Raw genomic sequence first — 139,592 nt, forward strand, 5'->3', positions numbered from 1 at the left:
AATTAAAGGAATGGAGAACTGGTATAATTAAAAATATAATTGATAAAAAAATTCCAATTAAAGAGAAGAGAATTGAAAAACTATTAAAATTACTAACTAAATTGCTTCAACTATGGGGAAATAGGAAAATCTTTTTCCTAAAAATTAGTCTTTATTTTAGGTGAATAAACACATATTTTATGATTTTACATTTTTTATGAAATTTTTTCAAAAAGATGAATTTTTTTTTCAAAGTAAACAGGGCCTAAGTCATTCAGAAATAATACACATGGATAGCGCCTACCTATATCTATGTATAGATAAAGTTGTATCCACCCTAATAAATAGGGGTACAATGGTAAATGTCGTAATAAATTAATATGTAATATATTTTCAATCACAATAATAATAGTAGTAGTAATAATAATAATAATAATAATAATAATAATAATAAAAGAAATAAATATATTCAATAGTAAACATCTTAATAAATTAATATATAGTATAGAAATTAAATAATTGTTATTATTGTCAACAAAGAAATAAATATACCCAAAGAAGTATATTAGTCACTTATCGTTATTTCATAAGTAAATGAATATTCATAATTTTAAGGATTTTATTAGTACATAATTATTCATAATTTTAAGGAAATTGCGAATTATTTAAAATTTTAAAATAAATTTTAAGAATCATTGTTAGGTTTATAAAGTTCAATCAAGAAATCTCATATCTAACCCATTTTGTAAAAAATTATTCAAACTCACGAGACTTAATACATGAAATTTGATTGAGAATTAAAAATCAGCTTAATACTAGCTTTAAAAATTATAAATTTTATGATTATTATTCTTTTATTAATTAAAGCTAGAATTCTAAATTTAATGATTTTAAAATTATTTTTCTATAAATTAGGTTGATGATTGTGATAAAGTATATGAAGTATTTTACATGAACTATTTGCTCGAACGCTTCAATTAAGATTATTTAGCGTAGGTTTAAAATTTACCCTATTGAAGTTTATATAGTATAAAAAATAAATTGTCTATACACTAATATAAATTATAAAATGATAGTAAGTAGTGTGTTCATATTTAAATTCTTCTAATAATATTTTTATAAAATATGTGCAATGCACATGCTCATTAACCTAGTTTATATATAAAGCTAACTCTCACTTAATAAATAGGGGTAGAATTAAAATTATTTACTTTCATCCCATTTAATATGATTATAATGGCAATTTGATCTAATTGTAGCTAACTTATTTTAGGATAATATACAATCAACTTCCTAGGGGCTTAAAGAAATTACACCCAACCACATTTGTTGAAAAACATTTAACCCCATTTGACTTATGGCTAGGCCTATTTTCATCCCCATTTTAACTAATTCCATGGTACCAAAGTACCCTCAATAGCACATTAGTTGCTCTAAGTAAATATGGATAAAGCTCATAAATCCCAATCTAATTTCTCATTCCTTCTTTTCTTAGTCAACGTATTAAATTTTGTCATTTGAAAATCTTCTCTATGCTCTAAATATCTACTTACCACATAATATTTATTAAAAGAATTTTTTCATAACTTTGTACAATGGATGACATAATGATTCAATCCGTAAAGTCTTAATTTTTTTTAGAGTATCTTTATTACTTGATGAAAAATCTTGGTGCAGAAAAAAACGAAAACACAAACAAATATATATAAAAATTAATTTTGTTATTCGTAAAACATAAAAAAATAAATATTTATAACATGTATGCCCTTCATGAAGCAATGTTCTAACTCCTCGGCTAATTATTCCAATGAAGATAATTTTTCAAATAGGTAATTATTGAAAGACGATGAATTCAATACTATCTTTTCCGTCCATTAAATTACTTGCTTTCTAAAGGGGCAATATATGTAATACTTGTTTTGCCTATAATATATCTAAGTCAGCGTGCACTAATTTTTATAACTATAAACTTCATCAATATTATTAAATTGATATATTATAACTTAAAAGATTATGATCTAAATAAATGAAAAAAATTGAATAGTACGATTATATGTGTACAATTGTATAAATCTATTATTTGAAAAAACACAAGCCCATTACTTGTATGCATTTAAAAAAAGAAACATAATTGTCAGTGAAAATAAAAAAAATCACCATTCATGTAAACTTTGAAAAGCATTATTTTTATTAATTTATGAGATATTGCCTTTACGTTTTTCATGAAAATAAAATTATTTGAATATGAAGCTTGGTTCTTTTTCTTTTGACATCAGGATTTTTAAATGACTAATGGACCACAAAACAAATAAAATTTAGGTTTCTTCACTAACATTATATTTGCTCTCATTTCTTTTACAAAGGAGAACATACTTTTTGTTAAAAATAATATTTGAGTAGTGGATATTTAGAATAAAGAGAAGAAAAATATTCAAATGGAAATAAATTATCAGCATATATCAATAAATAAAGATAGAAGAGTGATTTAAGACTTATATCCATATTAGTTAAAATAATTAATATGATATCAGGAACATTTTTGTAAGATGAATAACAAATTGAGTGGATTAGTCATTGGGAGGTGTGGAAATAGCCCTAGTCTCGATTTATTTGACCAAATCATTATTTTTAGGAAAAATACATTAAGGTCATGATTTTTAAGTTTCTTTCTCTTTAAGACCATATATTTGTTTTTCCCTAAATAGGCCACATTTCCCTAAATAAGGTCACATTACATAAAATTATTATTTTAAAATATTTTCTTTAATTTGATAAATAAAAAATTTTAAATGAAAAAAGAGAAGCCAAAAACTGTGAGCAAGGAAGAAAAATAAAGACAAGAAGGGGCAATTGAGGCATCACCGGCCACTACCATACATCATCGGAGGACCTAGAGACCTCATCTTGCACTTGAGCTCAAAACTGGAAATGGAAATGTTACAATAGAAAAATCGTATCACAATTAAAAGCACTACTTTTTGAACCACTTAATCGCATCAAATAGCTATGAAATGGTGATGGACACCATCAATGATCACCACCCGACGCAACGTTGCCGGAGGCCTTCCTCCCCTCTATCTGTCCAGCTTCTTTTCTTTTTAACTCCGTTTAATTCTTGAAATTTTTTATTTCTAAAATTAAGGAAAATATTTTTAGAATAAGAAAGGACGTACACCAATATATTATGTAACACTGTGACCTTATTCGGTAAAATAATAAACGTATAGTCTTAAGAAATAAAAATCCAAAACTTATGTATTTTCCACAAAAAATAATGGTCAAAAAAGTCAAATAGACCTAAGAGCATATTTTTCAACAAATCGGGTTAAGTGCATTTCTTCAAATCTTAAGGAGAAGTTATTAATAATGTTATTTTAAAAATTATATTAATAATTTTGTTTTATAAATGCTCTCTACAAGAAGATTATTGCAATTTTTACAGCCTCTGCAGTAACAAAGGTGTCATGAAAAATTAATCCACTTTGAAATTAGTCTTTTTTGTAACGAAATATTAGTTTTATTTTAAAATTTTATAACATTAATAATGATAGTAATTCAACTTTGTTTCCTACTTAAATCTACATTAAATTAACAACACTTTTTCATCTTATTTGATATAAACGATCCTGAACGTTTTATGATTAGTTTTTATTGAATAAAATCGAACGACTAACTTTTTAGAGTTTTAAACTTAATTTCATGGAAATTAAAATTATTAATGAGCTGAACTATTTGGTTAATGTTAGCTAACGTTCTCTCGAATAATTGTTTGTTATTATAAGTTTGAAATTTACCATATCAATTAGAATTTATAGAGTGAAAAAATACCCTATATTTTGGATAAGAAAACTTTGTATTTTGGATGCATTAATACCCATGAAGTCCATACTAACCATTATTATTCAATTCAATTTTATATTTTTACAAGTAAATTTAATTTTCTATGATAAATTTTTTGTTTATAAAACTGGTTCAGCGGATGGAATTGCATTTATCATGTGATTTTGAGGATGCAAAATGAGAAAAACATGTAAACTTCGGGCACAACAAAATATGAAACATGTCTGGATAAGGGAAATTGTTTCAAAGCCATCCTCGTATGTGTCGTTATGACTGTCATCTCTCTTTTTGCCCCACTTCCCTGCTCATTGGGACATGAAAATTAATGGATGAGTTAGAATTATAAGGCCAGATAAGTGGATATATATGGCACTTGATGATCAAATCGGACGAACAAATCGGAGCAGCAGTCTCATGAATTTACCACACGTCACCATTTGGGCTCTGCAGATTCAGTGATGTCAGATTCAGAAATGTCTGCAGTGATCAACTTGACAACAATGTATGGCTGAAAGAAGAACGGTTGCTGAGGCTAAGAGCATGCCATGAACATTGTTTTGTCCGTTTTACGACAGTCAAAAGGGGTGGGGGCTGGGTCTGAGTCCTTCCACATAATGTTTAATTCGATAGATTCAAAAGCCTAACCTCGTGGGTTGATTTCAATAAATTTCCAGAGGAACATTGTCCAGCCACAAGATCATGGTCGGGTACTACTACGCTCAATCACAAATAGGAGACTTTCTCCCCTTATTTGCTCGTGACCTTAAATTTGGAATATCCTTAACAACTGAGTTACCACCTTATTGATCATGACATGAACAACTTGTGGATAATATGCATGTGGTTGTGCTTTACGAGGAACTAGCTAGACGAGTTCCTCTTTTCCTTTAAGACCACCGTTTCCATTGTTTGAATATATCTATCCTAATTAAGAGAAACCTCCAATTTAAATAAGGTGGCTTACCCTAACACCGTGCCGACTATCTGGTGGCGGCATGTGCGCGCGGCTTTCAAATGCGGGCAACTTGCTATTAATTAACACGTAAAATTCGTATGTAATAAAATACAAGGTAACTCGATTTCAAATGACTACCGTGTTAAATCCTAGCTACATCTTTATTTGATTCCATCGGATTGAACAGTAGCCCTTTACTTCCCGTGCCATCGGCCCGGCACTGAGATTTGCCAATCTTGCACTTGTGTGGTCATCCCATCACCTATCATTATCATGACAGTAAAATACTCCAAAGAGACAAAAATCAAGTGGAGAAAAGAGGAAAAGGATAAAAAGTTGCATATGGGACGATTAGATAATTCTGAAGTTAGGCTCTGGGGTGCCGTCAGTCTCATCTGCATTGGAGGTGGAAGTTCTTGCTGGCCATACGTGTTATCGGCTAGTTCGAGCCGATCCTGGGGGATAGGCAACTCAAATTTGGGAGCCCTATCTGGATGAGGCTCCAAAAAATAGCAAGATTCTTATTATTTTACATGATAATTTGTTATTCAGTAAGAGTTTTGTTAAATTCTTAATTAATAAGTTTCTTACAAAAGAATGTATTATCTTATCAAAAATTAAGTTTTTTATTATTTAACAAATGTCTTATTATATTTAAAAATAATTAGTTTTTTATTAAATAATAATTTTTTATTTTATTTCACAAAGGTAGTTGACTCGAAGTCATTCGACACACTATGACATGACATGCTCTAATTGATCTCTGCAAACTTCCCTTTTAAGGAGGCCCCGGGCATGAGATTATCTTTTCCTAAATACTTGGATATTTGGATTTAATGATTGAAGGTCCTATCATTTGTTGATGATACTGAAGAATCATCAATCGTTGTTGCCTGTTTCCTGCATGCTTGGTGGTAACTTGGGGTCCAGGTGGTCAGTTTCTGTCCGAGTTTTTGGCTGATTTCCTCTGAGAGCTGCTGTACTGTTGGAAGTTCGTGTAGAGCCGGTGACTGAAGACTGAGGAGAATGGAGACTACAGACGATGCTAATGGAGTTCCGGCTTCGTGCCAGTTGCCCAAGAAGCTAGACCACTACGGTCAGTTCCCGTTCACTACTCATTCTCCTTGGCCTTAGTCCTTTGGTCGTTTTTCACGTTTCGTCTTATCCTGTCATCCGTCTCATCCAAGGGGAGCTGCACAAAGCTTTTCTCAGTTCAGCCAGTGTAACAAAATAGTTTTGTTCCACTGGACGATCTGGAGCTGCAAGTCAACTGTGAAACTTGGATTCGTGTTTTATTATCGACTCTATGCAATGTGTATATGAAAAGTATAAACTGTCACGGAGCGATGGGCTGGTATGATTTCGTTATCGTTTGTTACCTTTCTAGGAATAGTTTCACCAGAGATTCATAAAATGGTTGGGGATTTCTCTTTTCTTGCATGAAAGATGCAATATTGATTTCCACGACAAGTCTTCATGTTTTGGTCGAGAAACGCATTTTCTACAGTGCAATTCCAACGCTCCTCTGTTTCTTTCATTATGTTTTCCTCTGACAAGAACGCGTTTTGGAGAGCAGATGAGGTGAACGATTCTCCCATCGAGCAAGTACGGTTGACTGTCCCGATAACGGATGATCCGACCTTGTCCTGCTTGACGTTCCGAACATGGGTTCTGGGCCTGATCTCCTGCTCCCTTCTTGCCTTCGTGAACCAGTTCTTTGGGTACCGCCAGAATGCCCTCTATGTATCATCGCTCTCTGCCCAAATTGTGGTGCTTCCTTTGGGAAATCTCATGGCGGCAACTCTGCCAAAAAAGGCACTCCAGCTACCAGGAACCAAATGGTCATTTTCCCTGAACCCGGGGCCTTTCAACTTAAAAGAACATGTCCTCATCACGATATTTGCAAACACGGGCTCAAATTCCGTGTATGCATTGGGCATTATAACCATAATCAAGGCATTCTATGTTCGTCCAATTAGTCCCGTGGCAGCTCTGATGCTATCCCAAACAACACAGGTATGAAGTAACCAAACTCATTTAAGTTATACATAGCTCTTCTAGGGATGTTGTGCAAATTGATTTGTCTTCTTTTTGTTCGATGAAAACTTCAGATGCTTGGATTTGGATGGGCGGGAATGTTCCGAAAGTTCCTAGTCGATTCACCGTACATGTGGTGGCCTGCAAACTTGGTTCAAGTCTCTCTCTTCAGGTAGCCAGTTTGCATTTACATGATTTCTAAGAAAATCGATCTCTTTTTAATCCTGTTTCTTCTGTGCCTGCAGGGCGCTGCACGAGAAGGAGAAGAGGCCTAAAGGACGCTTGACGAGGCTGCAGTTTTTCCTTGTGGTCCTTACGTCAAGCTTCGCGTACTATATTGTTCCCAACTATTTTTTTCCATCCATTACTGCCCTCTCCTTCGTGTGTTGGATATGGAAAGACTCGGTAACTGCCCAGCAGATTGGGTCGGGGCTTCGTGGGCTTGGGGTCGGCTCATTTGCCCTTGACTGGTCCACTGTCGCAGCCTTCCTAGGATCCCCCTTGGGTACACCCGGCTTTGCAATCATCAACACAATGGTGGGCTTCTTCATAGTGCTCTACATCGCAGTACCAATCTGTTATTGGAGTAATGTATTTGAAGCGAAGAGGTTCCCTATTTACTCATCCCACGTGTTCGATATCAACGGTGCACCATACAATGTATCCAGAATTTTGAATGAAGCGACCTTCAAATTCGATCAAGCAGGATATGATTCATATAGCAGGATTCATCTCAGTATCATGTTTGCGTTCACTTATGGGATAAGTTTCGCGACTTTAGCCGCTACAATATCTCATGTCGCCCTCTTCCATGGCAGGTAAAGTATTTCAACTATAGCTTTGGTAGTTCATGGAATTTGGACTCCCACGACTCATTTTCCTGGATATCGTGCGCTCTAATTTGCAGGTCCATTTGGCAACAGACAAAGGTGGCATTTCAGGACCAATTTGAAGATGTCCACACGAGAATAATGAAGAGGAACTATGAGCCTGTCCCTCAGTGGTGGTTCTACTCGCTTTTGCTAGTAAACATAGCCCTTGCGTTGGTCGCTTGTGAAGGATTTGGCCGACAGCTTCAACTTCCATACTGGGGGGTCCTCCTAGCAGTCGGTTTAGCTTTATTCTTCATGCTGCCAGTCGGTGTCATTACTGCTACCACGAACTTGGTACGGTTATCGTAACAATACAAAATTGACATATTTCTTTTTTATTCACAATAATAGACATCATTGTAATTAATTATGTGCAGCAAGTTGGATTAAATGTCATAACGGAGCTCATAATAGGATACATGTACCCAGGAAGACCACTCGCGAATGTCACCTTCAAAACCTATGGTTACATGAGCTTGTCACAGGCAATAATGTTCCTCGGGGATTTTAAGCTTGGACATTACATGAAAATCCCTCCGAAGTCGATGTTTATGGTTCAGGTAAATTAATCTTTTCAATCTCGTATGCTTTTGTTTGTGGGCCTGATCGGCTCTTGGGTTGGCCGACTGGGGATTGTGGTTGGAACAATGTGTTCTGAGTTAACCAGCATTCTTCAATTGAACCCATGGAACTGGGCAGTTCTTGCCAGAATCTGGCTGTTCATGCCGGTTTGATCAGCATTTTGACAGGGTCCTGAGAACTGTCACTATGATCACCCCTTTGTACACCAAATCTTAACCGTTTAAGATTAGTTGGCAGTACATATAATTAATCACGTTGTATGATATGCAGTTAATTGGGACCATTGTATCGACCTCCGTCTACTTCGGCACAGGGTGGTGGCTCCTTACAACAGAGGACAATATCTGCAATCCAGCAAAGCTGCCTAAGGGGAGCCCCTGGACGTGCCCAGGAGACGACGTCTTCTATAACGCATCAATCATTTGGGGAGTGGTGGGTCCACTGAGGATGTTTGGGAAGCTCGGAGTTTACTACAAGATGAACTACTTCTTCCTCTTCGGCCTCCTTGCTCCAGTTCCTGTCTGGTACCTCTCCCGGAAGTTCCCGGAGAAGAAGTGGATCAGGCTGATCAACATGCCCGTGCTTATAAGTGGGGCCGGTGGCATGCCTCCTGCAAGGGCAGTCAACTACATCTGTTGGGGATTTGTGGGGATCTTCTTCAACATCTATATATACAACAGACACAAGGGGTGGTGGGCTCGCCACAACTATATTCTATCAGCGAGTCTCGATGCAGGAGTCGCTTTCATGGCGATACTCTCGTACTTCGCATTGCAGATGAAAGATATCAACGGAGTGAGCTGGTGGGGTATGGCATTAGACGATCACTGCCCTTTAGCGAAATGCCCGACTGCTCCTGGGATCAAGGTCGAAGGTTGTCCTGTTTTTTAGTGACTAAATCGAATCCAAAGATTCTTTTCCATTTGGATGCCATGAAGAGCAAACCCTGCTGGTTTGGGACTTTTCAAAATACGCATGCCGAAGTGTAGAAGGAAAACTTTTTTGACTCTATGATCTGTAGGTATGGCCGCTATATTGTAACAGTTGGTTTCAGTTAAGCAACGAATTTGGACTAATATGTGAAACTGGGCAACACTAATTGAAAACCGGGACATATTGCGTATCTGCATATCTGCATAAGTAGCTTAGGATCCAGTTTGCTATACAGTTATTCTTGTTTATCAGATATGATGAGGATAGGAGCAAGAAAAGCGGCAACAGCCCCGTACTTTGCCTGTGCACGGGCTAGTAGCTTCAGCACCAAGCCGTACTGGACATTGGTATATTCTTGAAATTTTGTGATATTAGAAAGTACTACACATGGTGGGGGCAAGGTGCGGTTATATTTGATCTTATGAGCTCGGTCTCGGAGTGGCTTTGGTAGCCGTTTGTTTATCTATTTCATATTTGCAGATGAATGGCTTCCAAAAAGAGTTGTTCGATCCTCCTGGAATCTTGGCCAGAAAAAGATCCTCCTGAAATCTGATATCAAATGTTGTTTATTCTATCAGTCTTCTTTCGGTTCAGTGACTACGGTCCTTGTCATTGCCAAGTAAGCAAGAAAAGACCGAGTCCGAGGAAGAAAACAAGGGTCTATGTCACAAGACAAATCACAAGCCATAGATCCCTAACTATGCCCGGCCCTGCAAAGCAGTTAAAAAATAACTATGTTAACTCCTCACTGCGTGTCCATTACGCACAATGGAATCTTCTACGTTCATTTGCCGTTCCCTCAAATTGTCGTACAGACTCAAGATTCAATCTTTCATTCAACTTCTGGACCTTATCGGTGTCCACTTATGAAATCATCCCATCACCAGTGAATAAACAAAGATTGCAAAGAGACAACCTTGTGGAAGAAAACAAGAAAATTGAGTATGGAACGATCCGTGAGACGGCAGATTCAATATTGTATAAGAACTGAAATTTTATGTCGGCTTTGTTTCCATCAGTCTACATAATCCGTCAATTTTCCAGCTGTATGCATCAAATTCTTCAATCGTAGTGCATACCAAAGCAGTTAATCATGATTTAACTAGATAGGAGAGCGCGATGCAGGGGAATAATTTTTTACCACACTTGGCTTTGTACATCTTTATGTGTGTATGTATGTAAAAGCAAATAGCATGAGGTCCCTTTAGGAGAGTAGTGATAATTATTGGAGAGAATCAATGATAGGGATTCATATGATCTGGAACATGATGGGAAATCTTTTATATTTATGTGATATTAATTATTATGTAATGTTATGTTTCTATATTTGTTATAATCCTGATCTATAAATAAGAACAATCTCCACATAATTATGTGCGTGAGTTTTGTACTAATTTTCTATATTTTTTAATAATGATACAAAAGAAGGATCAATTCTCGACTCTGTCACTTTCATACTTCTTAGGAAGTTTCGGTTGGGTCCGGTCCAAGTCTGCTATAAGTTCCTATAAGAGTGCTGAGCCAAGTTCTAGGTTCTTGAGAACTCGAGTAGCCTCGACAAAAGGATGGAGAATACAGAAGTTATTCACGAAGTTCCTGCCCTGCACCTGCCCAGGAAAGTCGACTCAGATGGTCAGATTCCTCGGCATCCTGTGAAACTAATCATATTGCACACTAATCTTTTCACCATTCATTTGCCCAAGTTAAGAGACCTTTCATGCTTCATGTAATCTTGTTAGTCATCTGCTGCTCCCGACAGCATTCTTGAGTTTCAAGAATTACTTAGCGGGAGATTAAAAAAAAAACAGTTACAGTTTTCTGTTTTCTTGATTGGAAGGTGCATAATTGCCCCCTCATTCTTTCAATAGTTTCAGAAGGTATATCGAAAAGAGAGCAGCTTGCTGTTATTTTCCGTCTCTTCTTTTGATTGCTCTGTGATCACATATCTCGGAATGCAGATGAGGTCAATGATTCTCCTATCGAACAAGTCCGACTGACTGTTCCTATAACGGATGATCCAACCCTGCCCTGCTTGACATTCCGAGCATGGGTTCTGGGTTTGATATCCTGTGCCGTTCTTGCGTTCGTGAACCAATTCTTCGAGTACCGCCAAAATTTTCTCCTCGTGTCATCTGTTTCCGCTCAAATTGTAGTTCTACCTATTGGAAATTTCATGGCAGCGACTTTGCCAAACAAAGCAATCCAAGTTCCAGGAACCAAATGGTCATTTTCCCTGAACCCGGGGCCTTTCAACCTAAAAGAGCACGTCCTCATCACGATATTTGCAAACGCGGGTGCAAACGCTGTGTATGCCCTTGGAATTATTACCATAGTGAAGGCCTTCTACATTCGTCAAATTAATCCAGTCGCAGCTTATCTGCTGTCCCAAACAACACAGGTGAATGATTCGACTTAAGTTACACGAGCTCTCTGTTTTCAGGATGTAACTTAATCGGCCTTAATTCTTTTTCCCGATAAAAAATTGCAGATGCTTGGGTATGGATGGGCGGGAATTTTTCGAAAGTTTCTTGTCGATTCACCGTACATGTGGTGGCCTGCAAACTTAGTTCAAGTCTCACTGTTCAGGTTGTCAATTTGTCTCGAGGCTCTTTCTGGCAAAACCATGTCCTCTCTCTCTTAGAGGCCGTTGTTACTTTTCGAGAACCGAGCTTTGTCCTTCTACTAATATTTGTTTTCCTGACTTTCAGGGCATTACACGAGGAGGAAAGAAGGCATAAAGGAGGACTAACAAGGCTGCAGTTCTTCCTTGTGGTCCTAATATCGAGCTTTGCATATTATATTGTTCCCAACTATTTCTTTCCCTCCATAACTGCCCTCTCCTTTGTTTGTTGGATATGGAAAGACTCGGTGACAGCCCAACAGATTGGATCGGGGCTTAAAGGACTTGGGATCGGCTCATTTGCACTAGATTGGTCCACAGTGGCGGGCTTCTTAGGATCACCCTTAGCAACACCTGGGTTTGCCATCATCAACATAATGGCAGGCTTCTTCATTGTACTCTATATTGTGATCCCGATAGCTTATTGGACAAATGCATTTGAAGCAAAGAGGTTCCCCCTTTACTCATCTCATGTGTTCGACATCAATGGAGCGCCCTACAATGTTTCGAGAGTTCTAAATAAGACAACCTTCGAATTCATTCATCAAGGATACGATTCATACAGCAGAATATATCTCAGTGTTCTGTTTGCATTTGCTTATGGGTTAAGTTTTGCGACTTTGGCTGCTACAGTATCTCATGTCGCGCTCTTCCATGGGAGGTAAAATCTTTTAGCATCTTGTTTGCATATGTGTGTCTTAAATTCTATCTGCACTCGAGGGAAACTACCCGATACATCTTTTGTTTTTTCTTGTCCTCTCATTTGCAGGGCCATTTGGCAACAGACAACGGCGACCTTTAAACACAAATATGAGGACGTTCACACAAGAATAATGAAGAAGAACTATGCAACGGTTCCCGAGTGGTGGTTCTACTTGCTCTTGCTAGTGAACATTGCCCTTGCGATGGTCGCCTGTGAAGGGTTCGGGCAGCAGCTTCAACTTCGGTACTGGGGAGTCCTCCTAGCTGCTGGTTTAGCCCTGTTCTTCATGCTACCGATAGGAGTCATTACTGCCACCACAAATCAGGTACAGTAATAATATCGATCAGATGACAAGTATAAACTCAATTTGATCCGACATGTTTAATGAGCTCTGAGTATTGACCTAGTATGGATAAAATCTTTGAAATTGTTGACAATATGCAGCAACCCGGGCTGAATGTCATAACGGAGCTGATAATCGGTTACATGTACCCAGGAAGACCGTTGGCGAACGTCACATTCAAAACTTACGGATTCATGAGCCTGTGGCAGGCAATAAATTTCCTGGCAGATTTCAAGCTAGGCCACTACATGAAAATTCCCCCGAGGTCGATGTTTATGGTCCAGGTAAATAATGTTTATTATGTCCTTGATCTATGAAGTTAATTATAACTCGTACCTACCCTGGTCTAAAGGGTCATTCGATCGATAATACCATTAATACATGTAATAATATATGTAATATGTAAATTAGACATAACTAAATACATGATAGGAACAGTTATCAATAGAACTTACATGAATTTCAATTGTTGGTGAACTCTTGGATTTTCTAAAAGAGCATATCAATAAATCAATAATCAACAAATATATACTATAAAGCAAACATTCCTTCCCAAGTATAAAATTTAATTCTCGCCTTTGCTTCTCAGAAAATCATGTTGTCAATCATGTTAGTCACGTTTTCGGTTTTATCCACACAGAGATTCCAAAGTCTTAAGGATTCATCATAAGCTCGAAAATGCATTGCCTAAAAATCCCTTCCGTTAAATTTATTTATATTCTCTTGAAAGTATGTTCTCAATTAATGCATTGTTTTCATCCATAACAGACCATACCTTGTGGTTCGACGTTCGACATACCGGCTAACGTGCGAGAGAGAAAAGTAGACATTAGTAGGAGCGTCTTTAATTCTAGTTAAATTAAACACATCGACAGAAATGGGATCTCTTTGCACCGTTTGTCATTTCAAAACAAGGTATCTAGTTCATCATCCAATCTGATCTTAGCGACCGACCAAAATGAAAAGTTTTATCTTAGTGAGCTACAAAATGATCCCAGTCTTCTCTAAGTCCTTTCTTTAATTAAGGCAGTGTTTGATAAATTAAGTGCTTAAAAATGAAGCGCTCAAATGGTTAAGGGAAGAAATGCATAGAAAAAAGGAAGGAATGAATAAGGCTGATAAAAGTTTTGTGAAAGATAAAGAACACCAATAAGTGAAGAATGATCTACTTCATTAAGGGTGTGTTTCAACTTTCAACTTAATCAAATAAATGCTTAAAATTAGTTACAAGTTAGTTATAAGGGAAAATGAATGGGCGTATGAGGGAAATATGAAATATGAGTGTCTAAACTACTTAATCATTAAGTTAAAAACTACTTAATTAGTTAAATCAAAAAAATTGACTTAATGAAATAAGTCACATTTCACTTATATATTAGTGGCTTTAACTCCTCAAAACATATATTCTCCTCATCCTTATTAATCCTCTCATCTTCTTATACACTTCTTTTCTTAACTAATTAAGTATTTAATTTTTAAGTACTTAATTTATCAAACGCCACCTAATTCAAAATTTTCTACTTATTTCATTAAGTGACTTTTTGCTTAATGATTAAGTAGTTTATATCTTTATCTCTCATCTTTCCATCTTTCTTACATTCATTTTCTTTTATAACTAACTTTTAAGCATTTATTTAATTAAGTTGAAACAAACACACCCTAAGTTTGAACCATGAGGTGATCTTGTTTGCCTTGTAATCCATCCTCTCCCTTAAAGCCTGTACTTGGCCGTAATGACCATCCTTTATAGATGCTCCAATTCCGTAGAAAATTTCCACAACCATTTGGTAAGCACAAATTTATTAAAATGAATAGGGATTTAATCCCCAATGAAGTCGGACGCTTTTTATCAGCCTCCATCTCTCGCAAGACAATATCCGCAATGACCATCAGAATGTGTCCACAAAAAATTATTTTGGATGCTTTCGAGCTTTGTGCCACCTTGCAATGAATTGGGACAAGGGCATGAAGTAGACCGGTAAATTATATGATGTGCTCTTCATTAAGGTTAACCACACGCCCCAACCTTCCGATAAATACACCTCTAACTTTTCTGCATTTTCTCAATAACATTTTGTTTAGTGGAATGGTTAATATTAATGTTTCGATATTTTCCAAGTTTAACAATAATCTCTATCTCCATTTCAATCTGACGCAGCTGGTGGGGACTCTCGTAGCGACCTCTGTCTACTTCAGCACAGGTTGGTGGCTCCTGACAACAGTGGAAAACATCTGCAACCCTTTGAAGCTGCCCGAAGGGAGCCCGTGGACGTGCCCCAATGATGACGTCTTCTACAATGCGTCGATCATCTGGGGGGTAGTGGGCCCGCTGAGGATGTTTGGGAAGCTCGGGGTGTACGACAAGATGAACTACTTCTTCCTCTTTGGCCTACTTGCCCCGGTTCCAGTTTGGTTACTCTCCCGGAAGTTCCCTCAAAAGAAATGGATTGCGCTGATCAACATGCCGGTGATCATAAGCGGGGCAGGCGGGATGCCCCCTGCAAAGGCAGTGAACTACATCTGCTGGGGAGCTGTAGGCATCTTCTTCAACATATTCATCTACAGAAAGTACAAGGGGTGGTGGGCTCGCCATAATTATATTCTCTCGGCAAGTCTCGATGCAGGAGTTGCTTTCATGGCGATCCTATCGTACTTCGCCTTGCAGATGAATAATATCAACGGGGTGAGCTGGTGGGGAATGGACTTAGACGATCACTGTCCTTTGGCTCATTGTCCAACTGCTCCCGGGATCGAGGTTGAAGGCTGTCCTGTTTTCAAGTGATGGAATAATATATAGTTTCGTACCCGATATAGGGATGAATTTTCCAGTTGTTTGACTTGATTCTAGTGGAAAGAAAGCTCTTGCTTATAGAGGTTTCTAAAATTTCGCATTGCATGTGCATATGGAATCAAGTACTAGACTCATTAACGTGTGTAGATACGTATAGCTGTTGAATGAATTGTGATAAGTTAGTTTGCATTCAGCCGGGGTTTCTTCGGGCCGACATATGGAACTCTCTGGCATAAAACTTAAAAGTCAATCGAGATAAAACATTTGCTTGATGATGATCTACATCTGATCGAAGCATGCGAATGAATGAGAAAATATAACATGCATATGTATTGGAAGATGAAGACATGTACGTTATAGCTGTTCATGATGAGCCGAAAAGGGCAAAAGAAAAAGAAAAGTGAATCTCCATGTTTGTTTGATACTCCATGACCCTGCTATCTATATATGCCATGACTTTCCCGCAGTTGTGTGAGCCATCCTCTTCTATTCCTACGTTTATTGACGGGGATTTTTTTAAATATTATAGAAGCAAATTGAACAAAATTATGTTTTTTTTTTGGTAACCCGAGATGTCCGGATTTCGCCCGACTAATCCCTGAGATTCTGTGAACCCCCAGCGGCGCACGGAGCGGGTAATTATGCCAAAGGTGCTCCGGTGACCCCAAGGAGATTTGAACCCGAGTCTCAGTGCAAACTTGGGTGCACATTAACCGTTAGACCGAATCCCTCGGGGTTAACAAAATTATGTTGATATTAGGGACGGTAACAATTTGAAACTATTGAAATTAAAATTAATGCTTAAAATAAAGAATAAGCAAAAGCAATTTTTATAAGCATGTACCATCTTGCTGGAGAAAATCACATTTCCAATCACAAAAATGAGCCGGACCATAGTTTTGAAAGAACTCACCAGACATCACTTATGCTTCAAACTCAATAAAATGAGCACTTATTTAACTGTCACTGAACTCCCAAATGAAGTCTAAATTTAATTTTTTTTTTATTTGTTTGTCTCATTTGGGATCTATAAGTGGTGATTCCAATTTGAATATTTTCCACCACGATATAAAATTGAATTATATTGGATAAATTTTCACACCCCATGAATTCTAGAAGTCAAATTAGACTCTTTTTTTGTACTTTTTCGTAGCTAAGTAAACTTACTTCGTAGTTGAGTAAATTTTACTTCACGGTTAAGTAAATTGTATATATTACTATTTTATATGTCGAAATTTTTCAAGAAAAAATAAAATCCATTTGTGGGAATACGAAAATCAATTGTACATTCCACCAGGGTTTCCGAAGTGCTTCCACTTTGAATAGATGATAATAGATATATTGATAAAATCTTCACCCCTCATTAATTCTAAAATTCAAATTATACTCTTTTTATACTTTATTCGTAGTTAAGTAAAACTTACTCTGTAGCTGAGTAAGCTTTGCTTCATGGTTAAATAAATTGTATATATTGTTATTTTATATGAAAAATAGCACCATGTAACACATTTTTTGACTTTTTTCACGGTGCAGTACAAATTTAAATAATTTCTTTGCACAGCACGGATTTTTATTTTGCACCACACAATACATCGTTGATTTTCCGTCGAAAATTGGACGAAATGCTGACATGACGGCTTTTTTCTGAGGTACTTTCGCACAAAATATAATTTCAGGGACCTAAATTTAATTAAATAAATTATAAAATATTATAAAAAGGAAGGGGTTGGATCAGAGGCGATCAGGGTCCCCGTTTCGGTGTTTTGCCACTGAAGAGGCAGCAAGAGAGAGGCAGCAGCAGCACATGTGCTCAGAAGGCTCGGAGGAAGCCCGACCAGCAATGGTAGTGGCTCGAAGAGCTCGAGGAGTAACCAAACAGGAATAGCAACGACGCAACAACCTGAAAAGAAGAAAAAGAGGAGGAGCTGGGTGATAGTGCCGAGGAAGAGGAGGGGCTGGGTCAGCTTGAAAATGGAGGAGAATGGAGGCAGGGAGGGAGCCAGCGAGGGCGAGGCCGAGTGAGAGGGCGGTCACCTAGGTAGAGGCAGCAAAGGAGGAGCGGGTGAGGCCAAGGAAGGTGGAGCAGGGGTCGAGGTGAAGTCCCTGGTGAAGAAGTGGGAGCCCAGAAGGTCATTGAGGTTGTCCTTGATGAAGCGGAGGGCAGCGATGTCGACAGCATTGATGGTGCTCTACTGAAACGAACGCGGGAACAAAGTGAGGAGGCGGAGGAGCATTGTCACCGGCCCAATTCTCCCGGAGCTCAGCCATCTCTTTGGCTGCTTCTTATTCCTTATCTCTCTCTAAGCTCTCACACACATGCTCAAGAGCCTTTTCTCATCTCTTCTCCTGCCTCCTTCCATCACAGTCACCTTCATCATCTTCTTCGTTCCTCAACCCTTTAACCGCAGCCACCATCACCATCATCACCGTTACCTTCATCCCTTATCCTCTGGCTTTTCACTCGACCATCACCATTAACTTCATCTTCTTCTTCTTCTGCTCTCCTTAATCCTCTTTTTTGTTTTTGCTTCCTCTCTCCCTCTCAGTGAAATCAAAATAATTGGTCTAGTCTTTGCATCATCATGCTCATTTCCAACAGAGCATCCTCTGTTTTATTTCCCTCCCCATTTTTCGAGTTCGACCAGCCAATGCTGAGGTGCTGCCCCTGCTCCTCCTTGCTGCAGAGCTGCTGCAACTCTTTTTCTTCTTTGCAGGTTGTTACGTCGTTGCTATTGCTGTTTGGTTACTCCCCAAGCTGCTGCCACTACCGGTCGGGCTTCCTCTGAGCCCCCTTAGCACACGTGCTGCTGCTGCCTCGCTGTTGCTGCCTCCTCAATGGCAACACGCCGGAAGGTGGGCCCCGACCTCCTATGATCTAACCCCTTCCTTTTGCTTTTTTCTTTTTTCCTTTTTTTTTACTAATTTTATAGTTTATTTAATTATATTTAGGTCTTTTAAGTTATATTTTGTGCGAAAGTACTCTAGAAAAAGCTACCTCGTCAACATTCCATCCAATTTTCGACAAAAAACCAACGGTGTGCTGTGTAGTGCAAACAAATATTCTTTTCGTGCTATACAAGGGAATGATTTAAATTTGTGCCGCAGCTTGAAAAAAGTCAAAAAACCGTGCTACACTGTGCTATTTTCCCTATTTTATATGTTAAAGCTTTTTTTAAGAAAAAAATCAAATCCATCTACAATAATACGAAAATGGATCGTACTCTCCACCAGGGCCTTCGAAATGCTTCCACTTTGATAATAGATAATAGATAGATAGATAGATAGATATATTGGATAAAATTTTCACCCCACTTAATTCTTGAAGTCAAATTACTCTTTTTTGTACTTCCTTCGTAATTAAACAAAACTTACTTCGTAGCTAAGTAAACTTTTTTTTCGGTGTAAACCCTATATCCGGAAGCCCAATTGGGTCCCGAATAATTCAGTCAAGTTGGGTCGGCCTATTAAGAAGTAAAGTTCTCATAGCGTGAATTTTTTCCATTCGCGAGACTCGAACTCCAAATCTTATTTAAGGGGAACAATTTTCGAGCTACTTGAACCAACCACGTTGTCGTAGTTCAGTAAACTTTAATTCATGGTTAAGTAAATTGTATATATTATTACTTTATAAGTCAATTTTTTTTTTTTTGGAAAAAGGTCAAATCCATTTGCGAGAATATGAAAATCGATCACATTCTCCATCAAGTCTTCTGAATGCTTGCACTTTGATAGTAGATAATAGATAATATATAGAGATAGATAGATAGATATGTAGAGACTAAGGCATGTTTAGTTTTAGAGAATTGGTTCTTCATTTCCATGTCTATTTTTCTACTCATTTTCTTAATTTATTTCTTCGTAGAAAAGTATAGAAACATCTAACTAATATTAAGTTAGAAAATTCTTTGCTTTGAGATAATCATCATTCGTGGAAATTTTGAATTTGATTTATAAGTAAAAAAGCAAATAAAGAAGAAAGTCATAAATTGAAATAGTGAAAATTTGAATAGTGAAAAACAAATTATCTTTCATTTCTATATAAGTAAATATTTTTTTACAATTCTAAACATTTTAAAAAAATTTCTGGGAAAAATAAAAAATTCTCCATAATTAAACATATCCTAATATTTATAGAAGTCTTCTCTGTTTATCACAAAAGGCCAGACAAAATGAAAGAAAACGATCATATAACTACTGACTACGGACTATGATTTAAAAAAAACCAAAAGAATCTTCGACTCTTTTCCTAGAGTTTGGTACGTTTAGCTAGTTCAGTATGACTATGGTTCGTGATTTACTTGGAGAACTATGGAAACCAGGCTGGAGAATACGAGCCGCCAGTATATAAATCTGCACATAAAAACTGACATTTAGGGTTGAATTCGAAGGAATGTTTTCGCCGAGTATGAGAGGATGATGAGAAAATAGACAAGGAAAGGGGCAATAAAATGACTACTTACAAACTTGAAGGTGCAAACTGTACGAAGAAATATTTAAGGGAAAAAACTGTAATATCTCCAAAAAGTGGGGGGAAAAAAGCAAAGGGAGCAGCTCGTGCTGGGAAGCTGTTCTGCTTTGCTTTGTATTATTCCGTTATCTGTCCGCTCCTCAGAGAAGCCCTCATCGGAGCAGGCGACGACGCCGGTGAGTGTTCGATTTAGTCATGTCTTCTTCTCCGATTGTCAGTTCATCTTCTTATAATCCCGATTAATCCGATGTGCCCAACTGCTTTTCTGCTGTCATCGACCGAAAATGGATTATTTTTTTTTTGCCCTTGTCTGCTGTCCGGTGCTTCCGAACGTTAATTGAACCTCGATTTAATGATGGTATTTGTTGTGTTAGATTCTAATCCATGTTTCTATCGCTATCATCGGCGTTGATACGATGTTTACTGCTTTGTTCAGTGTTTCTGGGCTTATTCAGTGACCATTGTCAGCGTTGGGTGCCTCTGAAGTAAAGAACTAGGGCTTTATCTGTTGATTGGTTGGTTTTTGCTAAAAGGATTTCGTTCAGTCCTACGGCAGGAAGGAAGGCCTGCTTGATAAAAAAAATCCTTATCATTTTCACTTGAGGAGGTGTTGTGTGTCATAATTTCGCACAATAAATTGAAGCCGTAGTGGAGAGAGTTTGTTGGGGGATTTCATATGCGTTGAAGCATGTATGGGAGAGCTGGTCTTGACCGATTCAAGAAAGCTCAGTCATTGGAACCTTTTTCGGTCACTGTTAATTCGTCCCCTGGATCTGCTCCCACTAGCCAACCTGCATCGAGGGCACCATTAACGGGCAATTCATCCGCTCAGTATTCTCAGCCTCAAACCGCTTACCCACAAACCCGAGACCACGCTAAAGTTCATGCCTCGCAAAAGCCTGCAGTTCAGGAAGCAGCCCCATTGTTGGGGCAGACCCAGCCGATAACGCAGGTTGGTGGGGGGCAGTCTACTTGGCAACCACCAGATTGGGCGATTGAGCCAAGATCTGGCGTGTACTATCTAGAGGTCCTGAAGGACGGAGAGGTTCTTGATCGCATTTATCTGGATAAAAGGAGGCAAATTTTCGGGAGGCAGTTTCATACTTGTGATTTTGTGCTCGACCACCAGTCTGTTTCTCGCCAGCATGCCGCCGTTGTTCCTCACAAGAATGGAAGGTGCAGTTTCCCTCTACCTTTATTTAGTTATGTTGTTGCCCTCCCAAATTCTACAGGTATGCTTGCTCTGACTTCGAGCCTTGAGAAAGGGACCGATATGTTTCCTGTGTTGCTCTCAGTTTCTTTGTTGTCTTTTTTGAAATTTTACTATGTTATTATGCGAAGGAAAATATAATGCAATTGAAGAAGATTAAAATCCTTTCCTTGAGAGACTGATGTCGAACAACTAAAAGCTTCCTCCTCTTATGTTTTTTATTTCTTTGATTTCTACTCTATGCGTCAACAATGATAGATAAATGCAGATTTACCGTAGAAATAAACCAGGTGCAATTTTAGTAAAGACAGCTTCTTCATATCTATAAACGTGACCTGGGAAATAGTGCCTCAACTTGATTTAAATTGAGCCTGGTGTTCAATATATTCCAGTTTAACAATTGAGAATTAATGTCTTTCAAGATTTTGCAGACTGAATTATGTGGTTTTGTTCAGTTATTCATGAAGGATGAGGTATGTAATAATGAAGCTTTGTGAACAAGTTTGGTTGGCTTTTGCCTTCCCTTCTTAATTTGCATCTTTGCTGAAAATCATGGAACAATGGTGGTGTTCTTTCCCATATTTGTGATATACTTAGAACCATGGCTTCCAATGCTTAAATAGTGGTAATTTTTTCTACAGCGTATATGTAATTGATCTGGGATCAGCCCATGGCACATTTGTTGCGAATGAGCGGCTGACTAAAGACACGCCAGTAGAGCTAGAAGTGGGGCAATCTTTGAGGTTTGCTGCTTCAACGAGGAGCTACATCCTGAGAAAGAATAATGCAGCGCTCTTCCCACCAGCTCCATCACCGTCAGAGATCAATCTCCCTCCACCTCCTGATCCTTCTGATGAGGAAGCAGTTGTGGCTTATAACACACTGGTGAATCGCTATGGTCTTGGCAAGTCTAGCGATGCAAGAAGTAAATCTAAGGATTCCAGTGAAGACAGCAGCGATCAATCTCAGAGAGCTGCTAAGAGACTGAAGAGATTGAGAGTGATGTTCAAGGATCAAGCTGGTGAAAAACTGGTGGAAATTGTTGGTATATCAGATGGTGCAGATGTGGAGACTGAACCCGGTCCAGTGGGCGTGAAAGAAGGAAGCCTCGTGGGGAAGTATGAATCGCTAGTGCAAACAACTATAATTCCCAAGGGAAAGGAACAGACTCCGTCGAAGGAAGATACTTGTCAGAGGGGCGTAACCGACAGACTGCAAGAGGTGTTGAACAAGGTGAAGAACCCCCCGAAAGGTGGGATCTACGATGATCTTTATGGAGAGTCATTCTCTGGAAAAGTGGGATCTTCTTGGGCTTTTTCATCGAGCACTAGTGTTAGCCCAGCTTCTCCAGTTTCCCCCAAAAAGGATTCATCGGGAAAGCTTGCTGGAGCATCAGGTCACACGGGCCATGCTAATGACGACGACGACGATGATTTATTTGGTTGACTAATTACACCGAGTCGTTTGTAGAGCAGTGGTGTGATTCTTCAGTTTGGGCTGTTTAAAATATCCCATGGTATCCAAAAACTCTGCAAGGGGGAGATTCTTGTTGTAATTCATAGGCAACACTTTTGTTTGTTCAGTCATCGGATGTACCAGAGAGAGTGTTAAGACGTTGAAATGCATTTCTTTTTTAAATTTTTTTGTGAAGCCTTTGCACCTGAAATAGAACTGACCTGTGATGGGCCTCGTACCAATCGACTATTGTGATCGGTCCGGTGTAGAAGAATCTGTTACAGTCCCCCCGGCGAAAACTCTCCCGTGAAAGGTGTCAGATCGTTAACTTAATGGTAAGTTCAAATTTCATCTTATCTTCTCATTCGTTCACGGATGGCTTAGTTCTCGATCTTATGCTGCTCTCTGAAGAGCAGCTTCTGCATCTGCAGGAGAAAGACTCCACTTTACAATCTTTTCGCGATAGCCCATCCCTTCACGTTCGGACAATTTTCTGTCATATCATATTCGTGCGATTGCTTTATTGGTGCGTCCAACAGGATACCGAAACCCGAATCTTCTGCCATTACTATCACTAGCTGCTGTCGTAGTCCAAGAATCATCTTTTTTGCTTTTTCGTCTTCCACAAGAAAATGTTCTTTTCCTGTTGTTGGTTCCTCTTGTCATGAATCTTATAGTTACAGTCATATGTTTCTCTCACCGGAGTATTCTTTGTTCTGTAGCTCCTTGCTGGTAGTAACTTGTCCTACTACTGCTAGATGATGCATTTCGCACTAGGCAATATTAAACGAACCCCATCGGTCTCGGTTGCGCCATCCTGAGACAGGGAAAAAGCCATAGAAACAAAATCAATCAGAAAGCCGAACAAACCGAAAATGATAATGGTCTTTCAGTCGGGACATGCCAGCTAGCCAATCGAAACTGAATCGTATCGAATCGAATGAAACTGTATCCCGACCGTGCCGAAACTGGAGCTTCATCATATGTAAGAAGTGCTGCTGATTGGGCCCACGCAGCATGAGAAGTAGGGCCCATGGGCTGAAACATCAGGCCCTGTCACTCCACTCTATGTCGGGCCCTCGTCTTGATCCAACGGGCACGAGAAAATTTCCTTTTTTTTTATCTCTCTACATATTTACTTATCTTTTTGCCTTTTCTTCTTCAAGACAAAAATCAAGCAACATGAAGAAGACGATGGGATCAATTCACCCAAAGGGAGAATTTTGATGAAACGGGAAGTTATAATTGTTCTGATCTAAAACGCTCTCGTGGGTCTCGTAAAGATCGTTAAGAGATGGCGAATAGTTATAATTGTTCTGATCTATAATAAGAAGATATATATATATATATTTATTTATTTTTTTCAGCTCGTGTGACCATGAGTCCGGGAAAGATTTATCGATGAATCAATGAGGCAGGACCATTATTGGTGTCAGCAAACAACTAAAGCTGACTGCCCATAAAATGGAAGAACAGCTATCTACTTGGCCTATATATATTTAGTAGGTCCATCGCCTTCAATATTATAGATTGTAGAATTGACTATGAGCAACAATTGTCAATTACGGCCTTTGTTCTTTCCAACTCCCTCTCCTTTCTTCCATTGAATTATACAGGTTTGATATTCCTTCTCATCATGTATCTCATGTTATAATTAATTAATTGCTCCCATTACCAAAAAAAAACTATATATATCCTCGATTTTTATTTTCCAAAGAAGTCGACACGTATGCCGACATGGTGCCGGTATTTTTTGAATAATGAAAGAGCCACTGTTTAGTGCATCGATCGATCGCGACGTTTATAAGTCTCAATTTTCACGAATGTGTCCCCAATAAGTGGCCCAAACTCACAACTCATCAATTTTTGGTCCCGGACAGCCTAATTCGATCGCCCATCTATAGTCAATGTCAAACATTAATTATCGAGCTGCGACCTCAAGAACCGTAATATATGTAAATCTTCGATTTTATTTACCTTTTGGTGGCATTATATATGTTTTGGATACAGTATGATACAAGTCATCAAACTTCATTTATGTGGAGTACTCTAATTTATAGATAATTAAAAAGAGTCTAAAAGATCATATGATAATTTAAGGGTTTTTGTGTGTGTGTGTGTGTAGGGCCCATGGGTTTATTTAAAGTTTTCTTAAAAAGAAAAGTTATATGCTGCTTGCTTACACAATAATAGAAAAAGTTTAAAAAGGGATTTATGTTAATGATGGGGTATGGCTATTATTATCATGATCGTCATCATGAACCTTGTCATGACATATTTGCCTTCCTTTTTTTTTTTAAAGAATTTTGAAAATATCGTACGATTTATTTAAATTTTGGGTGGAAAAAAGAAAATGGCATTTAGCTGGCATTTTACTATAGAAAGGGCTGATGATAAAGAGCCTCCCCCAAACAGTTTACCCTGATTTAATGACTTTTTTTTTTCTGTTTTTTGATTACTACCAGGCATGAAAAAAGTGGAATTCTCTAATCAACGCCAACTTTTTTTAATATTTTAATTATGATGTTTATGCTAATCATTATAAACTAAAATAAGTGTATATATACATTGATGAGGCAATATGCCTGCGAACTCGCATATGGTAGATATATATTTGCTATATATCGGTGGATGGAAGTCGGCATTCAACTGTAGCGTGAGGTGACAGTGTGTGTCCATGAGTTGGATGTAATAGCAGGAAAAAACAAAAAAAAAACAAAAACAAATGTTGTTTGAATTGAGGATTAAGGTGTATCATGAATTTTTGCCCATATTTATACGGAAAATCCGTTTTATAAGTTTTTTTTTTTCAAATTAAACATCAAGTATAGAGAATTTATATAAATTTCCATCACAATTATGTTAGATCGATTTTTTCAAATTTTATCCTTTGAAATTTTATTTCTATATACACAAATTAACTTACTTTAACCAAGAAGTTATTTTAATACTTTTCTAATTAAAACATTAATCTTTTATATCCGAGATCATCTCCCTGGGTTTCTAGGTAAAGTCGTGTTAGGCGATGTCAAATTTTGAAAAACTGTGCTACAACAGTAGGCAGATATGATAAAAATGTGCTATTTGGTGCGATCGTCCATATAGACATGGCATCCGCGTTCCATGGTCTGCTGCCAACTTCACTAGTAAGGTGCTATGTCAGTTTTCCGTACACTAATTTTGATGACAAAGAGACGATGTGCTATATATGAAAAAAAAAATTAAATTTTTGTGTTATTTGGTGAAATTAAAGCAAATTATATTGTCTTATAAAAAATTTAAAAAATCATATTTTGTATGGTGTAATTTTTCATGAATAAAATAACTTACTCAACCAACGAGTTGATTTAATTCTTTTTTAATTAAAAAAATTATTTTCTTTCCGAGATCATCTTCCAGGGGGTCCTAAAGCTTCTGCTCTTCACCATAGATATAGGAGAAAAGATAAATTAAAGAATCATTTGATTTTGTTCGAATGTTGTTGGATTAGGATATATGTCTGTTTGGAATTCAAATTACGGTCGATGAGACACTTTTGGACTTTCCGCTTCATGCATGACTCGTTCAGCATATATCGCTGGGATTCCGAGACAATAACCTAAAGTTTTGCTTCGTGTAATTAAGAGCATAAGTATATCACCGAGATTCCGAGACCATATCGAACCGAAAATCCGTGAAGAAATTATGGTGCCGATGAAAAATATTACACACGAGAGGGAGCCGAGGGGGCCGCAGAGAATAGACATGAGACACACACGCTGAGCAACAAACCAACAAAACTGTGACTCAGAGGAATACTGTTGTCTATGTTTGGCCTCCAAAACAACCAACAAAGTTAGGGATTCCAATTCCATCCCATCGAATCAAGTCAAAAACACCCACCCACCCCAAATTCAAGGGGGCGGAAAAAAAAAAAAGAGAATATATATGGACCCAACAATCCCATCGAGACCATATATATCACAACACAGAATTTTCAGACAGATTCCATCTGTAACTATATATATATATATATATATATATACACACACACAAACAGCTTATTCTTATCGATGGTACACGAGTAATCATAGATGTGTGACTTGCGTAAATGCGATTGATTTGAAAACAACATAAAATAGTACTGATGTAAAACTAATTAAAATTGCAATATCAAAAGGTTTACGTGCATATGTTGAGCCAATCGGTTTCCTAGCTAGCTCCTTTCCAAAACCATAGATAGATATGTAGCATTTATAGTGAATGATATCGATGATGGAAGTTACAAGTAACAAGACAGATGTCAGATCGAATGCAGATAGTAGTAGTGCTATATGTAATTATAAAAAAGAAAAAAAAAAAAAAGAAGCACATAGCTCTTGACCACCCTAGCAAGTGAGGTGACCGGGAAAAATTACACCAAAAATACAAAAAGTTTTGAAAAGTCTCACCATTGGTACAAATAAATTTTTGTTTTACCAAAGGTATAAAAAGTTTGAAAACGTAACAATCAACTACATTCCGTCAATTTTGGACTAACGTCGTCAATTGCTGCTGATATAGCAGATGATTGTTGACAGGAACCTGAAAGTCGAGTGACGAGAAAAAGCATGATTTGGCAATGGAAGGGTTTTAAAGGTGTAAAAATTTGGTGTAAAAAGTTTTGCATAGTGTAACATATTGGTACAAAAAGTTTTAAGTCTGTAACTTGTTGGTACAAAACATTTTATAAATGTAATAATTAAGTACAAAAAGTATGTCATTATATAACATATTGGTACAAAAAATTTAGAACGCGTAACTAATTATCAGAGAGATATGGGCGTGGAGAGAGAGACGTGATATTACTCTCGCTTTCACAAGAGAGAAGAGGAGGAGAGAGAGATCAGAGAGACGAGAGAGACGAGAGAGAGAAGACGAGAGAGAGGAGAGAGAGACGAGAGAGGAGAGAGAGATGAAAAAGAGGAGAGAGACGAGAGAAATGAGAGAGACGAGAAAGAGACTAGCCTCGCAACTCTCGTATCTCTCTCCCTCGTCTTTCTCGCCTATATCTCATCTCTCCCGCCTCTCTCTCCTCCTCTCTCTTTTGTCTTTCTCGTTTCTCTCATGAGAACGAGATCAATGTCATGTCTCTCTCTCATAATCAGTTACATATGCTAAATTTTTTATACCAATATGTTATATAACGATATACTTTTTTGTACTTAATTGTTACGTTAAAAACTTTTTGTATTAACAAGTTACAGATTCAAAACTTTTTGCATCAATATTTTTCACTATGCAAACTTTTTGCACCAAATTGTTACACCTCTAGAACCCTTCCATTGCCACGTCATGCTTTTTCCCGTCACCCGACTTTTGGGTTCAATTTTATCTATGTCAGCTGCCACATCAGCAGTCATCCGCCACGCCAGCAGTAACTGACGAAGTTAGTCCAAAATTGACGGAACGTGGTTGATTATTACGTTTTTCAAACATGTTGTACTTTTGGTGAGACAAAAATTCTTTTTGTACCAATCGGGAGACTTTTCAAAACTTTTTGTACCTCTTGTGCAATTTTCCCGACGTGATAGACGAGATTCACAAAACTTGAGCATATGTTTATTAAGTAAATTTTTTGTGGAAAAAATATGTGCGCATTCCATATGAAATTCTGAAATAACCATAGCAAGTTTTTTCTCCCTCTAAAACTTTAATAGTGAGAGATATGGTATTGCTTTCATGTTATCAAAACTCAATTCTGACTCTTAAAAACTAACGATTTTGCTTTTTTACTTTATATAGTGAGTCAACTCGCTAAAGACTTGAACTTTGTAGTCTCATGTAGAAATAATGCGAGTTTATTCGATAAAATCAGTAGAAGCTCGAGTCTATCAACTCAAAAATTAAACCACTTTATTATCTTTTTTATTTCAATTTAAGGGAGATTGATCATTTTTAGGCTCTTGTAGTTTAAAAAGTGAAAAATCAATTTATATTTATTGTAATCTCGCTTTTTAAATACAAAATCAACTTTTAAAACTAAAACAAGAAGAAAATGTTTGGTTTATTCCATGTGATATATTAACAAGAATGTATGTTGTTCCTAAATTTTATCTTAAATAAAGTTATTATTAGTGAAAATATATATCAAGTATATTACCTTCAAGAGTAGGGCATGCAATATTTGACACAACACGAAGTTAAGCAGGTTTGGATTAAGGGTAAATGTGTTTCATGCCTAAACCGGCCAAACCCATTTAGACACGATAAATAAACGTGTTTAAACGGGTTCAACCTTGTAACCCTTTTAGACACGGTTAGACCAGTTTAAATTATGTGTTATCATATTAATAAATTTGTTTCATATATTGTATCAATTTATAGAAGAAAGTACACTAAAATCATCTAAATTTGTTTATATAAATCATATCTTTATGGTACTTTGTCCAATTCTAGGATTAATGACATAAGCCCAGAGCAATCTGTGACCGTACGCTTTTGGTGAGCTTCAACGCCTCTCATGGACAACATGTTCAAGCCCCTGCGTTCCATCACAGACCTAGAGGACTTATACCATTAATACTACTGATTTCCTAGGATTACCTCGGATCGAATATCGGAGAGACATTATTCTTTTTGATCATGTAGTAATGTGTAATTAAAGTTGATAGTGTCATATTATGTAAGTATAATATGTACCTAAAGATAATAATGTTATATCATGTAGGTAAGTATACATACACATTTAAACACACTTAGTTAAACGGATTAGACGTATTGTATCCGTATCATCCCATAATTAAACGTGTCGTATTCGTATTTAAAAATCTTGACACGTTTATTAAACGTGTCGTGTTTCGATATAGAACTTTTGATACGAATCCGTTTAGACACGATCTGGTTAAATACGGCACAATATATATTGTCACTCCTATTCAATACCCTATATTCATTTTTTTTTATAAAAAATTAGAATTCTACGAATTGATTCGATATTTTAATCTTATGAATCATCTATCTATCGTATCTATTTAGAAACTCGATTTCGACCTCCTTATTTATTTGTTAACAATACGTACATTACGTCAAAGTAATAATGATCGCGAGGAAATTATTGAGTTTGACGGTAGAGAACAAGACACGTGGTAGACATGCAAAATCAAGCTAGGGTCTACTTAGGACGAAGAAGGGAGAACGAAATAGGAGAATATACCCTATTGCTCTCTATTGTTAGTGGGGAGAAACATGATGATGAATGCACAAAACATATAAAGAGTTTTTTTTTTTAATAATTATTTCATGGAGAAGGGTCTCTCTTTGTTCAACTGCATTTTTGGAAGGGAGGGAGAAGGAAGGGAGAAAGAGGCCACTTCACTACTATTCTATCCCTCCATCTCTATCTCTCCATAGACTATATGTCTTCTCTTCTTACTATTAAGGGGGGCCTCGTTGCTCCCACTAACTGATGTATCTTGCATGCTTTTTGCTATTCCAATCATAGAGCACCCAGTTCCATCTGTTCGTGTGTGTGTATGTGTATGCATATGCATGTGTGTGTTGGTTGAGGAAGAAACTCATGGAGCTGATGAACCACAAAACATAAGAAGAACAAAAAGATGATGCCCCAAGGTGTAACGTATTAGCGCATACTTTCACCATAAACATTCCATTGTCCTTTTTATTATATATGTAGACGCATCAAACTGATGATTCTCAATACACGTATATATTAGTTCATGTACTTGAGAAATTCAGCATATCAATAAATGATTTAACAAGATCACTTTGGTCTCGGGGCTTATCATAAAGGATTTTTGGTCTCCGTAAGCATTGGAATAAATTCAAAGTTGTTTCATATATTCTACCCTTTTCATGAATATGATAACTTCTGATTGAGCAATAAATAGAACCCTGATCGTTCACAAAAAATATTAATAATAATAAAAGAACCTTGATACTCTTTGACACTCTCATCCCCCACATTTATATTTCACCAAAACATACTCCCATTCACTCCGTGTGATAGGAGAAAGACTTACATGAGTGACGCATAGATTTGAAATCTATGTAACACATCCAAAAATAATAAAATGTTAAAATTTATTTATGATTTGAAAATTAATTTGTTTTTCATTTTTTCCTGAAAAATATGTTACATAGATTTGAAATCCATGTGAAACTCATCCATCGGTAGGTTCTCTCTTGGCGCCTTACAGAAAAGCTCTGATCAACACGTGTGTAAAGAATCCCGATTCAATCTCAATATATAAAGCTTCCTATTTTATCTCTACATATAATATCTTAAAATACAATATTATGAATATTTAGAAGATATCACTTCCTAAATAAGTAGGACTTAATTCTAAAAAACGAAAACGAAATTGATCAAAATTCAAGACACGCTTAACACTCATACATCTCGACTCATTTAGACAGATTACTTATTTAATCCTCAAAGGGGAGGCGTTTCGCGTTTCAGACAAATTTTTTAGTTTGATTTGTATTTTATAATTTCCTATATCATAAGTAGGAGAAAATTTTAGAAGGTGTTATTTTGAAATGACGTGGTGAGAGAAAATTAATAAAAAATTTTCAATGAAGAATAATTATGATAATAATTTGAGTTATTAGCACCAAATTCTCCCGCCACGTAACCTAATAACTTCTCCGTATGTAGGGTTTATGATAACATCCTTTTATGCATTACCACATATGTTGACTAATCCCAACCAACCACATTTACCCTCTCCCTCTCTCTTTCCCCCTGTCCTTTTCCTTTTTGAGACATTTAAAATAAATCCTATCTCCCTTTATCATACTTAAGCTTTCAGTTCTGCTTAGGGAGTGTCTCACCCTATAGTTTAGTCCTCTCCCACAAAAATTCTCTCTGCACTTCTCTTCCCTTCTCTTCTCTCTCCCTCCCTCCCTCTCTCTCTCTGCATGGAACTGCCTCAAGCTTCTCTTTGATCTTTTTATGTATATATGAATATATATATACACCCCCCCAAAATTGCCACTCACAGTGTTAATATCATCATTCCTAATCTCTTCGGCCTAGGCCCCATGAAGATCATGATAGCTGCGTACTCCGAATGATATATTGATTGAATATCTACAATAGCGTGCGATCATTGAACGTCGTCGAGGTATGTAATTTCAGTTTCTAATTTATTATGGATTGAATTTCCCTTAATTATTATAGCGTTTTGTCTAAGCATGGGAATATGGTCTGGTTTTTGTGTCTGAGGTTTAGCTCTGGTGCTGCTCTAGTGATGAGGAAGAAAGTGATGAACTTTGAGAGAGAGAGAGAGGAGACATGAGCATGGAGAGATTGATAATTGGGGTGATTTGATTGATTGAAATCTCCCTTGACTTGTTATTATTGTTTCCCACTGAATACACCAACCCACCGCAACCCAACCCAAATGCTCTTTTCTTTGCTTTTTCTTTCTTTTTTTTTTCCCCCTTTTTTCTTTTATTAACATAAAAAATTTCTCTTTTAATAATTCTGTTGTATCCACATATGGGAGATTATGCAATAATTATGCTTTAAGGATATAAAGAATTGTCCAAAGGAAATTTCTCGTGTTTTTGGGCTTTTAACTAAATCTATAAATAAATATAAAACTCCAAATGGGTATGGACAAAACACCTCCTTTTTTTTTAAAAAAAAAAAATCCTCTCTTCTTTGTTTCTTTTTATTGGTTTTACTCACTTTATTTATTGGGTACGAGGAGAAATAAGTAAACATTAGCGTCATTGGGATCAAGTCAAAGTCCGAATATTATATTAGTCTCAGTCAATAAGCTCTTGATCGTAACACTTCTTATAAAGGGTTCAACTCATCTGGAGATCTTTATCAAAGTCACAGGATTTGAACCTTAAGGAGCTATAGATTCCACATGGGTATTGCAAAGTTGAGTCTTTACAAACCCACAAATAGTTTCAATATCCCCTGCACTGACCCTGCAGTGCCCACATACAAAGGTTCATGAGCAAACGGGGGGGCAGAGTTTCCTTGATTGTCCAGCACACCCACACATGTAAGCTTTTGGGATCAATCGAGGAGGATAAAAGTTGTTAACAACATATGCCTTTTTGATGTATAATTTTTTTTATTAAAAAAAAATGTGCATTCAATTTCTCCTATCACAAGGCAAGATTTGGGAAGATCAGTGGTGACAGAGACAGACCAAGCAATATCACTTCCCACATAGAGCCCCCCTTCACCTCATTTGGACCACAGAGTAGTTGGGTTATGTGATGGCTGGCAACTGTCATTTATTTGGAACATATATAGAGTTAGGATTGAGAGAGAGCAGTTAGTAATTATGGAGGAGGAACTCATCAGTCAAGCCATGATCATCATCGACGGGGTCCGAAGCAAGGATAGACCTGTCATCATAGAGTACCAAACTATGTGTTCACCAAGGTATGTGGCGGTCGATCTCAAGTAGTTCCGAGTTTGATTAAGAATCCGTGACAAATCAACTTCCAGTTCCGACTTCTTAGCTTCTTGGTTGAGACCGATGCCCGAGGTGTTACAAGGAAGTACGTCGTAATGGTTATTTTAACTTTTAGGTATTATTGCAAAAAAAAAAAAAGAGTACTATTACTAACAACAGCCAACAGGCAGGCTGCGTATGAGATGATAAGTGATGTCTGGCTAAGACATGATTGTTTTCTGCAAAACATAATACCTCTTATGTCAAGCGATATGAATGCTGTGTCCTGTCCCCTCCTTAGGCTGATTGACAAGTGGGACGGTCAACACGCAAGAAAAGCCTACTTATGTTTGATCTAATTAAGGGCATTGATGGTGTTATCTCGGTAGTTTTAGCATTTTGTTCTGTAATAGGAAGGGAAAATCTGGGGGCATTTATGATGTTGTTGGCGTGCAATTTTCAAGATGGTCTCTGCATCTTGTATTTCTTGTCTCATTCAATTTGGTGTTTGTCTCTCCCAAAATGAAATCAATCCCCTTCTCGTTCTTCCCTCAAACAATATGTGTCAAGAACTTGGCCAAACAGCGCTGATCTCTGTAGGCTTAAAGTCATCAGTGAGTCCACACCCTGCTATAAACTTCAGCCATCCTCCTAATAATACCTCATCATCAAGTGAAGTACAGAGCGGCTGCAGAGGAAAAATCGCTTCTTTCCCGGTAAATTTCCGCGTACTTCACGGACTTCGGGACCATGTTCCGTGTTTGTAGAGTAGTGAGGGTTCTTGCCGATTTTTCGTTTTTTGGTCTAACGTACTTTGTCAGATAGGAAAACCCAATTCGGATCCTATGTATGTTTGATCGATGCACATGACATAACCCTTCTGAATTTAAGGGTTGTCTGTACTTTTCTGGGTCAGCAGAGGATTTTCTGTACTCGTCCTCTTGTTTTTCTTGAATCGTTTGTTTGTTTCTGAGAAGCGAGAGTATAGAGCAATAAACATTTCTGCTGGATTTTTCTTCTGATGCTTTTATTGCTCTTGATAGTGTAGAAATTGCGTCCGAGCTCACAGCGGGTAATCAGAAACCCGAATCGTCCAAGCGGTTTTCGATGTTCGGACTTGCCCAAGTAGAAAAAACTATAATTTCCTGCTCCGACGCATTTAGTCTAAGCTATTACAGATTTCTTCTTTTCTCCGTACCTTGCTAAAGTTTCGTTCTCATGCCACTGGAAGTAAAAAATTACTTCAAAAGTATTCTTTCAAGTGATCCCCATTTGGATTGTGGCAGATGAATTATTTCATGGTGTTTTCTTTTTCTGGGATTGGTAGCAGGAGCTGCTGTCTAAGCGAGAGTTGCAACGGGTGATCTTTGGTATTTCTAGCAGGTCATGAGCCATCAGGACACGAACAATAACAGATTGAGAAAATGAAGTTTATGAAAATTGGAACGAGACCGGACACATTCTACACTGAAGAAGCTACCCGGTAATTTCTGATCATTGCTCTGCCGGTTCAGATCAAGACATTGTTGTTTTCTCCTTTTTGCCATCATTATGATAATTAACAGTTTACGAACTAACCAATGCAGGACTGTAGCATCAGATATACCAACGGACCTGATTTTACGAGTTAACAACATCACTTATCTTCTCCATAAGGTATAGTGCGGTAGAAAATCCTTTGCTTCGTTCTGCAATGAAAAGACTACTTCGAAGAGTACACGGTTAATTATTCCCCGTGTTAATTGAGCAAATTTTAGCTGCAGTTTCCTCTGCTGCCAAAATGTGGTCTCCTGCAGCAGCTCTGCTCGGGATATGATGAAAGTGAGAGCATCACGATAGACCTTCATGATATTCCGGGAGGAGAAGACGCGTTCGAATTATGTGCAAAATACTGCTATGGAATTACAATCAATCTCAGCGCTCATAACTTCTTGCCCGCATTATGCGCTGCAAAATTTCTTCGGATGGTTGAATCAGTAGAGAAGGGGAACTTTGTCCCAAAGCTCGAGGCTTTCTTCAACTCATGCATTCTCGAGGGATGGAAGGACTCTATCATAACACTTCAAACCACGAGCAAGTTGCCCGAATGGTCCGAGAATCTCGGGATCGCGAGGAAGTGCATCGATTCCATTGTGGAAAAAATCCTCACACCCCCACCAAAGGTTAGGGAGCTCATTCGGTACTTGTTATGATGAATCTAACAGCTCTGAGAGTATGTAAATCCGGGACTTACTGAGTGATCCGAGTTGTCTAGTTGGTTCATCTAAACTGTGTTATTATGATGATTTTGTAATTTGAGGGACTTTATCCATCTTATAACCAGGTGACTTGGTCCTACACCTACACCAGGCCTGGATATGACAAGAAAAATCGACATTCTGCACCCCGAGATTGGTGGACAGAGGACATCTCTGATCTCGAGATAGACCTTTTCCGGTGCATAATAATCACCATCAGAGCCACTAACATGCTGCCGCCCCAGCTCATCGGGGAGGCATTGCACGTGCACGCCTCTCGTTGGTTACCTGACACGACGAGGATGAAGGCCACAGAAGGCTCCGCATCACAATCACGGGAACTTACAGAAAGGAACAGAAGAATCCTAGAAAATATCGTAAGCATGGTTCCATCGGATCGGGGCTCTGTCTCGGTCGGCTTCTTGCTCAGGCTCCTGAGCATAGGAAACTTCATAGGTGTGTCTTCGGCAACAAGAACAGAACTAATCAGGAGGTCTAGTCAACAGTTAGACGAGGCGACAGTTAATGACCTCTTACTTCCTTCACACTCTCCCTCCAGTGAGTATCTATACGACATCGAGTTAGTCTCGGCTGTTTTGGAAAGCTATTGGGCACTGTGGAGACGTCAGCCTAAAGGAAAAGATGAAAATAGCCAGACCTTGAGATCGATCAGAAAGGTTGCCAAGGTCATCGACTTGTATCTTCAAGTCGTCTCCAAGGATGCAAACTTGCCTGTTTCAAAAGTAGTGGCACTCGCAGAAGCTTTGCCCGATATTGCAAGGTCCGAGCATGACGATCTTTACAAAGCAATCAACACCTATCTGAAGGTACTGAAGTTATAAACCTGATAACCTTTTCAACTCAGTTCCTAGTTTTTGGCTTTCCTTTCCTCGAATAAATATGAACAAGGGTACAGTTGTTGGTTGCATAAGCATTCATTCTTTTAGTGCCTTTTCTACAATACAGGAGCATCCTGACTTGGAAAAGGCTGAAAAGAAACGGCTTTGCCGTGTCCTAGACTGCCAGAAGCTGTCCCCGGAGGTCCGAGCCCACGCAGTAAAAAACGAACGCCTACCTCTCAGAACGGTGGTTCAAGTTCTCTTCTTTGATCAGGAGAAAAGCTCTAAGGAATCGAACGCGCCGCAGAAATTGTCTCCCCGAGAGATCCTCTCAAGGGGGAAGCAGAGTATGTCCATAAGAGAGGATCAGTGTCCACAAGGAGAGGGCAGAGCTAAGGCAAATCCTCCCCTGAGCAGCATGAACAATAGAGACCACGAGAAGATGAAGAGATTAGCACCTGAGTTCGAAAGGAAGCTTACAGTGGGGGAAATAGAGGAAGTTGGTTCGACAAGAGGGAAGGAGATCAATGCTGAACGACATACAATGAGAAGGCAAAGATATGATCCCAGCGAGAACACGGACAAGAGAAGCAGATCAGACCACAGCAGTGCCAAAGGAAGAGACGGCAGATAGTCATGATTTATTAATTATGTTCACATCTTGTTATTCTTCTTCTATTCTATCAATTGGGCACCTCTGATGTTTTTGAGTTGGGGAGGAAAGCGACCTACACCGCTCAAACTGCCAGGCTATTTTACAGATCATATCAAGAAATGTGTGCAAGGTGAACACAAAAATGGCAGGCAAAAGGTAGGTTCGATTGGGTTTATCGGGTGCAAAAGTTACCCGGAAAGATTGAAGATATAGAATGGCCAGAAATAAAGCTGTGTATTCTTTTCACTGCCATATACTGCTCTTATTATTCATTTGTCCGCCAAGAAAAATGAAGTAAAAAATGCTCTTTTACTGCAAACTCATTTCCCTCATACTGCCCCTGAAGTGGCAGCCTCGTAATTCAATGGAAAAAATCAGTGGCATTTTACATTTTGCAAGGGGTCGGAGGTTAGTCAAGACTCAAAACGTCATATTTGATTGATTAAAATTTGCAATTTGAGGCTTATATGGGTAAAGAAGCTTATGGGATACTTATCCCAAAAAAAAAAGAGAGCAAATCTCCTAGGAAAGAAAATTGAACGGTTAGTCAAAACGTCATAGCAAGGAATGGCTATTAAAAACTAGACTCTTCACTTTTATAATATTGAAATTTGCATTGTTAATATCCACGTCAAATCAATTTGGCGAAAAAACTTAATCATGATAAAATTTGCATGAAACGTGATTTTATTTAATGATTAGAGTATGCTCGAGTCAATATTTTAACTAACTTGTTTTATTTTTAATTTAGTACAAGAGCAATTTAACCTAATTTTATAATGTGTTTATTGCACTGTATGGCCTACTGTTGACAGATATTTTTATATATATCCCAACGTCGTTTTTTTGCCTGAGGTATCCCAATGTTACTATTTTTGTTTCACCAACTATCTCATGGGCTGGATGGTGACATCAAATTAACAACGTTAGAATATCTCAGACAAAAAATCGACGTTGGAATAGATTTAAGAATATCTATCAACGTAGGCTATATGGTTCAATATACCCTTTTATAATTGGCTCAAAGATATAGAATGAGTAACTTACAAAAATATGAATCTTAATTTAAAACTACAAAATCGATATTTAGGAATATCAAAAGGAGAAAATAGTATATTTTTAGTTTTATGTTATATTAGCAGGAGTATATATTAAATCTTAATTTTAAGCCTATATAAGGTGTATAAAAATATTTATTTAAGTACTACATTCATTTTTCATTAAAATTTATAACTGTATGATTCAATTTTATCTCTCGATTTTATTTTATGGGCTCTTTACTATTATTATTATTTTGATTTTGACATTTTACCTGCTTGCATCAAACTGTAAACAATTCAAGAAAAAAAATTCTGAAGAAAATAATTAAAGAAAAAAGACTGATAATACTGAATAAAATAAAATAAAGTAAAAAGAAATGAGGTGAGGGTTTAGAGAGAAGTGCTCGAATCTTCCTCCTCTTCCTCCTCCTTCCTCTGTGTTGTTGAAGAAGAAAACAATCATCTCGTCTAGGTACGTTTGTTTATCGGGTTAAATGCATAAAAAAGATTTGTCTTTTTTTTTTCTGGGTCAATTCCGTTTCTGGGTACATTGCTTTGTTTGAATGTTTTGGGGGGAGAGTTGCAGGAAGCTCGTCAATGTCGGACAAAGGAGGGAAGGGGTCTTCTCTGCCCCCTAAGGGCATCAAGTCCTCCCTAAAATCCACTACTTCAAATGGAGGTATCGTCCCTCTCTCATTTTCTTTTCTGGGTCTTGCATTATCGGATGATCGGCTCAAAGATTTCGAGGTTTTGGAGGTTTATGTCGCTTGCGTTGGGACAGCTCAAGGGTTCCACTTCTATTGTCTTCTTGTTTGAAGAGAGAAGTTCAACAAATTTGGTCTCTCCTGCACATATTTTTCTTGGGTTTCTGGTGGACATTGGATGAGTTATGTGTGTCAGTGTAGTGCCTGAATGCCACTCTCGGCAGTGTTGTTTGGCCTCGAGTTGCTGGTTCCAAGGACTGATGTCACTAGAGCTGCTTTATTCGTTCAGGAGTTCTTTCATTTGCTTCGTTGAATTCCAAAGTTCATGTTCGGGATAAATTGGCTATCCTCTTTGATTTTTTATATTTTATTTTATCATCTGTTGTAAGTTTGAAACTAAGTTTTCTCGGGATTTCGTTTGTGGTTGGTGGAAATACTTGAGATTCTTGTGTTATATGCCTTTAAGGTTTTCTGATTTATGCCTTGCCCTGCGCTAAAGATTGAGTTCACTACGTTCTAGATCCGCATGGTTGGGTCAATGGTTCCATTTTATTGTCTTGCTTGAAAAGAGAAGTTCAACAAATTTAGGCTCTCCTGCAGATTTCGGGGTTTTTCTGTCTTGCACTATTGGACGTTGGATGAGTTATATGTGTCAGTGTAGTGCTTGAATGCCACTTTCAGCAATGTCGTTTAGCCTTGAATTACTGGTTCCGAGGACTAATTTAACCACAGCTGGTATTTTCATTCATTAGTTCTTTGATTCGCTTCATTGCATTCCAAAGTTCCATGTTTGGGATAAGTCAGCCTTCCTCTTTGATCGTTTATTTATTTATTTATTTATTTATTTTCATCATCTTTTGTAAGTATATTTTCTTGGGACTTCGATTGAGGTTGGTGGAAATGCTCAAGATTCTTGTGTTATATGTCTTTACAGTTTGCTGGTTTATGCCTCACCCTGCACTAAATATTGAGTTCATTACGTACATGAACCGCCTTGTATTTATTTTTATTTTTTTTTATTTTCATATAGGGTCCTTTAAAGGGAAGGAAGATGGTTCCACAAAATCAAAGAAAGGGAGGAAGGTTCAGTTTGATTCCGACAAAGTTTCACCAAAGTCCAGTGGGAAAACTGAATCCCTATTCTCTAAAGGTGCATTTCCTTTGAATGCTATCTATCATTTTCTGTATACTGTATAGTACTAATTCAAACCACATTAGCTCTTTACTAACTCATTTTTTCATCATATTTTATCTGCTACTTCTCCATTGGTTCCTCTTATGCATAATCTGTGACTTCTCTAGGTAATACGGGGAAAGGAGGTAAAGGGGACAACACCGCGAGTACTGTAAAGAAAAGCCCTTCAAAGCCGCCTCCACCACTTGAGCTAAAAGTTGAGCAAGGTATTTCCTTTTCGTCATCATGCAATACATTTTCCCTCATATTAGTTTTTTCCTTTTACTTATCAAAAAAGTTGACCTTATGGTAGTAGGATCGAGATGGTGAAATTAAGGTCATGTTCTTGTTTTTCGGACATTTGTTCTTTTACATTTTGCTTCCAAGTATGAGAGAACTGATTTGCGATCATGGTGCTATCTTATTTGCATTCTGGCATGAAACTTTTCAGAACTCCCAAAAAATGCTAAATGCATAATGGATGCTGAGGCTCTTCAGATCTTACAAGGAATCCAAGATCAAATGGTTATACTGTCGGAGGACCCCTCGATCAAAATCCCCGCGTAATGAACTTCTTCCTGAATCAAATTCTCTACCTTTGATCTCATACAGATGGAGAAATTTACCTTTTCGAGGTTTCTGAGATAGAATTCTTCTTCCTTCTTTCTTCTCCCTGATAGATCCTTCGACCGGGGATTGCAATATGCCAAAACCACGGGTAATCGCTACACTGATTACCAATCCGTGAGAAGAATTCTCGAGTATCCTTTTCCACCTAACACTTGCTTTTATATTATGATTGTTTTGTACTGATGGAATCATACTGCAATAATGGGCATTTTGCTGTTTACCTTAACTTGGTTTTAGGACACTTAAGGAGCACGGGGTCACTGAAGGCGAGGTATCATTGTTGGCCTCTCCGATTCAATATCTTAATAATGAATGTGCACTGTGCTGTACTAATCATTCGTTGTAACCTCAGATATGTGTGATTGCGAACGTCGGTCCTGAGACTGCTGATGAAGTATTTGCTCTTGTCCCGTCGCTGAAGGTATCTGTCCGAACCTTCATCGAGGCTTCCCAGTTTTCTACTGATTGAGCTGAGTCCAACGTGGGATTTTACAGTTGGTAATTTTGTCAATTTCAGGGTAAGAAAGAGAAACTTATGGAGCCCCTCAAAGGAGTACTGGACGAGTTAGCTAAGCTGAAACAGTTGGCATAAGCGTATCATTTGTACAGAGCGATTCCAGTATGATTATGGTTAATCCCGGTACCCTCACATCATAGGATGATGTTTTTGCGCAATATTTTGGGTAGTTGTTGATAACTGATGGTAACTGCTGGTTGGGCTTCTCCTTGTGTTGCAGTGGAAGTTTTTGGACCCAAAATGCTTTGTAAACGGAATGATACATCATCTAATCCATTTCTTGTGAAAATTTTATTCCAATGATGTGAAAAGTTGAATTTCGGAAGTGATATTCCTCTTGCTTTGCAATGCTCTCTGTATGCAGGAAAGAAATCTGCTTCTCTTTCGTGCATTCAAAACCCTCAAACTTTGTGATCAGCTCGATTGTAGCAGTAGTACCTACCTTCACGTTGAAGATGTGGGTTGGGTCCATTTCTAGTTCGGATATTCGATATGAAGCGTAAGGAAACGATAGTATCTTACGGAATTTGTTGTATCGGGAGCTGAATCAAAGAGAATCTTGCAATTCAAGTCAACTAAACAGACTCTTGTAATTCAAGTTAATATATCTATAGGGGGGACTGCAAATAGCATGAATGGTCAATCATAAATGTACAGAATTTATCTAAATTTGAATTTGATACCATAAACATAATTCGAACTTAATTCGAAATCTATACTAAATTACAAAAGAACTAGTTGGCAAGTCAAAATCATATCAAATTATACAAAGGAGATCCATAGTCTTTTTAATGTCTAATAAAGGGGCACATGTAATATTACAACAAGAATCATATTTAGAATCTTTTGGTCATCATGCAAAAATGTACGTTAATGGCCAGTACACTGCATCATCTTTACAAGCAAAAGCACAATATTTCATTATGAAAAAAACACAATATTTACTATGCTTTGATTGGAGTAAAAGATATATTTTACATATACCTTCGGAAAAAATATATATATATATATATATATATATTTATATCCACACAAAATCAAAATATAAACTCAAAAATTTGGGAGAAATTCATTGCAGTTTTAGGCGGTTTTAGCTATATACCACACATACACACACATATATAGATGCACTTGCAGATATAAACTGCAGAGCGAGAAGAGTTCCCTCATTTATCAGAAGAAGAACAGAGTAGAACTGAAGTTGGAAGAATCCATGGAACCCGTCCGGCAAGGGACGAGATGAACAAAGATCAAACGCACGCTCCCCTCGATGTTCGGTTACAGTCAGTTGTCAAAGAACTCTTATTCTTCTGACGGAGTCAGATGTTGGAGGATGATTACGAGGTACGTACAATCACGAACGAGAGAACAGTTAATAGTCTGTCCGGAAGTAGAATCTGCAAACGTGTCTTTCTTTCATATGAGACTTGATGATGGAAAATCTTTTTGAACTTTACTGGTGCTGCAGCTTCCGTTCGGTTTGAAGGTTTTCAGTGACGAGCGAGAAGGAACTTTGGAGATCGACGAACTCAAATCCAGGGTTGCAAAGCTGCTTCTTTAGGATGCGGTATCGTCATGTAGTCATAAAAAGTTCTGTCTTTTGCTTCGTCTATACCTAAGTACTAATCAGTTTTCCTTAGTTGGCGTGCGCAGACGATCAGGGGGCAAGCGAAGGCCATCAAAAAACTGAGAGAGAAAGATGCTGCGATGGAGAAGAAACTCGCCGAGCTTGCAAGGACAGTAGTCCAACTGAAGAAGCCTGAGAAAATATTTTATGAATATTTCCATTCTTCTACTGTTCTATTTGGTGAAGAATTTAATCTGATGGATCTAATTCTGTTATTTTCTGTGTCAATCTTGCAGAGGAAACCACTCTCCTCCACGAATGCGGTTCACAGATGATCGACCAATTCTTCATTGTTTTGGTTTTCCTAATGGGCCTTCTGACCGGTATGCTACTGTGTGAATGACAAAGATCATCGATGAAGATCCCAAGGCCTGGAAAGACCTTATACACTTTCAAAGTTAGTTCGCAGCTATCATATTTAGGATAATCCTTATGCAAATTACTCCTTTCGAATTGGGAATTATTTTGTCCAATGTAAAAAAGAATCATTAATAGTCCATTTGATTTTACAATTCTTTTTTTAACTCTACTTCACTTTAACTCTATTTATTTTCAATTCAACAACACATTATTTTTCTTTCTTTTTTTTTCAATTTTTTTAACTATTCAATTCAATTTTTAATATTAAATTCTCTCAACTATTTATTATTTTTTTCATAATTCAACAACACAATCATTACTTTCTCTCAATTATTCATTACTTTTTCACACTTTTTCTCATAATTCAATAACACAATCATTATAAACCAATTAAAACCAAAACTCGACTCTATTCAACTCTAAAACCAAATACTAATCATCCATTCAAGCGCAAACGAAAATTCCCATGTAATGAAGGGGTTTGGAGGAACAATACTATCCTTCATTTCCCGTCAAATGGCCAATCCAAAAAAGCCCTAGTAACATAAAATTGAGGACAACACATAATGGACATCTGTTTATGTTTATATTAGTATTTACGTATAGTAAAATTAACTTGAAATTGGAACTAATGCTTCATAATTAATGTAACTAGGTATAAACGGGAGAGTTAACCCACGCATTACATGGATGTGTTAGAATATTAATGAAATTTGATATTTTTTTTATAAATTGTGTAATCTTTTGATAGAATAAGCCACTTGAATCTCTACCATTCTCTTCTAGCCTCGTCCAATACCTTCTAGGCCTATGGCACGACCCTCATATTCCTCATGCTCTTTCAGTATCGATGTCTTCCAATCATTCTTTGCAGCCCCAGTAATCCTTTATTAATTATGAACTATACCTAAGCTAAGAGATATGCAATATTTATAGAACATTTAGTACATTGAATTTGAAAGGTATATCATATACCAAGAAATTCTTTGCAATGCAAAGAAAATATTTTTTTTAAAAAAATTTCTTTAATTGTATATCACTCCATACAAATAGTATAGACGAATATTCAAGATTCATTAAATATGATACTAATAAAATATAATAAATGTTTACTTAACCAAAATTAAATGGTCAATTTTACGTGGAGTTATGGATAAATACACGAATCTTCTCTTCATGAATTAACTTATCTTAGTGATTTTGGATTTTCAACTTCTGCGCGGACTGGATGGCTTAATGGTCTCTTCAGTTTCCAGTGGGCTCCTAGTTTTTCGGTTCGCCTTTGGCTGGCATTAGGATGCTTCTCTTGGGTGGTTGTATTAGAGCCTCCATACCTTGTTTCGTGTTGTTTTTTTTTTTTTTTGTTCTTGATGTATTTTACCTAAAAAAGTTATCCGAGTACCTCAAAGGTCGATAACCTACAAGCTGAGGGCCTTAAAAAATGGAGTCGTGGCACTTCTTCATAAGCATGTCCTGACTTATATATATATATATGTATATACATATATATATATATATTAATTATTAAGAGTTGTTATTCCATATTAGAAAAATAAAAAGAAAATCTCTGGTTATAAGAGCAATGAATTCCACCACCTATCAACTCAATCTTTTGATTGGATATTGAAGCCCAACCACTTGTGAGCTTAATGAAATGTTTACATGGTACTTGAGTGAGTTATGCGTTTGTGTGAACATATAAGAGCATGAAAATAAAAACCTAATCACACTCAATTGTTGAGGACAAAGGAATAGGTTCCACCATCTATTAGTTCGTAATTTTGGATTGAATATGAGGCTAACCACTCGTAATCCTAGTGAAAATTAATAGTGTTAAATAATTTTTGAATAATTACAGCGGATTATCATAATATTGTAATTGCTATATACTTAATTAACAAAAATTAGCAAATTAAACATTTATGTAACCTTCTAAAAAGTAATTTATTTTTATTTAATTTCTAGATTTTTCATAAAAATAATTGTATAATACAATACAATTTATTGATTTTTATTTATAAGCTTTTCTTAAAATTTTTGGGAACTTTGTGGTCCCAGGCGACCTCATCGGAGCTAATGGTCGACGGGCGATGAGCCACCGCAACCCCTCTCTTTTGAAGTTGTCCTCCGATCACAGCTCCTCTCTCTCTCTCTCTCTCTCTCTCTCTCTAGTTCTTTTCTCCCATCCTTTCCGAAAAAATGATATTGTTTTAATTATTACAAAAAGAATGAGGGTACCCGGGCAAATAAGCTACATTCACAACTTAGCTAATAAGCAAAACCTCGAAAATAAGTAGATTTTTATTTACTAAATCATTAAGGTTGTAGTTGTCTCAACTTAATCAAAATAAATGCTTAAAAGTTAGTTACAAGTTAGTTATAAGAGAAAATGAATGGGAGAAAGAGGGAAAGATGAGAAATGGAGTACTACACTACTTAATCATTAAGTGAAAAACTACTTAATGAGTTAAGAAAAATTATTTGGCTCGGTCTTTCTGGGCGTGACAACTGACATCTACTGATTAAGTCGTGTAGTAAAGATGGCGTCTTTGCTTGGTAGTTTCCATGGAAGTTGCTCTGCAGCTCGACTTCTGAAAAGACTTGAATTTTTTTATGACTATTGGATTTGGATTATACAGTTGACAAGCTTCGTTTTTAGGTGACCTGTTGCTTTCACGTGGCAATTTCGATGTACGTCCTCAGCCCTCTGAAAGCTCCCCGATTTGATGGCAAATTGTATGGTTTCTGTCACAGAATCGAGATGAACACCGGACAACCATCGGATTTAGGGGAAGCAGTCGTACCTGTGGCCCAACCGACGGTTGCTCAAGGGGCTTCAAGCTTCCGTGACGGAAGCGTATGAAAACCGGGTTGGGTCTTTCTCTATCCTAGTTGACTTTTTAATAATTGACAATTGCCACGGTCAATGTCTCCAGCTATATATCGGCTATGGTACATGGTGGCCCTTGAGTACTCAGTTCTTAAAAGAGGCTTCCTGTGACGTTTCTGTCAAGTAATTAAGCTCAACGAGTATGGGTATTAAACTGACACGAAACCAAGGTCGCTACTCCTACGACCCCTACAGCTGCGAAGCTCGGTCGATCCAAGGCTCATCTACTTATTACTATGATGCTCGACCAATCCAAAGCTCATCTTCATCTGCTTACTACGATGCTCGGTCGATCCAAAGCCCAATATCCACTCACGCCTCCTCCATGAGACACGACACGGACTGGGAGAGGAGAAGCAGGATTCAGTCAAGGTACTCGAGAATTGGAGATGACTACTACTCTTTAGAACAGGTATTTTATTTCGGCTAAGTTTATGGCCCTTAATACACATCGTCACTTCACTTTCTCACGAGCTTAGGCTGTTTCTGTGATATATATCAGGTCACGGATGCACTAGCACAAGCAGGTCTCGAATCTTCAAATCTCATTGTGGGCATCGATTTTACTAAGAGCAACGAATGGATGGGGTGGCGATCTTTCCAACACAAGAGCCTCCATCATCTCGGGAACACCCAAAACCCGTACGAGCAGGCCATATCAATCATCGGGAGGACACTCTCATCCTTCGATGAAGACAACCTGATTCCTTGTTTCGGATTTGGTGATGGTCAGTTTTTGTCTGCAGCAGCACTTCTTTTGTTGACTTTAAAACCTCTCTTAACGTATGAGACCGGTTGGTGCAATCCTATTGCAGCTACTACACATGATCAGGATGTTTTCAGCTTTTATCCCGACAACAGGTCCTGTAATGGGTTTGAGGACGTACTTGCTCGATACCGGGAATTGGTTCCTCAAGTGAATCTGGCAGGTTCTGTTAAATGATCCCTCTAGCTTTGTTGATCAAGTTGTCATATATTCCAAATTGGGGTCTCCAAATTTATAAGTTTGTGCTGACATTTTTATTGCAGGACCAACGTCTTTTGCTCCGATTATCGAAACTGCAGTCGATATTGTGGACAAAAGCAGGGGCCAGTATCACGTCCTCATGATCATTGCTGATGGACAGGTCAGTGCATTCCGAGTATAACAGTAGCTGAAACTTGAATTTGTATCCCTAAGAACGGCCATGAATATTCACATGTTGGTCTGGACATGTCAATGTCAGGTCACAAGAAGTGCGGATATGGTTTCTGGGCAGTCAAGCCCTCAGGAGCAGAGTACGATCAACGCAATCGTCAAAGCAAGGTTCTAATCTTAACATCAGTAAACTGCTCTGAATCTAAATTAGCCTTTTCCTGCACAAGAGAGTCGAAGACTTACATGAAATTTATCATATTCAGCGAGTATCCATTATCCATAGTGCTGGTGGGAGTCGGAGACGGGCCCTGGGACATGATGAGAAAGTTTGATGACAATATTCCAGCTCGAGCTTTCGACAATTTTCAGGTTAGCATACAAACTTTAAGAAAAAAAATAACTTAAAAATCGGAAACATCAAATCTGTAAAGAGTAGATGTGCCTGCAGTTTGTGAATTTTACGGAGATTATGCTGAAGAACACTCCCAGCTCCAAGAAGGAGACAGATTTTGCATTGGCAGCACTGATGGAAATACCAACACAATATAAAGCAACACTTGATCTCCAACTTCTCGGGTAACCCATCTCAGCATTTCCCTGCCCCAACTAGCTCAAAATTGACAGACATCGTACATTGAACCACTTTTTGCTCTGATCATGACTTGCAGTCGCCAAAGAGGAACTCTGGGAAGATTTCCTCTGCCTCCACCTCAGAGGACAAACCCAATTGCTCCCTCCATAACAAGCATGTATCTAAGCACTAATGAAACAGGATCAGCATTTTCTAACAATCCGAGAGTTAATTCCTTCACACCAAGCCCGTATTCGAGCGGTAATGAGACAGGCTCAGCATTTTCATACATTCCAAGCGCTGTTACTGAGGACTCATCATATAACAAGGTATTTATCGTCAGTTGCTACAATTTCTGCTTAACAATTCGGCTTCTGTAAGTTCAAAGGTTTCTCATAGTTGTAGTTTGCTGTCATAGAATTGTCCAGTATGTTTTTGGAGTAAGAAAGACCTCGCCTTTGGATGCGGGCATCAGGTAAACTTTTACATTCATTGAACCAATACATGGTCTTTGCTCATTTGGGTTGAAGATTATCATTTACAGTGGTTTCGATCTTTACTGCAGACATGCTACGACTGTGGGAGAGACTTGACCTTATGTCCAATTTGCCGAACCTCTGTAACTACTCGGATAAAGCTTTATGACTGAAACATGAGACGAGAGTTACTTCTAGTCTCAGCTCGATCCACTGACCTCAGAATTTGGATTCAATGAATCTGATGTGTGTGTCTATATATATATATATGTATATGTATATTTCACCCTTTCATCTACAAACTTCCGGTTAGAATACTACTGCAGATCCCGAATGGCCGAATTTGAGATAGCAGCAAATAACCGGACATAACAAACAAGTACTTCTACAATGCTTGAAAGTTTCATCTGTGCTGTATGCAGCAGATCCTATGGAATCAGCAGTAGAAATATTTCAAAAAGCATGATTTTTTTTTTCCGGTTACAAGGGAGACCCATGAACCTATTATATTGAAATAGAAATCCTAAATATCTAATAAAGGAGGCAAGGATAGTCCCACTGGGTATCGAACATGAGACCTCTTGATCACCAGACGAGAGGTGTATCACTGTACTATTCCCTCTCTTGATCAAAAAGCTTGATATTATGTCTAACTCTAGCTAAAATGATACAATCACTCCCTACAATAATTATGTCTAACTCTAGCTGTAATATTCTTTCATCTTTGACTATAAGAGAGCAGCATGAAAGGCCCGTTCAATAAACTCCAAGAAACCGCAACCCCCACAAGATCAAAACTAAATAAATCAATCTGTTACTACAAGCTCTAAATTTTGCAAAACTCATATCGGTCACCCCAACGAGAAACCTACACTCCCCGACAGAAGGATTGAGGAAAGTGACCAGCCGAATCCCGTCAAAATCACAGCTCTGAGAGTTCTGCATCCGAAGCTGATAGATACTGTTGAACGCGTATGATATATTCCCCTTTGCTCCGATCCCATTGCACCAACCACCATAGTTAAGAGTCGTGCAGTCAGCTTCACTACAAGCAAGTCTAAAGTGGTTCGCCACGTTTGATAGGTCCTTAGTTGGGTCTGCAACGCACCACCTAGACGGCAAGTACTGGACATTCCTCGCGTTCTTTAACAGCTTACTTCCCCACCCGAGGTTTAGGGCATATTTCGCCTGACCATCGAAGGAGAAAATCCCCCAGTGCCTCTCAAAATTACCGGGAAGGACACTCTTTGCCCCTTCATCCAGGAGACTAAACAGATAGACATCCATAGGAGGGACTCCTGGTCTCAGAGGAGTTCCTCGGTTACTGAGGACGTGGTTGATAAGGCCTTGGTTGAATGCCCGAGCTGCTGACAGATTTGCATTGAAAGCCCCATCAGTGGGCCACCCCACCTCACCTATCACGATTGGCATCTGACTATACCCAATCTTGGTGAGAGCCGCGACAAGCGTATCAAAGTTCCCATCAAACGCATTCGTGTAAACATTATTCCCGTCCGTGACAGGGTGAGTTGTGCCCTCGAAGGAAGCATAATCTTGAGGAAAATCGGAGCTCCCATAGAGGCTGAGGAATGGGTATATATTCACAACAAACGGGGAGCCGTTTGTGTTGAGGAATGAGACGAGCTGGGTCATGATATCAGTGAGCTCAGGGCGGAAGGCTCCTTGGGAGGGAAGGTTCGCCTCATAAGCATCGGCATTGCACGGGACCACCAGCTTAACAGAACCAGCGAGGTTAGCCTTGGCCAAGGACTGCTGGAGGTTGAGAAGGGTAGGGACCACATAGTTCACATATTGGCCCTCATAGCTCGTGAGAAATGGCTCATTTCCTACTGCCACATACCTGTCGAAAACATTAGAAGATTAAAAATTTCGTAACAATTCCGTATCTTCTAACTTTGTTGGAGAAGCTGGAAATGCAGCAATCGCAGAATGAACAACAATTCATTTTCAAGTAACCAAGGCACTGGTTATCAAGATCCTGGGCTAATGGAGGCCAGTGTTCCATTGGCGTTTGCAAAGCAACAAAAGCTCCAACAAGGTGCTGAAAGGCCTTCAAATGTGTATCAAGCATGTTCTGTGCTCCAGACAAACTACTAAAGCATCCTCAATGATGATTGATCAAAGCCGGTGAGCTGGAGACTTCAGAACTCTTCCCGATCAAGCGAGTTTCTCAATTCTTATCCTTCACTAAGTACAAAACTATACTGGGGAAGGGAAAATCTATATCCACATTCAAAACCCTCAAACTTTGCCATTAGCTCGATTGTAGCAGTAGTACCTACCTTCACGTTGAAGCTATGGGTTGGGTCCATTTCTAGTTCGGATATTCGATATGAAGGCTAAAGGAAACGATAGTATCTTATGGAATCTGTTATATCGGGAGCTGAATCAAAGAGAATCTTGCAATTCAAGTCACCTGACCAGACTCTTGTAATTCAAGTTAATATACCTATGAATGAGGGGGGACTGCAAATAGCATGAATGGTCAATCATAAATGTACAGAATTTTCCATTGTATCGATCCGTTCCGATTTTTTCCATGGGTCTGTCAACTTGATTCATCCTTAAAAGATAAGATTAAAGATTCACCTAAATTTATAAAACGATGGTGTAACGTAATAGCATAAGCATTTACCTAGTAAATAAATATTTTCAAGTTCGATACTTGTTGTAGGACTAACCGTGTCGTTTATATTTTATTTTATTGTACTATACCCATAAACCACGGGGAAACATAAAGATTTATCTAAATTTGAATTTGATACCATAAACATAATTCGAAATCTATACTAAATTACAAACCAACTAGCTGGTAAGTCAGAATCAAATCAAAATCATATCAAATTATATAGAGGAGACCATAGTCTTATACAATGAAAGAGAAATTATAATATCTTAATGTCTAATAAAGGGACACATATAGTTTCACAACAAAAATCAAACATGAAATCTCTCAGTCATCAGGCAAGAATGTATGTTAGTCGCCAATACACTACATCCTTTTTACAAGCGAAAACACAATATTTCATTTTTATTTTAAAAAAACACAATATTTACTTATGCTTTGATTAGAGTAAAAGATATATTTTACATATACCTTCGAAAAAAGATATTATATATATATATATATATCCGCACAAAATCAAAATAGAAACTCAAAAATTTGGGAGAAATCCATTGCAGTTTTAGGCGGTTTTAGCTATATACCACACACACACACACACACACACATATATATTATGTATATCTATATAGATGCAGATATAAACTGCAGAGCGAGAAGAGTTCCCTCATTTATCAGAAGAAGAACAGAGTGGAACTGAAGTTGGAAGAATCCATGGAACCTGTCGGGCAAGGGACGAGATGGACAAAGATCAAACGCACGCTCCCCTCGATGTTCGGTTGCAGTCAGTTGTCAAAGAACTCTTATTCTTCTGATGCTGCCAGAAGGACTCAGATGTTGGAGGATGATTATGAGGCCCGTTCAATCACGAACGAGAGAACAATTAATAGTTTGTCCGGAAGTAGAATCTTCAAACGTGTCTTTCTTTCATATGAGACTTGATGATGGAAAATCTTTTTGAACTTTACCGGTGCTGCAGCTCCCGTTCGGTTTGAAGGTTTTCAGTGACGAGCGAGAAGGAACTTTGGAGAACGACGAACTCAAATCCAGGGTTGCAAAGCTGCTTCTTTAGGATGCAGTATCGTCATGTATTCATAAAAAAGTTCTGTCTTTTGCTTCGTCTCTCGAATATACATAAGTACTAATCGGTTTTCCTTAGTTGGTGTGCGCAGACGATCAGGGAGAAAGCGAAGGCCATCGAAAAACTGAGAGAGAAGGATGCTGCGATGGAGAAGAAACTCGCCGAACTTGCAAGGACAGTAGTCCAACTGAAGAAGCCTGGGAAAATAATTTATGAATATTTCCATTCTTCTACTGTTCTATTGGTGAAGAATTTAATCTGATGGATCTAATTCTGTTATTTTCTGTGTCAATCTTGCAGAGGAAACCACTCTCCTCCACGAATGCGGTTCACGGACTATTCGATAACTGGATCGACCAATTCTTCATTGTTGTGGTTTTCCTAATGGGCCTTCTGACCGGTATGCTACTGTGTGAATGACAAAGATCATCGATGAAGATCCCAAGGCCTGGAAAGAGCTTATACACTTTCAAAGTTAGTTCGCAGCTATCATATATAGGATAATCCTTATGATTTCGCTCCCCGCCAAATCTTCGACTGATTTTTTCAAACACTTCAATATATTCTGAAATCAGGTTTTCGTTTTATTTTTTGATCAAGTTTGTTTTGATTTATTGTAACTAGTTCCTCTCTTTTTTCTAAGCTTAGCCTATGATGATTTAATCAAACACTTCAGTATATTCTGAAATCAGGTTTTCGTTGTATTTTTTATTTTTTTCACCGCTTAGCCTAGGATCAATAGCATGGGTCGGCCCTGAGAAAACCTATGATGGTTTAGGATGGGCCAAATAAGAGCTTTGGGTCCATTTGAGGTCTGGCCCACCCACGCCATGCAGTGCCCAAATGGGCCTATTTTTTATGCAAATTACTCCTTTCGAATTGGGAATTATTTTGTCCAATGTAAAAAACAATCATTAATAGTCCATTTGGTTTTACAATTCTTTTTTAACTCTACTCCACTTAACTTCATTTATTTTTAATTCAAAAATACAATTATTAATTTTCCATTTTTCTTCAATTTTTTTAACCATTCAATTTAATTTTTAATACTAAATTCTTTCAACTATTTATTATTTTTTTCACAATTCAACAACACAATCATTACTTCCTCTCAACTGTTCATTACTTTTTCACATTTTTTCTCATAATTCAATAACACAATCATTACAAACCAATTAAAACAAAAATTCAACTATGTTCAACTCTAAAACCAAATACTAATAATCCATTCAAGCACAAATGAAAATTCCCATATAGTGAAGGGGTTTGGAGGAACAATACTATCCTTCATTTTCTGTCAAATGGCCCATCCAAAAAAGCCCTAGTAACATAAAATTGAGGACAACACGTAATGGACATCTGTTTATGCTTATATTAGTATTTACGTATAGTAAAATTAGCTTGAAATTGGAACTAATGCTTCATAATTAATGTAACTAGGTATAAATGTAAGAGTTAACCCACGCATTACATGGATGTGTTAGAATATTAATGAAATTTGATATTTTTTTTATAAATTGTGTAATCTTTTGATAGAATAAGCCACTTGAATCTCAACATTCTCTTTTAGCCTCGTCCAATACCTTCTAGGCCTATGACAGGACCCTCATGTTCCTCATGCTCTTTGAGTATCGATGTCTTCAAATCATTCTTTGCAGCCCCAAACCTGGCTTCGTAATCCTTTATTAATCATGAACTATACCTAAGCTAAGAGATATGCAATATTTATAGAAAATTTAGTATATTGAATTTGAAAGGTATATCGTCTATCAACAAATTCTTTACAATGCAGAGAAAATATTTTTAAAAAAATTATTTAATTGTATATCACTCCATACAAATAATATAGACGAATATTCAAGGTTCGTTAAATATGATATTACTAAAATATAATAAATATTTACTTAACCAAAATTAAATGGTCAATTTTACGTGGAGTTATGGACAAATACACAAATCTTCTCTTCATGAATTAACTTATCCTAATGATTTTGGATTTTCAACTTAAGCGCGGACTAGATGGCTCGATGGTCTCTTCAGTTTCCAGTGGGCTCCTAGTTTTTCAGTTCGCCTTTGGCTGGCATTAGGATGCTTCTCTTGAGTGGTTGTATTGGAGCCTCCATACCTTGTTTTGTGTTGTTGCTTTTTTTTATTCCTTGATGTATTTTACCTAAAAAAGTTATCCGAGTTCCTCAAAGGTCGATAACCTACAAGCTGAGGGCCTTAAGAAATGAAGTCATGGCACTTCTTCATAAGCATGTCCTAACTTATATATATATATTATTAAGAATTGTTATTCCATATTAGAAAAATAAAAAGAAAATCTCTGGTTATAAGAGCAATGAATTCCACCACCTATCAACTCAATCTTTTGATTGGATATTTAAGCCCAACCACTTGTGAGCTTAATGAAATGTTTCCACCATCTATTAGTTCATAATTTTGGATTGAATATGAGGCTAACCACTCGTAATCCTAGTGAAAATTAATAGTGTTAAATAATTTTTTTAATAATTACAGCGGATTATCATAATATTGTAATTGCTATATACATAATTAACAAAAATTAGAAAATTAAACATTTATGTAACCTTCTAAAAAGTAATTTATTTTTATTGAATTTCTAGATTTTTCATAAAAATGATTGTATAATACAATACAATTTATTGATTTTTATTTATAAGCTTTTCTTAAATTTTTTTGGAACTTTGTGGTCCCAAGCGACCTTGTCGAAGCTAATGGTCGACGGGCGATGAACCACCACAACCCCTCTCTTTTGAAGCTGTCCTCCAATCACAGGTCCTCCCTATCTCTCTCGTTCTTCTCTCCCATCCCTTCTGAGAAAATGGTATTGTTTTAATTATTACAAAAAGAATGTGGGTACCTAGGCAAATAGGCTACATTCACAACTTAGCTAATAAGCAAAACCTCGAAAATAAGTAGATTTTTATTGACTGAATCATTAAGGGTGTAGTTGTCTCAACTTAATCAAACTAAATGCTTAAAAGTTAGTTACAAGTTAATTACAAGGGAAAATGAATAGGAGAAAGAGGGAAAGATGAGAAATGGAGTTCTATACTACTTAATCATTAAGTGAAAAACTACTTAATGAGTTAAGTAAAAATATTGACTTAATGAAATAAGTCATTTTTCACTTAGTAGTACCATTTCTCCTTCACCAAACATATCATGATCCTTATCATTTATCCACTCTTCCTATACATTTCTTTCCTTAACTAATTAAGTTATTAATTTTTAAGTACTTAATTTATCAAACGCCACCTAAGTATTCTTTGACTTAATTTAATAAGTTAAATCAATTTTGTTTTTGTGCTTACAAATAAGCTCAATTCAATTAAGTCTAAAAGATTAATTTGGGCACTTATTTTATGCAATCAAAAACTACTTTAGACTTACCATAAAAGTTTATGGCCTAGTGATTCCAAGCTTACTCTTATGTAGTTTAGTAACTCCAAGGTCCTGGTTCAAATCTCCTCTATGCATTTGTGTCCAAACATTTGATCTAATGAGTTTATGATTTTAATCTATTTAGTCTATTTCCATACTCAATGCTTTCAATTGTCTGATCACCAATTGTATTGATTTTAATGGTCTAGATGAATTTGGGAGGGTTATTCTAGATATAGATTAGGCGTAGACTAGCCTAAGATCGACTTTGATAGATCATTTCGAGGGTAAATTCAAGTCTACGATTGATTTGTGGGTAAGATAGAAATATACCTATTCACCTTAGGTAGCCGAAGGGTTGGTACTTAATGAGCTCGCGTTAATTCGGCAACCATAGAAATATAGGGGATCGGTTAATGTAATTCTTTTCTTGAGTGATTCGGAAGAACCTTAAGGATAGTTAAGAACCTAAGTTAGTAGATAGAATTGACCGTTGATTGTTCTTGATTTGTTTTTTTTTTTTAATCAATCGATCTTTGATTTGCTTGACTTCGATTAAGTTGTCAATTTTGATCACTAGTAGAGCTTTAGATCAAGTTCTCGTGCGAACGATACTCTATTAATCATTATATTATTTGTCAAAGCCCGTGCACTTGCGGGATTATGAAACCGTCAAACAACGCATTTGTGCAAAACTTATTAGAGAGACCATAGAAAGGACGCGTCAAGTTTGGAAAATATGAATGGAACTTTCGTGAAAGAAAACATAACATACATTACATGCATACCACAAAGAGTAGAGACCTCATATCAGTAGACATGTGACAGAATGTCATCGGCTTATCAAGACATGTACTCTCAGCAATAGAAAAGGACTTGATTTTGTCGGCCTTCACGCCATATAGATCAGTTTGGTTAGTGTTGTGCAGACGAATAGCAACTTCATCGGCAACACCTAACGGTTGAAATAGATGAATACCCGGTTAAAAGCGACTGACTTCTCAATAAGCTACCATTCTTTGGCCCGACCCGCTTTGATGCCTGCCTTCTTTTATACTATTATGGAGAGGATTTCTTCCTATTTCTTGTCATTGCATTTTATGCATGTATCTCTATGTACCATACATAGGATAGCCGTAGTATAGAAGTAGATAGTATTTTCATTTCCTATCCATCAGAATAATTGTATACATACCAGACAATCGAATGAGAAATTAAGCTCTTCTCCCAAATTGTGGTCTCCTACCAATTTTCTCCTCTCGATTTCTAATATGGTATCAAAGCGTCGATCATAAAGGCAATCAATTTTTTTGTTTCCTTTGCCTACCAAATTGGTCGAGCTTCATCCTGTCAACAATTCTATGCTGAGCGTCATCTACCACTGCATTAATTTCCTGTGTTGTTAAAATGTCAAAGAACACTGAAGCTAGCAATTCGGCTAGAAACTTACCTCCCATCTATGTCTTTTCTCCTTCGGACGGTCCAGGCACGCAACTTATCTCCTACAAATTAAATGGCAGGAACTATAACACATGGTCTCAAGCTATGCAAACAACTTTTCAAGCCAAGAACAAGCTCAGATTTATCGAAGGCAAGGTAGCACAGCCAGGAGAGGGAGAACCATACCATGAGCAATGGATTACCTGCAATTCGATGTTGTTTTCCTGGATATTCAATCACCTAGATGAAGAGTTACAAAATTCAGTTGCAGGGGTGAAGAATGCATAAACACTCTGGGATGATCTTAAGGAGCAATTCTCTCAGGGTAATGAATCCAAAATTTATCAACTTAAGGCCAATATTTGCTTGCTCAGACAGGATAAAAGGTCGATATCATAATATTACTAGAAGCTAAAGAGTTTTTGGGATGAAATGGACCTGTATCTTGACCTACCTACCTGTACTTGTGACGCTGGGCTTCAACTCTCAGCTCACAAAGAAAAAGAAAAGGTATATCAGTTTTTAATTAGGCTCAATCCCGAGTTTTCAACCATTCGATCACAGATTTTAAGCATGGACCCGAACGTCAACAGAGCACATGCCATGGCCGCTCATGATGAAGCCCAGCGGCCTATTGCTCAAGGCAGGGATTCGAACAATGAAGCGATTGGTTTTGCAGCCAAAATAGTCAATGAAGCAGAGGGTCCTAACCCTAATTTTGGCTCGAGCATAGGTGACTTCCGGTCTCGCGGTCGTCCCTTTTGCAACTACTACCGGCGAAACGGGCATCACGAGGCCACTTGCTACCAGCTCCATGGATATCCGAGCTCATAGCAGTCAAACCAAAGGAACATGAAGAACAATCCCTCGGCGCAGTCTTGGTCAGGAGGAAAGGGATTGCAGTCATCTTCCTCTTCTCGGTCCTTCTGCAGCAGCGTGGGGGAGGATTCGAGTATCTCCAGTCTGGGGGCCCGTATTCGACCGAGCCGTCACAAAATAGGCCGACCCATAATCGTGGGCAATGGAAGCCCAACCAGTCTTCGCAGCAATTTTTCAATTAGAGCCCAGGAACTTTCACTGCAGCCCAAGCCCAAGCTGAGCAACCTGCATACTTAAATAAGCTGGCCCATTTGTCCGAAGTTCAATTACATCAGCTGGTCCAAATGGTCTCACGCGACAATGGTGAGATTAATCGATTAAGTGGTGAGAATTTCGTGCCCATTACTTCATAACTTGATTGGATCATTGATTCAGGGGTTTCACGACACATGACTGGTAGCCTGATTAATCTTCTTGATGATGTTCCTATTAGTAATGGTCCAAGTATTCATGTTCCAAATGGGACAACAATAGCTACGTTTATGGGCAAGGTTGTCTTTGGAGACCATTTGGTTCTTCAAAATGTCCTTTATGTGCCGGATTTCAATTGCAACTTATTGTCCGTGGCTCAATTAGTTGGGGACCTTAATATTAGTATACACTATATTTATGATCTTTGTTTGATTCGGGACTACATCTTGGGAAGTACGATTGGAGTGGGTGAACTTCACAGGGGGTCTGGCTTCTACAGCGCGTTTCTTCATCAATTCAGAGATTACGGGCAATGAGAGCAGATAGTGAAGATATTTGGCACAAGTGGTTGGGATATCCTTCGCATCGTATTCAGTTCAAGGATAATTCTGTTTTTATGCATCATTTGGATAATAATGTGCTCTGTGACATATGTTGCTGAGCAAAACAGACTCGTTCCATTTCCCAATAAGTTCGAATAAAGCCTCTTTCCCATTCCAATTAATTCATTGTGATATATGGGGACCTTATAGAGTCTCATCTATTTCCGGTGCACGGTATTTCCTGTCGATTGTGAATGATTATAGCTGCGCTGTATGGGTTTATCTTCTACAGGAAAAATCTGAGGCACAAGGTTTCCTGATTAATTTTTACGGGAGAATTGTGGTCTCCTACAGGTTTTGTCCTCTCGATTTCTGATATATACCTTACAAACGATCCCTTGTTTTAGGTGTGTGTGATGATGGTCAGTATATATCTGCAGCAGTACTTCTTTTCCCGACTTTAAAACCTCCACTGACATATGAGACCGGTTGGGGGAAATTGCAATCCTGTTACAGCTACTACACATGATCAGGATGTTTTCGGTTTTTATCCTAACAGCAGTTCATGTAATGGGTTTGAGTATGTACTCCCTCGATATGGGATATCGGTTCCTCGAGTGAATCTGGCAGGTTTTGTTAAATGATCCCTCTAGCTTGTACTGATCAGAAACAGAAGCAGAAGCACAAGTAGAATTGGTTTTGTTATAAGAGTTGATCTTGTTGGCCATCGCACCATACAGATCAGTCTGTGACAGCAACTTCGTCGTAAATACCCAACGGTTGGAATTGATGAATAAGGGTTATAAGGCGATTGACTTCTCAATAAGCTACCATTATTCGAACGACCCGCTTCACTGCCGCTTTCATGCCTGTATTTATTTATCCTTTAAATGATCCCCGCTTAGGCACTAGTGCAGCTCTTCATAGTGGATGGCAACCTTCTTCAAATATGATTATATTTGTCTAATTCTAACGAAATAAAATATGCCTGCTTGACAAGTTGACAGCGAAGACCAAGATTTGGTCCTTGCGGCCGGGGATAATGGCCAGTTCATCGGGACAAATCCGTCTTAATGCCTCAAAGAGTGACGAAATGCTTCATACGTCATCCTGTCTGAGATCAACAAAACAGACTGCACATCCGTCCCTGAAAAAAATAACCATCAATAAAAATTGTGCCGCGCCACCTTAAGACTGGTCCAGATGATTTCTTTTCCTGTTAAAAGGAAGACATTACCGCTTTGGCCTATTACGGGAAAAATGAGAGGGGAATAAGAAGGTGTGAGAAGTCCATTGATCGAATCTTAATGGTTTCGCTTCGTACTTTTGGCTAGTATACATATTGTATAAAAATCTTGGGTCTTTTTCGTTAGTATCGTTCTTGTATTCATCGGTAACTTCTCATCCGATCGAATGTTCGGTTCTGTCCACTACATACCGGTGCTTGGTCTTTCTGGGCGTTGACAACTGACTTCTACTGATTATGTGGCGTAATAAATATGGCGTCTTTGCTTTAGCAGTTTCCATGGAAGTTGCTCTGCAGCTCGACTTCTGAAAAGGATTCATTCGGATTATACAGTTGACAAGCTTTGTTTTTAGGTGAGCTGTTGCATTCACCTGCAATTTCGATGTAAGTACTCAGCCCTCTGAAAGCTCCCCGATTTAATGGAAAATTCTACGGTTTCTGTAACAGAATCGAGATGAACACCGGACAACCATCGGATTTAGGGGAAGCAGTCGTACCTGTGGCCCAAACGATGGTTGCTCAAGGGGCTTCAAGCTTCCGTGACAGAAGCGTATGAAAGCTGGGGTTGGGTCTTTCTCTATCCTAGTTGACCCTTTAATAATTGACAATCGCCATGGTCAATGTCTCCTGCTATATATCGGCCCCGGTACATTGTGGCCCTTCAGTTCTCAGTTTTTAAAAGAGGCTTCCTGTGACATTTCCGTCGAGGAATTAAGCTTAACTAGTATGGGTATTAAACTGACACGAAACCGAGGTCGCTACTCCTATGACCCCTACTGCTACGAAGCTCAGTCGATCCAAAGCTCATCTGCTTATTCCTATGATGCTCGACCAATCCAAAGCTCATCTTCATCTGCTTACTATGATGCTCGGTCGATCCAAAGCCCAATATCTACTCACGCCTCCTCCAAGAAACACAACACAGACTGGGAGAGGGGAAGCAGGATTCAGTCGAGATACTTGAGAATTGGAGATGACTACTACTCTTTAGAACAGGTATTAATTTCGGCTAAGTTTACGGCGCTTAATACACATCGTCATTTCACTTTCTCACGAGCTTAAGCTGTTTCTGTGATATACATCAGGTCACGGATGCACTAGGACAAGCAGGTCTCGAATCTTCAAATCTCATTGTGGGCATCGATTTTACTAAGAGCAACGAATGGATGGGGTCGCGATCTTTCCGACACAAGAGCCTCCATCATCTCGGGAACACCCAAAACCCGTACGAGCAGGCCATATCAATCATCGGGAGAACACTCTCATCCTTCGATGAAGACAACCTGATTCCTTGTTTAGGATTTGGTGATGGTCAGTTTTTGTCTGCAGCAGCACTTCTTTTGTTGACTTTAAAACATCTCTTAACGTATGAGACCGGTTGGTGCAATCCTATTGCAGCTACTACACATGATCAGGATGTTTTCAGCTTTTATCCCGACAACAGGTCCTGTAATGGGTTTGAGGACGTACTTGCTCGATACCGGGAATTGGTTCCTCAAGTGAATCTGGCAGGTTCTGTTAAATGATCCCTCTAGCTTGTGTTGATCAAGTTGTCATATATTCCGAATTGAAGTCTCCAAATTTATAAGTTTGTGCTGACATTTTTATTGCAGGACCAACATCTTTTGCTCCGATTATCGAAACTGCAATCGATATTGTGGACAAAAGCAGGGGCCAGTATCACGTCCTCATGATCATTGCCGATGGACAGGTCAGTGCATTCCGAGTATAATAGTAGCTGAAACTTGAATTTGTATCCCTAAGAACGGCCATGAATATTCACATGTTGGTCTGGACATGTCGATGTCAGGTCACAAGAAGTGCGGATATGGTTTCTGGGCAGTCAAGCCCTCAGGAGCAGAGTACGATCAACGCAATTGTCAAAGCAAGGTTCTCAATCTTACATCAGTAAACTGCTCTGAATCTTAATTAGCCTTTTCCTGCACAAGAGAGTCAAAGACTTATATGAAATTTATCATATTCAGCGAGTATCCGTTATCCATAGTACTGGTGGGAGTCGGAGATGGGCCCTGGGACATGATGAGAAAGTTTGATGACAACATTCCAGCTCGAGCTTTCGACAATTTTCAGGTTAGCATACAAACTTTAAGAAAAATAACTTAAAAATCGGAAACATCAAATCTGTAAAGAGTAGATGTGCGTGCAGTTCGTGAATTTTACGGAGATTATGCTGAAAAACACTCCCAGCTCCAAGAAGGAGACAGATTTTGCATTGGCAGCACTGATGGAAGTACCAACACAATATAAAGCAATACTTGATCTCCAACTTCTCGGGTAACCCATCTCAGCATTTCCCTGCCCCAACTAGCTCGAAATTGACGGACATTGTACATTGAACCGCTTTTTGCTCTGATCATTAATTGCAGTCGCCAAAGAGGAACTCTGGGAAGATTTCCTCTGCCTCCACCTCAGAGGACAAACCCAATTGCTCCCTCCATAACAAGCATGTATGTAAGCACTAATGAAACAGGATCAGCATTTTCTAACAATCCGACAGTTAATTCCTTCGCACCAAGCCCGTATTCGAGCGGTAACGAGACAGGTTCAGCATTTTCATACATTCCAAGCGCTGTTACTGAGGACTCATCATATAACATGGTATTTATCGTCAGTTGCTACAATTTCTGCTTATCAATTCGGCTTCTGTAAGTTCAAAGGTTTCTCATAGTTGTCGTTTGCTGTCATAGAATTGTCCAATATGTTTTTGGAGTAAGAAAGACCTCGCCTTTGGATGCGGGCATCAGGTAAACTTTTACATTCATTGAACCAATACATGGTCTTTGCTCATTTGGGTTGAAGATTATCATTTACAGCGGTTTCGATCTTTTCTGCAGACATGCTACGACTGTGGGAGAGACTTGACCTTATGTCCAATTTGCCGAACCTGTGTAACTACTCGGATAAAGCTTTATGACTGAAACATAAGACGTGTGGAAAATTTAATATTAAAAATTAATGAATAGTTCGGAAAATTTAATATTAAAAATTGAATTGAATATAATGGAGTTGTATGTAGATTTATGTATGGGGCCCATCTTTTTTACTTTAAATAGTTTATTTTTGTTGTGTAGTGGTAGAGTTAAAGTTAGAGTTAAAATCTTAAAATCAGATCCTGAAAACAAACGGAGCATTAAATACTGTGTTTGATTTTAAAGTTGAGTTGAGTTGAATTTTAATTTTAATTTGTTTGTAATGATTGTGATGTTGAATTATAAGAAAAAAATGTAAAAAAGTAATGAACTGTTGAAAGAATTTATTATTAAAAATTGAAAAAAAATAAAAATAATAATAATTGTATTGTTGACTTTTGTTGTGTAGTGAGTAGAGATAAAGTTAAAAGTTAAAATCTTAAAACCGGATATAGAAATCAAACAGGCCAACATGTCAGCTCGATCCACTGACCTCAGAATTTGGAGTCAATGAATCTGATGTGTGTATATGTGTGCGTGTACATTTCACCCTTTCACCTACAAACTTCCAGTTAGAACAATACTGCAGATCCCGAATGGCCGAATTTGAGATAGCAGCAAATAACCGGGCTTAACAAACAAGTACTTCTACAATGCTTGAAAGTTTCATCTGTGCTGTATGCAGCAGATCATATGGAATCAGCAAGTAGAAATATTTCAAAAAGCTTGATATTAATTCGGTATGAACGGTCCACTAAATACTGATCATATATTCTCTATCTAAAATGATACAATCACTCCCTACAATAATTTCATTATGTCTAACTCTAGCTGTAATATTCTTTCATCTTTGACTATAAGAGAGCAGCATGAAAGGCCCGTTCAATAAACTCCGAGAAACCGCAACCCCCACAAGACCAAAACTAAATAAATCAATCTGTTACTACAAGCTCTAAATTTTGCAAAACTCGTATCGGTCACCCCAACGAGAAACCTACACTCCCCGACAGAAGGATTGAGGAAAGTGACCAGCCCAATCCCGTCAAAATCACAGCTCTGAGAGTTCTGCATCCGAAGCTGATAGTAACTGTTGAACGCGTATGATATATTCCCCTTTGCTCCGATCCCATTGCACGAACCACCATAGTTAAGAGTCGTGCAGTCAGCTTCACTACAAGCAAGTCTAAAGTGGTTCGCCACGCTTGATAGGTCCTTAGTTGGGTCTGCAATGCACCACCTAGACGGCAAGTACTGGACATTCCTCGCATTCTTTAACAGCTTACTTCCCCGCCCGAGGTTTAGGGCATATTTCGCCTGACCATCGAAGGAGAAAATCCCCCAGTGCCTCTCAAAATTACCGGGAAGGACACTCTTTGCCCCTTCATCCAGGAGACTAAACAGATAGACATCCATAGGAGGGACTCCTGGTCTCAGAGGAGTTCCTCTGTTACTGAGGACGTGGTTGATAAGGCCTTGGTTGAATGCCCGAGCTGCTGACAGATTTGCATTTAAAGCCCCATCAGTGGGCCACCCCACCTCACCTATCACGATTGGCATCTGACTATACCCAATCTTGGTAAGAGCCGCGACTAGTGTATCAAAGTTCCCATCAAACGCATTCGTGTAAACATTATTCCCGTCCGTGACAGGGTGAGTTGTGCCCTCGAAGAAAGCATAATCTTGAGGAAAATCGGAGCTCCCATAGAGGCTGAGGAATGGGTATATATTCACAACAAACGGGGAGCCGTTTGTGTTGAGGAATGAGACGAGCTGGGTCATGATATCAGTGAGCTCAGGGCGGAAGGCTCCTTGGGAGGGAAGGTTCGCCTCATAAGCATCGGCATTGCACGGGACCACCAGCTTAACAGAACCAGCAAGGTTAGCCTTGGCCAAGGACTGCTGGAGGTTGAGAAGGGTAGGGACCACATAGTTCACGTATTGGCCCGCATAGCTCGTGAGAAACGGCTCATTTCCTACTGCCACATACCTGTCGAAAACATTAGAAGATTCAAAATTTCGTAACAATTCCATAGCCTCTAACTTTGTTGGAGAAGCTGGAAATGCAGCAATCGCAGAATGAACAACAATTCATTTTCAAGTAACCAAGGCATCAGTGTTGCATTGGCGTTTTGAAGTGTAAATTGAAGCTAAAACTGAAAAGCTGCAAAGCAACAAAAGCTCCAACAAGGTGCTGAAAGGCCTTCAAATGTGTATCAAGCATGTTCTGTGCTCCAGACAAACTACTAAAGCATCCTCAATGATAGATTGATCAAAGCTGGAGACTTTAGAACTCTCCCCGATCAAGCGAGTTTCTCAATTCTTATCCTTCACTAAGTACAAAACTATACTGGGGAAGGGAAAATCTACACCCACATTCTAAAATTAGAGAACCAAATCCTCAAAAAAAAAAAAAACTGTTTGCACTTTCTAAATGCACCTGGAATCTGCAGCAGACAAACAACAAAGTCTTCATTTATTCATAGATAGATATCAGATTTTATACCATTCTTACTGAGCCAAAACCCTCATCATTTGTTTAGCATCTGAAAAGGAATCTCAGGACTTACGAAGGAAACCATGGAGTTGAAAGCAACTGAGAAATAAGAAAGAAGGAGGAAGAAGAGTGTTCCCACCTAATGTCAACACCGTCTTTGCCGACGTAGGCAGAGACATTCTGACGGACCCAGAGATCAGAAGCAGCAGGGGAGGAGCTCAAAATGGCCAGCAAGTCGTTCGGGATCCCGACCATGACCTGAATCCCGCTCCCTGCCAAGGCCCTTAACGCATCGGGCTCTGCCTCGAACAGCTTGACCTTCTCGATCTTGTTGTCCTTGAGGAGATCCACCACCGCGGAGGGCTTCAGCTTGTGGAAAGACACAGTGCCCCAGTTCACCCCAATGGCAGATTCCGCCCCCAGCAAGGAACCCAGAAGCAGAAACGCGCCAAAGGCTGCTCCTTTGATTCTGGGCTCCAACATTTCCACTCCAAGAACCGGTTTTTCCACTGCCTGAGCTCACTCAATCACTGACAGAACCCCGAAATTTGAGCTTACACGGGAAGGTGTAAGGCGGCGAGTGGGGAGGAACAGTGCAGTGTGCGTAACCGCTCAAAAGGTTAAAAAGCCGGAGGAAGCTGCATGAGGAGAGATTATCTAGCAAGATTTATCAATGGGATATCATATATTCTTTTACTAATCAGTACTCAACAAGTGGCCATAACGCCTTTTTGATCTTTTGGGTCCTTTTGCCTTCGGGGAATTTCGTGTTTTTCCTGATTGATTTGATCCAAATAGTGCCAAGATCGTGACACGACACCAAACACAACAGCGGCGAATTCTCGTTATTATTCCATTCCCATTGTTAGCGAGTAAATCTCACTCCTTTCTTCTTCATTCATGTGATTATATAATTTAATATAATCTTATCAGTTATCAATCAGAGCACCAGTTTTGTCTTTTAGTGAAGGTCCAATGAAGCTTCAACATTAGTGAAGCTGAAGCAATGCTCTCACATGAAGAAGGTGCTTGCTGATAGAATTAGACACTGTTGTCTAAAAAGTATTGACGAGGTAGCACTGTTGTCTAAGAAGTATCAACTGCAACTGTCCACCAAAGCCAATTCCTTCCATCAAACAGCGACACCATCTGGTTTTTTTCGTAGGCTTTTATCCTACACCAGATTTGGAAACATTGCGACGGTGCGATGCCGTCGACCTGCATTGCATGCTGTAGTTGGATGGAGCTTTAAAAGCTACAGCTTGACAGAAAATGACTTGAGATTTGGGGTGAGAGATCAGGATGCTTCCTCCATTTTTGGCCCCACCGTGATCTTTTGATGATATACCATACTTCTCAGTATTGTCCCCATACGCCTTCTTATCATATGGTCAGGTTTTGGAAGCAACGAAAGAGGTACGAAACGACATCCTCTACTCGTATATGATGGATTCCTACAATTCCATCTAGATGCAATTTAACCGGTCGATATGTTGTCCCTCTTTACTTTTTCCATGTTTTTGGATGCTCGATAGGAAAGGCCATGGAGTGAAACTGTAACAAAAGGTATGCGGATGGCGATATCGGATTCCATCAACAGTAAGCAACTGAAAATCACAAAGCACATGACATCTATCTATACATAGATGTGCAGCTTTTCACAAAGAAAGTTGCAGCAAGGTTATCGGTACCAGACATCTCTAGCCCAGAAAAGCAAAACAAAGCGAGGGGAGCGTTCCCTTTTGACTAGACTTTACACGCTCTTTGCTGCAACTTTCATGGAAAGATTTCATTAAGAGTTGGTTGATGATAAAATTCGCATAATTGGGCACTTTCACTTTGCGGTTCTGTAAAGATTCATTCATGTCAAAGCACCCACTCCTCCCTCCCTCCCTCCCTCTTCATATATTGGTCCCAATCATTTGCCGGTGTCAAGAGTCAATTATAAGAAGGATGACGATTAGAGAGAGAAGGGATCTGATCATAATATTGCATTGAGTAAGCCTGTTCCAAAGTCATTACACAAATCCTTATTCTAAAGAGCACCGTCCCTTAAGAATTTATAGCTGTCGTCCCAATGACTTGCAGACCGTCTCATATGGGCAATAGATCCGTACTTAACCTATGCCGAACCAATCGATTAGCAGCGGTTTTTAAGTCCTTATGAAATCCGGCTGACTGGTGACAGACCTGACCCATGCCCACTTGTGATCCCGTGTGTTTACCTTGTTCTTTTCCTTGGCCACCTCGTCCAACGGAATATACGCATAGCTCCCGTTAATGGGTCCTGACACAAATCCCGTGTAGCCCGCCATCACCCCGTGGATTGCCGAGTGAGCCAGGAGAGTGCAGTAGAGGTTATCAGTTGCGTTTGCTGGGACTGCACGGATCATGTAGGTTGGATCGATGTACTTCACAGTGAACAGCTCGTTCGGGTGGTCCCGCGCCCACCACTTCTTCAGCTCGGACTTTAACCACCCACCCACGTCTAAGAACACAGGATTCCCAGATTCGTCCTTCTCTTCCGATTGTGCATCGGTCCTGGGAATAAGATCCTGCCCTGCACCTTCAGCGACTACTATTACTGCATGCCCGTTGTCTCTCAGCCTCCGCTCGAGGAATTCGAACAGCCCTCCTTTCCCTTCCAAGAAGAAGTCGTTCTCGGGAATCAGGCAACAGTCCACATCCCGACTGCTCAGTGTCGCATAGAGAGCAATGTGGCCTGTGCTCCGGCCCATTAGCTTGACCAGCCCAATGCCGTTGACCGCGCTCTCGGCCTCCACACGGGCCGCATTGATCGCCTGCTGAGCCATCTCCACAGCCGTCTGGAACCCAAATGAACGGTCAATTATTCCAACATCGTTATCGACCGTCTTGGGGATCCCTGTGACTGATACATTCAGCTTCCGGCGGCGTACTTCCTCAAAAATCTCCACTGCTCCTCGCATTGTTCCATCACCGCCAATGATGTAGACCTGCTCACATGCATATAAGAATCGACGAACGCATCCTAATATTCACTTAATAGCACGTCCTCAACGTATAGATGAGGGCCAATATCAAGTACTATATAATCATATGCAGCACGATGATTACATCCTATGCATCACGTGTTGAACCAAGCTCGAAATTGTTCTAAAATTAAATAGTACTAATACAAAAGATATGTGCAAACCTGGTTGAATCCTCGTTGCTGAATGCCATCAACAATCTTCTTGAGATCGAACCCGCCACGGGAGGTCTCAAGGACTGTGCCACCCCTCTTGTGCCACCCGTGAACCATCTTTGGGCTGAGCTGTTTGGGCTCAGACGTGTAGAACCCCCGGTACCCAGATACCACCCCGTAGATCTCGCGTACCCCATAAAGCTCCCAAAGGCCCACCACAAGCTCCCTTATCACAGTGTTCATCCCAGGGCAGAGGCCCCCGCAAGTGACAATAGCAACCCTCACATTGGCAGGGTCAAAGTAGATGTCCCGACGCGGACCAGCTCTATCACATCAATACAAAGTGGACAATAACGTATAATCAAATAATACCACACCTTACAAGCGATAAAATTGTGAGTTTCCAGCATCAGTTTCAAGTCTAATCACACTCACAAAAGAAGCAGACATGATCCTTTGTAAATAATAACAAGCAGAAGTTTAAATACTTAAATATGTAAGACGTAGCCATGAGTTATATTGTTGTTAGCAAAATACGCTGCCAGTGAGTGAACTTATCTGCAATGCAAGGGAGTCGGATCCTATTGGGCTCAAAATCTAGCGGAAAAATGCGTTGCCCATAAGCAAACTTAGCTGCATTGCAGGGGACTAGGAACCTATTGCACTCCAAATCTACCAGAACCACTCCATAACTAGCACAAGCAGATGCCAACTGGAATTGCTTTTGGCCGAGGACACACTAACTATTTGCATAATTCTGAAGGGCCGATTGCTGCAAGGTCAAGTTCACATTTTCTCGGAAAATTTGGACTTTCTATCTTAATAGATTACATTCTTTTGCCACCAAATATTTGATATTCTCGGATTATAACCATGGCACGCCACATTTTCGTAAGAGGAAAAAAAAAACTTTTGTTATAATCACCCATATTCTAACTACTTGAATAAATCCACCCAACACCCCATGACTCACATTTCGACCTGCAACTCATCAAAAATGATTCTACGCATAAATTTTCCATATAATCTCAGGTTGCGTACCAAATGAGGTGGAATGGAATGGAATGGTCCTCTCTTCCTTAATCCTTCCACTCCATCTTCCTATTTAATGTCACTCCTATAAGTTGGAATGAGCAGTCCCTCAAATTAGTTTGATAAAACTCATTCCACCATTTTAACTAGGTTTTATACAAGTATCATACATTTATTTCAATTTCATATATCTACAGATATATATAGGATGACATTTGGTAAATAAATTCAATATATTAGTTACACTCTTTTATATTTTAAAATTCATCCAAGAAAAAAAAATCAACACCTTTGTTTCAATATTATTATCTTTTATTACATAGAAGCAATTCCATTCCATTCCGGTTTACCAGATGTAATCTCAGTCTTCCATATACTCAAACTAAATGCCCCTCAAGGCATCTCTTTTGCCGTAAAGTTTGGATTGTTTCCAAGAAAAATTGGCGTTACTATGCATATCAGGACATAGTGATCTCCTCCCCCCTCGGATTTAAATTTTGGCTGTGATTAACAAAAATATTTACAATCGAAAGACTTGGTATTCTTAGATTACTATCAAGCACCAAACATTTTACCAAAAATAAAAAATAGCTACCAGTAGCTCAACCTATATAAATCGGGAAAAGGTCAAAATAATCTTCATAACAATACTCCAAACGTTCTATTTTCTCGAGTAATGGTGAAAGTTGAAACCAAAGGTCTTGGGGCTGACTGATGGTGATGGATGAAAGCCCATATTCAGAGAGAGGGAGAGATGATGGATGTACCGGTGGTAAGCCAAGCGGGGGAAAGTGCTGGGGAAGGTGCCGGAGAGGTCATAGACGATCTGGCGGAGGATGACGTCGGACGACAATATGTAGAACCCCTCCGTCGGGTGGAAGAACTCGTTCCTCTCCAGCGGGTTCGGCCGTGCCTGGAGGTCCGACTTGGGCAGGTAGTCGGTCAGGTGCGGCAGCTTCCGCAGCGTCACCGCGGAGAAGGACAGTCCCTCCGCCGCCACCTCCTCTCCTACGGCACCGGAGTTGTTGTTGTCTTTGTTGATGGTGACGTTGGCGGTCTCCGGGGACGATATGCCGGCCATGGTCGGTTTAGTAGGCGCCGATGATGATCACTGATTGACGATCGATGATCCGCCACCACTATACTAGGAATGATCAGTTGGAGACACTAGAAATTATATGTTAACGATGAGGAAGAAGACTAGAACCGAAAAGAACAACTAACAGAGAGAGAGAGAGAGAGAGAGAGAGAGAGAGCAGCTGAGCTGATGATCAGGACTTTCATGGCGTGGAGCTGCCGGGAGCAGGACATGTGTGATGTAGCGTCGGAAGGAGAACTGTCTGGCATTATGACCTGGGTGGGCCCTCTGTCTTGGGCTACAACTCCTAATTCCTGGCCCATAATCAGTAATGGGCCGAGCCCACTTACTTGACTGCTCTACCTATAATAAATTAAAAGAAAAGTACAAAAATCCCCCGATAGTTTGGAATCGGGACAAATTGCACCATGTGTTTTTGTTATGGACAATTAGACCGCAAGTGGTGTACTTCATTAGACATAGGGGGTTACAGCGTTAATTTTTTTCATTTTTAGTTCTCAATCTTTAACTTTTTAATCATTTTGGTTCTAAATCTTTTTCCTTTATCATTCATATCCTAAACTTTTCATTTTGTTTCAGTTTTGTCACTGACGACCTCGATGGAGGGTTTGGGGTCGTCGATTGGCGGCCTCGACCCCTCCTTCTCTTTTCTTTATAGGACTAAAATAAAATATAATATAAAGTTTATGATAGAAATGATAAAAGAAAAAGATTTAGAACCAAAATGATTAAAAATGTTAAAGATTGAGAACTAAAAATAAAAAAAATTAACTGTGTAACCTCCTATATCTAACGGATTACACCACATGAGACTAATTATCTCTAATAAAAATAGATGGTGTAATTTGTTCATATCTCAAACTATGAGGGGATTTTGTACTTTTCCCATAAATTAATAATAGGGTATAAATAGGGACAGACACACAGTGATTTTGCTCCGAGGAGTGGACGGTGGAGGAGAATGTGGGGATGACAACGCACACGAAGCTGCATTACAGCTGATCGTTGCTTTTCTCGGCCTTTCCTAAATCCCGAATTATTATTTTCTGCAAAAACAAAATTACTAATTCATAATTACATAAATAATACCCAATAACAATAATCAAATTTTATTTTAAATAAGAAAAATATAAATATTCTTAAAATTACGCTGAAAATACCTGTGAGTTCCGTCGGGCTGCAACTACACGACATCGCTTTTGTCCCGTCGCTCGTCTCCTTCTTCCTCTTCTTCCACTTTCCTTCCTCTCCTTCCCCTCCTCGATCGGTTCCTTCTGCAGATCGAATTCACGTCGGATTCCTTCTGGTTCCTTCCGTTATTCATCGGAAAAGCTTGCTCCGATCTGATCATCGCGAGCGAGGCTCACGAGGCACGGACAGGGGCAGAGAGAGAGAGAGAGGGGGGAGATAGAGAGAGATGTCGTACGCCTACCTGTTCAAGTACATCATCATCGGCGATACAGGCAAGTAATTTAACTCTCTCCGGATAGTCTTTTGTTGTTTATCTTCTGACCGCGTTGTTTATCGCCTACTGCTCGAACAGTTTGTGGATAATCTTCGCTCACCTGATCCATACGCGGCTCAATTCATGATTAGGATAGTTCTCTATTGTGATTTCGCATGTGAATATTGTAAATGTCGATTTGAATGGTTCTCTGTAGTGATTTTTGTAGTGGATATTGTCGATTTCAAATTTCGATTCAGGATTATGCCGTAGTTTCGATTGTGATGTCGAGGCTTTGTGCTCGAACTACTCGCGGACTTGAACTGCATAGAATTGGATGGTGAAAGGAATTGCGGTTATTTCAAAAATCACAAAGCAAATCCCTCTTTCCCATTTTCGCTTAATTTTTTTTGTTGTTCTTTTTGTAGGAGTTGGAAAATCATGTCTTCTGCTGCAGTTTACGGACAAGCGGTTCCAGCCGGTGCATGACTTGACAATTGGTGTCGAGTTTGGTGCCAGGATGATCACCATTGACAGCAAACCGATCAAGCTGCAGATATGGGATACGGTCTGTTCGGCTTTCTCTTCTGCATTGTGTGTGATTTCAACAAATGTATTTTAGAACCAGCTATAGTTTTATGCCGTAATCTCTGGAAACTCCTAAAGAATGTACTGGGTCGTCTTCATTCGTATTCTGAGCTTATGCAAGTTTGTGCTTTTGGGAATGGTTTGCTAATCTTTTTAAGTATAGAATATGGGGATCTGAAGTGAGTTTGATCATTTATGCTGAAGTTGCTATGCGAATCTCCATCGCGTTTTTCAAACGTACTGGTTGTTGATTAGATCTTGGTTTGGCAATGCTGCCTTCCATGTTGTTTTCAGGCTGGTCAAGAGTCCTTTAGATCTATCACGAGGTCATATTACAGGGGGGCTGCTGGTGCATTGCTAGTCTATGACATCACAAGGTATCTCCTTCCTTATTATGATGGTCAGGACAAGTTTTTGAAGACTGTGATGATACTGCATAACATTGAGATATGGTGTTGGGACTTGATGCATTCGATTGTTTCATCATTCAGGAGAGAAACTTTCAATCATCTAGCTAGTTGGCTGGAGGATGCAAGGCAGCATGCGAACGCAAACATGACAATAATGCTTATTGGCAACAAGTGTGATCTCGCTCACAGAAGGGCTGTAAGCACCGAAGAAGGGGAACAGTTCGCAAAAGAGCATGGGTTGATATTTATGGAGGCTTCTGCAAAAACTGCTCAGAATGTGGAAGAGGTTGGATTTCTTGTTTACAGACTTGATATCAATGGCCGCCGCCCCCCCCCCCCCCCCCCCCCCCCCCCCAACCACCAACCCAAAAGAAAAGAAAAGAAAAATGTTATCAGCTAACCTTTTCCTCAAGGCTACCTTCATCTATGATGTTGATTTTCTGTAGGCATTTATCAAGACGGCTGCAACCATATACAAGAAAATTCAGGATGGCGTGTTTGATGTTTCCAACGAGGTGAGGACTCTGTGTAGGTCATTATGCAGTCAAATTTTTTTGCTTTCCGGAGATATGGATCAGGTGTCTCACATGTACACATGGTAAAAGAGTTGATTTTCTTTCTGCCAATCTCATTGACTGTAGTGCAACATTGTACTTATGAGAGAATGCACACAAAGTGGCAGACTATTAATTCTCTCAGTAGCTTCTACATGGACCACTTGTTTGTACACACACACTTGTGGGGTTGGCTAATATGGTGATTAGATAGGCCGATTACTATGATGTATCTGGTATCTAGTTGTTATTTGTAGCACACAATCAACAATTATGGAGCATCCAATTGCTTATATTGTACCTTTGGCGCTTTGCAGTCTTATGGAATCAAGGTGGGGTATGGTGGAATTCCCGGACCATCAGGAGGCAGGGATGGTGCTACTTCCCAGTCAGGAGGCTGTTGCAGTTAAGATTTGGAGGATTCGACCTATACTGATTCTCTAGACCTCTTTTCGCTTATGCATGTTGTTTTTCAATTTGTGTCCAAAAATATCGTGACCTTTATCTAGCATAAGTAAATCAATTTCCAATTGTGTTTATATTTTCAAGGTTGCTTTTGGGTGCATTTCTATCACGTTGTAAATTCAACATATTCTTGTTTGTAACTGGTGCTGGACCTATTACAAGTTGTCAATATCCAAAAACTGCTTAATTCTTTCAATTATTTTAGTTACTCGAAGTCAGTTTTCGTTTCCCATACTCTGCTCGAATGTCTCAGAGGTTTAAAACTCTCTTCTGAAAGATACTTTTTGTTGATCTTATTCTTCTGGTTGTAAGTGTGTTTGGTTTTAGTGTTAAATAGATTTGAGTTTTGATTTTAATTTGATTGTAATGATTGTGTTGTTGAATTATGAGAAAAAAATGAAAAAGTAATGAATATATTGAATAGTTGAGAGAATTTAGTATTAAAAATTGAATTGAGTATAATGAAATTGCATGTGAATTTATATATGGAGCCTATCTTTTTAAATTGAAAGAGTTGATTTTTGTTATGTAGTGAGTATAATTAAAAGTTAAAGTTAAAATTTTAAAATCAGATTGTAATTGTAAAATCAAACGGGATGTAAAAGATTTGATAAAAATTTTATTCCTCCGAGTCCTGTAATTTTCTTGTTGGAGCCAAGGAGTTCACCTACCAGATTCCGTTGACATATAAAATCTTGGGGAGGAGAAGAAATTAACGCATCAATGTACCAAATTCAATTGTGTTGTATTGTGAACTCAGCTATCTAGCAAAACCATGTCCTCTAATATGTCTCCGGCCTCGGAACCCGACAATATATCCACCATCTTATCCAAAACGGAGCATATATCATCCATTTTAGGGTGAGACGGGTCCCTAACGAGAAACTCGTGTACGACACCGTCCACCTCGATCGAGCTGCACCCCGGCACCTTCCTAACCCCTAGATCTTTCATCTTCCTCCTCACCCTCATCACATCTCCCCATCGATCGCATGATGCATAAATATTCGCCAGAAGGGTGTGTACGCTCGAATCCCCTGATTCCATCCCCACCAGACGCTGTGCCATCCGCTCCCCGATGTCAACATTTCCGTGGACCCTACAAGCGCTGAGCAGAGCACCATAGAGCGGGATTGCAACCTCTATACTTCCCGCCGGGACTTCCTTAATCAACTCCTCAGCCTCGTGTAATAGCCCGCCGCGACCTAGAAGGTCCACTAGACACCCATAGTGTTCCAATTTCGGCTCAATCATGTAGAACTCCTTCATTAAGTTGAAGAACCAGCGGCCTTCGTCAACCAGCCCTCCGTGGCTACATGCACTGAGAACCCCGATAAAGGTAATATCATCGGGCTTAAACCCAACCTGTCTCATCTCATTGAACAACTCTATAGCCTCCCTTGCTTTACCATTCATTGCAAGCCCACATATGATCGAAGTCCAAGAGGCTGTATCCTTTTGCTGTAAACTACGAAAAACATCCAAAGCTCTCCCTATGCAGCCGCATTTGGCATACATATCGATAAGAGCCGTTCCTACAATGGCATCTACCTTAATCAAGTGCTCCTCAATGTACCCGTGAATCCACCTCCCCTGCTTGAGAGCTCCTGTCTGAGCACAACCCGTTAATAGGGCAACAGCGGTGTATTTATCTGGCCTAACCCTCGCGGTCTGCATCTCCTGGAATAGGTCCATGGCCTCATCAAAGCGGTTAAACTGGACATACCCGTTTATCATCGCGGTCCACAGGACAACATCCCTGCTCGGACTCCGATCGAACAACTCTCTCGCTGCATCAATCTCCCCAACATTAATGTACCCCGTGATCATACTCGTCCAACAAATAACGTTTTTCACCTGCATTTCATTGAAAATCTGCCTAGCAGTACTCAAAGACCCGCACTTGGAATACATATCTAGCAGTGCGTTGCTCATTATAAGGGTCCGGTCAAGATTCTCATCGATGTAACGGTGAATTTCAACCCCGAGCTCCAACATCTTCAACGAGGTACAAGCCGAGAGGGTGCTCACAACAGTGGCCTCATCGGGACTCAGCATGCCCTCACTCCACATCCTCCGAAACGCATCCACTGCGTTACTGAACTTCCCGCATCGAACGTAGCTCGAGATCATCACATTCCAAGAGACCACGTCCCTCTCAGGCATTCCGTCGAATACTCGGAGCATACTCTCGGCTCTCCCGAAGCCCCCGTACAAGTCCATGAGCGAGTTGCCCACATAAGGATCCAAGTCCATCCCCGCTTTCACCACATGCCCATGAACCCCAAGCCCCTCCCGAACCGCCCTTAAACCCCCAATCGCCTTGAACACAAACGGGTACGTGAAATTGTCAGGCGAGAGCCCCTCCTCCCTCAGCTTGTGGAACAACAAGATCGATTTTTTATAGTTACCAGCCTTAGCAAATGCCTTTATGAGCAAGTTGTAGACCAGCAGTGTGCGGTTATGTGCAGAGTGCAAGATCCTTTCTGCGTACTGTAAGTCTCCGAGGGATGGATCGGTGCAGCAGACGACGAGCTTGTCGAGGACGTTCCGGCTATGGTCGAGGCCGACCCGGAAGACCTGGGCATGGATCTGCTTGAGTTGGTCCTTGGATCTGCAGGCTTTGAGAAGAGCAACACATGAATTTGGGGATAGCGTCGGCGCCGGAGGGGGTGAGGAGAAGTGTCGGTGAGGAGGTGGAAGAAGAAGATTGCACTTGTAGCGGCGGGATGTCAACTGCCGATACATTCAGAGGGACGGGCCGGCTCGGCGTGTGGGGGTTTGGACTTGGGGGTTGTGGGCTATGGCACGTGCTTCAATTCTGTTTCATCAACCTTGATGGAAATCAAAGCTGTCTATAGGTTCATGTTTAATGTGAACTTACGATGAATAACAGGATGTTTGGATCTTAATCTATCATAATATAGGAAAATTCTAATACGATATCGAGTTACAATAACATGCTTGATACTTTAATTCAAATGTTTTATACTCCAATTCAAGTGCTTATTACTTTTGCTATTTGCGAGGAATTATACAAAATATTAAACACTTCAATCGTAACACTAAATATTTAAATTGAAAATACAAGTAAAAAACACTTGTACTAATCACAAAGTACTAAACACTTAAACTGAAGTACTGTATGCTTGAATTAAAAGTACCAAATGTGTTATGGTGACCCGATATCATGTTAGAAAGATAATATATAAAAGCTGGCAAGTGCTTATGAGAATTCATTTTTTGAAAACTCTTAGCTTGTGGCTAGTCACCTTTTGGATTGCTCAGAATTTATTCTTCAAAAGAGATTCGTGTATTTGTCCAGATGAAGTTCAACCGTGGATGAATATCTTTTCATGTTATCAAATTTATTAGGACCAAGAAATTTGGATCAAAATCACGAGTGACTCACGTGTGTCTCGTTGATAAAGAAACAAGATGCACAGCCCACGTTCAACCTCGAATACCTGCACAAGGGGAGATTGGCGGTGGTGCCCGATTTTTCTCTCTGACACTCAAGTCAGTTTGAGCTGTGAATATCAGAAAAAGTAATGTCAATCCTAAAAACATGCAAAGTGCATGTATTTATATAGGATTTAAAGATAGATTACGTTACCACCATGACAAAATACTCGATATATTAAAGAGTGTATCTTGTTATTATAGGAAATTCCTTATAATAACTATTACTGGTAGACCTTTTCTCGTGGGCCTCGCAAGTGGATCTCGCTGGGAGGACTAGACATGTCTTGTGAATGATCGGATTGGACCTCGTTGGACCTTGCTCAAGTCGCCGGGCCTTGGGGCTGTATCTGGTCGGAGCCCGAAATCATGTCCCCAACATTGGCCCCCTACTAGGGCAAGTGCGATGCAGGTGGTCAAGGAAGTTACGGATATGTGTCGCTCAATGGCTCGCAAAACATACCCCACTAGAAGCACACTTCGAGCATCTGTGCACCGTTAGATTGGCTTTGATCCAACAATGGATAGGAAGTCAATCTACGTCAATTCTCCCCGTGCCCCCTAACCGTTAGATCGTTTCAACCCTACTCACCCTCAACCTTCAGATTAGGAGTCGTTTCGCCTTCGTGAGCGTGTCAGAGCAAATGATGGCGGGAACACTTCCAAGACCGCAACTTTTTATCTATTTCAACATTTTATTAACTCTTTATCATAAAATGAAAACAAGAACTTTCATAAGCTATAAAATAAAAATAAGAACTTTCATAAGCAAGATAATATATAAATTGATTAGACAAAACCATCACATCCGTTAAACGAATTGTTTCTGGTTTTGTATGTGATTTGATCAATCTAATTTTGTAATAACTTATCATAATAAAGTTAATTTGACTGCACACCTACATAATGGACAGTTTGAGGGACGAAGGATCGATGAATTCCAGTTTTTTTATTATATCAAGGATCTTGGAATTCAACATCTGATAATAAAGTGAATCCATCGGAGAGGGTCAATTTATAAGGGGGTTAAGTTTGGTTTCGCATCCTATCGAGCTCGAACTTTTAATATGTATACGGGCTTAATTTATTGTTAGTTGACTAGATATTTAACAAATTAATTATTATTAGGGTTTTACCTGTGCGTTGCCACGGGATAAAATTATTCAATCAATAATTATGTGATTGTAATTTATACAATACTTGATATAACACATAATTTCAACATACAGTAATGGTCTTAATTGTTAAAAGAATTTTAGATTTCTTATTTGGTATATTTATTAATATATGCTATACGATATAGAAGTTAATATCCTCTTTATACATTGTCTAAATTTTATTTTTAATAGTCATAAAGGTATAGTCTATTTAATTAAGCCATTTTCTAAATCGATATTTGTTAGGATACTAAAATAGATAAAAAGAATTTATATGATATTTTTAATAAGAAAAATATCATTATGATATAACAGGACTTATTATCTAACCACGGTGCACATCAAAAAGTTTATGTCACTCAAAATTACTTTTGAAACATCTATTACTATAACAAAAGTATTAAATGAATTACCAAAAAAGTCTCATTACATTAAAAAAAACATTATTAATTCTAAAGAAATTACATATATAATCAATTTAATAATTTATTTCAAAAAAATGAGAAAGGCCATCTCCCTTAACACGCACATAGCATAGAACACATAATTCGGTTAGAAAAGACAAAGTACTTGAAATTATCCCTTGTTGAGCCAATTTTCTTTCTATAAACATATAATTTAATCTTTACTTATTCTAGTGATGTATTATATCTCATTACGAATTTTTATGACACTAATTCAATAGTTATTTTTTTGTGAAAATTTATTATTATGATATATTGTTCTTTAATATTCTTTTATATTATCATGCATGGCACGTATATATTCTCCTCTATACCTATATGTGACCGCATTATAATATGTCCCTTGAATTTGTAGGTTGTTCTGAGAGTCGTGAGAAATAGTCGACCGAAACTCGAGCACACTTCATTACTAAGAAAAGGAAGAACACAGATAAATAGTAAACTGAAACTCGAACATCCTTCGTAGTAAGAAAAAAAAAAGAACCGTGTGGCCTTATTATAATTATCCAGTGAATTTGTAAGGTGTTCGTGAGAGCCGTGAAAAAAAATAATTGGTCAAAACTTAAATATCTTTCGTTATTAAAAATAAAAAAGGAGGGCTGCTAATGGGAAAATCCTACCCACTCGCCACCTCTACATTTAAGATATAAAATAAAAAATTACAAAATACATATCAAATATTTTAATTTTAAAAAATTTAAAAAGAAAAGGAGGGCTGCGAATGGGAAAACCCCTTCCCTCGCTACCTCCATGTAACATATTTGTAATCATTGTTTACATAATATAATTGTTAATAATTAATAGATTTTTTTTTCAGTAATTTAGAAGTAGTTTTTTTTTCCGCACGAAAAAGCAAAAAGCTTTCCTTCCATGCAAGCTTTAGCTGAGTTTAGAAAAAGCAAAAAAATGGCGGCCAAAAGGGATTCAAGAACTGGTCGATTCATCTGGGAGACGAAAACTCCACCACCCTGAAAATGATGACCAAAGCATTTTACCATGATGGATTGCCGCTCGTTCCAATAGAAAGTCACTTGACTCTGTCTCTCTCTGTTTGTGTGTGTGAGACAATAAAGAGCGATAGATAGACAGAGAGAGAGGGAGCACAATCAATGGCTTATATGGGCTTGTGCTGGTGGTGATGATGCGTGACACAAACTCCTAAAAAAAAGATTTTGAATTTAAGTTTTGCTAACGAAAATAATTTCACGATAGAAAATTTTTTATTTTTTTAGTAAGCTTACTTAACTTGAATAAAATCTTTTTTTTTGTTTGCTAATCTAGGACTTGGAGTGTCCGAGTTTCGTCCGATTAATCAACTGGACTGGTGAATCTCTGGTAACGCATGAAACCGATAATCACGCTAAAAATACTTTGGAGGCCTCAAGGGATTTCGAATCCGAAATCGGATGGATACATGAGTCCCTCTTTAATCACTAAGCTAAATCCTTGAGGATTAACTTGAACGGAAAGTGATTCTCCTCCGACACACTGGAGGAAAATCCTACGACTCTCTCTACCTGATAAATTGCCTATGATGTTCCATATAATTACTAAAATGTCATATGTGAGTGGTCGGCAGTGCCGAATTCAACACAAATAACAATGCTCAAATTATCGCTTTGGAGTGTGTTTGGATTTAGAGTTGAGTTGAGTTGAGTTTTGGTTTTAATTGGTTTGTAATGATTGTATTGTTGAATTAAGAGAAAAAGTGTAAAAAAAGTAATAAATAATTGAGAGAAAGTAATGATTGTGTTGTTGAATTGTGAAAAAGTAATGAATAGTTGAGAGAATTTAATATTAAAAATTGAATTGAATGGTTAAAAAAATTTAAAAAATAAAAAAAGTAATGATTGTGATGTTGAATTGAAGATAAGTGAGGTTAAGTTGAGTTGAGTTAAACAATTTTTAAAAAACAAACACACCCTTAATTTCTGAATCATCAACTCTTCGTCGTCTCACGCATACATACACTCAGCATTAAATAACTTTAAAAATTATTACATCAGTCTCCAAATTAATAACCCACAAATTATATTGAAGCATTATGCTTTGACCTCCATGGTAATGAGATGTCGCTATAAACCTATATGACCTTCAATTTAAGTTGGAAAAAAAATCGATCATTAATTATTTGTCATCCCTTTTGGATGATTAGATTTTTTTTTCAATATATTTATATCTATATCTATTTGGACTGTTTCAATGGGCACATTTGTGAAAAAAAAGAGTTTCTATATAAGTTGAAACATTCTATAAGGGGAAATTTAGAATTAAGGATATCGTTAATAAAAATGAAATCAAGAATTATAATAAGTTGTTGGCAGTGGCAACATAAATAAAAGCAAAATCAATAATTATAAAAGAGATATTATTGGGTGATCATATCTCGTTATATGCCATGAGAAAGAATCAATTAAATTGTAATAAACTAAATAATAAGTGTTAGGGTGTGTTTGTTTTTTGAAATTTTTTTTACTCTGCTCAACTCAACTCAACTCAATTCCACTTATCTTCAATTCAACATCACAATCATTACTATTTTTTTTCATTTTTTAAATTTTTTTAACCATTCAATTCAATTTTTAATATTAAATTCTCTCAACTATTCATTACTTTTTCACAATTCAACAACACAATCATTACTTTCTCTCAATTATTTATTACTTTTTCACATTTTTTCTCATAATTCAACAATACAATCATTACAAATCAATTAAAATCAAAACTCAACTCAACTCAACTCTAAATCCAAACGCACTATTAATCACTCGATTAATTGTAGTAAATCTTCTTAATTGAAACGATCTTATTGGTTCTTTCTCACTACATCATTATGAGGTAGGACCATTCAAAATTTTCTCATTATAAAAGGTCGTTGACAATGGCGACGATATTGGTGATGCTGATAAACTTATATATATATATATATATAGTAGCTGAAATCCAAGATAGTTTTTAAGTTAATATTCTGCATAAAACCTTCTCTTTGAAGTTGGAAATCATCAAAATAAATCCAATATATATATACATATATATATACACACATATATAATCAAATGTGAGCCGAGTTGTTTGTGCTTGAAAAAAAAATCTTCTTGGCAAAGATATATGATAACCCAACCAACCTACCTGGACGAAATATCGTCGAAAATGGAGCAAAGACACCAAACTTATTAAAGATCATATAAAACAAATATAACAGTAAATCACAACAAGTCAATCCCCGATGATATTACATCATGATTGATGTTCACAAAAATTAAGATTTTAAAACATTCTGCGACCCAATAATTACACTTTTTTGTCCTTATTGATTGAATTGTTTGGGTGTGCCTTTCTTTAAATTTTCGAAATATTCTGATACAATTATTGATTATTTTATTCGTGATAGAAATTTGTACATTTTATCGTATATAGAGTCTATAAAAAATTTACTTAATTTATAATTATAACACTAGCATTTTGATAATAACGAAGAATATAAAATGTTGAATTCGTATCATATTAGATTAGTTCCATTAAATACTTTATTTTCGAAATTAAATGAATAAAATTATTTGATAAACAATTATATAATACTGTATATTATGTCTTTTCAATAATAATTAACCTTGCACAATGTGCGGATATAACTGCTAGTTGAGCTTTTAAATAGCAAACACTGAAAAATAAAATATAGAAGAGGAGGGAGGAGGACAAATATGAACCCTAATGCATTTCATTTGCATTGTAATAGTTCAAAATTTAGTTATTGAAAAAATACTCGTCAATCGAGTTAAATTGATACTTTAACAAAAATTAGGGTCTGTTTGGCAAATAAAAATCGTTTAACTCAACTCAATTTAACTCACAAACAGACAACAAAGCCACAGTTGAGGGCCCCACCTAAGCTGAAGACATTTGACTAATGTTTGGCCTTTCTTTTTTTTCTTTTTTTCCATGTTGGTGCTCTTGCATTTGACCGTTGGGTAGGGTGCTCTTCCTACCCAACAAAGCCACAGTGCCCATCGACAGATTCCAAGCTTGATCCTCTACCCCACTTTCAAACTCAATTTTGCTTGAATCACTCCAGATTTCACCGAAATCAGCCAGAAGAACCTCTTAATCGAGGTCAGAAAGTCGCAATGCCACACAATCTCCTTTCTTCAAGCTGGAGCCTCTGGTTTAGGGTTCCCTCGAATCAGTCCAGATTTCGCCGATTACTTGTATCATTCAAGTAATTTTCCCTACAAAACTTTGAATTGAAGCCACAAAGCTGGAATCGAGCTCTCTGTAGCCTGGTTTCGAAGCATAGCTTGATGGCCGCGGAGACCGCGTCCAGAGCCTGGCAACCTGAAGTGGACCTCCGCAAGAGTGTACAGTCTCTCAACCGTTTGTTTCAGTAGCTTCTTCCTCTCCCAGCAAATGGCCACCACCTCTCCCTCCTGCTCCAGCTTCGTCGCAAAACAACTCATCTCAGGTCGAAGCCTTTCTCTTCAAAACATGTTGCAATGGCCGCAAAAATTCTCCATAAATGGTTTCAGGGCAAGCCCACCTCAGCTTTTCCTCCATTGAAGTCCATACTATTTCCCTTATCGGGCCCACCATCCAACAAAAAGTTAAGATGTTTTGTCTTTTTCTGCAAATGAATTGAGTTGAGTTAAACCATTTTTATTTGCCAAACATAACCTTAATGTTTTATTTTCACTGAAATCACGAGGCATGTTCAGCTGAGACTAGTTAGCTCAATCTTGGCCATGAGTCTTTTAATGTGTCTTGAATCCTTGTACGTCAGTTCTTATAAATCTCAATTTATCGACTACAATATACTTCATGAGCAACGAGGATTGATCTTAACTTATTATCGAATTTAATAGAAGAAATATTTTGTGATCTCGCCGACCAAAAATTTATTTGATTAATTTCCCCATTTTCTAAACATTTTTTTATATTTAGTTTATATATTGTTGAGAAAACTATCAAAATGGTCGTTGAAAGATTTTAAAATTAGCAAATTACTACTTGAAAGATTTTTTGAAATAAAATGGTCATTGAAAGACCAATATCCATAATATTTTTGTGCTACCGTCAAAATTCTGTAAGTGCCGTTACGAGAAAATGACATGAACTCTTATGTGGCATCTAATAGACAAACGACCTCGATTAACGGTGCACATCATCATATACAACGTCGTTTTTATCCTCTGTTTCAAAAAAAAAAAGATCTGGCCCACAGTCGTTGTCACCATCTCCTTCCCTATTTGCAGTCAAAAATAGGTCAAGCTACCTCTTACAAAACATAGCACAGTTGAACCCGACGCGGCCCCCCATTTGAAGAGTCGTCGTTGAGCTTGAGTTTAACCAGTCGTCGTCGTCGTCGTCGTTGTCGGCCAGTTGAACCCAAACCAGTTAGACACACGGACTCATCGAGCTTGAGTTCAACGATCGCACGGGCGCCGCAGTAGCTACTGATACAGAGTCAACAGATGGGGGAGGGAGAACTACAAATTGCTGTCGTCGGAGACTGCAACAATTTGGGCACTAATTGTTTAGGATCGCAACTCTTATAAGCGGATGAAGCATCTAGGGGAAAGGTACGGAGGATAAGATGTTCATGGGCTCAATTCAGTGATCATCACTACTATTTCATGCACCTATTCCTTAGTAGCAATTTCTTACAGTCTCGGATCATCACTAGTTTTGGATTTTGGTGCATTTGATAATTATTCTTATAATAATTTGACGTGAGAGATTGTGTATATTCACATGCCATTTTTTCTTCAAGTTCCATGCCTCTGGCAACTTGAGCAAGAAGAGCGATGTTTACAGTTTCGGGATCATCATGTTCGAGCTGATCACCGGTCACCCTACTATAATAATAAACCTCAGACGGAAACATCTACATCATTCACTGGGTAACTCCTCTTATTGAAAGGGGTGACATACAGAGCATAGTCGACTCGAGGTTCAGAGGCCAATTCAAAACCAATAGTCGAAATAGCCATGTCATGCATCATGACATCCTCGAGTCAGAGGCACGATATGATCCATGCATTATCAGATCTAAAGGAGTGCTTGGGCCTGGAAATTGCTTCCGGGAGAAACTAGGGGTCGGGATACAACAGTTACACTAGGAGAAGCACTTCTTTTAAATGACCTCCGTTGAGCTCGATGTTGCTCCAAACCCACGCTAGTTCCTATACTGTTAGTCGAAATGGATGGTGCATCAAGTACTGCTGGCTGCAATTCCTTCATTGTTCATTTTGCTTCTTTATATGGTGACCAAACATTTGTAGGGAAATTGTATGCATATGTAGAATGTGGAATTATCCGTTTTTCGTATGCTAAACCAATAAGAGGGGTCAGGCCGCAACAATTGCAAATAGTGATGAAATAAAAGAGAGTTTTCTACACCCATCAAGAATGATCTATCAATTCGAGCTGAATCAATATATTATCCCGCAATATCATATGCAGCATATGAACTGACCAAGAAACTGTGAAGTCAGATTGTCGTCTCATAAAATTTATATAGCAGTATCAGTATCGTTTTCTCTAGCCAAGCTGCTAATTTGCTATCAGAACTACCAGCAGCTCTCCTTCATAACTAACCATACAAATATAGGAGAAAACCCGACTATGACCTAAAAAGAATCTTTCAAACTTACAATGAAGAAACCTTTCATTGTGTTAGCGAGTATAGATAGATCGATCACATGTATGTTAACTACTTGTCCATGCGATCTGCACGATGCCTCTCGAGCAGGGAAAAGAGCTCCACTTGGGCAAGTAGACTCTCCATTTCCGTGTACAAGCAAAATTCTTCAAAATAGGCGATGGGCAATTAAAGACAAATTTGAACACTCCTATCTGCTCAGAGGTTCAAGCTAAACTTCCATTCTTCTGTTCGGCTGAGACTCATCGTCTACGCCCGCCGTGGTTGGGCTTGAGAGATCAACAAAGTCGTCTTCCTCAGAGTTACCTAATACCCAACTGCCCTTCTCATAACTTAGTCTTCTCCTTTTTCATTCGTGGTATTCTAAGTACATGACCATCAATGTACCCATCAAGAACCAGACAATTAGTGCCCAATCGAGCCCATGAACATCTTCACCTTCGTACCTTTCCCTTAGATGCTTCATCCCGCTTATAAGAGCTGCGATCCCAAACATTTAGTGCTCAAATTGTTGGTCTCCGACGATAGCAATTTGTAGTTCTCCTTCCCCCATTTGTTGACTCTATATCAGCAGCTGCTGCGACGCCCGTGCTGTCGTCGACCTCAAGCTCGACGAGTCCGTGTGTCCAACTTGTCTGGGTTCAACTGGCCGACAACAACGATGATGATTGGTTGAACTCAAGCTCGACAACGGCTCTTCTGATGGGGGCCGCGTCGGGGTTAAAGTGGTCTGGGTTCAACTGTGCTCTATTTTGTAAGAGGTAGCTTGCCATAATTTTGATTGCAGATGGGGGAGGGAGATGGTGACGACAATAGTGGGCCAAATCTTTTTTTTTTTGAAACAGAGGACAAAAACGACGTCGTATATGATGACGTGCACCGTTAATCGGGGCCGTTTGTCTATTAGATACCACATAAGCGTCTGTGTCATTTTCCCGTAACGGCACTTACGAAATTTTGACGATAGTATTAAAATGTTATGGATATTGGTCTTTCAATGACCATTTTGTTTCAAAAAATCTTTTAAGTAGTAATGTTAATTTTAAAATTTTTCAATGACCATTTTAATAGTTTTCTCTATATTGTACAAAAATTCGTAGTCCTCGTCATCAATAACGGAATAATATATTATAATTTATGGGTGGCAATATGTGTCATGCCGTGTTTAAAATGGTCTTGTCTAAACGGGTTCGTATAAAAAAGCTCTAAATCCGAACACGACACATTTAATAAACGTTTTAAGATATTCAAACACGAACACGACAAGTTTAATTACGGATTGATACGGACACGACACGTTTAATTACGGGTTCACACAGACATGATACATCTAACCCGTTTAACTAAGCGTGTCTAAACGTGTTTGTATACTTACCGACACGATATAACACTATTACCTTTAGGTACATATTATACCTGCATGATATGATATAACTTTAATTACACATTACTATACGATTGACATGATAAAAACACAATACATAAGTGATTTCTAAACAAATTTAAATGATTTTAGTATATTTTCTTCCATAAATTGATACTATATGTGAAAAAAATTTATTAACACATAATATAAATGGATCTAACCAGGTCTAAAAGGGTTATAAGGGTTGAACATGTTTAAACACGATTATTTATCGTGTCTAAACGGGTCTGACTTGTTTACACACGAAACACATGGGAGTTTGATGGAATATAAAATAAGGATATACAAACAAGAACCAATCCCAACGAAAAGGCAGAATAAATTGGATTAGTAAATAACACCACTCCATTTATTCTTAATCTAAATCCGCTTAACTCTATGCCGTATTTATATCATGTTATCATGTCGTGTCATATACTACCGGACTTAAATTATATGAAATGAAACAAAATATGTTACTGTTCCAAATTTCCACTCCTTTTCTCTTCCCCCGCCGTTTGCTTTTTGGTTTTTACCCATTTCTGCTCTCTCTTCCTTCCCTCCCCCCTCAACCCAACCCGTCATCTGCATCAATCTCTGTGCTCCCTGTGCATCATCAAAGGCACATATATATTTTTATATATGTATATATACATACGTAATATAATACTTCTCTCTCTCTCTCTCTCTGTGATTTTGAGATTGGATTGGTCTCTTGTGGGTTCTTCATGACAGCAGGAAGGAAGAAGGAGAAGGAAAAGAAGAAGAGAGGAGAAGGGTGTGGGTGGGATTCGATTTGCTAATCCGATCTCAATTAGCGGATCCATGTCTTCTCTGCTCGTCTTCTCCATCACCACCGTCTTCGCCCCCATCGCCAATCTCTGAGAAGACAAGAGCTTCAGATTCCCCCCTCTCTCTCTCTTCCTCTCTCTGCTGCTGTTGGTTGGTTGTTTTGATTTCTTGATTCGATCAGCTGAGAGAACGACCGGCCGGCCGACCCAACAGAGAGCTTTGTGGATTCATTTGCTCTTCCATGGCTTCACCGGGCAATTCGAATCATCAGCAGACACTCTTCAGACCCTCTCCAAACCCTAGCTTGGCCCCCTCTCCGCCCGCTGTCACCTCCACCTCCTCCTCCTCCCCCCCTGCCTCTTCCCCTTCCCTTTACCCCACCCCTTCCTCCTCTTATCCTCCCCCCACTGGGCCCTACCCTTTCCACCACGCCCAGTATCTCCCTTACCCCCCGTCGCAGCCTCATCCCCACCACCTTCACCAGCAGGACCACCAGTTCTTTCCTAATCTCCACCAGGCTAACCCCTACCCTCCTGCCCCCAACCCTAATTCCGGCGGCGGCGCCCGCCTCATGGCCCTTTTGGGTACCCAAAACCCTACTCCCTCCCACGATTTGCCCCCCCACCACTTCAGTCCGTCCCCCTCGGCCCCGCCTGATTTCTTGATCAGCGCCCGGCCTCCTGGGACTTTCACGGCTGCACCCCCTTCACCCCCGGTTAATATGGCAGCTGCAGGGCAGCCTGCCCCCATGAGGCTTCTGAGCAGCAAGCTCCCCAAGGGGAGGCATTTGATTGGCGACCGTGTGGTATATGATATAGATGTTAGGCTCCAAGGGGAGGGGCAGCCTCAGCTCGAGGTCACTCCGATCACCAAGTACGGGTCGGATCCTGGCCTTGTCTTGGGGCGGCAGATCGCCGTCAATCGGAGCTACATTTGCTATGGGTTGAAAATGGGAAATATAAGGGTGCTCAATATTAACACTGCATTGCGGTCTTTACTCCGGGGCCATACCCAGGTTGGTTTTTACTGTAAACTGGGTAGCTTTTGCTGAGCTGGTTCGAATGTTGTGATATATCCTTTCTACTTGGTTTTATTAATGCCATTATGATCAGCATTCGGGGAGTTATTATGTATGTCATTGCTTCTATATATGTCGCTCTGATCTGATTGATATGTTGATCGTATTGATCATTATAAGTAAAAAGCTGAACTTTCCAATGATGGTAGTCTTCCTTTTTCTTTGCTAAGCTGCGATGTTTTTCCAATATGTTTTACTTATTCTTTCACTTCCTATTGCAGAGAGTGACAGATATGGCTTTCTTTGCTGAGGATGTTCACCTTTTAGCTAGGTAGCTCTTTGAGCATGTTGACTTGTTCTCCATGGCTTATAAGTTCAATGGTAACAGATTCATTCTTTGCAGTGCGAGCATTGATGGTCGAGTTTTTATATGGAAGATTAATGAAGGTCCGGACGAAGAAGAAAAGGCTCAAATCACTGGAAAGGTGGTTCTTGCAATTCAAATTGTTGGAGAGATTGAATCTGTTCATCCACAACTGTGTTGGCATCCTCATAAGCAAGTATGTATGGCCTTATAGTAATTGATGGCATTTAGCTAGTACTCCATGCTCTGTAGATCACTTTTTGTTTTTGGCACTTCATCTAATCGATTGCCATTGGACTGGCAGGAAATTTTGATGGTTGCTATTGGAAATCGCATCCTGAAAATTGATAGCACAAAAATTGGAAAAGGTGGAGTATTTTCAACAGAGGAGCCTGTTAGGTGTCCCTTAGAAAAGCCAGTTGACGGGGTTCAGATTGTTGGAGAACATGAAGGTGCTGTCACTGGGCTGTCTATGTGCCAATGGATGACTACTCGTTTGGCCTCAGCTTCTTTGGATGGGACGGTTTGTATCTGCTTTCACTACTCTATCTGGATCTAGGGAAAAGTTTAAAATGTACCTTTCTCACATTGGTCAGAGAAAAACGGAGAAGATCCTTATAGATGGATAAAATTATGCCCGAGAATCCATGTGCTGGAAGATCATCTGTGGTTCCTCTTTTAATTGAACTTCAAGTTGTGAGAAATTAGAGACCTAGAAATACTGTTCGCTTGTCATGTCTTTCTAGGGTAGTCTTCTGCTTTTACCTGTGGAATATTTTCTGTGCGGGACATCTTTCAAAGTTTCTGCATTTGTTCTCTTCCTCACGCTACTTACTATTCCGCAGGTGAAGATTTGGGAGGACCGTAGACCTTTACCACTCGCAGTTCTAAGGCCACATGATGGTCATCCCGTTAACTCTGTCACATTTCTGACTGCTCCTCACCGACCTGATCACATTGTTCTCATCACGGGGGTAAGTTCTAACTATATTGCAGAGAAGTTGTTATACTAATTTGCTAATTTGAGAGTGGAAGATGTCAACTGACCAAGATTCGTAAAAGCTCAAATCTTTTCGGAGGATGCACCTAATATTTAACATTATTTACTATGCTTCCCTCACTCATCAACCACTCTCTTGACACTTCCTAACATTGAATAAATGGCGCCCAAACAGTTGGAACACATAATAAACAAGAATAGCCGCAGAAGGGGGTTGTTGTGACCGAAAAGTGGATCTTGCTGTGTGGATCCATGTAAAAGTCACCAATTTATGTTGAAAACTTAAGCTTGACAGAGCGGCACAGGTCACACATATCAAGCATAATATGCCAGAATATCCTCAACAAAAATTTATTCATCCGCCCTCACTACTGGTTTTGCTCATCTCCACGTGTCTCTATTATCTGCAGGGACCAGTCAATCGGGAGCTAAAGATATGGACCTCAACGAGTGAGGAGGGCTGGCTGTTGCCCAGTGAATCTGAATCATGGCAGTGCACTCAGACCCTTGAGCTAAAGAGCTCCTCTGCTGAAGCCATGGTTGAAGATGCATTTTTCAATCAGGTCGTGGCTTTGCCTCGTGCTGGCCTATTCTTGCTTGCGAATGCGAAGAAGAACGCTATATATGCTGTCCACATAGATTACGGGGTTAATCCTGCATCCACCCGAATGGATTACATTGCTGAGTTCACAGTAACTATGCCCATCTTGAGCGTAACGGGAACCAGCGAAAGTTTGGCTGATGGAGAGCATATTGTACAGGTTTATTGCGTTCAGACTCAGGCTATCCAGCAATATGCTTTAGCCTTATCTCAGTGCCTTCCACCACCATTGGAAAATGCAGAATTAGAGAAGACAGAATCTAATGTTTCAGCAGCTCTTGATGCTTCTAATAACACTGATAGTTGTATGCTATCAAGCAGTTCAGGCACTGCCCCTGTAGTGGCTCAGCCAGTGACTTTGTCTCAGCCTGTGGTAACTAGCGTCCCTGAGACCACTGTTTCACCCGGGGAAAAGATGAGCATTCTGCCCTCGCCAAGAAGTTTTGAAAATATCCACCCGGCCTCTCCTCTTTCTCTGAGTCCTAGGCTTTCTCGCATGTCTTCTGGTTTTAGAAGCCCATCCAGCAATTTTGAGCCGGTCCCACCAATAACAGATCATAGTGGTGACCCGCTGGTTGTTGATTATGTAGTGGATAGGAGAATGGACATTGTCAAGGAGAATGTTTCTCAAGGTGATGCGTCCAAAAAGAATGATAAACATGTAACATTAACTGAATTGCCTGCTGTTTCAAGCCCTGCAGTTTTCAAGCATCCCACTCACTTGGTGACTCCATCCGAGATTTTATCGCGGACTCCATCAGAGACTCAGATCACTCAAGGAGCAAATTTGGGAGAGGTAAAAGTACAAGATGTGGTAGTTACCAACAGCTCAGAAAGCGCTGAGGTAGAGGTTAAAGTTGTGGGAGAGAGTGGAACTAGTCAAAACAAGGAATACGACTATGAGAGAGAGTCACATGTTCCTGCTGATAGAAAGGAGAAGTCTTTCTATTCTCAGGCCTCCAATCTCAGCATCCAGATGGCCAGAGACTCTTCTGATGACAATTATGGTGTGGAGGGAACTCGTAATACAGCTAACGATATTGGTGTTAGTGAGGCTCCTGATCAGAGCCCTATTACTGTTGAAACGGTCCAGGATTTGACTAACCATGTACCAGGAAAGGCTGCTGAATCGGATTCTATGGCAATACCAACGGGCCAAACCACCAACCCAAAAGGGAGGAAACAGAAGGGAAAAAGTTCTCAAGTGGGTGGTCCATCTTCACCTGCACCCAGCCCTTTTAACTCCACAGATTCTTCAAATGGCCCTGATAGTAGTTCGGGTGCCCCGTCCACGGATAGTGCAGTTTCTCATCTGTTGGCTATGCAGGAGATGCTTGACCAGGTAATTTCTTTTGTGGATTTCTGCTTCGGGTAATATGATGCGCTATAATGTTCTATTAATAGCTTTGTGTTGAGACTGAGTAACACAAAACAATTCATGGATCTATCAACTGACCATGCTGCATTAGATGGAGAAGTGGGGTGGGTGGGGGGGTTTGAAGAACTCGTAGAATGAGAGGCTAATCGCAGCTGTTAAAAATTCTCCGTATCAGCTTGGGCCAAAATTGCCAGTTAAGTTAAGCAGATGGTCATGGATTGTATCTTTTAGTTGTGAAGGCTCTGAGGTTTTGTTTATGAGCTGAGCTGACATGAACTTATGTGTCTGCTATTACCGATAGGGCAATAATTGTTATAGCACCATTATCAGGTTCATTAGATTAGTACTGTGAAATCTATTAGAAGAATGTGATGAAAAGCACTCTTCTTACCTTTCTGTTTGGTGATAATTCAAATATTTGGCCATGTCTGGGATATTAACGTCATTCTCCTTTGCGGTTATGTTTATGACGTTTTCATCTGTGCAGGTGGTGGGTATGCAAAAGGAAATGCAGAAGCAGATGGCTGCAATAGTATCCGTCCCAGTCAACAAGGAAGGCAAAAGGCTGGAGGTATCATTAGGACGAAATATGGAGAAAGTAATCAAGGCGAATACTGATGCCCTGTGGGCTCGGCTTCAAGAAGAAAATGCTAAACATGAGAAATTAGAGCGAGATCATACCCAGCAAATAACAAATCTAATCACCAATTGCATAAACAAGGACTTTCCAGCAATTATGGAGAAAATTATCAAGAAGGAAATAGCTGCAGTTGGACAAGCCGTGGTTCGCGCAATTACTCCAGTTCTAGAAAAATGCGTATCTTCAGCTATCACGGAATCATTTCAGGTACGCTTTAGATTTTAACAGTCTAGGCGCTGGGCAACACTTTAGAGTCTGTTACCATGATGGAATTGCCTTCCTTTTTGTTCAAACCTACCAAACTGACCATTGTCTTTTTTATCCTTTTCCCCTAATTGGTTGGGAGTCGTATTTGCATTGTGGGAATATTCAGCATCACAGACGGATGTGTAAAGAGATTTGAAGTTACAGGAGTGCTCTTAATAGTTGTTTTTATATTTTTGAGGGGATATTGGTTGTAGCTTAATTGAGTTGAGGGCTAGAGCTAACTTTGATTATATCTATTTGTTACACCTATGTCAGAAAGGAGTTGGAGATAAAGCAGTTATTCAGCTGGAAAAAGCGGTTAATTCAAAACTAGAAGGTACAGTGGCGAGGCAAATTCAAGCACAGTTTCAGACTTCTGGGAAGCAAGCGCTTCAGGTAATGTGCAAATTTCAAATTACTCATCTGGTACGGTGATCTGCTTTATAGGTTGTATTTGGATTATAATTAAATATGAATCATCTTTTGTAAGGAAGGAAAGAGACCATGATATCATAGTGATATAGTGCATATGTTTTGAGCTATATGGGGCTCTATCTTTTATATTCATGGTTCTGCTGGAGCTAAATTAATGCTACGAACCGTGTTTATTGTTAAATTTATTGCTACGCTCTAGTTTGTAATGAGGTATATGGGTTGTTGGTGATGTTTCAGGATGCATTGAGGTCCAGTGTTGAAGCTTCAATTGTACCTGCATTTGAGATGCAATGTAAATCTATGTTTGAGCAAATCGATGGAACACTTCAGAACGGGCTCGTCAAACATTTGACTGCTGCTCAACAGCAGTACGACTCTACGCACTCTCCCTTGGCAATGGCCTTGAGGGTATGCATCTCATCTCATTACATAATGCTGATGAAGGAAAAGTTGGCTTTTGTTGGTAGTCATAGTGGTAGACTTGATTTTGGACATTCTAGTATGTATATCCTTTATATCGGTAGTCATATGAATTCTTTTAGTACTAAGCATGCGGGTCTAGTCTTGCTCCCTTGGAAGTAATGGGTGGATCCATATCATCATTTCAGGATGCAATCGGTTCAGCTTCATCGATAACTCGAACATTGAGTGGAGAATTAGCCGAAGGGCAGCGTAAGCTTATGGCAATAGCCGCTGCAGGTGCAGGTTCCAGCATGGCGAATCCGCTGGTATCTCCGCTCAGTAATGGCCCATTAGCTGGTCTCCGTGAAATGGTATGTTCCCTTAGTTATCCCTCTGGTGATAATCTCGAACGTCATTCAAATGCATTCTATGACGATTCTTTTTTTAAATAAATTAATCCCTGATGGGCAGCAACCTGAGGCACCGATTGATCCAACTAAAGAGCTGTCAAGATTGATCGCGGAGCACAAGTACGAGGAAGCATTTGCTGCGGCCCTTCATAGAAGCGATGTTGCTATAGTATCTTGGCTCTGTTTCCAGGTAAAACCTTGTTTCTCTCGCTCGTGCGTGTATGTGGTCATTGGTCAAGAATCAGCAACTGGTGCTGAATGATGCCTTATAAGGATTTCTGAGATACTTCTCATTCGATGAGTCTCCAAGTCTTGTTGCTCTACACATGAATGTGTAGTCTCTTACTACATCGTTCGCGGTGGGTTCATTTCTTACTTAGGTTTTTCTCTTTCATAATCTTCAGGTCGATTTACAGGGGGTACTATCTTTGGTGCCCATGCCTCTGAGCCAGGGAGTGCTGCTGGCCCTCCTCCAGCAACTCGCCTGTGACATCAACAATGATACGGCGAAGAAGCTCGCTTGGATGACTGATGTGGCCGTGGCTATCAATCCAGCCGACCCAATGATAGCAGTCCACGTGAGACCCATCTTTGATCAGGTTTACCAGATACTAGGCCACCACAGAAACCTGTCCACGACCTCCGCTTCTGAAGCCAACAGCATTCGCCTCCTCATGCATGTAATCAATTCCGTGTTAATGAGCTGTAAATGATTTCTTCTTTATTCGAGACAAGTTTGTCCATGATTATTTTTCATTTTTCCTAGTGTCAAGTTTTGGCTTGTATAGATTAGAAACTCGATAAGGGCGGGGGAAGAGAGATTTCAAGCTTTCGACATGTAGTTTGATGAAATCTGTGAATTACTGTTGTTATAGGATTTTTGGACTCAAAAGCACTATTTGCTTCTCTTTTTTTTTTTTTGTCCTGGACCTTGGACTTTCGTTCTTTATCGAACATCCTTGCAATGTACCATAATTTTTGAGTATATATATCCGCCTAATAGTGGAGGATTTTCTGCATCGGTGTAACACTTCTCAAGCAATTGTGGAGGTTCGATGATGGGGTGAGTGATAGAGCCATGCTGTGTTTGATTTTATAGTTGAGTTTTGATTTTAAGTGGTTTGTAATGGTTGTGATGTTGAATTAAGAAAAAAAAGTATGAAAAAGTAATGAATAGTTGAAAGAAAGTAATGATTATGTTGTTGAATTGTAAACAAATTAATAAATAGTTGAGAGAATTCAATATTAAAAATTGAATTGAATGATTAAATTTTTTTTTAAAAAAGTAATAATTATGTTGTTGAATTGAAGATAAGTGGAGTTAAGTGAATTAGAGTGTAATAGAGTTAAAAAAAAAGAATTATAAAACCAAACAGGCTTTGGTGCAGTGGTGGACCTCGCAAGCATGAGCACGGGGCTGAGGGGGCAATCGCCCGCGTCACTTGAATTTTTGTTCTCTCCTAATTCGATTGTGTAAGTTTCCGTGTGTCTAATTTCATCAATTATACGGACACCTGACTTGAAATCCTAGTCCGTCCGGATGTCCGGTCTAGGATATGAACTTATCTATAGCGAGTGATGAGTGTCTTCCTTCATCCTACAATAATTGTTCGCTAACAGCTGCAGTTAGAGAGGTTTGTGCAGGAATCTTTGGCCTTTGGTTCTCAAATTTGGGGGAGGGAGAGGGAGGAAAGGATGTAGTGGTATTATCACTTGTATCTAAGCTAACCACAAGGAGCAATAATTTACTCATACAACACAGTTATCAGGCGCGAACTCTCAAAAAGTAAGTCTCCTAAATGCAAGATTAAAGTCCGTTTGATTTTACAATCTGATTTTAAGATTTTAACTCTAACTTTAACTTTACTCATTACATAACAAAAGTCAACAACATAATTATTAATTTTTTAATTTTTTTAATCATTTAATTTAATTTTTAATAATAAATTCTCTCGATTATTTATTACTTTTTTCACAATTCAACTTTTTTTATTTTTGCACACTTTTTTCTCATAATTTAACATCACAATCATTACAAATAAATTAAAATCAAAACTCAACTATAAATTAAATTTATTCAACTGTTATTGTTTCACTTCAAATTCTTTCCAACGTGTTATTAAATTTATAGAAGCATATGTTGCGCTTTGATACATAAACTTTTTTATTTCATTCTTATGAATTTATAAAAGCCTTTTCATCTAAGGAACGAGCAAGTGGCCAAAGATGAGGAAATTCGCTATATGAATTTTAAAAATATGTCGTAATATACATAGTAATTTAAAATACGGTATAATATAATAAGTTCATTAAAAAAATAGATCACGTTTCATCCCGTGGAACGCACGACTACGTATGTTAGAAATACAGGGGCCCTCTCCCTCTTTTAATTCACTATTCTAAAAGAAATTCTAGGGAAAAAAAAATAAGAAGATAGTCATCAACAATCGACGACGCTAACTACAGCCTCCTGAGCTTTCTCCCTCCCCCATTCTCTCTCTCTCCGTCTTCTCTCTTCGTTGCGTTGCTGTGCGATGAGCTTCTGATGATAAACCTCGCAATGAAGAGGCGAATTTGGAGTTGCAGAGCTCGCTTCTCCTACGCCCTAAACCCTGCCGTTCAAGGGCCCACTCTTTCAGCGCCCTTCAGCTCACATGCAAATCTCGCGACCTTCCCTGAACCGGACGGATGGGAATCTCAAAATTTGGTTCCTTCCGGCGTGGTAGAGGACAAGGACCTCCTCAGGAAAGGCGGCCCCAATTCCAAAACTGGGCTCTACGTTCTCGACCTGATCGACCGCTCCTCTTTGGGACCTGACCCGGTCCTGTACATCGACCTGATCAAGAAATGCACCAACTTGAATAAGCTCAAAGAGGGAAGGCTCGTCCATGCCCACCTGATGGCTTCCTGTTTCAGGGATGACCTCGTTATGCACAATCATATGCTCAACATGTATGCTAAATGTGGGAGCTTGCAGGAAGCCCGGAAGGTGTTCGACGAAATGCCCGTTAGAGATGTGTTTACTTGGACTGCTTTGATCACCGGGTATTCCCAGAGCGACCTGTCTGAGGATGCGGTGGCTCTATTCCCCCAGATGCTTCGCGCGGATTTAAAGCCGAACGAGTTCACGTTGTCCAGCTTGTTGAAGGCCTCTGGAGTTCGGGTTAGTGATGGGTTCGGTAGGCAGCTCCATGGCTACTGTTTGAAGTGTGGGTACATCTCGAATGTTTATGTGGGCAGTGCCCTTGTGGATATGTATTCAAGGTGGGAGAAAATCGATGAGGCCAGGTCGATATTCGATGGGCTGGACAGAAAAAATGAGGTCTCGTGGAATGCTTTGATTGCTGGGCACGCAAGGATGGGCGAAGCAGAACTGGCTCTTAGCCTGTTTTCTGAGATGCTGAGGGCAGATTTTAAGCCCAGTCCTTTCACTTATTCGAGCATGTTTGGTGCCTTATCCAGCATGGGGTTCTTGGAGCAGGGTAAATGGGTCCACGCCCATATGATCAAATCAGATCCCCAGCTCAGTACGTATGTTGGAAATACTCTCCTTGATATGTACGCGAAATCAGGCAGTATAGACGATGCTGAGAAGGTTTTCAATAGGCTGTTGAGGCGGGATCTGATCTCATGGAACTCACTCCTCAAGGGATACGCTCAGCACGGGCGTGGGAGGAAAACTCTTGAACAATTTGAAGAAATGCTGAGTATTGGAGTCAAACCGAGTGATGTAACCTTCCTTTCTGTATTGACTGCTTGTAGTCACGTGGGTCTTGTTAAAGAGGGAGAACACTACTTTCAACTAATGAGGAGGTATGGCGTGGAACCGCAGGTCTCACATCACGCAACTATGGTCGACCTTTATGGTCGAGCTGGTTTATTGGACCAAGCCAAAAGATTCATACAGAACATGCCCATGGAGCCTAATGCGGCGGTTTGGGGAGCCTTGCTCGGTGCTTGTAGGATGCATAAGAACATGGAATTGGGTGCATATGCCGCTGAGCGCATGTTCGAGCTTGATCCCGACAATCCTGGGCCGCTCATGTTGCTCTCCAACATCTATGCATCGGCAGGTAGGTGGAGCGAAGTGGCAATGGTGAGGTCCATGATGAAAGTGAACCAAGCGAAGAAGGAACCAGCCATTAGTTGGGTTGATATTGAGAACTCGGTTCACACTTTTGTTGCTAACGATGACACACACCCACAGAGGGAGGAAATCCGAAAGATGTGGGAGAAGGTAAATACAAAGATAAAGGAGTTTGGGTATGTTCCAGACACTAGTCACGTCCTTTTCTATGCGGATCAGCAGGAGAAGGAGGAGAGGTTACAGGTTCACAGTGAGAAGCTTGCCTTTGCTTTTGCTCTTCTGAACACACCTCCTGGATCCACCATTCGGATCAAGAAGAATATCAGAGTTTGTGGGGACTGCCACTCCGCGTTCAAGTTTGCTTCGAAAGCTGTGGAGAGAGAGATCATTCTGAGAGATACTAATCGGTTCCATCATTTTCGGGATGGTTCTTGCTCATGCAGGGACTATTGGTAGCCCACGATTACCACTCATGTGTCTGAAGTAGATTTCATTTAGGACTATTGTTAGCCCACGATTAGAGAAAAGGATTGCTCTGGTGGGTTCTTGTGCAACTTGTCTGTATTGTAGTCTGCACCTGCCGACAAACATTTGTCCGCTGCTTAACAGCTGTATGACTCTAAGCACTCTCCCTTGGCGTGGACTTGAGGGTATGCATCTCATCTCGCCTTGAGGGTATGCACCTCATCTCATCACATTACGCTTTTTTTATTGGACCATGCACCTTCGCCATCAGTGCTTCACCAATTGGAAAAATATATATATGTATATGGAATTGGCATGTTTAATGCTGCAGATTGATATATAACTAAGCATGTTGGTTTAATCTTGCTTCCTTGGGATATTTTCAGGATGCAATCAACTCAGCTTCATCGATAGTTCAAAGGTTTAGTGGAGAATTAGCTGAAGCGCAGCGTAAGTTTATGGCAATATTGGCTGCAAGTGCAGGCTCCAGTATGGCGAATCCACTGGTATCTCAGTTCAGTGATGGCCCATTTGCTGGTTTTCATGAAATGGTACTTCTCTTAGTTCCCCCTCACATGATAGTTTCGCATGCTGTTCACGTCCATTCCGTGATGATTTTTTATTAATCCCTGATGCTGATTTGATCGAACTAAGGAGATGTCGAGATTGGATTCAGAGCATTAATTACGAGAAAGCATTTGCTGCTGCCCTTCATAAAAGCGATGTTGCTATAGTAGCCTGGCTCTGTTTTTCAGGTGACCCTTTGCTTCCCTCATGTGTATACATGCGTGGTCATTGATCAAGAATCAGCAGCTGGTGCTGGATGATGCGTTTCCAAGAATTTCTCTAATCATTCTGATTTGCCGAGTCTTCTTGCATGAATGTGTAGTCTCTTTTATTAAATTGTGCATGTTCTATTGATGTCCTACTTTGGTTTCTCTATCATCTTCAGGTCGATTTACAGGGTGTGCCATTGTTGATCCCCATGCCTCTGAGCCAGGGTGTGCTCCTGACCCTCCTCTGGCAACTTGGATGGGATATCAGCAATGATGCATCAAAGAACCTCGCTTCGATGACAGATGACAACCACGTTAGACTCATCTCTGATCAGGTTTACAGGTACTAGGTCCACGTGAGACCCATCTTTAAAAGAAATACATTTCTGGTGGTCGACTTGTAGTTTGATAAAATTATATCTAGGATTTTTGGACACAAAGTATTGCTTAGATCTGGAGTTCGGACTATCCTTCTCTATAAGTAGGTAGTACTTTTGAACCTTTGTTGCAGTGTACCACAATTTTAAGTACACTTGGAATATCATCTTGTGTACTGTCCACTTTCTGGAAGTTTAAAAAGAAAATATTGGGAATGGATGGTTCACTGAACAAGTCCGAAAGATCCATATGGCACGTGAGGGAATAGAAAGGAAATGCGACTCCATGCTCTCATGCGGGTTTGCATGTTGGTAAGTGTCCTTACCATCCTTTTGTACGCAGCGTACCAGGGACTGAATGACCTCTCTGGTTATTCAGGCACATCTCTTCACTACCAGCACTGATCTGTTTCCCATCTCCTGCTGAACCGGAGCTCTGAGGTTGCTGCTCCTGATGCTGAGTACCCGAAATGAGTTGCTCCTGCCGCAACAATTGACAGATCGTACCGAGCCCTGGAAGCAGGGTCAGATAATGTAGCGTAGGCTTCATGGATTACGATGAAGTCCCGACCCCCATCAGATTCCAAAGAGGCAGAATCAGGGTGGTAAAGCTTTGCAAGCCTACGATAGGCGGCCTTAATCTCCGACTGGGAGGCTGTGCTCATGACGTTCAGGACCTCATATAGCGTGGTCCCCGTGTTCTTCCGTGCCATCCCAGCCGAAGAAGCCGGATCGACACAAGGAGCAGCAGCCGTCACTTTGAAGACATTTGGATGTGATTTTCCACTCGTTGTGCTCACATTCACAGGCTTAAAGAATTGAACAGGGGGTTTTGCAGAAGTCAGAGACATGATATCAGAGCGGGGATTATGTCAGGGCCCAAAAGAGAGGACGAACGAAAGAGAAGAAAGGCGACTGAACTGGATTGATGAGTTGTTTGTTTATATGAACTGAGATCAGATATACGTATGCATGTATGCGTATGAATCCAAAGCTATGGCTTGCGAGTAAGGGATACACAAGAGATGGGGAGGTGTTAAGGTTAGTTATAAGAAGATGGGGAGAGAAGCAAAGAGCGAGGAAGGGACAGAGACCCAACAATTGCAGTGGGCGCCTACCATTTCGCCCCTCCCGTGGTCTGTTTCTGTTGTTGGCGCAATGTTCAATGTATGATTGAGATCGGATATATGCCTCTGCACATGGAAAGTGTATGTTGAGATAACTCTAATGAAGCGGATCGCGTGAGGATGCTTGTTTCAGCATCTGCTAACCACGGGTTTAGTAATAATACAAGTGGGGGGCAATTCGTGTGATTAATGATTAGATTACCCATGGTTTACTTTCCCATCCACCTGCTGTTTTACTAAACATCAGGTTTTTTGAGTGGTAGCAATGTCTCCTTCCTTCCTTCCTTCCTTCCTTTCAAATTCTGAAGCGCGCTCACCTGAGTTTCCCGTGATCTTGCATCAGTATTCGATATCGAATTTATGTTCAAGCAAAATTATGTACAGATATCCTCGGGTTTGTAATTAGTCGTGATGTCTATATATAAACTACACCAATGATGGCCCTTTCATCATAGCCCGTGCGACGATAACTGTAAACTGGAGGTCGAGACTCGAGATGACCCACTTGTTCCTAGGTATAAGTGAGACCGTCGGAAAGTTACGGGATTTCTTCAACAATACATTAGGGATGAAGTTTCAGACATAAGGTCAGCTCCGCTATACAAATGTATAAGTAGACTCTGACGATGAATTAGTACTATTACTCGAGATGATATACTTTCAATTAAACGAGATGTCTACATGTGAAATAATCAACGATGAAGAGTCAAGTTATTATTAGCTTATGTAGTTATCATGTGTCGCGTAAAAAGAATTGACTGCTTTTTTTTTTTTTTTGGTGCACGAATCTGAAATCATCAGGACAAAAAGCGAACACGTACCGAGTAAGAACAGCTAACAAACGAACGAACCGAAAGAACGGTATAAGGATGATTGTTTAACTAGTCAGGTTCTCTGTAAAGAAATGCTAGCTTATGGGGGTCGTCTGTGTGTGTTGGTCATGCTGAGTTGTTTCCATGGAGATGCCAACGATGATGACGAAGAATGTTATTCACAAAGTAAGAATGGAAGTCTGGCAGTTTCACTTTTTCCTTTTTGCATTCCCATTCAATCGGCACCCCCCAAAAATCCCCAAGAAATCAGCCATTTTCCGGCAACCCTTTAAGCATTGACGACGCCTCCCCCCCCCCCCCTAACTGTCAGGGGAAGCTCTGTGCATGGATGGAAAAGCCATGACAATTACAATGCGCAATGCAATGCATAGAATGTCCCGCGAAACATGCATGCATGGGAGGCTAACTCTTAGCAGTAGTAGACAGACGTGGCAGCAAATGAGAAACTACGGTTGGTTCTCCCTCCCTCTCCCTCTCTCTCTCTCTCTCTCTCTCTCTCTCTCTCTCTCTCTCTCTCTCTCTCTCTCTCTCTCTCTCTCTCTCTCTCTCTGTGTCATTGGTTTTTGTGGAAGTTTGAGACCAGAAATGCTGTTTGCCTCTCTCTGCTCCTAAATTTAGCTTCAAAACAGGATCAGATCCCTACCTTCACCCTGAGGCACTTAAATTCCAACACAACCACAGCACAACACAACCATAACAACAAAACAAATATCAAAGAAGAAGAAAGAAGAATTAGAACAATGCAGCAGGAGAAGAGGAAGAGAGGAAGAGACTCAAGGTCATTGTCGACAGAAGAAGAACTACAAGAAGAAGAAGAAGAAGAAGAAGAAGAAGAAGAGAAGCCTTACAATTACAGTTGTATCCCGCAGAGAACCAGAAAGAAGGCCCGCGATGAAGAAAACCAGCGATGGCACCATGAAAGGGAAGCAAACAAAGAAGATTGTGACGTTGATGATGATATCTTCAAAGGGGTGTTTGATTTCCCATGGCTCAAGGAAGGCATGCTGCTCTCTGCATCAGAAGAAAATGACGTCTGGGCGTTCGAGTTCGAGGGAACCTTCCTTTCGTCCCTCGGAGAAGATGCCATTTCGAGGGACAGCAGGGTGGAGTTGTTCAATCAGGGGACCCCATGGATTACGACGAGCTTGCCGGAGGACAAGGTGGATTTAGAGAGGGAATGGACATTCCGGGGAGACAAGCTGGATAGCTTTGATTGCATATGGAGCTCACTCCTCAATCAAACACAAGTTGAATAGAACAGGTCTAAGCCCTCATGAGCTGTCCATTTCTTCCCCTTGATAGGTAACAGTGACAACATAGCCATCTCATACTGCAATATATTAGTTAACCGGGAAAAACACCCACAGTAATGGATCTGATATTTTTTTTTTCTTTTATATCTTGTAATTTTTCATGCAACTCTGATTTGGGCACGAGCGTTCTTTCGGAGTTGCAGAACCTGCAGGTTGAAATCCCGACTCCGAGGACTTCTTCGAATCATGTAGGCTCATTGCATAGCAAATTCTTTAGTAACGTAGGACTCTTGACAAATTATGATCTTTCATTCCATTCCATTCCATTCCATTCTCTCGTATCGTATCGATGGTTACGACTTACAATCCTCTCTGATAAATGGGGTAACATCAGCTGAAAGATCAGTTCAGAGGGCCGACCGATTGTAGGCAGCAGCACATGGACCAAAAGCCAGAGCAACTCTCAGAACCATATTGGGCCCAGAAAGCCTTTTGTCACCAAGCCCGTGTTGGGCCAACAGTTGCTCCGCCCAGCCCATTAGGCCCATTACCAGTCTGCTCCTAATCAATTATTTCCCGGTAATTCCTGATCAATCACATACAATTTTGTTAACTAAAAAAGAGGCGCTTCTTAATTTTGTAGGCTCGGATTGAAAATTTGATTGGTTCGTGCAACTCTTTTTTTTTTTTTTCCAAATATAGGATTCGGAAAATAGACTAATCTAATCCGTATTTGTGAATAATAATAAGCTTATCACTTTGCATTATCTATACTAGAGAAAAACTTGAGCGCAACGTGCATATTATTGATAAGTTCATAAAAGTAAAACTCATAATCGGCTAGTTTTGGAAAAAAAAAATCTCGTCAATGAAATTTACATATAAATTTATTTCATTTTCTCCTAACTCAATTAAATTCATAATCTTCCTTCAAATCAAAGGAATTACATAATTCATTAATTGGAAAAGCCAACGAGAAATTAATAAATATGAGGTTTATAAAAATGGAGACGGTTGACTAAGGCCATCTTCAGCGTGGTTTCCGACCCACATCTCTGATGCCGAGTTGGCAAAATGGGAGACGCAATTAGAAACCGCCTATGTTGGAGCTGGTCAATTTTCAGCAATCCGTCTCTCTGCATAGAGCTTCGACCACACGCGACAACTGCATTATCCCAGCCTTTAAAAAAAAAAAGAAAAGGAAATAGCCGTTGGACAGCCAGCAGCCATTTCTAAAATAATTTGGTCGTTGGGTGTCCAATGGCCAAATTGTGGTATTTAAAAAAAATAAAAATTACATTTTATAAATGCCAACCCAAGTTCAAATTTTTCACATAAATCTACACCTACAAATCCTCTAAATATCCCTTTTTCCAAAATACCAACCCACGTTTTATTCACACAAATCTACTCCTACAAATATTCCATTTCCTTCTTCTTTGACTAAAAAAATGGTTGGAAACCTGATCAACCCGACAATTTCTCTTGGCATCCCATGGACTGGATTGAAGACTTGTTGCTTGATAATTTAGAGGAACGCCGCGTTGAACTCCTTATACAAATATATGAGGTGACATATAAGAAAAGCTCTTCGTCCAAACCTCGTAAGAGGATGACACACAGAGATCGCGTAGGAGGACATGAACACGTACTGAAGGACTACTTCGCATCTGACTAGGGGTACCCTTCTGAGACTTAGGTCAAGGTTCCTAATGCAAGAGCATGTGTTCCTTCGCATTGTGGAAAACTTCTCAAGCATTGATCCCTGTTTCCAGTAGAAGGTTGATACAATAGTCAGAACCAATCTATCCCCGCTACAAAAATACATGGCTGCTATGCGTATGTTGGCGTATGCAGTAACAGCTGACGCCATTGACAACTACGTCCGAATTGGGGAGAGCACCGCAATCGATTGCTTAGGAAAGTTCATCAAAGACGTCATCTCAGTTTTCGAGGGTGAATACTTGCAAAGGCCTAATGCAAACAATGTTCAACGCCTGCTATGGATGGAGGAGACCCATGACTTTCCCAATATGATGGGCAGCATTGACTGCATGCACTAGTAATGGAAAAACTGCCCGAAAGCGTAGTAAGGTATGTACATGATTGGTTGTCGTGGGTTTCCAACTATTATACTTGAAGTAGTGGCTTCGCCAAACCTCTGGATATGACATTCATTTTTAGGAGTGATCGGGTTGAAAAATGACATCAATGTTTTAGACTAGTCATCAGTTGTTAATGATGTCCTAGACTGTGTCTTGGAATGGCAACAACCATTCCATGGGATGTTATTTAACATATGTATATACCTTGAATGGGCTATTCGTAAAAAAAAAATCCCCCAACACAGGGAGATAAAAGACAATTGTTTGCAAAATATCAAGAATTAGAACAAAAGGACGCGGAGCGAGTATTTGGAATGTTGCAGTCTCGCTTCACAATTATACGTGGTCATGCTCGATTGTGGCATAGGTAGATGCTTGCAAGAATTATGAGGTCTTGTATCATATTGCATAATATGATTGTTAAAGATGAGAGGGACACATATACCGTGAACTTTGATCAGCTCTCCTCTTACGATGATGTCCTTGACTGCTTATCACAACCGGAGCTAGGGGAGGAAACTTTTACTTCATGTGAACAATATGTCAACAATAATATCCAACTTCGGGATAGAAAAAACATCGACAACTACAGACGGACTTGGTAGAACATATATGGCAACTTCACCATACTTGCTAAATTGTTGGTTGTAGTTATGGTCTTTCGTCATATAATTTTAATTAGTTTTTTAACTTCCACGTCATGTAATTTTATTTGTAAAATGAGGTTCAATTAATTAAATTATTATTATTTTTATATTTCTTATATTTAATTTTATTTATTATGTTTAATTAAATTAATTATTTTTATAAATTTAAATAATTACATTAATTTATAAATATTATTTGTATTAGATTTATTCATTTAATTATAAAATAAGAAGCATGTGAGCTATCACGGGAGACCCAAAAAGAGAGACTTGCATTGGAGTAGTTAATCTTTCTTTTTTTAGGTGAGTCTCTGTTTGACTTGGCGACTATGTGGTGGAGACTGATCCCACTTTAGAGACCCAAGTGGAGACTAGCATTGGAAGAGAGAGAGGGAGAAAAAGATGGGTAGTAGATAATTACTTGATTAATTCCAGGATCTCATCATTAATATAACGCTAATCAATAATATATGGCTGGGGCTGTTTCCACCTTTGAATATATTACCTCTTTTACTCTATACATCCACTACTTAAAATTATTTAAGAACCTACGTTTTAATCTTTGTACACAAAATGAGCAAAAAATATAATTTTACTCCTACAAACACAAAATTCCAGTTACCACCAGCACAGTGATCTAGTGGTTAAGTATCAAGCGCTCTACTTGAACATCACGAGTTCGAACCTCACTGAGGACGTAGAGCTCGCCACTATATGGGTGTATTATGGAATGACGGTGGCCGACCAATAATACTTTATCCAGTGAGCCTTGGATTTAATTCTTTAGTGTGTTGGTGGGGTTGCGTGACCAATTTGGGTTAAAGTCTCAGCAAGTTATGGCGAAAGGAATATTTCGTGACGATTAGGTTCCCTCAGTTGGGGTAGTCACAGCGGGCTAATAACCCGACCTAGCATTTTATTTAGCAAAAAAAAAAAACAAAATCTCAGTTATTTAGTGTTCCATTGCTCATTTAACCTTAATCAAAAAGGAAAAATAAAAAAGAGCCAAATCTTCATATTAGTATAAAATGAATTTCATGACAGATATTAAAAACAAGATGACATAAATTGGTCAAAAACTATAACTCAATATATTACAATTAATATTATTTTTATTTTTATTGTAAGTGATCTTTTTTAAAAAATTCATACAAATAATGTATTAATGTTTTTCCGATTAATAGATTTATGCGGTTATACTCATGTACTTATGTTCTTCAATTTTTTTATTTCCAATTTAGTTAGATTATGATCTTTTAACTTGCGCAATATCAATTTAAATACTAATTATAAGTTTCTAATTCTAATGATTAATGTATACTAAATTAGTTATATCATATGGAAAATTAATACTATCCTTTCCGTTAGAAAACAATCAAAATAAAGGATGGAAAATACAACATCCAATACGTGGTCCTCAACCAATAACCCATTTAAAAAATAATCTCCCTTGGAGAAATAATTTAAGGAGAGAGATCACCGAATCATAAAGGGCACACGTATTCTAGATATTTATTTCTTTTTTGTGTTTTTCAAGCAACAATTTATTTTTGTAGACATAAATATTTGTTTGTGTTTCTTTCTTCTTTTTTTTTTCCATCAAGATTTCTAACCAAGTAATAGGATACTTGGAAAAAGATATTTGGTACTTAGTGATAACATCTTTTTTTTTTTTCAATTCATTCCACAAGAATAAAGAATTTTTTATTACAGGTAAGTAGGCTAGAGTAAAGGGAAAAAAAAGAGTTCAAATGGTAAGTTGAATACATAGATGAAAGGAAGGAATGAGAATTTAAACAGTGATTGAAGGGGTTTATCGATACTTAATTAGAGTAATTAATGTAATACGCGGGCAATTTGATACTGTCGATACCAAATGGAGTGGATTAACCAAAGTGGGGGTGGAAATAGCTCTAGTCTTATATATATATTGTGATTTGAATACAATTGGAAATAGAAAGTGAGACTATATATACAAGTTTCACTTCTGACTTTATATAATAGAAGTACTGATAATTTTTTTAAACAAAATTGTGGTGTGACTTTTTTTTTTCTTGAGAAATATGATGAGATTTTTACATCTAAGAAGGCATTTGATATGAGATAATCCACGTGAATTACTGGGAATATGATTTTAAATTTTCTAGGCTACCATATTATAATGTTTGGTTTAAGCAACTGTAATCGGATGTTTAAGAAAATTTATTTTCCCACTCAACTGATAATGTACTTTCTCAACAAGAGGTGATTATCCATATTACGATCAAAGATTACTAACAATGTATAACATTACCAATTCATACAAAACATAATAATGAATATTACTACTAATTTGAAAAGTGAGAATCTATCGCGGGGAATCTAAGGTGCCGTTTGGTTTCGAAAAAAAAATTCTACTCCACTCCATTATTCCTTCAATTCAACAAAATAACCATTACTTTTTATTTATTTATTTTTTTCATTTAATAATAAATCCTTACACAAACTTTTTCCTAACCATTATTATTCAATTTTTTAATAATAAATTTCCTATTTACTTTTACATCTATAGGTATATTTTATCTTTTTTCTCTAATTTATTAATAATTTCTCACATATAATTTTTCATAATCATTATTATAATTAATTTTTAATAATAAAATTTTCATATATTAGATGCATAAATAAATACTTTTGTATCTATTAAACTGAATGGAGTGGAGTAAAATTTCAACTCCAAAACTAAATCAACTTAAGTTAATCGCAAAAACCGCCTAAAAGAGTTCCCTTTGAGGCACCGTTCAAATAGTCAACAATTAAAGGAGTGTTGCAGTGTATTATTATATTGGAAGGGACATTCCTATTTATAGCCCGCGGGGCAGCAGAATTGATTATTCATCGTTTTTATCATCAAATAAATAATATATGCAATAAATAATTATGGAGAAAATTTTCATTGAAGGTGCTTCCTTCAAACAAGAAAATCATGATCATATTCCAGTACGTAACGTGAAAAATATCAATAAGATTATAATAAATTCATTGCAACAAATGAAAAGATAAACTTATAATTGCATGAACAGTAGATCATATGAAAATAAATTTATTAATTTTTCGTTATTTTGTGGTTACAAGAATTTAGCCTTTTTTTTTTGTTTAAGATATCGTTGTTCGGGTCTCACCCATAATTAATCACTGGGGTGGGAGGCGGGTCCCGCCAAAATAAGACAGCACAATACGGGCACGGGCACGGGCACTAGCGGGATATTGTTCGTTGAGCACTGCCGACACTTCCACTTTCTTCAATAGCTGTTCGATTAATTTAATTTATATATGAATCTAATAATTAGAAATATTTTTCAATTATTATTTTTCTCCCTTATTAATAAATCCAATATATATATAACAATTAACAAGTGTCGGAAGCACATTCAACGAACATTCATTTGACAATAAAAAGTTCAAAACATTTTAATTTCAAATGGTTTTACTTTTATGGATATATCGAGCCTAACTAGTTATAGCTTGTTTCCATTTCGGGTTATATATGTCTATAATATTGCAGGGTATGAGACGAAAAAAACGCTATTTTCTGACGTTTGTTGCTTAATTATAATTATTTCGGGTGCACCAAATGATGATATCTATTAAATATATAAGTTATTAATTATGGGGCCAAATCTCCTAGGGGGCCTTTGATTAATTAAGCAATATATATCCAAGAAGTTTCTTAGAAAACAAAAAAAACTTCAACTCACTCAACAAAGAGAAACTGAATATTGTGTCATCTTATAAGTTCTTAACAACTGCCATATGAATCTTTTATTGGATTATATATATAAATAATGTGAATATATTTATCAAAGAAAGGACTCAAGACGCATATATAAATAGTGATTGGGGATCATGCTTGCCCACTAAAACAATTTTTACATTTTGATACCATCATCCAACATCATCCGACCTTCAGTATTTAAACTTGGAACCATAAGAGCTACTATGACATAGTTTATATACCGAAAATAGATTGGGACCGTCACACTCATGATGAATCTTTTATATTAGTAGTTGACTCACCGCATACTAAATTATTTATTAGTTATATAACGCACATAGAGAAACTTAGGTCGATACATATAACGATTGGGATTGAGAAGCATCGACATAACATGTAATCATCTCCATAGCCGGTGTGGCATCCGGCCATAAAATGTAAATTAGATTGATCAATAAAATGATATTATTCGTCAAAAAAAAAATCTCCATAGACCAAATGGATTTGTTTGGATGAATATTGAAAATCATGCGAAAGGTTAGGATTTAGAGTTATGATCATATGTTACTGCTAATGCTCCATATCGAATCATCATCTTATCAGTTGGAAACCAAAACTAACAGCCACAAGAATTTATTGGAGCGAGACTAATTATAGTTAACAAAAAGGAATGGGATGGGATTGCAACTAAACTTTATTTCTCCTCTAGACCAAGAAATTTGGGGGCTCCCTTAATTAACCCCAATTATAATTTATTAACGTCGGGAAGTCGCCGTCTTTTAATTGAGTATGATGTTGACAAAGACGAGGGATCAATTATGTAAAATAAAATTCCGGAAAGTCAGCTACTAAACAGGCCTCTATTTAATAACATGGCTTATGCTGATGAATAGCATTTCATTTGAAAATGTTCCAAACATAAAATAAAACATGTGTACCGAACTTTGCCTTTTGTCACATGTGAAGAACATAAATACGATTAAGAAATACTTCCTATAAATCTCGAATTTTTGTACTGCAAGTAAAATCAACTGACACTACTGGAGTAATTACATCGAATTAGGTCGATCGTGATTAGAAATGATTTTTTTTACATGGAAATTAACTGGAAACTCATTCATAATAAATAAAAATCTTAATTATACGGGCGGTCTCCATCTCCAACACAGTTTCTTGAGAAATGAGTTCCACTCGTGACTCGCGACAACTACCCTTTCTTTGCCACTTTTGCTTGCTCTTCTCTCAATAGAAAAATATTTTAGAAAAAAATATAAAAACTTGCTATTGTAATTATTTTGGTGAATACTTGTCATAGACTTATTCTGCCAGTGCGTTGCACGGATTTTTTTAAGTATTATTGAGTAACTTTGTTGCTTTTGATAATTCAGTTAAATTATTTCATTCATATAATATTGTTAAAATAAATGAATAATTATCACTAAATGAGAGGGTAATTATAAGATTCTCAAAATTTTTAAATTTATACTTCCGACTATTTTCATGAATTGCGAAATTTTCTCTGAAATTAAAATGCATATAATAGGAAGAGATTACAAACTTTGTCGAATCTTGAGTTTTATGAAAATACATTATTTTGTGAGGTTGATTTTTTGCTTTTAATTCTTCGATTTCATGTACTTCATAATAATTACGTAACATTTTCAATCTTTTTGAAAATAATACCATAACTCTTATTTTATTCAATATTCTTAAGTATAGCTTATAATCATTCTTTGTATTTTTTTCCAAAATATTTTCTATTTTTAATTGTAATTTAGAATCTTCTTTTGACATGTTGATTAAAAAGGCCATTGTTTCTACGAATTGGTTATTACTTGATATTGGCTTTTAAGTATTATTCTTATTTTTATGTTTGACTTTTCATATAAATTTTCTTTTGTTCTAGTTGCATTTTAGTTCATTTAATATAAGTTTAATCACGCATTTGATTCGAATTTATTTTTTCCTTGTTAATTATGTGGATATGTAATATAGATTAGTAACTAAGTTTTTATTTGGAAAATTAAAATAATTTTTAATTTTATAAGAGCATTAATTTAACTAATTTTTAATTGGGAAAATTGAGATAAACTTCTTTTCCTATTTTTGAAGTGCACTAACATCCGAACAAAAAAATGGCATCAATTTTATCTTGGAAAATTAAAATGATTTTTAAAATTTTTTAAGTGTATTAATTTGAGCTCATTAAATTCTACTCAAGTTTTTGTATAATTTCTAATTTCGAGAATTACTACTAAGTTTAGTTTTAATTTTTTCTTGCAGATGTGTATATATATATATATATATAATATAGTTTTTTTTTAACTCTAAGTAATTTTTTCTAATTTTTTAATGCATCAATTTAAGCACATCTAATTGTCTTCAAGTGAATTTTAATTTATTTATATATCTATATTATGCAATTTTTTAATTCCAAAAATTTAAATTAATTTCTTTTCACTTTTCAAGGTGGCTACCTTAAGATTATTTAGTGCTATTTATTGCTACCAAGTGAGTTTTGCATGATGTATAGATTATGTGGAGAGGCAAAAGAAAATATATACTCACCGGCCAAATATATAAAAATCTTGGGTTTATATAATTCTTGAGTTTCACCATCTAACACTTGAGCTTTGAAATTGGACATTTCATTTCAATTTTTTATAGTCCATTGTAGAAAGTTAAGATGGTATCGAAATTAATTTTACCTTTCTTTGTGAACTCACACCACACCACAGAGCTGCAAAAAGTTTGGCCCTAGTTAGTCCCTTCTAGTTTGAGCGCGGGAGAGGAAGCACACTTCGTGGGAATTATTAGTCAAAGCACGGAAAAAAAGAGTAATGCTCATGGTCATTTGTTGATGTTGGTTACCGAAGAGCTTGTGACTCGTGTAGGTAGGTGGGTAAAGGATCGCATGCTACCGCGTGTTGGTGAATATTGAGAGGCAAAATAAAAATATATTTACATCGCCCAAATTGGTAAAGGTCGAATGGAAGTTTAAGAGATTGAATTAGGAAAAAAAACGATAATGTAGGAAATAAAAATGTGGCTGTGAAATACATAAACTTTCACTAGCGACTCTCACAGGTTCGGTTTATGGATTATATGATTTGTACATGCCAAGTCAGATTAAAAGCAATTCGCTTCCTTGCTCTTCTTCTTCTTCTTCTTCTTCTTCTTCTTCTTCTTCTTTTGACAATCAATGAACAAACAACTCATCATCACTCATCCATTGTCGATCCATCCCCCCCTCTCTCTCGCTCTCCCTCTCCGTGGCATTTATTTATTTATCTTCCCTTTTTTTTTTTTTTTTTTTTTTTTTTTTTTCTGTTTTTCCAGTTTTCAGTTGTTTTCCACGATTTTCCGTTTCAGATTCACCCACCCCCTCCCACTTTGTCCTCTGGCTCTGGTCAGGGAATAATTGTGTGTGCCTGTTCATTCAATCCCCTCGCCACAACAGATTAACAACAATCGCGCACTCACACGCAACAGTGAAAAGGCCTCTAAAGCTTGGATTGATAGCATAAACAATCCATTGCCGTCCCTTTTAGCTTCCCCCCCCCACCCTCTCTCTCTCTCTCTCTCTCTCTCTCACTCTTCACAGGCTCTCCAGGCAATTATCACCCCATCGGCGCCGACTTTCTTCCTTTCTTGCTTCCCCCGTTTCCCCTCCTTTTCTGCCTGCAGCACCACACCCACCGCGCAGATTTGCCGTGATTTTTCCTCTTGGGGTTTCTTTTCTTGGCCCAAAGATCCCGTCTTTGTGCAATGCGAGTCGAGATTCCGGGAAGTGGTCTTCTGGGTCTCGAGCTTTAGGCCTCTGGGGTTGTTGGGGTTGGGTCTTCGATCTGATAGGGAGAGAGAGAGATTCTTGGGGTGGCCTGTTTGAGGGTAAAAAGGGGGAGGACGAGAGATGGTGGTTAGGAATCTGGTGCTGGTGATGCTCTGCGTCACGGTGGTTGCTCCGATTGTTCTCTACACTCATCGGATTGGAACCTTCAAGTCCGCTTCCTGTAAGTTCTTCCTCCTTCTCATCTCAAGAATCTCGCTGCTGGACTGCCATCCTGCCTGCCAGCTTCTCCAGTCCCTGATTGTGCTTTCATTTCTTGATTTTGCTTCCTTTTCTTGCAGCGAGAAACGAGTACCTAGAAGAAGTTACAGCTTTTGTGAGTTCCTCTGCTCTTCTTCATCCTTCCTTTTCCTTCCTTTTCTCTTGGGTGTTTGCTGTTTCTAGTGTGCTCTGGATTCCATTTGATTGGGACCCAAGAGAAGAGAGAGGATTCCGCCGATTTTTATGAGTTTCTCTGATTGCTTTTGCAGACGTTGAATGGTGATTCTAGGCACTTAAATGTGCTCCCCCAGGTGGGTGGTGTATCGGTGTCGGTTTGATTTATAGTTCATTGCCCCAATTATCTTTGATCTCATCTCAGCCCCTTCTGACAACTCCTTTCCAACAACAGGAATCATCAACCACCCTTAAAGAACCTGTTGGAGTGGTTTACACTGAGAACTCAACCAAAGGTACTTGCTCACTCTTTCTTCCTTGATTTCTGCCAATTTCGCATTGATGGATTCCTTGCCCCAGGAGAAAGTTTGCTAATTTAGTAAAGCTACCGATGACATTGATTGAGTCGAATTCGGTATACTGTGAGTAAATCTATCATGACTGACTTACTAACTCTGCTTCTGTATTGGATTTGTGGTATCAATTCAGATGTGAAGTTGGTGGATTATAAATCTGCTCGAGTCCTTTCGGCCACAGTAGATGAGAATCGGTCTCAGAGAAAAAATCCCATCAAACAGGTGACTGATGGAGCTCGGAAAGAGGATCATAATGGGATATTGAGGACATCAGACACTGGACACGAAGATAAAGGAGGGAGAGAGAGGAAAACTGCTAAATCCTCCAGCCGTGTAACGGAGGGTGCCACCGGAAACGGGGTTAGTCTATTTCTTAAATCCTTTGCGTTGCTTTTTTCATGCACTCTATTTTCGAGGCTTTTGCTGTTGACAGGTATGCACGCAAGTCTTTGATTGGTTCCATTTAGGTTGGGATTGTTGGTAAACCATCCTTGTTTCATGACCTGGTCAGCCCTGATGCAATATAAACTGCAGTTTTCTTTTTGGTTTTAGTGTTTTCAGTTAATTCGTTTTAAAGGGAAGTATACTCTGTGACATTATTAATATTTGTACCATTCTCCGCTTTGTTTGAATTTTCCTTTTCTGAGTTTTGGTAAATTTAATTGCCATTCTTGGGCAAGATTAATTTGATATTGCTTCTGCATCGTTCACATCAATGTATCTATCATCTACCTGCGTCATGTTATGTGAACCACGAAATTTCTGTTAATGTTGGCAACGAATTTGTGCCTCTGTTTTTGACCACAACTCTTGCATCTCTTTATATAGGGGCTTTTGGTTGAGGACCAAAGCACTAAATCATCTGGAACTAGCAAGGAAAAAGAACCCGAGAAACAGAACGAACCTGCGCTTCTTTCTGATGCCCGTGTTCGTCAACTCAAAGACCAGCTCATCAGGGCTAAGGTCTACCTATCCCTTCCATCCACCAGGAACAACCCTCACTTTGTTAGGGAACTCCGGCTCCGCATCAAAGAAGTTCAGCGCATACTAGGTGCAGCGAGTAAAGACTCGGAACTGCCAAAGAGGTGAGAAGTGAACTGACAAGTTTGTTTCTGTCTTTTGCTTTCCGGTTTACTGATTCTTAGTACTTTGGCAGCTCCTATGACAAGTTAAAGGCGATGGAGCAAACTCTTGCGAAGGGTAAACTGATTCAAGATGATTGCGCTGCTATCATGAAGAAACTCAGGGCGATGCTCCACTCAACAGAAGAGCAGCTTCGCGTGCACAGGAAGCAGACTCTGTTCTTGACCCAGTTGACTGCAAAAACCATTCCTAAGGGTCTCCACTGCCTCCCCTTGCGCCTCACTTCTGAGTATTACACACTGAACTCCTCTCAACAGCAGTTCCCGAATCAAGAGAAGTTAGAGGACCCGAGCTTGTTTCATTACGCGCTTTTCTCAGATAATGTCTTGGCAGCTGCTGTTGTGGTGAACTCCACTATTAGCAATGCAAAGGTAACTTTATCAACTTCCTTTAAGGGGTGTTCGGTGATGTTACATGACATTCATTGAACATTCGGAATGATCAGTAGGGAGATTCTTAGGAATTGACAGGGTAACGTATAACACACTGTTGCATGTTAGGCGTGAAGCTTCGGTGTATAATCAGGCCAATTATCCCATTTATGACATGGGGTAATATGAAGGTTATGACACACCTCTGCTCCCAGAAGCCGGACAGGGCTGCCTCAAGATTTTCTTTTTCATTCTCAGGCTTTGGATGTTTTATCTCATATGCTATTTGTTGTCCTTTGCAGGACCCCGAGAAGCATGTTTTCCACATTGTTACGGACAGGCTCAATTATGCAGCAATGAGAATGTGGTTTTTGGTGAACCCTCTGGGAAAAGCCGCTGTTCAGGTTCAGAACATCCAAGAGTTTACATGGTTAAATGCGAGTTACAGTCCAGTGCTGAAGCAGTTGGGCTCCGCGTCCATGATAGACTATTACTTTAGGACCCACCGGGCCAGTTCCGACTCAAACCTCAAGTTCCGGAACCCCAAGTATTTGTCCATTCTGAACCATCTGCGGTTTTACCTTCCTGAGGTCTTCCCCAAGCTGAACAAGGTGCTGTTCTTGGACGATGATATAGTTGTGCAGAAGGACCTGAGCGCGCTTTGGTCAATTAATCTGAAAGGGAACGTTATTGGTGTTGTGGAGACTTGTGGGGAGAGCTTCCACCGCTTTGATCGGTACCTCAACTTCTCGAATCCTTTGATTGCGAAGAATTTCAACGCGCGAGCTTGTGGGTGGGCTTATGGGATGAACATCTTTGACTTGAATGAGTGGAGGAGGCAGAACATCACGGAGATATACCACAAGTGGCAAGAACTGGTAATGAGAACTCTGATATTTCGCCGTTTCTTTTTTTCTTAAGCTCTTGAAAGTTGAAAAATAAAGCTAGCATGGAGAGAATGGGCTGACGCGCTCTTCCGTATGAAAATATGAAAATTTGTGTGCCATTGGAAAATAATTTGAAGAAATGGAGAAATCTTAATGGTCTTTAGCATATATATGAAGACAGAAAACTGAAGGCACAACATGAGAGATCCCTCTTTCTTTCGGTTCTTTGTGAGCCTGGTGAATGTTATACCATTGCACTAAAATTTCACCTGGTAATTGCTTTTCTTTTCATTTTTTTTTTTGTGCAGAATCACGGTAGGCTCTTGTGGAAGTTGGGGACGCTGCCTCCTGGGCTTATCACTTATTGGAAACGCACATTCTCCCTCGATCGGTCATGGCATGTGCTGGGTTTGGGCTATAATCCCAGCGTCAGTCAGAAAGATATCGAACGGGCAGCGGTGATTCATTACAATGGGAACATGAAACCTTGGCTCGAAATCGGCATCCCCAAGTACCGCAATTACTGGGCCAAGTACGTTGACTACGATCAAGCCTATCTTCGGGAGTGCAACATCAACCCGTGAATGCAGCCACTGAGAATCGAAGCATCAATGTGGGCACGCTGTCTTTATAACAGGTCTGCATCCCAATCCGTGTAGATCCCTTTTTTTTTTTTTTTTTCTTTTCTTCTGATCAGAGTTAAAAACGAGAGAAGAATGAATCTTCTTAGGTAAAATTCTTTCTGTATTCATTTTTGGTTAGTCTCTTGTCGGGTTTCATTTTTGGGCTATAGAAGTCACAGTTTGCCACGAGGAATTCATTGTATCGAACTTGGGCATCCCTCTGGTTTAGCTCTCTCTCTCTCTGACAAATTGCGGGTGAATTTGTAAATGGGTGAAGCTAGATTTTGCCTGCAATGTATGGATTGTGTATCGAAGCCGTCCCGACCATTTGTAGTTCACATTCTTCTCTCAACTCTGCACTCAGGGCTAACTGACATATGCCATGTTTGGTATACGATTAGAGAGTAATGGCTTCGCACCGAGCACGGCCGGAAGGAGCCGGGGAACTTTTTGCATCGGCTGCCGACAGTTTGTTTTCACCTCGGTAGGTTTGAAAGGTAGTCACGAGGAAGGGTGGGTCTTTCTTTGATTCTTTGAATTATGGAGTGGAAGCATTTATTAACAAGGGGGGAGTTGGAAGGAATTTGAGTAGGAGTTGGAGAGGTTAATGGGTGACAGATCTGCCATCGTGCCTTTCACATGTTTGTTCGGCTTCTCCTGCCTGCCTGCCTGTCTCTCTTGTTTTTGCTTTTGGTTTTTTTCCTTATTGAATGAAAAAAAACATCGGCAAAAAAAAAAAAAAACATGGTCAAGTCGATATCGGAAGGAGAAGAATAATGATGCACTCCAAAGAAAAAGAAAAAGAAAAAGAAAAAGAAAAAGAAAAAAAGAAAATGTAGAAAAGAAAAAAGAAAATTGAACATATGATATTAGCTGGTCCCACCTGCAACATATGATATTAGCTGGTCCCACCTGCACAGCCTGCCCTAGGCCTTTTTAATATCACGGAAATAGAGAGAACAAAACAAAGGTACCTGGCCTTTCCCTGGTCTTTCCCTTCCAAGTGAAATTCCATGTTTGCCCCTGGCCCGTCACGAATAATAATTGAGCGTGTTAACGCATGGATTCTCAGTTACACACACGGGGGGCTGTCAAATTTGTAGTGAGTCAATACGTAAGTCACCGAAAAATTTTTGCCATCTATTTTAGTCCTTCAATTTTCAAACATCATAATAAAAAGGCTCTTTTCACATACTCAAATGTTGGCCTCTTTTTTGGATTTTCAAAAATTCAAGAATTAAATTGGTGACAAATTTTTCAGGAACTTACGTGTTAGCTCGCTACACCTAAATGTTAGCATGCTCATAGTAATTGATCTAAGCTAGAATAATAATAATAATAATAATAATATTGTAATTGCAACATTCATACCTTATATGGTATTTCATCACCTATCAAAAAATTATATGGTATTTCATTTTAGAGGAATACTCATGAATAAATTGATTAATTAATAGAAAACAGAAATAATGGGTCAATTATTTATTTTATTTTTGGTTTTGACCAGAATAAATGATGGGTCAATAATCAATTAACAAACGTTCCTTAATCTGTTGACCGTTAATTAATGCTCACGTTAAGTGATCATATAAAGATAATTCTGGATAAGACCACTCATATTATCTACCAATTGCTTGACTCCGGAGGCCATTAGAGTTGTCTCGTTTCACAAATTTTCTGCTCGGACGTCTCCGCCGCTGTCGAGTTTTTCCCTTCCATGTGAGTTCGTTTCCCTTCTATGTAAATATGTATGTTGCGTTTGGTTTTAAAGTATAATTTTAAATCAAATTTTGATTTTAAAAAAGAGTGGTATAAATGGGGTCTACCCTTTGATTTTGTATGAGTTATTTTGTTTTGTTGTGGAAAAAAGTGGTATAAATGGGATCCACTCTTTGACTATATATGAGTTATTTTGTTTTGTTGTGGGTAGAAAGGTTAAAGTTATGACTTTAAAATCATATTTGCAAACCAAACAAGCCAATAATATGTGAGTTCATTTCAATTGTGGTATTCAATATCTTATAAATCAATTAGATTCTAATTTTTTATGTGAAATTTTTTACTCTCAACACCCACCTCACATGGCTGCATGTGACTTTGAGCTTCACCTACACGTGCCACGTGGACTATAATAACCCGTCCTCAAGAACAGACTACGAGTCAGGACTGGACTTTCATGCTTGGGAGGAAGGGGGGGACAACAATTGACAATGAGATCACGCTTGGGCCGGATTAAGATAAGGCGAGTTTCTCTCCGCACTCAGATTCCAAAGAGACCACGAGTTCTATACTCAGGCCAAACTTGATTGCACTTCAGCTGCCCATCGACAAAAATACATTTCAAATGGCGTGATGTGAATTCACATCCATGTACGCGGAAGCATTATCCGCTCTGATACAATGTAAAATATTCACCGAGCCTATAAGCGATTTGGTCAATCTCCAACCCAAAAGTTCAAGCTGTTAGATTATAGTGCCTAATCTCTAAACTCATTAGATTTTCTTAATTTTCCCGTGCGAGATTTTTTACTCTCATTATAATATTTTATTCCTATTTTATTATTATTATTATTATTATTATTATTATTATTCTCTGTTTGAAAGAACATTCGTATAGTACGAATGCCTTCCATACAAAGATCGTATTTCGGAACGTCTTTTAGTTGTGTCTGGAATATTGCGGCAACTTCATATTATATATATTTCCCTTACTGTCGATTTTTGAGTAAGCCAATTTATAAGGTTTGGCACCTCGGGAAAGTAAACTTTAAATGAGTGGGAAAAAGAAATTGAGAAGAAACAAATCAGTAATTGCTAGAGTTCAGAAAAAAATAATTTACTGAATTGTATAGAGTTAACATTGAGAGATATACTGATTCTATTTTATTATTTTTGAAAATAATCTTTTCCCTATATCGTATTGAATATTGCCAACAATTATTATACGTTCTTATTAATTCATTAATGATTGGATTTTTTTGGGTATTTACCTAAAATGGCCCATGATTTGTCCGTTTTGTCAAATCTATCCTATGTTTTTTTTTGTCAAATCTATCCCATGATTTATTTTTTGCATCAAATCTATTTCGGCGTTATCTTTTCCGTTAACATCTAACGGCCGTGCTGACGTGGCACGTGGAGAGATAGTGGGCCACACTTGCCACGTAAGCGTCACGTCAGTACGACCGTTAGATGTCGACGGAAAAGATAACGCCGGGATAGATTTGATGCAAAAAGTAAACCATTGGATAGATTTGACCAAAAAAAATAGGATAGATTTGACAAAACGGACAAATCATGAGCCATTTTAGGTAAATACCCCTTTAATAAATAATCAATGTATCGGTCCAGCCCTCTTACGCTGTGGTGACCAAGCTAGTGGACAAAGTATGCAAGAAAACCTCCAACTGCACCTTCTGCATCAACGCACTATACTCCGATCCTCGGACTCCAAGGGCCGACATATACAACCTAGCATACGTTGCCATCAAGTTGGCCTTTGACAATACTAGTGACACTTCAGGTTACATAAGTTCACCGCTCAACAGCACCTTCGACCCCAACTTTCAGAAGTCTCTCCAGTGCTGCGAGGTCGATTATAAGTCTGCACTAGATAAGCTCATAAATGCCTTTGGTGATTTGGACTCAGAGTCGTATGATGGTGTAGAACATTATGCGGAGGAAGCCGCTAGCAAGGTTGATGACTGCCAGTCGGGTCTCAGCGGGACCAAGTCGCCACTTACTGGGAAAAATCAGGTGCTGAATGCTCTCTGCAAGATCTGCGCTATCGTGGGGAAGTTACTCAATAGCCCTGAGGCCGTGACCACGCTCAATTGATCATCATCATTTGTCTTGGAATAATGGATTAATTATGCATATCAACTGTTTGATTCGATCTTTATATAGATCGGAATGGGAAGTAAACATGCTTAAGCCAAACAATCATTTTGTTGTATATCGCGATTTGGTACACCCATATTGATGTCTCATACAAAGGCGCATGTTAATTTAGTCGTCTTAAGTCTAAAGTTTCACATACGATCTAAATGATCTTTTTTTTTGGGTAGGTTAAATGAAGTTTTTTATTGTACGTACTTTTCAAACTTAAATTTTATGTACAGTGCCTATAATAGATTGTTTTATTATTATTTTCATAAAATGAAACGTTGTATGAAAATTCTTCTTTTTCTTTTTTTTTCCCTTTCTTTTTCGGTGGAGTGCAAATACTTCTTTTTTTGGGCAGGAGAAAATACTTCTTTTTAATTTCCTCAATAAATGCAAACAGATCCAATATCTGCCCCTGTAGCATTTACTATGTTCTAAGATTGTTAAATTCTATTTTATGATGTGGCCTTACTTTTCTAGGCGATTGAATAATTAGGGTAGGGAACCAAAATATAAATGACCGAAAAAATAGTTGCAAAAATTCGATTATGAGGTCTCAAATGAGCAACAAATTAGCTGTACGGAGAACATGGACATATTTGCTCAATTGATCAAGAGGAAATCATATCATTTCATTATTGATGCGTTCTCTTCCTTATTTAAAATTTAAGGATGATATTCCAGCGATTGGCACAAAAAACAATCATATTTTAAATTAATATGATTGTTACTTAATATCTTGATTGTATATGTGTTTTAAAAATTATTTTGGTTTAAGATTCACCCCTTATAATTTGATAATCATATTTTCGGCCATGCATCTTTTCATTGACTCTCAATCTCGTCCTTGAACAAGCCGGATTCGTTTCTTATTAAACCGAACCAAATTGCACCAGTTCAATCAAATAAAAAATAATTTATTACTTTAGAAAAAATAAAGAAACATTGTACATCTTCTCTTCCTCTTCTTCGATCGAACAAGAGACGATTGAATCCAACATACAATCTTGAAATCAAAGACGATCAATGATGATCTCTGGGCAGTGACGATCGTCTTTGAAATTGTATGTTGGGTTCAATTGTCTCTTATTCGATTGGAGAAGAGGAAGAGAAGACGATCGATGACGATCTCGGGGTGGTGACGATTGTCTTCGAGATTGTATGTTGGAATTTGTCTATTACGGCTTTGAGTTGAAATTGTCTTGCGCACGTGCATGCGCGCGCACACACATATAAATATTGTGTTGTCCCTCTATTATTCTAGAAGGTTCAAAAAGTACTGAGTGCCCTTAGAGATACTTTGTTCTCGACTCGATACCTGCTCGACCATCTCAATTTAACTTTCCAGTTATTTGGATCCTGAAAAGACAAATCGATATTGCAAGTAGTTCCACTTTCCAATGATCACCATTAGTATTATCATTATTGTTACTTTCTAAAATTCCTTTTGTTACTGTCAAATTTGCTTGATCTAGATGTCGTTCGCGTTCTCTATATATATATATATGACAAAAAAAATTTAAAATCTTAAAAGTAATGAAAAAAGAAAAAAAAGGACAAAATGTGAGAAATTAGCCGTACAAGTAGAGGGAGAAGAGGCATAAAAATGGCTCCTTTGCCTCCTCTGTCCTAACAGAGGACGGAGAAGACGATTTACAATGTATAATGGGTTCAATTGTCTTTTGTTCTATTGGAGAAGAGGAGGAGAAGATGATATACAATGTTTATATATATATATATATATATATATTTTGAAGTAATTACATTATTTTTTATTTGGTTGAACTGGCGCAATTTGATTCGGTTTAATACGAAATAGATCCGGCCCCATTCACGGACGAGACCGAGAGTCGATGAAAAGATACATGGTTGAAAACATAGATAGTTCAACTATGAGGGGTGAATCTTAAACCAAAAGAATTTGAGTCACGAGTACGATCGGGATTTTACGTAAAGGTATCTAATGATCATGCATAAAACAATTGTGATGATTAGGAATATGATGTTAATTTTATTCTTGGTCATCATATATATATATATATATATGTATATATATGTTGATATTATTATTTGTGCTTTCCCTCTAGATTGTTTCCAATTTGTACTGAAATCTATGGTACTATATACATTTGGTTTTAGCTAGGTTTTCTTATATGAGGATTTGACTAATCCCGTTTAATCAAAGATCCATGTCCAGTGGACCGGGCTTCAGCATCCTTTGAGTTAGAGTTGCCAGGGGAGTATTCGAATAACAACATTGAGTCGTACATAAAGGTCTTCTTGCCCGCGCAACTTTGGATTTATATGTTTTAGTATATATTTTGTGAAATATATTTTAGAAATATAATTGAATCATGATTTCTAATGGTTTTAGTACTGATATTTTATAAATTACATTCAAAAATTTATTCCGACTAATTTTGCATTTCTAGGATTTTAGTGAATACTTTATACTTAAGTTGGCCTTATGAATTTTATAGTAATTATAGATGCCATGAAATATATAATATAAAGTAATAGAGAATAGTTTTAATGCTTATTATATGTCAAATAGTGAGATGACGATGATAACATTTCCAGATGGAATATACGATAAAATATGTTGAAATCAAATGTAAGAGTAGGCAAGAAATGGGGATTAATATTTCGAAATTGGAACTCGGAAAATAATATGAACAAGGACTGATGAAATACAACATTAATGAAATCTAGTCTTCTTATTTTCATGTTTCTCGTGAGATGTTAGTGTAAACAATAATCTTATTATATATTAATATGATTATAGGTTTCGCCCAAATAATGGGTAAATATATCAAATAAAAATTAATGACAATATTGGTCTAAGAGTTTCAGCCGATTAAAAGGTATTTTATGTATATGTAAAAGAAAAATACTTAACCTACTTAGGAGAATATTGGTCTAAAAACTCCAATTGATTGAAAGTTGTCATAAAAAAAGTGCTCCTAATACTATAATCGACAATAATATAAGAAAATTTGGCCAAAAAATTAAATGATATATAAAATATTATTTCATTAATCCATATTTACATAAGTAAGATTGATTCCTATAGTAATAAATAATCAGCCAACGTGGGTTAGTTCAAACGGTTCGGCACTTGTTTTCCTTAAGTAAAGTCTCGGGTTCGAGTATTTTGAATAGAGAAATTCCAATCTGGGCCGACCCGACTCTACTGGATTAATTGAGGCTGACAGAAATTTCGGATGCTAGGGTTCACACCGAAAATGATAATCTAATGTTAATGGAACCAAAATTTTAAAATAATTTATTAAAAATATCTAGTAGTTGATTTCATCATGTGAAAGCCCTGTTTAGGTGAAACATAAGTATACTAACAAATAAGTATTTAATTGTATGTTAATCTAGTCAATTTCTATTATAAGATTAAAATTATTATAATATATGAACTTATGTTAATATAAAAAAATTAAAATTAAATATTTAAAATAAGAATTGTATAAAATTTTATATTATATGTTATCAAGTTTATGTAAATATCTATAAAATTTTCTCTAACATAGAATCAGTTAAATAAATATACAATACACACTAATTGAGGCCAACAAATGCAAAATATATTTATTGGCCCATTCAAACTTAGTTTAATATTTTTTTTTGCTGAATAAAATTAGTTGAATATTATTAATTGACCATCATATAAAACTTGAATTTAATCTCACTGAAAATATTAAATTGTGTTCAGCAACAAATATGTTTTCCTAAAACCAAATAAATTGTCATAAAAACTGATATTTGAAATGAACATATTCAATGCAAATAATATAAATACTAGAAAAATTAATTGACCATGTATAGAATTTGCAAAAGTTGTTCTCCTATAACATAGCCTTATGAACTTAATTTCATAAATAAAATATAAAATAAAAACTTAAAAGAAAGAATGTCATACACACTATTTTGATAAAGGACAGAATAAATTCTTATTCTAATTACTAAACTTAATATATATGACAAATATATATTAGTCATTAACTTAAATATATGATGTATATTAATTTAGACAATTAGTTACAAATTATTATTATTATTATTATTATTATCTTACTCTAATTTAAATAAAGAATGATTGAAGATTATCATTTGAAAATTAAAAGTTCATATTGAAAATTATTATTGTAAAATTGGTATTTCAAAATAGGGTTAATTACCTAAAAATCACAAACTTTTCTCATTTTATCAATTCTAGCATGAACATTTTTCTTGATCTAAAAATACACAAACTATCAATTTGATATCAATATTAGCAAGCACTAATTTTTTCATTAGTTTAAATGGGAGTCGTTGGCCACCACCCTTGATCGGGGTAGCTAACAACCTCAGTAGTCATCAGGGACTTTACAGGGGTGGTGGTGGCCTCCGGTGAGGCCCTTATTGCCCAAATTTGAAAAAAAAAGTAAAAGAAAAAGTAAATTCTAGAATGGAAGGAAGAGGGATCAGGGGTCGGTGGTCGGGGGCGGGAGCCTCATCGATGGCCTCCCCACAATTGGGGTCGGCCGGGACATATGTTGACACAGGCAACCTCGATTGAAGGTGGTGACTGCCATTGAGGCCTCATTAATAAAAAAAAGATGATTTCATGCTAATATTGATATCAATTCAATAATTTATCTATTTTTAGGTCAAGAAAAAAAAGTTCGGGTTAGAATTGATAAAATGTGAAAAGTTTATACTTTTTAGGTAATTAGCCCTTCAAAATATAAATATCTACAATAAGAAAAATAACGAGATATATGAAAATTAACTCATGCAACACATGAGACCAAAAAAACCATTTGTTTTGTAATTATCCAGGAGAATTTTAGCCCAATTCACGAATAATTAATAAATATTTACAACAATTTATATAAATATTATTTATTAGAGATTTGAAGAGTTGGTCGACAATGAGCTAAATATATGTTGAGATTGTTTATCTGAAGATCTTGTTGCACGAAAGGAAGCTCTTGATGATAGGAGGCGACTTTTATAACCTATAATAATAACAATAACAATAATGATTTTGGGAATTTGAAGAGGCATGTGATAATATAATTGAAAACTGGGGCTATGAAGAGACGTGTAAAATAAGAGGGCACACTCGTATATGAGAGAGACAGGTTGATAATGATATGGAATTGACCATTGGATGTTCAAAGAAAATAAAATTATTGGAGCTTATTTCGCAAAATGTAAATTCATCTTTGAGTGCTTACATAAATCAATGTAGATATCAATGTAGGGAGCGTGTGAAGAATTAATCGACAATAAGCTGAGAGTTTACTCAAATCGCCTACATAAAAGCTCATTGTAGCACTAAAGGAGGCTCCCATTGGAGGAGACTGAATTAATATATAAATTAATCTTAAAACTCGCGCGTTGCGTGATACTAATAGTCGTTCTAATTTTTAACAATCCATTAAAACACAATTCCGATAAGAATATGTTTATAGACTTATTGAAATATGTTCAAATCATACAAAACATGAATTAAGAAATGGTTGTGGGTGATTTATTACCATCTATGTGATCATGAATTAAAAACAACATAAATTTACTTTTTATAATTATTTTATATATCAAACTTTTAACAATCCGAAACACAATTCCGATAATAATATATTTACAGACTTATTTTAGAGCAGGTTCAAATAATATAAAATAGGAATTAAGAATTGGTTACGGTTCATACACTGTTTATGTGATCATTAACTAAAAATAATGTAAATTTACTTTTTATAATTATTTTTTGTTGAATTTTCATAGGAAAATACACAATTAATTGTTAATTATGAGAATTCATGTTCATATTAAATAGCAGGGACTTGAAGAGTCAGTCAATGAGAATGTCTAAAAAGCCTATGTGAAAGGCTCTCATAAATCGAATAAAGGGATCACATTCGAAAAATCCTACTTTAATTATATATAAGAAAATAAATTAGAAAAAAAGTCCTGATAGCATCATGTGGGTTTCTCATAAAATAACTTGAGACTAACTTTACTATGCCGGAACTTTACAATAAAAATGATTAAGAAAACTATATAGAGAGCCATTTATCGATTTAGGTATACAAAATTCAAGTAATCCTTACATAGGAAAAAGTGATGTCAATACTTAAATTAAAAATTATACTGAAAGAAAAATATAAAATATGTTAAATTTAATAAGAGAATAGACATTTACCTAATTTTATACAACTCTATATATCCATAGTATGAAAGTTGTCTAAGGTTTCAATAAATTGTCTAATGATAATATTCAGTTTTGTAGTTTTATTCGTAATAAGAGCATATGTGAAAATGAAAATAAAAGAAATAGAACGTATTGATATAAAAAAGTAGGGAGGACAAAGAAAATATGAGTCTAATATGCTACAAATAAAAGAAAAAAAAGGAAAGAAACAAAAAAAAGTAAATTATATTTAATCTACAATATTAATAAGACGGCAGCTAGGAGAGTTTAATGAGCAAGCAGGGTGGGGAGTGGAGAGTGACTGCTCAAGCATAAATGCTTCAGATCAAAGACAGTGGGAAATTATATATGCATGTATTTATGAATCTGGGAAGAGTCACTTCCGGCAAACAATTGAATGCTCAACGGTGAATCTGAATATGATATGGACTGGTGGGATCTGATTTTCCCCCTTTATTGATCATTTTATTCACTTGACCTAACCATTCAAGAACTCATTAACATCTTCTATTCAAGGTAGTCAAAAATGCGATTCTAACTCGTAAAATTAGACAATTTTGCAAGTTCCGTTTCTCCAGCGAATCAACTTGCAACAAAATCAGTATTTAAGCTAGAATCGCTTGGAATCGCGAGTTGAAGCGGTGAAATCGATAAACTCGCGTGTCTGTTGAAGTTTTCGCAAGTCTCTGTCGGTTCCTCTTCTTCACCTCTTTCGTCAAAGTTTGATTCGATTATGTTATGCGATTGGATCAGAAGGAAATTTTGATTGGCTTTCATCTTGGAGGCGGAGAGAAGAATTGAAACCCTAATCGCAAGGAAGAAGAAGACGATAAAAAGACAAAAAGAATAAGTAATACTCATTGAATATTTTATCAATAGATGTGAGTCGGGTGAGTTTTCTATTAGTGACTCAAATGGTCTCACCCCAACTTATAAAATAACATAATAAAATAATCAGTAAAAATTAAATAGAAAAAAGCACAAAAATGAAAAAAAAGTCGGCTCCATATTTCATTTTCTCCATTTTGTTGAATTACGAAAAAATAATATAAATGAACCCTTCACTTGAAGATCGCCTAATATATAGCCTAAATTCTGTTCCTCGCACGATACTAATAGTAAAAAATTATTTTGTAATATTTTAGTCAAATGTACATACCGATAATGAATTTATTAAAATAGAGATTATATTATTTAGATTTAATTTCAAATATAAAGGATGCATTGACCTTTATTTTAATGTGTTTCTTTACATATATATAGTTCTATTTATATTTTGAAGACTATTTTCTTTTAAGATTCTACGATTCAATTTTACTATTCGATTATGTGACCCCTTCTCCGTTTCTACCTAGAAACTCGATTTTGACTACCTCTACTGTCCATCACAAATTAAATTGTTCAATGGCATACCAACTACAGTTGGTTTATGTGATTTAACATCTCTTTCCCTTAAACAATGTTTCATATTCGAGTATTTATGAATGAAGAAAATCCACGATGAAGAGAGTTTTATCTTTTAATGGGTCATTTCTGGTCGAATCTAGATTAGTCATCTTGTTGAATTTCTAGATATTTGATAGTGCATATCGAAAAAAGAAAAATGTTCAATGACCTTATGAGCTCCCTACATGCAAAATTCATGTCTCTACAAATTGAAATCTCGAATAATTGACGATATTGATATTGGTCTTTCTTTTCACTTACCAAGGAGAAATGACCTTTTTCTTTTGGCCACTTCCATGAAAAATTGACTACATGACCAAAACATGTGGAGAGGCAATCCCCGCCCATTTTTTAGTTTTTTTTTAATCTCTTAAAAGTAGGAAAATAAATGTTATATAGTAAATGAAAAATATAAAAAAATTAAGATAGTTATGAAATGAGGAATTCTCTTAAGTATAATACAATAATCTATGCTAATACAAAATATAAAAGTGATGGCGGTTTGGCTACAAATTTTTTTTAACTCTACTATACTAATTTTAAATTCGACAATACAATTATTATTTTTTCCTTTTTCTTCATTTTTTAATCATTCAATTCAAATTTTAATACTAAATTCTCTCAACTATTCATTAACTTTTTTCATAATTCAATAACATAATCATTACTTTTTTCTCAACTATTCATTACTTGTTCACACTTTTTCTCATAATTCAACAACATAATCATTACAAACTAATTAAAACTAAAACTCAACTCTAAAATAAAACACATCCGCTCTCTCTTTGTGTTTCCACATTTCACTTTCAAAAATACCCTTCTATGTTGTCTACAATTACAAAAACACCCTTTAGCTCCTTAAACATGACACTTAAGTAGCCCCTTGCCACTTCCTTATACATCTAACCGTTTCCTTTTCCTTATCCATCAAACTGTTTCCCTCCTCCTATCTTTAGGGCGTGAGTCTAAATGCTTTTTTTTTTTGGGTCCAATAACAATTACGCACAGCTCCGTACTCTTTAGGCTTTAACGAGGAAAAATATTTAATCACTTTTCGGATAAAAACCAAGTAAACCAATCATTGGAGAAAGTATAGTTGAAAACAATTCATTAGTACAAACAGTGAATCGTTAAAAGGTTTAAAGAAATGAGATAAAGAGACACAACCTTTCGCATGTCCAATATATATCTGTACAGTTAATGACCGCACTAGCACGTTTGGATTAAATGCCCATTTAGGAGTCATCTTTTCGGGGAACCATTAGGTTACTCTTCTAACGTTGTTTCCCCATTGAAGAACCACAATAATATGGAGGATGTGTAGCGTTTTGCGAGAAACATTGCTCACGAATGGAGGTAATCAAGCATTACTCCCCCTACTTTTGCTTCTTTATTTCACACACTTATAAACACATTTTCTCTGTAATTCTGTTGGTCTAGTCACTCTAATACTTCTCCTCATTGTAATCCATGAGAAGGAATTGAAATTTATTTATATTCTATATTCCTTTTCGAGTTGTCAATTCTGCACAATCTTGCTTCTTTATTTGACACACTTATAAACACATTTTCTCTGTAATTCTGTTAGTCAAGTCACTCTAATACTTCTCCTCATTGTAATCCATGAGAAGGAATTGAAATTTATTTATATTCTATATTCCTTTTCGAGTTGTCAATTCTGCACAATCTGTTTTGCCGAAACTTTGATTTGTAGATTTAGTGGAGATAAGAAGATGAAGAAACTTGGCAGTGACGATGGAGGCAGGAGAATAGGATGGTGGATGTGAAAGTGGTTTTAGGTAGGTGGCAATGGGGATTGTGATAGTGAAGCCCCTGTGACGATTAGGGGTGATCACCAGTTGAGTACAGTTGGGCTTTCGCTAAATTTAAGATCTGTTTTAGAATATCAAAATTGAATATTATATACTTTCCTGAAAATTTACCCCGTTTGGATTCAGAGTCATTGATTTTAACTTTAACTCAACACACTACACAACAAAAATACACGTTTTCCAAGTAAAATTTATAATCACATCTCATTTGTCCTTTTCCACAATCAAAATTAAAATCAAAATCAACGTAACTTTAACTCTGAATCTAAACGGCCCCAATTTAATATTTTTGTGCAACTACATCAACCAAAATGTGAATCACCCAGCAAACTATGAACAGTTTAATAGATTTATTTTGTATTTTTTTGTCTTCCATGATTGCAATTAATTTCGGCTTCTTGAAGCGATGTTTCAACATAATATTGGGCCACTTGTGATATGTCTATTGGCAGTCAGACGAAAAAGTCACACAAGAAGAACCCTCCTTCGTCTTGCGTGGCGGGTATACTTTGACCCGGCTTTTAATATTTTATATAGATATGGATTAAGATTTTTATTTCATTGTATTAGACCTATAAATTTTTTTTGTAATTGAGAAAAAAATTCTGAAAATTGCTTTATTTGTGCAATCTTTTGTATAAGGCTTTAATCATGCACTCAACATATCAAGACACAGTCCAACTCAATATATATATATATATATATATATAAAGACTTAATATGAGAGTTGAGAAATCTTGATAAAAAAATGAGTTCGCTCGTGTAGAGAACAAATAAGGAATGTTTCATTTCGTCAATTAAGTGTCAAAAATTGAAACAATGACAATATTTATGTTTATTAAAAAATAACAATCAAATCAAGTGTTGAAAATATTTTTGACACTTAATGTTTTCCGTTTAGAGGGGTTGTTTAATAAACATAAATAAGATTAACTTAATTATTAAGACAAAACACTTAAAATTATAAAGATAAATTTCATGAGCACCTCTAGTAAGTTTGTAAAAGAACAGAGATACTCCGACGTTTCAAAATAAAATACTTTGTGCCCTTGTAATTGGTGATTACTGGGCTGTAGGTGACTTCATTCGTGGAGGTGGTGGATGACGGGGAGACTTGACACTTACAGGAACGAGAATTGGAACTTGGATAAGACCCCCCTCAATTTGAAGATATGGGCCATGGGGACCGTCGTCCCTCTCTTTCTTTTGTATGTATATATCTTATCTTTTTCAAAATTTATTTTTTTAATCTTATATATGTAATATAAAAGGCTTTTTTATAAGTAATGTAATGTAAAAATTATAGAGTTAAGAGCCATAAAAAGAAATTTAAAGTTTTTTTCCAGTGTGTTTCATGGTATTTAAAAGTCTAAAAAGCGCGGTCTAATCCAATTAGAGCCGATTTAGTCCACAAGGAATAAAGATTTCCAGTGAAAATTTTATTCATTCATAAATCTTGAACTTGAGTCCTCGTTTAATGGGAGTGAGTACCGAAACCACTTGGATTAATCCAAACTACTAAGAAATTTGAAGTTTTGAACTATTAACAATAAAAAAGAAAAAAGAAAAAAAACTACTTTTCTGCCTATTCATTCATCATGTAAATACGCATACCTTCCTTTTAGGACAGAGCCATTAGCGTTGCATTGGTGTATCACGTACACGTCAGATTTTAGTCCATTAATATTACATTTTAGTATTTCATTAGTATTCATGCAATAAAAGTGCATATCTTTCTTTCTCAATCATGCCAAAAATTAAAGTGAACATGTAAAAAGTATATGGCACATTTCTTTAAGTGTATGCACGTGTCATATATACTAGTAGATACACACATATATATATATATATATGGGGCTAAGTTTCTGAGGTTGCGTTTGGTTTCATAGTAGGATTTTAAAATCAGATTTTGATTTGATTTTGAGTGGTATAAATGGGGTCCACCTTTTGACTTTGTATGTGTTATGTTGTTTTGTTGTGGAAAAAAGTGGTATAAATGGGGCCCACTCTGTGACTTTGTATGAGTTATTTTGTTTTGTAGTTGGTAGAATTAAGTTAGAATTGTGATTCTAAAATACCATCTTGAAACCAAACAGGCCACGAATAAATCTTCCATGTTGATCTTATATTTATCTTGATCGTCTATGCATATCAGATCCTTGTTCTTCCTGTATTCCATGGTTATCCCCTACGATAGATCTTGGGTGTAAATGGTATCAGAGCCATAGGTGGGGATATGATGTATATTCCGTTTAGATTCTCAGATCCAGTAGAACTCGTAGGTCATATCATCTACGACCGCCTTCATGGCTGGTAGTAACTCATCATGTGTTCTTCCTATAGTGTATTCTTGCATATCCTATACAATGAACTGAAGCTGGTAAACGTAGTAATTAGGCAATCATAGCGTAGGTCTCTTTAAAAGTCTAGATCCAATACCACAATGAACTGAGGCTAGGCAGAAGTAATGCAGGAGGCTCTAATGTCCATCTCGTCGCTTTAATGGACCCTACACATTCACCGTTCATAGGAACCCGGGGGGAGTCCTAAGGTGTTCCCGTTTGTAAGACCCGCTGGATAGGGCAGTTTCAGGGAAAAAATTGGACAATGGCCCGGTAGTGTTATGGACACCGTCTAAGTAGATGGAGGTTATCGGCGAGAGTAGAGTTATCCTTGTGTTTTACAGAACGTCTAGGGACAACAGTTGGGGTAGGATATAGATCTACAGAAAGTCCTACTGTGTGAGCATGTTTGCCTACTATTATTGTTAAAACCAGGTACAGCAGTTGAGTAAGGTATATGCTAGAACCTGCGGGGAAACACTGTGCGAGGCCTCTTCCGGTCGTCCAGGTATGTCTTAGATCTTGATCTTGAGAGAAGCTGGGTAGGAGAATTAAATACGGATTAGCATCTTCAAACCACTAGGCTATTGGTTCTATAGATCTGTAGAGCTTTCGTCTAAGATAGGTATGGAATACCCTAAGGGTAAGGAACTGATATGCAGTATAGAAAGTCTTGATAAATGTTTGAGAGACTGGAAGATTTATTGTTTTTGATTATGGGTTTGTTCAAAATGATTCCTGCTCATGCATGCGGAGGTTCCAACCATAAAATTGATAAAAATTCTTGTCATAAAAGAAGCTCTTTTCATGATAAGATTGATAAAAAAATATCTGAATTAAATTCCCAGAAAACACTATCTGTGTCAGTTGTCCCCAGGGTAGACACAGTAGTCAAGGAGTTTAAGATAGATTACGATAAGCTTAGGAGTGATTTCCTAGCACCCCATAATGACGATAAAAGGAGATGGCTCCATGAGTCATTCTCTGAAGATTATACCAAGTCTCATATTAGGGTGAGTTGGATGGCCTTCGTGCTAAAAAACTCCACAAACATCCTATTTTGGGATTGGTTTGAAAACCATTTCGTACTAGAAAGAATGGTTTGTGTGACTCAGAAAACCGTAAAGTGGGATCTTGCTAACGCAGACCCGGTTGAGTCAACACACCCACCTTTAGGTACCCTCCAAATAATCCATCAAATAGCGGAGATCAAAGCCTCCCCCTTCAAAATGAAAGTGGACGATTCACTGGCCCCCAAAGATATTAGAAACATCTTTGAACAAAATAATTTCACAAACCAGTGTCTTTCCACCATAAGTTCCCAGTTGGATAGGATAGAACAAGAAGTTACCAAGCCTGTAGCCAACCAGGTAGGGACCTCTAGTCGTCCAAACCAGTCAAGACCCTCACCCATAGAATCTCTCAGAAAACCTCCTTTTAGACCCCATGAGATTCCAATCTCTAGGAGACAGGAGTTTAATCAGGAGCTAGAGAGAAAAATAAAAAACATAAGTCTCCAGGAAGTTTCCACACCCCAGAATCTGCCCAAAATGGTCATCCCGGACACTCCTCTTTCAGGAATAGAGCCAGGAACCCCATTAAGAGCATCAAAGGCACAAGAGTCTCAGGACTCGAATGTCAACGCCATCGATAAAATTGGAGAGCTGAACAAAATAGTGTGGCAGGAACCCCAAAAACCCTACTATACTACCATAAGGGCACCAGACCTAGTTTTGGAAGAAAAACCCAATATTGTCCAGAATATGTATAGTGCCAATGCCATCTATGAGTGGAACATAGACGGGCAGTCCGAATATAACATTCTGAGCGTCTTGCAGCAAATGACGATGGTGTCAAACGCTTACAAGACCCAGACCCGATTGTCTGACCCAGCCATAGCACACATGCTTATAGCAAGGTTCACTGGCCAATTGAAAGGTTGGTGGGATAACTACCTATCGCCCTTTCAACAAAATGAAATCCTGACCAGCGTCAAGACAGATGAATCTGATGAGATCATCTGGGATGCTAACAACGAAGACATCCCTGACGCCGTAGCAACTCTAGTCTTTGCCATCTCCCAACATTTTGTAGGAGACCCCTCTCACCTCAAAGACAAAAACCTAGAGCTGCTGTCAAACCTAAAATACAAAAGACTGTCTGATTTCAGACAGTACAAAGATACCTTCCTCACTAGGGTCATGTCTAGAGAGGATTGTAACCAGCCGTTTTGGAAAGAAAAGTTCTTAGCAGGTCTGCCAACCCTGTTAGGAGAACAAGTCCGAAACGAAATCAAATCCATAAATCATGGCCAGATACCTTACAAAGAACTGAGTTATGGAGAGCTCATTAGCTTCATCCATAAGGAAGGTATCCGAATGTGTACTCAGCATAAACTTCAAAAATAATTGAAAAAAGAAAAGGCTCAGACCAGAAAAGAGCTTGGCAATTTCTGCCAGCAATTCGATCCCTCTTTTCAGGTCGACAAAAAGGTCGAAAAAATCAAAACCTGCAGTGGGGACTGCAGTAGAAAACATAAGCCCAAACATTTCCATAAAAAGTCTAGGATTCCCTCAAAACCACAGACCACTGATAAGAGTGAGAAAAAGTCCAGCTCCTCTTTTAAGTGTTTCAAGTGCGGGAAAACTGGCCATACCCAGAGGTATTGTTACCTCAACAAAAAGATTCATCAACTGGAAATTGATGAAGAAACCAAAAACCAGGTCTGCAACTTGTTGATAGAGTCTTCCGACTCTGATACAGAGTCTTCATCTAACGATGAAGAGGGCCTGCAAATGGATGAACTTAATTGGTCATCCGATGAAAAATCGATAAATGTCTTAACAAAAGATCAGGAATTCCTGTTAGAAATAGCAGATCAAATCCAGAACCCCTTGTTAAGAAAGCAATACCTTGAGAAGTTGAAACAGGGCAATCTCGATGGCGAGACCAAAACCCCTAATTACAACCTCTCTGAAATCCTTAAAAGGCATGACAAAAGACGAGCTCATAAAACCTCGTTTGATGCCCAAAAGGAATTTGAAATTCTCCGGAATGAGATTGATTGTCTCAAGTTTGAGCAACAACAACATTCCACGATAATTAGACGTTTAGAAGAGCTTTTTACTGAGGCAGCAAAACCCTCAGCAAGCTCTGACCACGTCCTCATGAACCAGGACAAAAACCCAGAGGAGACTCTGGCCCTGGACCAAACAAAAAATGACCAGCATGAAACCCTAACCATGGTAGGGGAACTTTCTCCTAACAGGTGGTTGATCAAAATCACGCTTGTCATAAATCATAATTTGTTTATGGATGCAACTGCTCTGTTTGATACAGGTGCAGATGAAAATTGCATTAGTGAACAATTCATTCCTGCCAGATTCTATGAAAAAACAACTGAGTCACTTTCTTCGGTTAGTGGTACCAAACTCGACATTTAAGTATAAGTTGAGTAAGGTAGAAGTTGAGCAAAATAGAGTCCGGTACAAAACATCATTCTTGCTAGTAAGAAACCTTAACCATAAGGTTATACTAGGCACCCCATTCATCCAGCTTTTAAAACCGTTTCTTGTCACAGCATCTGGCATAGAGACGCACAAGCTTGGAAACAAAATAAAATTCCATTTCATCTCTGATAAATGTATTTACAAAATAGACTGATGCATCTTATGCAGGAAATGGCTTTGGAATCTGCTCAAGAGTGGTTACATCAATGGCTGTTTGAACTGTTGCAAGACGACAGTCTTGAGAAAATACAAAATGATATACAGGACGGGGAAACGGACTCTATGGATCGTATTTATACATCATATATCTGTGTCCTTATCGATCATCCTGTGTCCCATGTGTTGTGTGCTTACTTCGACAGGCATTGCAAGAGAGTCCCTCATTGTGATAAAAAACCCTGTTTCATGCATATTAACTCCACTTTAAAAACCCGGGAGGATTATGAGCTAGTCGTAGGCCATTATCTCTACCAGGAACCAGTGGTGGTTGATTTAAACATAAACATGCCATAACCAGTTCATGTTTAATTACATGAACATGGAACTCCCCTGGTTTGACCAGGTTTGCGAAGGCTCCTCTTCTAGGAGCAAAACACATAAACATCAGGATCTGCCTCCAAAAAAGTGATTCTGCATAAAGTCTAGCCTCACGGCTTGGCAGCCTGACCCCAGGCAACAACTCATCTTGGATAATTTATGGGCCTCCATAAAGAATCCTCAAAAAGGTGAGGAATCCATAAAAGCATTGGTCCTTCACATGGAGGAACAAGGCAACAGCAAAGCGTCCTTGCAGCAGGAACTTTGCCTGAAAATCGATTCGCTGCAACAAGAGCTATCCCTCCAAAAAGCTCAGACTCATGCTTTCCTCCAAAACAGGTTAGTTGAGTTCGATAATTTCACAGAGCACTTTGCAGAAATGCAGAGAGAAAACCATGCTCTGAAGAAAAAATTAAAAAAGAGTGAAAAAAGGAGAGATATTCTGGAAAAAGAAAATGAAGGCTTCAAAAAAGAAATAGAAAGCCTATGTGCGGAAAGAATAGAAGTCTTAGAGTTTTCTGAGACCCGCCTCAGAGAAAAAGACGCTCTTGAAAAAGAAAATAAAAGATTCAAGCAGGATATGGAGTCCTCATCAACTCCATCGATAATTCGGTCAGAAGTTCCCCCCATCAGAAATATGACTGAAAAAATGTTTTCTAAAAAACCCATTGAGGTAACTCTCAGTGGCATTTTTCCTCAAGCAGGAGAAATCATGTTTCTTTCAAAACTTCCGGAAGACATTGTCTTAAAAATTTCTGAGATAAGTCTTCAGGATTTTACTACAACCATGATTTCCTTCTTCAAAAGACTCCTTCAGTTCTGTGCTTGCACACAAAAAGGAATTGATGGATGGTTTTGGAATTGGGAAAGAAAAAACCATTTTCAAAATGATTTTCCACAACCCTGTGACCAACACGGTGAGGATGATGCTTTTCAAAGAGCTGATATCTTACTCATGGACGGTTGCAGGCATATCCTGAAATTCTCGATCCCCAGGATAAGTTTTTATGTTTTTCCTTTAAAAGATAAATTTTATAAACACCATTTCGATTTTTGTGACCTTCTGAAATACGGAGTTCTCAAATCCATAATTTTAAGACCAGAGGATGAACATCGGCCAGAGTATCAATCCCTTTTTGGGAACAATGCTTGGGACCTCATCAAAAAGTCCTTGCACCGATCGTCCAGCCTCTTCATCAGCATTGAATCCTCTCCCCCAGAGTGGATTTCCCCCATAAAAGTTCAACCTGTTGTCCATTATATCTTTATCTCTCCGGTAAGTTCGAGGAGTGTTCTCACCCCAGAGGCAAAGTTTTGGCTAGCAGATGGACAAATCATAACTCAGATCAGCAAATGGCGAGCTTGGGTTCAGGTAAATGAATGGCACTGGCGTCAATACCCAGAGCATATTCTCCAGTTCTCAGGTAAATGCCAAAGGGTTTTCCTTCATATATCCCTCATTGACATGCCGATCCAACCAAGGTTCAGCACTCGTCATGATTCACTTCTTGACAAATTCGAGGAGGAATATTTATTGGATTCCCAAATTGCTCATAAAAAATACTAGCCTCTACAACCGCGAGCGTCCGCCCACTGTTCTGTTCCAGACACGTGGATCATTACCGGACAAAAAACCTTTCGGCTCAAAAGGCTAGACCCCACATAATCAGCGCAATCTCCAAAAGCGTCCCACCACTCCTCTCAGTGGTATCATAACGAACAAAAAACCTTTCGGCGAGCGTACCCGACATAAAACAACCTCCTGTCACTATTTGCGACAAAAAAGGTCACTGTAGCTACAGTATTTTCCCACTGGAGCCAACAGGAACCCCGCATGTGAGTGCACAGTCCGAAGTTGCACAGCGACAAGGCATCTACCATCGCCTATAAGAGTGGCCTCTCCTCCAGCATCGAGGGCAGAAGACTCAACCACCGATAATACTTTCTTCTTCTTTCTCTCTTCTTCTCATGTCTTCTTTTGTTTTCTTGAACATCATGTACTCCCTTTAGCCCTCCATGGGCTAAGTTTCTAAATAAATCTTCCATGTTGATCTTATATTTATCTTGATCGTCTATGCATATCAGATCCTTGTTCTTCCTGTATTCCATGGTTATCCCCTACGATAGATCTTGGGTGTAAATGTATGTATATATATATATATATATCTAAAGCTCATTAAAGTTTTTTTTTTTATGGTCAATGGCTTTAGGGGTGGCAATTCGTATCGTGTCGTATTTATACGTGTCGTGTCTAAACGGGTTCGTGTCATCGAAGTCAGTACTTGTACACAACATTTTTAAACATGTTTATCGAAACGTGTCATAATAGGTACACGTATATACTACACAATTAATTACACAGGTTAAATTTGAACACGACCCGTTTATACCCGGTAACTCAGACACGATTTTTGTACCCGTTTAAACATGAACACTGACTGAAAACTGAACTAACTGAAGCATTGCAAAAACTCGAATCAGAAGCTGAAAACATATATGAGAATAGAATGGAATCTCTGTATTTCGCTTCTCAATTAACGGTTATGTTAATGCTTAAGTACATCGTTGAGGAAGGTCATGTTGATTCTTCCTCACTGTTAGATCTAACTGATTTGCAGAGGAGAACAGAGAACAAAGAGGAGGAGAGTAGCAGAGGAGAGCAGAGAGGAGGAGAGTAGCAGAAGAGCACAAAAACAAGCAGCGAAT

At 38.2% G+C, this 139,592-nt stretch overlaps 17 protein-coding genes and 2 long non-coding RNA genes across 41 annotated transcripts; 14 read left to right on the top strand and 5 right to left on the bottom strand.

Annotated features, from left to right (window-relative positions):
* The first annotated feature begins 5,243 nt into the window (after positions 1-5,243).
* On the top strand, positions 5,244-9,388 carry LOC116209563 (oligopeptide transporter 1-like). The gene is made up of 7 exons (XM_031543228.1): positions 5,244-5,870; positions 6,351-6,790; positions 6,886-6,983; positions 7,057-7,629; positions 7,719-7,977; positions 8,061-8,243; positions 8,536-9,388. The coding sequence occupies exons 1-7, from the start codon at positions 5,801-5,803 to the stop codon at positions 9,154-9,156; spliced, it is 2,244 nt and encodes a 747-aa protein (XP_031399088.1). The 5' UTR covers positions 5,244-5,800; the 3' UTR covers positions 9,157-9,388.
* A 1,375-nt stretch (positions 9,389-10,763) lies between these two features.
* Positions 10,764-15,733, top strand: LOC116209157 (oligopeptide transporter 1-like). Its single transcript, XM_031542713.1, has 7 exons — positions 10,764-10,830; positions 11,157-11,596; positions 11,687-11,784; positions 11,907-12,479; positions 12,588-12,846; positions 12,966-13,148; positions 15,023-15,733. The coding sequence occupies exons 1-7, from the start codon at positions 10,764-10,766 to the stop codon at positions 15,644-15,646; spliced, it is 2,244 nt and encodes a 747-aa protein (XP_031398573.1). The 3' UTR covers positions 15,647-15,733.
* Positions 15,734-20,157: 4,424 nt separating this feature from the next.
* LOC116208291 (protein phosphatase 1 regulatory inhibitor subunit PPP1R8 homolog) lies at positions 20,158-22,983 on the top strand. Its single transcript, XM_031541649.1, has 3 exons — positions 20,158-20,299; positions 20,560-21,299; positions 21,975-22,983. Exons 2-3 carry the CDS (start codon positions 20,812-20,814, stop codon positions 22,777-22,779), a joined length of 1,293 nt encoding a protein of 430 aa, XP_031397509.1. The 5' UTR covers positions 20,158-20,299; positions 20,560-20,811; the 3' UTR covers positions 22,780-22,983.
* Positions 22,984-31,583: 8,600 nt separating this feature from the next.
* Positions 31,584-37,244, top strand: LOC116208563 (BTB/POZ domain-containing protein At5g47800). Of its 10 annotated transcripts, none has more exons than XM_031542069.1 (7): positions 31,584-31,895; positions 32,003-33,181; positions 34,578-34,677; positions 34,781-34,850; positions 34,952-35,356; positions 35,518-36,258; positions 36,398-37,244. In XM_031542069.1, exons 3-7 carry the CDS (start codon positions 34,619-34,621, stop codon positions 36,902-36,904), a joined length of 1,782 nt encoding a protein of 593 aa, XP_031397929.1. In that variant the 5' UTR covers positions 31,584-31,895; positions 32,003-33,181; positions 34,578-34,618; the 3' UTR covers positions 36,905-37,244. The 10 variants fall into 10 exon arrangements, with proteins under 10 accessions (XP_031397929.1, XP_031397930.1, XP_031397925.1 ...); XM_031542065.1 differs by having other exon boundaries at positions 31,585-31,895; positions 34,522-34,677; XM_031542064.1 differs by having other exon boundaries at positions 31,585-31,895; positions 34,525-34,677.
* Positions 37,245-38,295: 1,051 nt separating this feature from the next.
* On the top strand, positions 38,296-41,290 carry LOC116206849 (DNA-directed RNA polymerases IV and V subunit 4-like). The gene is made up of 9 exons (XM_031539669.1): positions 38,296-38,437; positions 38,552-38,644; positions 39,700-39,819; positions 39,972-40,070; positions 40,295-40,406; positions 40,524-40,604; positions 40,711-40,744; positions 40,826-40,894; positions 40,991-41,290. Exons 2-9 carry the CDS (start codon positions 38,563-38,565, stop codon positions 41,063-41,065), a joined length of 672 nt encoding a protein of 223 aa, XP_031395529.1. The 5' UTR covers positions 38,296-38,437; positions 38,552-38,562; the 3' UTR covers positions 41,066-41,290.
* Positions 41,291-42,140: 850 nt separating this feature from the next.
* On the top strand, positions 42,141-43,094 carry LOC116209284. The gene is made up of 3 exons (XR_004157188.1): positions 42,141-42,334; positions 42,459-42,557; positions 42,644-43,094. It is a non-coding gene; the product is annotated as an uncharacterized LOC116209284 (long non-coding RNA).
* Positions 43,095-45,752: 2,658 nt separating this feature from the next.
* Positions 45,753-48,372, top strand: LOC116206826 (E3 ubiquitin-protein ligase RGLG5-like). Of its 2 annotated transcripts, none has more exons than XM_031539639.1 (10): positions 45,753-46,279; positions 46,370-46,595; positions 46,683-46,796; positions 46,897-46,994; positions 47,094-47,173; positions 47,269-47,374; positions 47,454-47,581; positions 47,674-47,905; positions 48,005-48,051; positions 48,142-48,372. In XM_031539639.1, exons 1-10 carry the CDS (start codon positions 46,010-46,012, stop codon positions 48,167-48,169), a joined length of 1,329 nt encoding a protein of 442 aa, XP_031395499.1. In that variant the 5' UTR covers positions 45,753-46,009; the 3' UTR covers positions 48,170-48,372. The 2 variants fall into 2 exon arrangements, with proteins under 2 accessions (XP_031395499.1, XP_031395498.1); XM_031539638.1 differs by having other exon boundaries at positions 45,755-46,279; positions 47,995-48,051.
* Positions 48,373-48,595: 223 nt separating this feature from the next.
* Positions 48,596-50,385, bottom strand: LOC116209158 (glucan endo-1,3-beta-glucosidase 5-like). Its single transcript, XM_031542714.1, has 3 exons — positions 50,356-50,385; positions 50,038-50,147; positions 48,596-49,913 (listed from the first exon to the last, which is right to left on the bottom strand). Exons 1-3 carry the CDS (start codon positions 50,383-50,385, stop codon positions 48,809-48,811), a joined length of 1,245 nt encoding a protein of 414 aa, XP_031398574.1. The 3' UTR covers positions 48,596-48,808.
* A 9,293-nt stretch (positions 50,386-59,678) lies between these two features.
* Positions 59,679-62,664, top strand: LOC116207165 (E3 ubiquitin-protein ligase RGLG5-like). 2 transcript variants are annotated; one of them, XM_031540039.1, is made up of 11 exons: positions 59,679-59,837; positions 59,932-60,480; positions 60,570-60,795; positions 60,883-60,996; positions 61,098-61,195; positions 61,295-61,374; positions 61,470-61,575; positions 61,640-61,779; positions 61,872-62,103; positions 62,193-62,249; positions 62,340-62,664. In XM_031540039.1, exons 2-11 carry the CDS (start codon positions 60,037-60,039, stop codon positions 62,421-62,423), a joined length of 1,581 nt encoding a protein of 526 aa, XP_031395899.1. In that variant the 5' UTR covers positions 59,679-59,837; positions 59,932-60,036; the 3' UTR covers positions 62,424-62,664. The 2 variants fall into 2 exon arrangements, with proteins under 2 accessions (XP_031395899.1, XP_031395900.1); XM_031540040.1 differs by having other exon boundaries at positions 59,702-59,837; positions 61,652-61,779.
* Positions 62,665-63,121: 457 nt separating this feature from the next.
* Positions 63,122-65,755, bottom strand: LOC116208253 (glucan endo-1,3-beta-glucosidase 5). Its single transcript, XM_031541599.1, has 2 exons — positions 65,048-65,755; positions 63,122-64,401 (listed from the first exon to the last, which is right to left on the bottom strand). The coding sequence occupies exons 1-2, from the start codon at positions 65,389-65,391 to the stop codon at positions 63,297-63,299; spliced, it is 1,449 nt and encodes a 482-aa protein (XP_031397459.1). The 5' UTR covers positions 65,392-65,755; the 3' UTR covers positions 63,122-63,296.
* Positions 65,756-65,890: 135 nt separating this feature from the next.
* Positions 65,891-66,790, top strand: LOC116208256. The gene is made up of 2 exons (XR_004157025.1): positions 65,891-66,324; positions 66,444-66,790. It is a non-coding gene; the product is annotated as an uncharacterized LOC116208256 (long non-coding RNA).
* Positions 66,791-66,868: 78 nt separating this feature from the next.
* On the bottom strand, positions 66,869-70,406 carry LOC116208252 (ATP-dependent 6-phosphofructokinase 2). Its single transcript, XM_031541598.1, has 3 exons — positions 69,874-70,406; positions 68,084-68,399; positions 66,869-67,883 (listed from the first exon to the last, which is right to left on the bottom strand). Exons 1-3 carry the CDS (start codon positions 70,185-70,187, stop codon positions 67,062-67,064), a joined length of 1,452 nt encoding a protein of 483 aa, XP_031397458.1. The 5' UTR covers positions 70,188-70,406; the 3' UTR covers positions 66,869-67,061.
* A 954-nt stretch (positions 70,407-71,360) lies between these two features.
* On the top strand, positions 71,361-73,865 carry LOC116208255 (ras-related protein RABB1c). Its single transcript, XM_031541600.1, has 6 exons — positions 71,361-71,668; positions 72,078-72,217; positions 72,532-72,614; positions 72,729-72,933; positions 73,094-73,162; positions 73,519-73,865. The coding sequence occupies exons 1-6, from the start codon at positions 71,623-71,625 to the stop codon at positions 73,609-73,611; spliced, it is 636 nt and encodes a 211-aa protein (XP_031397460.1). The 5' UTR covers positions 71,361-71,622; the 3' UTR covers positions 73,612-73,865.
* A 501-nt stretch (positions 73,866-74,366) lies between these two features.
* LOC116208251 (pentatricopeptide repeat-containing protein At1g31430) lies at positions 74,367-76,508 on the bottom strand. Its single transcript, XM_031541597.1, has one exon. The coding sequence runs from the start codon at positions 76,412-76,414 to the stop codon at positions 74,423-74,425; it is 1,992 nt and encodes a 663-aa protein (XP_031397457.1). The 5' UTR covers positions 76,415-76,508; the 3' UTR covers positions 74,367-74,422.
* Positions 76,509-87,338: 10,830 nt separating this feature from the next.
* Positions 87,339-95,114, top strand: LOC116207849 (enhancer of mRNA-decapping protein 4-like). Its single transcript, XM_031540955.1, has 12 exons — positions 87,339-88,616; positions 88,901-88,950; positions 89,023-89,179; positions 89,288-89,506; positions 89,829-89,957; positions 90,394-91,926; positions 92,450-92,809; positions 93,125-93,244; positions 93,521-93,691; positions 93,892-94,056; positions 94,157-94,285; positions 94,500-95,114. The coding sequence occupies exons 1-12, from the start codon at positions 87,843-87,845 to the stop codon at positions 94,806-94,808; spliced, it is 4,116 nt and encodes a 1,371-aa protein (XP_031396815.1). The 5' UTR covers positions 87,339-87,842; the 3' UTR covers positions 94,809-95,114.
* A 1,386-nt stretch (positions 95,115-96,500) lies between these two features.
* On the top strand, positions 96,501-100,314 carry LOC116207850 (pentatricopeptide repeat-containing protein At3g24000, mitochondrial). Of its 12 annotated transcripts, none has more exons than XM_031540964.1 (5): positions 96,501-98,857; positions 99,034-99,198; positions 99,305-99,402; positions 99,600-99,766; positions 100,180-100,314. In XM_031540964.1, the coding sequence occupies exon 1, from the start codon at positions 96,641-96,643 to the stop codon at positions 98,636-98,638; it is 1,998 nt and encodes a 665-aa protein (XP_031396824.1). In that variant the 5' UTR covers positions 96,501-96,640; the 3' UTR covers positions 98,639-98,857; positions 99,034-99,198; positions 99,305-99,402; positions 99,600-99,766; positions 100,180-100,314. The 12 variants fall into 12 exon arrangements, with proteins under 12 accessions (XP_031396824.1, XP_031396825.1, XP_031396821.1 ...); XM_031540965.1 differs by having other exon boundaries at positions 100,144-100,284; XM_031540961.1 differs by lacking the exon at positions 100,180-100,314 and having other exon boundaries at positions 99,302-99,402; positions 99,600-99,983.
* Positions 100,010-101,166, bottom strand: LOC116207852 (chaperone protein dnaJ 11, chloroplastic-like). The gene has a single exon (XM_031540969.1). The coding sequence runs from the start codon at positions 100,649-100,651 to the stop codon at positions 100,193-100,195; it is 459 nt and encodes a 152-aa protein (XP_031396829.1). The 5' UTR covers positions 100,652-101,166; the 3' UTR covers positions 100,010-100,192.
* An 11,815-nt stretch (positions 101,167-112,981) lies between these two features.
* LOC116208101 (probable galacturonosyltransferase 4) lies at positions 112,982-117,476 on the top strand. The gene is made up of 9 exons (XM_031541339.1): positions 112,982-113,532; positions 113,651-113,685; positions 113,840-113,881; positions 113,980-114,040; positions 114,234-114,460; positions 114,929-115,185; positions 115,257-115,614; positions 115,917-116,492; positions 116,810-117,476. The coding sequence occupies exons 1-9, from the start codon at positions 113,433-113,435 to the stop codon at positions 117,083-117,085; spliced, it is 1,932 nt and encodes a 643-aa protein (XP_031397199.1). The 5' UTR covers positions 112,982-113,432; the 3' UTR covers positions 117,086-117,476.
* Positions 117,477-117,506: 30 nt separating this feature from the next.
* Positions 117,507-120,961, top strand: LOC116209159 (cell wall / vacuolar inhibitor of fructosidase 2-like). Its single transcript, XM_031542715.1, has 2 exons — positions 117,507-117,608; positions 120,476-120,961. Exons 1-2 carry the CDS (start codon positions 117,507-117,509, stop codon positions 120,959-120,961), a joined length of 588 nt encoding a protein of 195 aa, XP_031398575.1.
* Positions 120,962-139,592: the final 18,631 nt, after the last annotated feature.

Source organism: Punica granatum, chromosome 5, assembly GCF_007655135.1.
Source record: "Punica granatum isolate Tunisia-2019 chromosome 5, ASM765513v2, whole genome shotgun sequence".
Lineage (NCBI taxonomy): Eukaryota > Viridiplantae > Streptophyta > Magnoliopsida > Myrtales > Lythraceae > Punica > Punica granatum.

Bases quoted from the DNA above. Each gene is read 5' to 3' on its own strand.
- LOC116209563 (XM_031543228.1), top strand. From the start codon at position 5,801: ATGGAGACTACAGACGATGCTAATGGAGTTCCGGCTTCGTGCCAGTTG. The intron at 6,984-7,056 runs GTAGCCAGTTTG...CTGTGCCTGCAG, and splicing joins GTTCAAGTCTCTCTCTTCAG to GGCGCTGCACGAGAAGGAGA. The intron at 7,978-8,060 runs GTACGGTTATCG...AATTATGTGCAG, and splicing joins TTACTGCTACCACGAACTTG to CAAGTTGGATTAAATGTCAT.
- LOC116209157 (XM_031542713.1), top strand. From the start codon at position 10,764: ATGGAGAATACAGAAGTTATTCACGAAGTTCCTGCCCTGCACCTGCCC. The intron at 11,597-11,686 runs GTGAATGATTCG...AAAAAATTGCAG, and splicing joins TGCTGTCCCAAACAACACAG to ATGCTTGGGTATGGATGGGC. The intron at 12,847-12,965 runs GTACAGTAATAA...GACAATATGCAG, and splicing joins TTACTGCCACCACAAATCAG to CAACCCGGGCTGAATGTCAT.
- LOC116208291 (XM_031541649.1), top strand. From the start codon at position 20,812: ATGTATGGGAGAGCTGGTCTTGACCGATTCAAGAAAGCTCAGTCATTG. The intron at 21,300-21,974 runs GTGCAGTTTCCC...TTTTTTCTACAG, and splicing joins GTTCCTCACAAGAATGGAAG to CGTATATGTAATTGATCTGG.
- LOC116208563 (XM_031542069.1), top strand. From the start codon at position 34,619: ATGAAGTTTATGAAAATTGGAACGAGACCGGACACATTCTACACTGAA. The intron at 34,678-34,780 runs GTAATTTCTGAT...TAACCAATGCAG, and splicing joins TACACTGAAGAAGCTACCCG to GACTGTAGCATCAGATATAC. The intron at 34,851-34,951 runs GTATAGTGCGGT...AGCAAATTTTAG, and splicing joins TCACTTATCTTCTCCATAAG to CTGCAGTTTCCTCTGCTGCC.
- LOC116206849 (XM_031539669.1), top strand. From the start codon at position 38,563: ATGTCGGACAAAGGAGGGAAGGGGTCTTCTCTGCCCCCTAAGGGCATC. The intron at 40,071-40,294 runs GTATTTCCTTTT...GAAACTTTTCAG, and splicing joins TGAGCTAAAAGTTGAGCAAG to AACTCCCAAAAAATGCTAAA. The intron at 40,407-40,523 runs GTAATGAACTTC...TCTCCCTGATAG, and splicing joins CCCTCGATCAAAATCCCCGC to ATCCTTCGACCGGGGATTGC.
- LOC116206826 (XM_031539638.1), top strand. From the start codon at position 46,010: ATGGGTATTAAACTGACACGAAACCAAGGTCGCTACTCCTACGACCCC. The intron at 47,174-47,268 runs GTTCTAATCTTA...TATCATATTCAG, and splicing joins AACGCAATCGTCAAAGCAAG to CGAGTATCCATTATCCATAG. The intron at 47,582-47,673 runs GTAACCCATCTC...CATGACTTGCAG, and splicing joins CTTGATCTCCAACTTCTCGG to TCGCCAAAGAGGAACTCTGG.
- LOC116209158 (XM_031542714.1), bottom strand. From the start codon at position 50,385: ATGGACCCAACCCATAGCTTCAACGTGAAG. The intron at 50,148-50,355 runs GTAGGTACTACT...TCTGGAGCACAG, and splicing joins CCCATAGCTTCAACGTGAAG to AACATGCTTGATACACATTT. The intron at 49,914-50,037 runs GTGCCTTGGTTA...TGTTTTCGACAG, and splicing joins GCCCAGGATCTTGATAACCA to GTATGTGGCAGTAGGAAATG.
- LOC116207165 (XM_031540039.1), top strand. From the start codon at position 60,037: ATGAAAGCTGGGGTTGGGTCTTTCTCTATCCTAGTTGACCCTTTAATA. The intron at 60,481-60,569 runs GTATTAATTTCG...GATATACATCAG, and splicing joins ACTACTACTCTTTAGAACAG to GTCACGGATGCACTAGGACA. The intron at 61,780-61,871 runs GTAACCCATCTC...CATTAATTGCAG, and splicing joins CTTGATCTCCAACTTCTCGG to TCGCCAAAGAGGAACTCTGG.
- LOC116208253 (XM_031541599.1), bottom strand. From the start codon at position 65,391: ATGTTGGAGCCCAGAATCAAAGGAGCAGCCTTTGGCGCGTTTCTGCTT. The intron at 64,402-65,047 runs GTGGGAACACTC...TGTTTTCGACAG, and splicing joins AAAGACGGTGTTGACATTAG to GTATGTGGCAGTAGGAAATG.
- LOC116208252 (XM_031541598.1), bottom strand. From the start codon at position 70,187: ATGGCCGGCATATCGTCCCCGGAGACCGCCAACGTCACCATCAACAAA. The intron at 68,400-69,873 runs GTACATCCATCA...TTGATGTGATAG, and splicing joins CCCCGCTTGGCTTACCACCG to AGCTGGTCCGCGTCGGGACA. The intron at 67,884-68,083 runs GTTTGCACATAT...GCATGTGAGCAG, and splicing joins AGCAACGAGGATTCAACCAG to GTCTACATCATTGGCGGTGA.
- LOC116208255 (XM_031541600.1), top strand. From the start codon at position 71,623: ATGTCGTACGCCTACCTGTTCAAGTACATCATCATCGGCGATACAG. The intron at 72,218-72,531 runs GTCTGTTCGGCT...TGTTGTTTTCAG, and splicing joins AGCTGCAGATATGGGATACG to GCTGGTCAAGAGTCCTTTAG. The intron at 72,615-72,728 runs GTATCTCCTTCC...TTCATCATTCAG, and splicing joins CTAGTCTATGACATCACAAG to GAGAGAAACTTTCAATCATC.
- LOC116208251 (XM_031541597.1), bottom strand. From the start codon at position 76,414: ATGTATCGGCAGTTGACATCCCGCCGCTACAAGTGCAATCTTCTTCTT.
- LOC116207849 (XM_031540955.1), top strand. From the start codon at position 87,843: ATGGCTTCACCGGGCAATTCGAATCATCAGCAGACACTCTTCAGACCC. The intron at 88,617-88,900 runs GTTGGTTTTTAC...TTCCTATTGCAG, and splicing joins TACTCCGGGGCCATACCCAG to AGAGTGACAGATATGGCTTT. The intron at 93,692-93,891 runs GTATGCATCTCA...TCATCATTTCAG, and splicing joins CCTTGGCAATGGCCTTGAGG to GATGCAATCGGTTCAGCTTC.
- LOC116207850 (XM_031540957.1), top strand. From the start codon at position 96,641: ATGATAAACCTCGCAATGAAGAGGCGAATTTGGAGTTGCAGAGCTCGC.
- LOC116207852 (XM_031540969.1), bottom strand. From the start codon at position 100,651: ATGTCTCTGACTTCTGCAAAACCCCCTGTTCAATTCTTTAAGCCTGTG.
- LOC116208101 (XM_031541339.1), top strand. From the start codon at position 113,433: ATGGTGGTTAGGAATCTGGTGCTGGTGATGCTCTGCGTCACGGTGGTT. The intron at 114,041-114,233 runs GTACTTGCTCAC...GTATCAATTCAG, and splicing joins CACTGAGAACTCAACCAAAG to ATGTGAAGTTGGTGGATTAT. The intron at 116,493-116,809 runs GTAATGAGAACT...TTTTTTGTGCAG, and splicing joins ACCACAAGTGGCAAGAACTG to AATCACGGTAGGCTCTTGTG.
- LOC116209159 (XM_031542715.1), top strand. From the start codon at position 117,507: ATGTTTGGTATACGATTAGAGAGTAATGGCTTCGCACCGAGCACGGCC. The intron at 117,609-120,475 runs GTAGGTTTGAAA...GTATCGGTCCAG, and splicing joins GACAGTTTGTTTTCACCTCG to CCCTCTTACGCTGTGGTGAC.